We start from the raw sequence: 142,745 nt of genomic DNA on the forward strand, positions 1-142,745 counted from the left end.
ACCCTGATTCCAATTAAGCTAGGAAAACACGGTAGCGCAAGACATATAACGAAATTTGGTGCTCATAAGTATAAAGGTACTTGTAAAAAAAAAAATTATTACGGGAATTAACTTCTTCGTAAACATATGTTAGTAATTTTAAAGCATTATTGAAATAAAAAAATACTAATTATAACATATATATTTTTTAAAACTGAATTATTATGATGAATTACACAAATATAAGAGGAGTTGAGGCACAATACAATAAGAAGATACAAAATTTCTCTAAACTAGATTGGTATGACAAATATTGGTGAATTCAAAGGAGGCAAGGGCCCTTCAACTACATAAGTTATAATGGTGCAATTCATTTTTCGTTCTCTTAGGAAATTAAAAAAATCAATTTAGATTTTAGATTTTTTAGTATAATATTTTTAGTTTTGGGTCTCGATAATTTATATTTTTATTTTGATCTTTAAATATTATTTTTTCTGATTTCACCATTGATGACAAAACTATGAAAGCTGCACAACCCATACTCCACGCAAATTATTCACACTCCCCCAAGATAATACAATATAACTCATCCATTCCACAAAACAACCTACATTTCCATCAAAGCAAAGATAATTTTTTTTTTAAAATATTGAACATAAAAAAAGAGCACAATTTACCTTTGATAAGTGTTGCAACAATTCACTGGCAAAACAAGAGCAAAGAAACTTTAGATTTATTATTAAGTTATAATAAAATATATATTAATACAACTTGAAATTTAACTTAGAAAAACTCATTTTATATACATTTCTAAAAACTCTCTTTAGAGGAGTGCTTTCTAGACACAGTATCTTTAATCTGCCTCTTCATCAGAATATTTTCTTTTTTTTTCTCCATTTCTGTTGATAACATGTATCAACAATATTCAAACCCAATTGAATTATTCATAATTTTCTTCGTAAACTTAAGCTTCCTTGATAAATTAAGTGAAACTAGATTATGCAACTCTTTTGTGAGCTATAGTTAAAATCCTTTGTCTTCCCATTCACATTTTCATTCTCAATTAGAAATTACTCTTAAAAATAGAGATTAATTCAAACCAAAGCATATAGTTTGATATGAAGATGAGACATTGAGAAAAAAACTATCAACTATAATTTATAGGGTTATATAAGGGTAATCAATAATATGATCCAAACTCCCCAATTGATATGCATATATTATATACAGAGGTAAACTTAGGAGTTAGCACGAGCTCCGACTCTCCTTAAAATATAATTTTTTTGTACTTTTTATAATCGATAAAATTTATATTAATAATGATAAAATTACACTTTGATCCCTTAAAATTAATAAACAATTGATTTAATTATTTAAAATTATAAATATATAAACTATTAAAAATAGTGAAATTACATTTTACTATCATAACAAATATACAATTTAATTCCAACCCTCTCTAAATTTTTTGGCAAAATCCGATTCAATTGAAAAATTCGATAAAATTTAAAATTTTAATTAAATTGTTTGAGTTATTCGATTTACTCAGATTAACTTGAATAAAAATTAAAATTTTAGTTTAACTCGAATATAAATTACAAAATTTGAATTATCTGAAAATCTAAATAAAAAAAATTAAAAGTTAAAACTTTTAAATTAAAAATAAAACAAATTCATTTTAATAAATATTTATCTATTAAGTTAAAGAGAAATCATTTTATTATTTACTAATTAAATAATATTATATTTCACCCACTAATTAAATAATAAATCTATGCAAACCTAACTTTAAGTATAAACAGTAACATTCGTTAATTAGATTCTTTATAGACAGTAGTAGAATTGAAAGAAAAAGAAGCCACCGCTTTGTGGAAACAGCAGCCGTCGATTGAGTTTTTTTTTTTTTTGGGTGGAAAAAGAAAAGCCATGGCGTTGAACGGTGGTCTTAGATTGGCTTCGAAGTTTCTGACTTCGTCCTCTCAATCACTTCTCTACAAGTCAGGTCAGTGACCCATTAGCCATTTTTTTTCTTGTATTTACCTTTTGTTTGGTAGCCGAGGAAATGCGGAAAGGAATGGAAGATGAGCATCTGGGTGCTTGGATTTCGTTTTTTTTATTAGCTGAAATCGAGTTTTCATAACTGTTTATGTAGATCTGCGTAATTGGTATTTGTAATTGTTTTTCCTTTTTTTTTTCGTCCGTTGCTGATTTATGTTTGTGGGTTCTTGATTGGATTACAATATCATATGATTTTGACCTGAAAAATCTCACTATATATAGATTCGCCCTTATGCTTTTCAGGGATTAAGGATTGGGTAGTTTGATTAACTTTTGAATAATATTTAACGAATAAATGAATTTTTATGTTACGAGGGTGAAAGTTCTATAATTGTATATAAGCACTCTTTCTGAAAAGTAAAACCTAAGGGAGTTATTGAATAGGTTGACATCGATTATGAATTGCTTTGTGGTCATAGTATGCTGATTTCTACCGGTCTTTAATCAGCATTTGCGTATGCATTTTGTTTCAAGAACTTCAACGACTGCTATATGATTTTTGTATTAATTGCAATGACTTATTTTATGTGGAACGCAATTCCCATGTGAATAACGTTGTAGACTTGACGTTTTCATGGTTACATCTCTAGTAAACTGAATTTGAATTAAATTTTTTATGCTTTTGTTTTTGGTTTGTAATCCTAATGGATTGTGTGGGTTAGAGAGGAGTCCTCCATTCGATGTTACTATATAAACTCCTGCCACTACCGTTGTGCCCTAGCCTATGTTTACATTTGAAATTGGCTGATTTTGCAATTAGATGGCTACGAGGAAGTTTCTATTATTTTTACATGCTGAGATTTTGTTTAAATGATAGAAAAGTTCTTTCTATGTTTTCGAGTATATGAGATGCTTTCTTATTTTGCATTTGTTGGACCTTTGTCTCTTGTGTTTTTATGTGCTCTACCTATGAAAGTTAACTTCCTCCATTTTTCGGCAAACTCATTGATCTAATTATGGTGACCACAGGCTATTTTCAGCACTCTGGTTGAATTGATACTTTGTGTTTCTTCCTCAGCAATAGAAATGTAGAACATACTTGTACATGATATTTGTTTGGACTCTATGATATTTACTTGCTTTACCCTTTTCCAATTTGTTTTAAGTGTTTCATATTTAGACTCAATAACATATATTCTCATAAATAGAAATTTCAGGCTGTTTTTGCTTGATATAGCTTTTACAATAGGCTTATTGGAAGAAGTGTATGGATGGCCTAATGCCATTTTTGGGTAACTTGGAAATAGTTTTTTGTATCTACTCACACATGTCTTGAAGTATATTGGTCTTGTAATTTATAATCGTGTTCTTATATCCTCGTTTTTTCCTTGATGGGGATTTAGGTGTGCTATACATTTACAAACATTTGTAGTAGTATGTGCACGTTAAACATGTTGGTGAGGGTTTATAGGAGCAACAATTAAAGTGGCCTTTTTTCAAAAAAAAAAAGATGACAATGAAGTGAACGAAAGATCGAGTAAATGAACGGATAAGCCATGTTCACTAATTATTTAGGTGTTTTAGGCTTTCTTTTAGCTTACTTGTTCCTAATTGGAAGGAGAACAAGGTATTTCCCTTTCATCATTGTATTCTGCAAAACTGAACGGTCCACTAATTTTTTCCCATTTTAAATTCTTAACTTAGTTGACCTCTCCCAAATGCTCTGGCTTTGACAGTGATGCAGAACAAACTGCCATGACTTGTGGGTGGAAGGTCTTCCGATTAGGAGTGGAACATGATTCCGTTGATTCTGGAGTATATTTTGGGTTTGAATGAGAATTTTAAAAGATTTTATACTTGGATGATAATATTGCAAATTGGTTATGGGTATAAGTTGTGTTTATTTTTGCTTGTTGGCATATTCCAGAAGCCTCAAATGTTGAAAGGAACTTTTTTAGGGATTTAGCCTTTGTGCTTTTGGGTAATTATATATCTAAAACTAAAAAATGAAGAGCTATATCTGTTGTGCTTCTGGCAGGGAATAGAGGGTTTCATTCAACTGGAGTGAAAAGGATGGGAGGAGGGCATGGGCATGATGAACCATATTACCTCCATGCTAAGCATATGTACAACTTGGATAGGATGAAAAACCAGAAGCTGACAATGTCGCTTGGAGTTTTGACAGCCTTCAGCATTGGCGTGTTTGTTCCCGTCTATGCTGTCATTTTCCAGCAGAAAAAGACTGCATCTGGTTGATTTTTTATGCTTGCCTTCTTGGCATGGTTTGGCTGCCTGCAATAATGGAAGCAACTGCCATTGTGATCTTCAGCTTTTGAACTGATGTAGTTTAATGATTATGATGATACTTGCAGGATTTTAGTATTTCTGTTGGCAATCAACTGTTGGTAATTATGGGAATTGATTATTTGATAATAATAATAAACAATATATTTGATTTTGCATGGGAAGGTAAGGTAAGGGAATTGCTTTTAGGCTTAATGGTAAAAAAAAATTCAGTTAAACTCTCAAGAAAAGTTAGTACTCAACTGAGCTCTTGTAGCTGAAAAATTAATCAAGTCCTCAATTAAAGTCGACTAATGTTTGAAATAAAGAATAATGTTTAAGCACATGCATGGAATTACAAGGGTGCAGCTTGTCATATTTGAGGTTATCTTACCCCCCTCATTGATTGGGTTGTGGATGGCAATTTCATGAAGCTCATGGGGAATTGAAAGATAACCCTTCAGGGTCTGCAGCTGGTGCTGTGATCAGAGATAGAAATGGTGCATGATTCGCTAAGCTAGGACGAAATGCAAGGTTTTGCTTGGTGAGCTATGGGGTGTGTTCGATTCCTTGATGCTGACGTGGAATATGGGTCAGAGAGCGACAGTTAGGGGCAGCACCTCAGGTTGATCATTTATAAAATTTTAAATTAATATTTTCAAAAATAATAATTTAATGTAAAATGGTGAAATTGTGCATTCCAGAGTTATTCTACGTAGGGAGATAACTTCAATTTTAAAATTCACAACAATGATCCATTTATATATTTTAAAAATTAACAAAAAAATCAGAAATTCCAAATCAGTCTTTTTATTTGTAAAATTTGGATTTTTTTAACGATTTTCTTTGTTTTGTTTAGAAAATGTTTTGAATATTTTCAAAATCCAAAAACAAAAAACCCTTTTTATTTTTGTAATCTTTTCCGAAAAAATTGGACCTATTTTGTTAATTTTAAAATTTTTGAATTTTTCATAATTCTATATTTGTAGAGCTATTTTCTTTTTTTTTTTTTTTCAAAAATTTGGATATTTTAATCAAAATTTTAAAACGTCTAATATTTCCAAAGTTCTAGAATTTCTCTATATATATATTTCAAAAACTTAGAAATTAATATTATTTTTATATTTTTTGAATATTTCTGAAACTATATATTTTTAAAATATTTTATTACCTTAAAAATGTTTTTAGTTTACAAATTATGGAATGAAATAAATAATTAACTCGTTTGATCATCACTAATAAACTAAAATGATACCAAAAAGTATTATAAACTAAATATATATAACCTCTATAAAATGGACATAGAAATAGCATCGGACATTTAAATTTTTTTGTCAATTTAGTTAATCTAGTTAAGATAATTGCTTGAATTAGTTAATGCCGTTAAAATTTTCGTTAATCTACTAATAAATTGTTGGTGTGATATTTCTTTTACTTTTGAATAAAGATAGAGATCTCTTTATGATTATTTAAAACTACTTCTTCTTCTTTTTTAGTTATTTGCAACATATCAAAAGTTTTCTCTTTCTCTCTCTCTTTTTTTTTTGTTTGTTTCCTATGAAAAATATAAAAGGAAAATGAGGATGGTTAAGGCTTGCTTGATTTCCTGGAAAATTGAATTCACAATATGAGATTGATTAACCCCATGAGAAATAGCAATGTTAGAAACCACGATAAGAGAAACGATAACGAGAATGTCAAGTTGAGGGTGAGAGTGGGGTTGAGTTGTTTTAAAAGAGTCAAAACTATCACCATTTTCCTCTGTTATTTTTATTAGGAAACAAACAAGAAAGAAAAAGATTACTTACAAACTTTAGTTTTATGTTGCAAATAAACCCCAAAAAAAGTGTTTTGGACTAATTACATAGAGGTCCCTAATTTTAGTCTAAAGTAAAAAAAAAAAGTCACGTTAGCAATTTGTTAATGAATTAACCGAATTTTTAATGGCAGTGACCAATTCGAGTAGTTATTTTAATTAGAGTAACTGAATTAACAAAAAAAAAATAGAGTCACCAAAATAGGAACGATGCTATTTTATAGTGACTTGCGATATAGTTTACCTAAAAATAGAATAAACTAAATATACTAAAAAATCTATAACACGCATATGTGTGTGGAAACCATAGAATTAAAATATAGATGCATGTTTAAAATTAAAATACAATAATTAATGAAACGTATGATTTGAAATTAATTAATAATAACACATTAAATATATACGATATTAAAATAAAAAATAGATTAAATTACGGTTAAAATCGAATTTAAACACATAAACACATCATATTAATCATACTAAATGCATTGCACTTGTTTATCATGATGTTGCCATTAGAGTCGAATTAACTTGTGTCACTAACTCAATTAATAACATTATTTTTTATAATTGATAGTAAGAAATTAAGTTACTTTAGATCGAACTAGACTCTCATCCCTATAAGATAATGTTTTTGTCATTATTTTGATCAATTAACAGCACGAAAAAAATAAACTGTAAATATTAAAATAAAAATATATAAAAGGTAATAAAATAAAATTTTGATTGAATAACAAATTTAAAATATAATGCAGATTACAGCTTTAAAAGTATATAGTGATTGATGATGCATGGACTCTGTCGTCTCCGAAAACAGTGACAAACAAACGGAGATTCGAAAATAATTGTGATAAAACCAAAAAACAAAAATAAAATAAACAATGAAAAACACACGCACGAACGATGATTATAATGATATCGTGACTGATTTCAATTTTTTTTTTCATTTTAATCTGACCCCAAAGAAAACATCTTTCCTTCGCAACCATTTGAGATCAGACATTCAGCTGCCTTGCTTTAAGGTACAATTAAGAATTCTTTTTTTGGTCGTGTTATTTTTCCCTTACAAATGAGTTGCGTTGCATGTTGTTTTTGCTTATGTTGATAAATTTCGAGTTCTGTTGTTTCTATATGTTTTGAATCATATTGGGATCTCTATCAAGTCCTTTCCCGTGTTTTTTTTTTATTTTTTATTCTTGTAATGTTTGTATTCGTAGCGTTTGTTCATTGAACAATGGATGCGAAACCACCCAAGAGGAGGACAGCTATAGAGAATGGGGAGACAGGGGAAGACTTGGTGCTCGCAACTTTGATTGGAAATGGTGACGATTTAGGTCCCCTCGTTAGACATGCCTTTGAAATGGGGCGGCCGGAGCCGCTGGTTCAGCAACTGAAGCATCTCATGAAGAAGAAAGAAGTGGAGATCGAGGAGCTCTGCAAGACTCACTATGAGGAATTCATTCGTGCCGTGGATGAGCTCCGGGGCGTCTTGGTCGATGCCGAAGAGCTCAAAAGCGACCTCGCCAGCGATAATTTCAGGCTGCAAGAGGTAGGGAGTGCCTTGCTGCTCAAACTTGAAGAGCTTCTTGAATCTTATTCCATTAAGAAAAGTGTCACCGAGGCGATTAAAATGTCCAAGATTTGCATTGAAGTGTTGCAGCTTTGTGTTAAATGCAACACTCACCTTTCAGCAGGCCAGTTTTACCTTGCTTTAAAAGCTGTGGATTTGATCGAGAAGAACTACTTGAAGAACATCCCTGTGAATAAAATCAAGATTGTTTTAGAAAAAGCCATTCCTATAATCAAAGCACATGTTGAGAAGAAAGTGACTACACATTTTAATGAGTGGCTGGTTCACATCAGGAGTTCTGCTAAGAATATTGGACAAACAGCAATAGGCCATGCCGCATCGGCTCGCCAGAGAGAGGAGGAAACACTCGAACGACAGAGAAAAGCCGAGGAAATGAACATGTACGGGATGGAGTTTGTTTATACTTTAGATGAAGAAGTTTCCGAGGAATCTCCTTTGAAGTTTGATCTCACGCCTCTTCATCGCTCGTATCACATCCATGCCTGCCTTGGACTCCAAGAGCAGTTTCGCGAATATTACTACAAGAATCGAATGTTGCAGCTCACTTCGGACTTGCAAATCTCTTCCTCGCAAGCATTTGTCGAATCGCATCATGTTTATCTCGCTCAAATTGCAGGTTACTTCATTGTGGAAGATAGGGTGTTAAGGACCTCGGGAGGTTTGTTGTCGGATGAACAAGTCGAGACAATGTGGGAAACAACTGTGGCTAAAGTGACATCGGTTTTGGAAACACAGTTTTCTCTAATGCGTTCTGCAACACACCTTCTCTTGGTGAAGGACTATATCACTCTTCTTGGGGCAGCTCTTACACAGTATGGCTACAAGGTGGGTTCGATTCTCGAGGTATTAGACAAGAGCCGAGACAAATACCATGACCTTCTTCTCGAAGAGTGTCGCCAGCAGATTTCTAACATCTTTTCAGATGATACCTGTGAGCAGATGGTAATGAAGAAGGATGCAGACTATGAAAGTAATGTTCTGGCATTTCATCTTCAGGCTTCAGATATAATGCCGGCTTTTCCGTACATTGCCCCATTCTCCTCTATGGTGCCTGATTCATGTCGTGTCGTTCGATCATTTATCAAAGGCTCCGTCGATTACTTGTCTCACGGAGTGAATTGTAACTTTTATGATACAGTGAGGAAGTATTTAGACAAGCTCTTGATTGATGTGCTTAATGAAGTTATCATTAATAAAGTTCATAGCACTGGCCTTGGTGAGTCTCAAGCCATGCAGATTGCTGCAAATATATCGTACCTTGAAGGAGCTTGTGACTTTTTTGTACAACATGCGGCCCAACTGTGCGGGATTCCAGTTCGGGCGGTCGAGAGGCCTCGAGCTGGTTTGACAGCCCAGGCAATCTTAAAGACATCAAGGGATGAAGCTTATCTGGCTCTCCTGAATCTGGTACATAGTAAGTTGGAAGAGTTCATGGCACTCACAGAAAACATAAACTGGACATCAGAAGAGTTAGTCCAAAACAAAAACGACTATATGAACGAGGTGGTTTTTTACCTTGAGACACTGTTATCGAAAGCACAACAAATCCTACCGCTGGATGCTTTATATAAGGTTGGGAGTGGCGCTCTCGAGCATATATCCAATTCCATAGTTGCAGCATTTCTCAGTGACAGCGTGAAGAGGTTCAACGCCAATGCGGTGATTGTAATCAACAACGATCTCAAGATGCTAGAGAATTTCGCGGATGAGAGGTTCGAAAGCACGGGGCTAAAGGAGGTATACAAGGATGGTAGTTTCCGTGGTTGCTTGATCGAAGCTCGACAGTTGATAAACCTATTGTCTAGCAGCCAGCCAGAGAATTTCATGAATCCTGTAATACGGCAGAAAAATTACAATGCCTTGGATTACAAGAAAGTGGGTATCATCTGTGATAAATTCAAGGATTCAGCTGATGGCATCTTTGGAAGCCTTTCTAACAGAAACACTAAAACAAATTCACGCAAGAAATCCATGGACGTCCTCAAGAAAAGATTGAAAGACTTCAATTGACAAAAATTAGGATTTAAAATGATGCTTGCGTGCATTACAAGGGTAAGAAGCCCTTCCTATTTCTATTCTACCTTTTTCTTTAAAATTGGGTTTCAAAATGTTGTTTGCGTACATTACAAGGCGGAGAAGCTCTTGCTATTTCTATTTCATCCTTCAAAAGAAGTATTATTATGTTATGCAGCATCAGAGTTTTTTTTTTTTCAATCCAACATCAGACCTTATGAAATATTTAAATGTCTTTCATATAGTTTTTAACTTTATTTTTATTATTTATAATCAAATTTAAAATATAAGAATTTATTAAGTGTGTGCTATTAAAGCCAAGCATTATATTCAAATTCATTCGTTTGATTATTAATCACGTTTTGATTGCACTACCATTTATAGGATATTATAAAACTATATCTCAATTTAATTAAATTTGTATCACGAGTTAATTATATATCAATTAAGTTAAAAAATTTAAAATCATTTTTAAGAAAATAATAATAATTATTTTTTGTCCTTCAATATTGTTATATACAATTTATAAAGACAAAATAACTATTATTGAAAATTTTACATGACCACTTTATCTATATTTGTACTATTATTTAAGTAGTTAACTAAATTGATGTGACACGATTTTAACTCAATAGAGAAATTATTATAATTTTTTATAAAATAGTAATTTTTTGTTTTTATATGAGTGTAGCATCGTAATTTTATTATTGAGTAAGATATAATATCGATATCAATCGAGTTAAGATTCAATTAACAAAATATCAAACATAATTAAATTATCATAATTTTTATTATTTTTATTTCAACCTCAATTTTATAAACACATTTATTACATATCATCATATATAAAATATAAAATATAAATTCTTATAGTACCTTAATGAAATTTTAATTTTGGCCTTTTTGGTAAGAGCAAAAATGAATGAGTGAAAAAAAAAGAGGCCATCCCATGCGGTGCAATGCTCTCTTTGAACAACGCCATAAAGCTCAAGGCCAAGGCGCCTCTTCTGCTGCATTCCTTCACTCTACCCACCACCAAAATCACCCTAGTGTTTCGCAGCGTTTCAACTCCCTTAAATGAAACTGCCCTATCCCTAAATACCACCACACCCAATACCATACCCTTTCTTCGCTGCCGAGCAGCCATGACGACCGCGGCCTGCGTTCAAGTCAAAGAGAAAATTGAGTTGACAGAGACGGAGAAGAAGATTTTCGATAGGCTTTTGAACACCCTTCGTCATTTCAATCTCCAAACTCAGCTTCGAGTTGCTGGTGGATGGGTTCGCGATAAGGTGATTTTACTCATATTTTGAACTACTTACTGTTTTTTTTTATGGCTAATGTGAGTAGTATTCAGTGTTCAAAAGGAAATTTAACAAATGAAAGAGAATAAATGGGAATTTTATGGTATTATGAAATCCCAATAGATGAAATAAATTTTTTGGAGTAAAATACAGTTTGATATCATCTAGTTTTGAGTTTCTAGCTAAGGGTTGCTCTTTTTCGTTGAAATCTAGTTGAATATACTGCTATTTAGATAACTGCTTTGCTAGAATCTTGATTTAAGATTATTAGGCTGTAAATTGGATGCTGTTGTAATTCGTGAGTCAGTAAAGCATTGTAAATGGAGGATAGCTGATTACTATTTTTCAATATGAATTAGCCACTCATAATAAATGCTGAGGATTTCCATTTATTATAAGCATCAGAAGGAATTGAGATGGAAGGAATTAAGGCGAGTGGTAAGGCAAAAAAAAAAAAAAAAAAAGAGTGTGATTTTGACTGTATATTTTAATTTATCTGTTTTGCTGTATTATAATCTTTCGAGAATTCTGTTTCAATGTATCCTTATTGTACCATAGCTCATAAGTTGCTTCCTCTGTCTGTATGATTGCTTCATGCATGGCTTCTGATGTTTCTATAGATTTTTATTAGTGGCAGGTAGCTAATGTTGGGTTTAATTTCCTTTACAGCTTCTTGGCAAAGAATGTTATGACATTGATATTGCACTTGACAACATGTTGGGCAGTGAATTTGTTGATAAGGTTCAGGAATACTTGTCAACTACAGGGGAAGTTGCACAGGGCCTTGCTGTCATTCCAAGGTACATCATTCATTGTACAATGCATGGCATCTTTTTAATGCCTTTTACTAGCTGAGGCAATAAACATGAGACTGTTATTTTATACAGTTTTAACTTGCTTCCTTTTGTTTTCCAACCTCATTTGGATAGCATTTTTATATCAAAATTTGCAACTTTTGGAATGGTACAACTTCATCTGGATAGTGTATGGCCTGTATAATATGCATTGTAGTTCGTAACTTTTATTTGCCTAATAAACTTCTTGTCTTTGTTGGCTTCCCCTGATATAATTATATATTGAATCCTAATATTTGTTTTTTTGTTTATAATTTTTTGTATTATTTCCGGCCATTATACAGTTTAATTTCATTTTGCAGTAATCCTGAGCAATCTAAGCACTTAGAAACTGCAAGGATGCGCCTTTTTGATTTATGGATTGATTTTGTGAACTTGAGGTGTGAAGATTATAGTGAGAACAGCCGCATCCCTACAATGGTAAAAAATATTTTAGCAAGTTCATTGTCAGGATAAGTAATAAGCTCTCATAATTAGTTCATAATGTGCTCTCTATTGAATATTACGTTTCCTAACTGTTGCATTTATAAGTTTTATTTTTCACTCATGTCTTGAATTAGAAATTTGGCACTGCTGAGGAGGATGCATATAGAAGAGATTTGACCATTAATAGGTAAGTTTCTTTGCTCTTAATCACATGTTATAGCTAGGAATTGATCATTATACTTCTATGGATAATTTAGCAGTTTAGCTTTCAGAGAATGAGTAATACAATAGTATTTCTGTGAACTCTTTTTGTCTTTTATCTTCCTTGATATTATTTGTTGAGCACTAGGAATTAATGGAGTTTTCTTTTCATTTTTGAGCTTGTTCTACAATATTAACACCAACTTAGTTGAAGACTTCACTAAAAGAGGTAATGCCTTCTTTCTCCTGATTTTACTTTTTCGATGATTCCACATATTTGTAGGTTGCTGTCATGTTTCATTTTTGTTCCTTTTCATGTAACAAACTACAGGGCTTGAGGATCTAAAATTTGGAAGGATAGTGACTCCATTACCCCCAAAGGCTACATTTTTGGATGATCCCCTACGGGTTCTTCGAGCTATTCGTTTTGGTACTTGTTTCCATATTTCCTTTAGTGTCCTTCACTCTTGATAGTTTTATCATGGAGGGAATAATATCTTTCATTCTTGTGCTCTTTTTCTTCTTAAATGAAGTTTATTAGCATTGTAATTTATAACCATGAATGCAGCATGGAAGAATTTGGAGTGGGAGACATGGAAATTCCAAGTCTTAAGCAGAGAAACTATAGAAAAAGTGTTGTGCTGCTGAATGAAGGCTTCTGAACTATACTTGAATGGCTGTCTTAGTACCATTTATAAACAAAATAAAGAAAATAAAAATAAGAAGAATGTATGAAATGCTTGGGTTCTGAGTCTTTTGCAAAGCAGGCTAACTTTCTAATGCTACTTGCAACTTCCTTGTGCCATCAACTCTGCATGGTTACCGATTTTCTTGTTGATTGACCTCTGAATATACGAACACAAACCTAGATGCCTTATATAAATTTTTTTCATTGATTAGGTGCACGGTTTGATTTCACACTGGATGAAGAATTAAAGAAAGCTGCTGCTTGCGACGATGTCAAAACAGCTCTTGCAGCTAAAATTAGCAGAGAGCGCATTGGAACTGAAGTATGTTATTTCATGCATAGCATTGTTGCTTCTCCATATGAAATTATATTTTTTTGGATATTCATGGTAATTTGTTCGTAGGTGATTCTCTACTATTCTATGTACCTTGTTGAACTTACTACTTGTTCCTTTTGCATGTTGCTTGTCTTCCATGCAGATTGATCTCATGATCTCTGGAAACCAACCTGTTAAAGCAATCGACTACATTTGTGATTTGACATTATTTTGGGTTGTCTTCAGTCTCCCTCCAAAGGTTGAGCCTGCTGTGTCAGAAGAATGCTATAGGTTTGTTAGTAATTTAATAAATGTTATTTGCAATTCATTCTAGGCTTAGTGTTTTCTTAATATTATCTTTACCTTTTAATGAAACACAAGTTTATATTAACTTCATAAATCCATGTTTAATAGCCAACTAAAATCATACCAGTTAACTTTTAAGAATCAATTGGAGAAGTGCACCAAAATGGTCGCAATTTGCCATTTTGAATAATTTTCTCTTTTGCATCCGCATGATATATATAGCTATCTTTTCTTGCATGATACACATTGACTTTTATTTTCTAAATTTTAACATTTAGATTATTCTATATAATTTCAACAACTGAATTTCAAGAGTCTTTAAGTGAAGCTGCCAAGGCAATTTGGGGGAAAGTACAATGACAATAGATCATCCATCATTATGTTAGTAGTTAATGTTTCCATGTGGCAAAGTTCTTGTTTTACATGATTCCTATGTTATCAGAACTCTTCACTTAACATACTTATGGTGGATGTATGTCAAACACCTCAAATTGACAAAATATTAAGTTGCACTTCTCTAAATATTAGGAAAAAACAGACTAAATGATTGAAGGTAATTATGACAGACATAAATATAATTAAGTTGTGCTTCTCTAAATCTAGGGGGAAAAACATAAAATGTAATTGAAGTACTTGTGACAGACATAGTACGTGTTCATGACTGTTCCTTGTCCATGCAATATAGCTTGATTTTGGTCTTTGGCTGGTGCTTGCTTTATCTGTTGTTGGTTAGGGGTGGGGTGGAAGCTGGCATTTGTGGATATTGTTTTCAGTGGGCCAGAAGAATGCTTAAGTGTACTGAGAATTCTTTTTGAAATTTCTGATTTCGTACTCATGTATTGTTCCTTTTACAATTATACAGGCTTTCTGCTGCTTATTTGGATGCTTCATGGAAACTTATTCAACTTATTGGATGCTCCAACTTTGATGTGAGTAATGAGAGTGTAAAAGAATTTTTTTTATTCTCTCCTCAAGTGGCTTCTATTACCCTCATTTGACACCAGTTTCAGTTTTTATTTGCTCTATTTTCTCCATGTATGTGTTCTCTTGTTATCTTCTGAATCATGGCATGTGAATTTGTAGGATGAACAGAGAAGGCTCTGTTTGTACTCTGCTTTATTTCTTCCATTACGCAGTGCCGCATACAAGGATCGTAAAGATAAAAAGGTACCCATTCTATTCTTTTCATAAGCTTCTATGTATGAAGGCACATAAAGTTTTTAACCTTTTTTCTGTTATTTAGGTAGCATTGTGCTGTAATCTGATAGGGTTTGATGTGTATACATATAAAGAAATTGTTCTTTTCTCCTACATATTAAATATTTACACTTGCTTAAAAGTTTTTGTTGAACTGGATCTGGATTTTGATGGGTTCAACCTATTCTTCATCCCACTTGGTTTTATTTCAAACTTTTTTGTCTATGATAAATCCAAGAGCTACTGTCATGCACTAAACCTGTATAACTTGACTGCAGATTCCTGTGGTCAATTACATTTTCCGGGATTCTCTTAAGCGAAAAGCCAGTGATGCTGACACAGTGAGTCTAGATTTTCTCCTGATTTCTTGACACATTCTTTGTTGTTGTTAGGATTGACTTATTATAAGTTGAATTGGCAGCCTTCTTGTATCATTAATTACAATTCTCTTTGCTTTGTAGGTCATGAACATCCACAAGTCACTGGAGAAATTCTTATCCTTGATTACTTCTCTTTTATCAAATGAGGATATCCAACTCACTGAGGTTGACTGGGGAAGAGAATTTGATGATGTCCCTTTTACTTCAAAACTGCGTGTATTGACAGGTTTCTGTTTTAAGATTTTCCGTGTATAATTGTTGTCTCCAAACATAGACTTGCCCGAATAATTCATTCTAAGTTATTTCTTAAGAAAGCTGACCTTTCATTATATAACCATATAGTGAGAATTTATATATTGTATTATATCTAGCACTATAATCATATTTGTGAGCAATAGCAGTGTTTGTATAATATGAAACATCAAACTGGATAAAGCATTGGCTCACTTGTATAGAAACTAGAACTTCTGGAATTGGAGGCTGGAGTGTTCCATGAGAAGGATGCTACTAGACATACATTCTAGAATTGGAATCATGAGCAGTTTGAATGCGCAATCATTCTCCTTTGATTCTAGCTATTGGGATATTTATGCTTTCTTATAATTAGTTGTTTGTATTGAACTTTTTGCTCAGCTTTATAGGTTTTACTCTATCAACCTGACTTCTTTTCACTGTAAAACAGTTCAACAATTAGAGTGTTCTTGGATTTTTTGGTAATTTATTATTCTTATATATGCAGGGTTTCTGCTTAGAGAAATTAAAGATTTTTGGCGGGTTGCTTTGTTGATCTCTACATTGCTATATCCCACCGGTACTGAGTGCAGTCAGGACATTATAGACAAACACTTTCAACTGGACAAGAGAAAAAACATCTTTGTGTCAGTCGACAATGCCATTGTTAAATTAGGTATCAGCATTCTCTTTTTCCTATTTATATGCTTTATGTTTAATCGTTGCAATATCTCCTATTCCTGGTCTCATTAATTACAGGAGTTAAACAATTTAGTTTCAAATTGTTCATATGGATTCTTAACTTAGTTTCAAATTGTTCATATGAATTCTTAACTTTGACATAGATATTGTTCTTAGTGTTTTTTAGCGAACAAATTTACAGCGTTTCTCGCCTTGCTTCTCCTCATGTAGTTCTTACTTCCCTGATTTTGTTTTGACTTAGAAATGATTACAAGACCTAATTTACAGCGCTTCTCCCCCTGCTTCTCCTCATGTAGTTCTTACTTCCCTGATTTTGTTTTGACTTAGTAATGATTACATGACCTAATGTTTGGTTGCTGACTAATTGAGCTTTGTATGACAAGATACTTGTATGCTCTTTACCCTAGCCCTTGGGCATTATTACATTAAAACTGTTTCAGTGCTTCCTTACCTGATAAATCTACTTCAGACCTCTAGTGTACCATCAATCTATCAGATTTGAGGCAAAACCTAGAAAATCAACTTCTGATGTAGTAATCGGAAGTTGTTTCTCTCTGAGGCGGTGAGGCACTGAACACTCCCCCCAAAAAAAAAAAAAAAAAAAAGAAGCTAAACCAAGAAAATGATGGAGTTTTTAATCAGAAACACCAGTCCTCTCATTTACAAACACATTCTCAAATGTTATGAAGAATTAGTTCAAGCTCAATAGAAAAATGAATACTAAGATGCTATTTTCATAGGTTTATGGTAAATATAAAGAAAATTTCTAAGATTTTCTTTACAAATGTCAAACTGCAAAAATATTCTTGCATTGTCATCCAAACAGCCGGGAGAGGGTTTAATTTTTTTCATTTATAAATTAATTTCCATAGTCCAAGAACTCCCTCTATATATTTTCTGATGTCTAATGGTTAATTAATTTGGTCAGGCTGGATTTTGAGCATCTGATTCTCAGTTTTTGCATGAATGCAGGTCTTGAGAAAGTTTGGGATTTAAAACCATTGGTTAATGGGAAGGATATCATGAATGTTTTGCAGCTTAAAGTTGGAGGGCCACTTGTTAGGGAATGGGTAGAGCCTATTCAGCTGCCCTCTAATATATGCATATATATCTAGAACATGAAATTCTAATCTGTTCTTTCATTGGCAGCAACAAAAGGCTCTCTCATGGCAGCTGGCACACCCTTCTGGGACTGCGGAGGAATGTCTTGATTGGATGAAGGAAACACATTCGAAGCGCATAAAGATGGAGTAAGTAACTGACCAATCATTCACCGTTTCCCTCAGTACAAGAATGGCTGGTAAACTTTTTCTGATGATACACTGTTCTGGATGTTTTGGGACCTCGATTACCATCAAACAAACTCTCATTTTCCACAAAGGAAAAAAGAATAGTTAGACCTGAAGTTATGTTGCTCCAAAATGATGCATCTGTCATGGATTCTAGGATGATATTTGTATCTTTATTAGTCTGTACATAAAGATTAGATCCATAAGCAATTTATTTATGCTTCATTTTATTGTCATTTTTAAGCTAGGTTACTTGAATTATTCATTTTAATTATTAGCGTTGGACACAGATTCCGACAGGTTGAAGTATCGAGGCAGTCTCTGTTATATGACTAAATGCAGTTCAAGTCCTACCGTGCTATACAAATAAGTTCCTTAATCTTTATGCATTTAATATTGGTGCAAACAAGTAAAACCGTCTAAATGTTGATGCAGATACATTGAAATTTGACAATATGGAATTGTAGATGGAACCAAAGTAGCAAAAGAAATTTTTTTCACTATCAAGGACGTATATTTTGTTAGATTTAGAAGTTGGTGTTAGCATTTAGATTTTTTTTTAAAATTAATTTTACTTGTTTACACGAGATTAAATTATGGATTTATATTTAATGCATGGATATGATATGATGATATATTATAAAAAAAGTTTAAAAATAAATTCAATTGCTTTTATTTTAAATGATGTGGCATCCTAGTGCATGGGGTTAGCACATTAAATGTTAAACTCTCAACTATGATATTATAGGGGATTGATAAGATGCTTCAAACCTATTCCGTTATCTTTCGAATATATGGAGAAGAAAAAACATATATTGGTGTCCTATATTCACCTTGAGATGTGGTATGTTACGCTGTTAGCAAAGGTGTATCTTGAGGTTGTAATTAAAATTTTGTGTTTAATTAAAAATTTCAGAATTTTATAGGATTTAATGTAAATTTTCAAAAATTTGAACATCTTATTAATTTTTTAAAATTTGTAGAGTTTAGTAAAAATATTAAAAACTTTGTGAGACTTAATTAAATATTAAAAAAATTAAAACGACTTATGATAAAATTAGGGGGTACCCCAAGCCCCTATAATGATAGTGTTTTAAGTATGGCTAGTTGGATAAAGTAGCATGGTTTTGGGTGTAGTAGAAATATTATAACTGTTCCCTCAGTGACTTCACCATTTTCTTTGGATTTCTTTCTATTTATTTTATTATAACGATATCATGCCAAGAATTATTTACCATTAATAATTTTTTTAAAAATAACCAGATTATTAGGACAAAATATTCTTGGATAGAAAAATTATTTACCATTAATTAAATTGATATTATGAATTAATTAGATACATCTGAAAAATGATTAAAAAGGAAGTCATGGCATAATGTAATATATAATGGCGTTGGTCAACTAACTAGTCGTAGCCTCTAGTTGTTAGGCCTCGGAGAGAAAAAGAAACGAAATACCCAAGAAACACACAGCCTGCCAATGCCATTGCCAGGGTGATCGGTGATTGGTGATGCTTAGCAGTTGCCTCTTCCTTTATCACTCCTTTATCACCCATTAATCAACAATACCTTCCAATTTTAGCTTTGCGCGCAAATATGAGTTGGTTATCAATTTTGTGCGGCTTGCTGTTGCTTTTATGCATCTTGAAACCCGGAATTCGTTCGTCGGCAGATAGGTTAGATGGGACGGTGTTGGAGTTGGACGATTCCAACTTTGACTCCGCCATTTCCTCTTTCGATTACATCCTCGTCGACTTCTACGCTCCCTGGTGCGGCCACTGCAAACGCCTTTCCCCCCAGGTTTGTTTCTGGATTTTCCTTTTTGAAAATTATATAGCCTTTTATATGTCCGTATATATATGGCTTATGGATCGATTCTTCCTTTTAGGAATTTAACGGGACTTGATTGTATATATCCTACTCTGTTTCTTGGATTGCAGTTAGATGAGGCTGCCCCAATTCTTGCTGGATTAAAGGATCCCATAGCGGTAGCTAAACTAAATGCTGACAAATTCACCACTGTTGCTCGTAAATATGAAATTGAGTAAGTATCTACGCCTTTTGTTTATATTTCGCTTTAAAAATTTATTGTCATTCATTCGTTAGCCTCAATACCTTGGCTGTTATAAAGATGAAGCATGGAATTCGAAACAGATGTAATGGTATTCTTAACATGCAGCTAGTCCAAAATCCAAATGCTAAGCTAGAATCTGTTGTACAATTTATGTAGGTAGGAAAAAGTCAAATTCCCTAAGTGAAAGGCCTTGGTAATTGCTTAATATAATTCAGTGTGCTTTTCACCTCATACTTTTTATATGTGATTGGTTTGTTTCAGTAAAGCATGGCCCTAGGGTTATAGTTATAATGTAATGCTAATTTTGCAGTGGATATCCTACACTCAAGCTCTTTAAGCATGGTGTTCCTGTAGACTATCACGGCCCAAGGAAAGCACATAAACTTGTTTCTCATCTCAAGAAAATTGTTGCTCCTGATGTATCTATTCTTTGTTCAGACTCTGCCATTAGTGATTTTGTTGAAGCAGCTGGTACTTACTTTCCTATATACATAGGTTTTGGCTTGGATGAGATGGTGATATCTCATTTAGCCATCAAATATAAAAGGAAGGCATGGTTTTCCGTTGCTAAGGATTTCTCCGGGGATGCCATGGTACTGTATGATTTTGACAAAGTTCCTGCTTTGGTGGTTTTTCACCCCAGTTATAATCAACAGAGTGTTTTTTATGGTCCCTTTGAAGGTTAGTTCAGTTGGTTATCGGAGATTAACATTAGTTCTGATACTGAAATCTTCTCAAGTCCTTATCGCCTATTTTTGTCAGTTCCTTTATGGTGATGCATATTAATGGTCTAATAAATTTGATTGATTTGACTTGGGCTAGGTTCTATAATTAGAATTTCTAATGGTTATGATTGAAGGTTGGTTTTATATGTAAAAACTCAAAAGGAAACTGCAAAAGAAGAGAAAAAGCAGATATCTAGGGTTCACACCTTGGATTTGGCTGTTAATTGGAACAATGAAAGATAACATGCCCTATTCAATACTATGTAACTTGGACTTCAGTATGAGTATTAGATAATGTTTTTCCATGTATTTGAAGGGTGAAGGGTCCTTGAAGCTCATATCCTCATAATCATGTGTCGGATACTAGTATTAGATATATGTACTTTAAGAAAAATGAAGAGTTGGAGCAACATAGATTCCATATGTTGTATCAGAAAAACAAATCACATATTATATCAAATGAATTTTAAGCGCTGACCCTTAAGTTGGATTTGTCATGCACGAACTTTTATGTCTCCTAAATTGTGTCCAAGATGTTGCCACTGGTCATATGTTGACAGGTCCATCATTTGCGCATGCACCCAAAGAAATCATTTATTTTCTTTCTCCATCTTTGTTGCCTATAATTTGTCATATGCATTAACTACTCTGTATTAAATGGTTAACATCATGAACCAGTCAATCCGATTTTCTTTTTTGACCTTACTGGGTTTAGCTTATACATGACAAAAAATTTTAGTCAAGTTCATGCTAAACTTCAAAATTATCAGGCTGACTGCTGCCCCAGCCTCACCAATGATCAGTAAGTATGATGATCTGATCTATTTTTAAGTTTTACACTCTTGTCAACTCTCAACCTTCATTCATTTTCTTTTCTGGTTAAATTCTCAAGTGCTTTAATTTTGCTGATTATTATTTAGACATTTGTTTCTGGCTGCATAAAGAAAAGCTATCTTACTCATCTTGCTCCAATGATGCAGATGAATTTTTGGGTGATTTTATAAAGCAAAATTTGATCCCTCTGGCTGTGCCCATGAACCGTGAAACACTGAAGCTATTGAGCGATGATGATAGAAAAATTGTCTTAACAATTATGGAGGATGAAAACGAGGAGAAATCACAGAAATTGATCAAGTTATTGAAGGCTGCTGCCTCTGCAAATCGTGCTTTGGTATTTGGCTATGTCGGAGTTAAGCAGTGGGATGAGTTTGCAAATACGTTTGGTGCCAATGAGAATACAAATTTTCCAAAATTGATAATCTGGAATGGTGATGAGCAGTACTTTACAGTAAGTTTTAAATCTTCATATAATATGTTTAGTTCTTAATGCTATGGGTGAACAGCAACTGGTTTTGTTTAGTTCACAATGCAATTGGTAGAGACTAGAGAGTAACTGGTTATCTTCTTGAATGCGGTAATAGATCATTGGTAATCCATTTGAATAAATGTTTGTGCTGCTTTTTTTTTAGGAAACAGTCTTTTATATGCTAAAGTTCATCAAGGATTATGCAGCAGCTATAATTGCTGTTGTTTTTGGACTTATCTGAATTCATGGGACTTCACCATTTCTTTGCTAAAATCCCAAAATTTGCGTCCTAAAGCAATTTTCGCTACCCTGATATTAAATATCTTTGGGATTTCTTGGGAGTTATGATGGTTGACTCTTAATTAGTTTGTTTCTCCCTTTTTTTTTTTTTTTGTTTCAACTAATATATTTATTTGATTAGAAGAATAGAACACAATAACTCATCTACTACATTTTGCGGAAGGTTATTGGTTATGAAAGCCTTGATGAAGAAGAAGATCAAAGTTCTCAAATCTCACGCTTCCTGGAAGGATATAGGGAAGGAAGAATGGAAAAGAAGATGATTAAAGGACCATCGTTTATGGACTATATGAACGTAATCGGCATTGCAGCTGTGTTTATAATTGTGTTTTTGGTTGCAATTCTGATGCTTATCCGAAGGCTGAGCACGCATGATGACAATAAACCTCGCAAAGACATCTATGATGATGACGACGACGATGAAGGTGAAGAAGAAATCTCTGCTGAAAGCCCTGAGTCTGATTCTGAAGTTCGGAAGAAAAAAGATTGAAAGCGAGACATGTCCAGTGGTAAAGATAAAGCTCTCAAATACAGATTAGTTTCCAAGGTTTTTTTTCAATGCACTTCAATCTGCTTATTGCATGTATCATGTATAGAGAAGAGACCAATTTATTTTTGTAGCTATAGTTTGTACTTGTATTGGTTAAAAGTCCCTTTATTATTTTTGAGCTTAGCTTAGTTGATTTATATATTATTTTTAAAAGCAATAAATTAAAATCCAGAATTATTCTTCAAATTATTTTTTATTTTGATTTTTTTATCATTTCTCAAATAAATCCATATATTAACTCAATGACAAAAGCTTTAACTTAGTAGAGTTCTCATGAGTGTTGTTTTTTCTCTTTTAAGGGATAGGATTAGGATTATCCAGGATCAATTAATTAACTAATGACTTGAAATATATATATATATATATATATATATTATGAATGTATTGATCAAAATATTTTCTTCCATGAAAGGCTTACTCCACTAATTTTAATAGATTATGAATGTGTAGTTTTAGGGTTATATTAGTGTTTTTTATAAATACAATTCTTATTAGAAGGTAAAATGTGTTTAAGACTGTTGGAATTTGTATTCTCCTTGCAAGAAAGAATATCTATACTAACGAGTAAAAACTTAATCGATTCTTTCATAAGGTAAATTATTTTTTGTTTTAAAATTATAAAAATAAAATTAGTATTTAAGTTTATATCTATTAATATTGCTTTTAAATTTTTAATAATTTAATTTTATCAACCTAACTTGATTAAGGACACATTTAAAAGATCACTTGGTAATTGGATTCAAGCATAATTGACTATAATTACACACTTAGGGCATGTTTGAGTAATCACATAATTTGTGAATCTATTGAATTGTGTCTAATTAGAAAATTTCAAATACACTCTTCAAATCTTATTCGATAAAGGTGGAATTGAAGCAATTATAAATAATTGCATTTAAATCTATGTATCTTGTATCGTTTCAAACATGTAAGTACATTATTTAAGATATTTTATATAAGAATAATAATTTTATTTTAGGATACATATTATTTTTACAATATAATTATATGTTATTTTATTAATTTCATTAAAATAATTTGGCAATGTTATCCATAAGGAAATGAGTATATGTTTCATGTTAGAGAATAACTTAAAAATATAGAATAATAGAATAATTAGATAAAATATTTATTTTTATTGTTAATTTTATTAGTAATCGTATTGTCAAATATTTTATTTTTAAACTATCCTAATATATACAATGATTTAGACTAGCCTATTATATATAATAATTTGCTTTTAAGTTTTATTAGTTGTTTAGAATTTTTAAGTATTATTGATAATTTTATAATAATTAATACTAGATTCAGTGAATAAAATTATTTTATATTAAAACATATTTAATAAATAATATTAATATGTGTTAAAAATTTTATATTAATTTATTGGTGTTGCGTTTAATTACACGTTGAGACACATCAGCGATAAATGTGATATAAATCGCATGATATTATTGGTAGATATAAATATTTCGTTATTCCGGATTTAGATTCTCTTTGTTCTTAACAAAGATAAAGAAAAACCTGTACCCAAACACTACCTTCTCTCTCGACGAATACGATTTGATAGTGTAATTGAAGCAGCATTCCAGACAGTTCTGGCAGAACCGGGTTAAAAAGAAAAAAGAAAAAGCCACTAAACAGAGCAAGCAAGAAGATTAAATAGAGAAAAAAATCCCAGAAATTGGAAAATTCTTGAGAAAATTGAACAAAGTGTAGTTGCGATGGAAAAATCAGGAGGAGGAGCAGCACCGTCGTCGTCGATAGAAAGTTCTGGAGAGCTACAATGTGTAGGCAAAATGGAAATCGTAAAACCGAAGCCCGTCGGTTTTCTCTGTGGTTCGATCCCTGTTCCCACCGATAATTCCTTCCATGGTTTCAACTCCGCTCTCGTCCCATCTTCCCGCCCAACGTAAATTTACTTGTTTTCAATTTCTCTCTCATGTTTTTCCTTTTTTCTTATATAAAAATTTGCGTTTGAGGTTTCTTTTATTGTTTCAGATTAAGTGCGCCGAGGTATCGGATGCTCCCGATGGAGACCGACTTAAACATGCCGCCGCTCGTTACTAATTTCCCCGAAAAAGTGCTTCCCGTTGGGGCTGTACAGAAGGCTACTGGAGGTACCTTTATTTTTTCTTATTTTTAGAAAAAAATAAATTTTAGCTATAATTTTATAGTTTTATAGAAGTAAATAATTGCAAGTGGAAAAAGAAAAGGAAACCATTGCAGATTTTAGCAAGGAAAACCGTTTAGTTAGCGTAGTCAGAGTCCTGAGGCTTTGTTCAAGGTAGAAGGATAGATTATATCACCAGGAATGCAAGGTGCAAAAGTTGCAAGCAGACGTTTGCTTGAAATGGAGTGTTAACATTTTAGTGGAAGGAGCTGCTTACTGTTGGATATGTCTGAGAATTCTTGTTTAACTTTCTGTGCTATTATAGTTCCTTGAAATTTGACTCGAAAAAAAGATAGTTTGTTCAGAGTCTGTTTTTCTATGGGCCTATAAATTCCTTCATTGAGAATGAATCTATACATATAAAACTCTATTTTATGATTGAATGACCTTTTCAACAACAAGGGCAATCTAAATCCTTCATTTAGTGAAGGCCCATGGTTTCTTACCCTCTATAATTTTCTTTTCTTTCCATCCAATCTTTGTTATTGACTGAATCATTTCAGTTACTTATTGAGAAGGCTAGTTTGTATTTGGGAGACTAATAGGTGAAGTCTTTCTATTTTCCTCATGTTGGCTTTGTGCACATTTTATTTTCATCACTATTGTCTTCTCCTATTTATCTCTATTGTTGAAAGCAAGAATCATCTGTCCTGTGTTCTAGCATTCTTGTTAATACTTTCTTTTTTTCTAAAATTTGCTGGGCCTTTTGTGGCAATTTTCGTAATCAGATGCCAAAAGAGCAAGCACGTTATATACTTGTTTAATGATAGGGTATCTGATTATTTAAGTCACATCAGCTGTGCTATCAGTCATGACTATTTGATGGTTGAAACCTATATTAAGTATATAGCCCCTGTTTGGCTTTTCTGGCTGTTTCATAGATCCTGTGATTTCAGCTTAGCCTTGACCACATAAATACTTAAATGATGTGTGTGCATGAGAGTCAGTGAGAGAGAGATAATGAGCATGTTAAAATTTTTTTCGCTTTTTTCTTTCTAATTTGAAATGTCCTTGTGGCTCTCTTTCCTACCTTGATTATTTATTGAACTTGAAATATCCTGATTCCTTTTGACAATTTCAAATCCTCTTTGGGTCCATCTTCTGCATTTCTTTTCTCTTGAGTTTGAAATGTTTGCAACTTTTGATCTGGTTTTATGTTATTCTGGGACAGATATAATATGGGAGGATGGTGCTATTGCATCTAATCTTAGTAGGAAATGCGAGGCACTAGCTGTGTCTGGTTTGGTGGAGTATGGGGATGAGATTGATGTGATCGCTCCAACTGATATTCTAAAGCAAATATTCAAAATACCATATTCTAAGGCTCGATTATCGATTGCTGTACATCGTGTTGGACAGACTCTAATTCTGAATACAGGGTTTGTATTGTTCTATTGTTGTTCTATTTTCTGTTCTGTTATAAGTATGATACAATTATGTTTTGGCATTTTGCAGGCCTGATGTTGAAGAAGGAGAGAAATTGGTTAGAAGACATGGCAATCAAGCAAAATGTCAAGATCAATCTTTGTTTCTGAATTTTGCTATGCATTCAGTTAGAATGGAAGCCTGTGATTGTCCACCATCTCATCAAGCACCATTGGAGAGGCAATCAGATTCTTCTGCTCTTCCTGGGGGGGAGACGCCAAACTTTGTGGAAGAGAATGATAATATTTCTCGAAAAGATGGAATCAAGCACCGTTCAGAGTACTCACAGGTTAAACAGGATGGGTTCTTTTGGGGAAGTAAGAAGGGTCACAGAAACAAGAGCCGTGATCCTATCAAGAAGGCTGCACATGTTGGTGAAAAGCCTAGATGCTCTGTACAAGAGTCTGAAAAACATAGAAGAGTTGGGAATAATGGGTTCTTGAGAGTGTTATATTGGCAATTTCACAATTTCCGAATGCTTCTTGGCAGTGACTTGCTTTTGTTCAGTAATGAAAAGTATGCTGCTGTGAGCTTGCACTTGTGGGATGTTGCACGACAGGTTGTTTCTAGTAATGGGAATTTAATTTTATTGGTATTTTTGGTGCTACTTTTTAATTTGTTTTTGGCAACCATTGACAGGTCACACCATTAACCTGGCTTGAAGCTTGGCTTGACAATGTCATGGCTAGTGTCCCTGAGTTGGCCATTTGTTATCACCAAAATGGTGTTGTCCGGGGGTACGAGCTTCTAAAGACAGATGATATATTTTTGTTAAAAGGCATTGCTGAAGATGGTACTCCTGCTTTTCATCCCCATGTTGTTCAGCAAAATGGACTTTCTGTTTTGAGGTTTCTTCAAGAGAACTGCAAGCAAGATCCTGGTGCTTATTGGGTATTGTTATATTTTCATTCTATGAAAAGAACATTTCTTGCACGTCAGTTTAATAATTTTCTGAGTGAGTGGTGTTTATCATTTCTTTTTTACAGCTATATAAAAGTGCTGGTGAAGATGTAATTCAACTTTTCGATCTTTCTGTCGTTTCCAAGAACTGTTCTTCTGGTGATTGTGATGATAGCTCTAGCTCTCTGCCTTCTCTAGTACATAGAGGGAGAAGTGATTCTTTATTTTCACTCGGAACGCTCCTGTACCGCATTGCTCACAGGCTTTCACTGTCAATGGTTTGTTGAACATATAACTCTTTTGTCAGTTGATTACTCCACTTTGTGTAATGATCTGCTAACTATATAGATGTTTTTGGCGCAGGCAACTAATAACAGGGCCAAGTGTGCAAATTTTTTCAAAAAATGCTTGGAGTTCCTGGATGAGCCAGATCATCTGGTATCTGTGCTTTCTAAAATTTGTATTTTCGTCTGGCAGCAGTTAATTAAGTTTGTTTTTATTTTATTTGTCATTTATGATTGGAAACAGCAATTGATACTTATTATTGAAATTTTCCTAAATAGGTTGTACGTGCATTTGCCCATGAACAATTTGCCAGGCTTATTCTGAATTATGATGAAGAATTAGATCTAACATCTGAATATCTTCCAATTGAGTGTGAAGTTACGGCTCCTGATGCTGGTGAGGAATCTGTGGACCATGACTTCTCTCTCATTGCCAATAACAAACTAAAAGAGGATGAAACAGATTTTCAAGATTTAGCATCTGATGTTTCTGCCATGATGACTTTGGAGGCAAGTATATCTGCCCCTAACAAATTGATAGCATCTAATACAGAATTTGGAAGTGAAGAAATTACCTTGCCAAGTGTTCATGGTGATGAAAACTACATGGTACTCGACATGGCTTCTACATCTGATGATGTTGTTCGACCTATTACTGATCCAATCTCCTCTAAGCTAGCAGCAGTGCATCATGTGTCTCAAGCTATAAAATCTCTCAGATGGATGCGCCAGCTACAAACCTCTCAACCAGAGTTGGACAACCGGGATATTGGTATTGACGGTCAGCTACCTTCATCTATGAATTTTTCTGTTTGTGCTTGTGGTGATGCTGATTGCATTGAAGTTTGTGATATTCGAGAATGGCTTCCAACATCCAAACTGGACCACAAGTTGTGGAAACTTGTTCTTCTCCTTGGGGAATCATATTTGGCACTTGGACAAGCCTACAAGGAGGATGGTCAATTGCATCATGCTCTGAAGATAGTGGAATTAGCTTGCTCTGTTTATGGATCTATGCCTCGGCAACTTGAAGATACTAGATTTATTTCCTCAATAGTTAAATGCTCATCAGCCAGTACAAAGTTCAGTGACGGAGATGAAAAGAAAAGTTCATTTATCAGCGACATAAAAGAAGTTAAATCCAAGTCTGCTGATAACTGTTATGTTCTTGAGCATTTCTCATCGACATATCTGTTCTGGGCAAATGCATGGACACTAGTTGGAGATGTGTATGTTGAATTCCATGTAATTAAGGGTAAAGAGATCTCTGCACAATCACAGAATAAACCTTCTATCAGAGAGTTGAAAATGTCATCTGAAGTTGTGAAGGAACTGCAAAGGCTTACAAAAAAGCTGGGCCAGTATAATCAGAAATGTAGTTCGTGTTCCTTGGTGAATTGTAGCTGCCAAAGTGATAGGGCCAGCAGTGGTAATAGTGCAAGCAGCAGTGGTGGAGATACACATGCAGTAAGTTACAGCAGAAAACATGGCAAGAGATCGCGTGGTAAGAATGTTCCTAACTCACTCTCAAGGGACAATGAAGATAATAATGGTCGTCAAAAAGTAAAGAATAGACAAGTTCCTGATAGTGGACTATTCCAGCACAACAAAGTAAGAGCTTCTAATTCTTGTACAGATGAGCCTGGAGTAAATGCAGTGGAAACTACTAATTCTGAAAAGGTGGAGGCTTCGTTTGGAATTAATGACAAAAAGCCTGAAGTGACCATTGAAAACGAAATTGCTTCAAAGGAAGCTCACAAATTGAAAGATGGTGGCATATTCAAGTACCTTAGGAATAGGAATACTGTAGTAGTAGATGCAGAACACAATCTCTCCTCTGCCTTGAGCTGTTATGAAGAAGCAATAAAGGCTTTGGGTGAACTACCTTCTGGTTTAGCAGATCTGCAGTCTTTATTTAAAAAGAAAGGATGGGTTTGTAATGAACTAGGTCGAAACAGGCTTGCGCTGAAAGAGTTAAACAAAGCTGAACTTGCATTTGCAGATGCAATAGATGCATTCAAAGAAGCTTCAGACTACACCAATGTTGTATATATATACTGTAATTTGGGTCATGGCAGACGTGCATTAGCTGAAGAGATGGTGGCAAAGATGGAAGGTCTGAAAATGCATGAGGTTTTCCATATTGCATACAAACAGGCTTTGGAAACTGCAAAACTGGAGTACAGTGAAGCACTCAGATATTACGGGGCAGCAAAGTCTGAAATGAATGCTATAGCGGAAGAGGCATTCTCTGACTCTGAGTCAAACTTGAAGAATGAAGTTTATACTCAGTTTGCTCATACATATCTGAGGCTTGGCATGCTTTTAGCGAGAGAAGATATAACTGCTGAGGTTTATGAAAATGGAGCTCTTGAAGAGTTATCTACGCCACGTCTTGGAAGAGCCAGGAAAGATCTCAGAAAGTATGAAATAACTGCCAATGAGGCCATTAGAGAGGCATTGTCAATGTATGAATTACTGGGTGGATTACGCAAGCAGGAGGCTGCTTACGCTTATTTTCAGCTTGCTTGTTACCAAAGAGATTGCTGCTTGAAATTTTTGGCACCGGATCATAAGAAAAGTGGCTTGCTTAAGGGTGAGAGTGGCATTCACCAGAGGGTGAAGCAATATGCTTCATTGGCTGAGAGGAACTGGCAAAAGGCAATAGACTTTTATGGTCCTCAGACACATCCTACCATGTACTTGACTATTCTTATTGAGAGATCAGCTCTTTCATTAAGCCTCTCCAGATCATTGCATCTAAACGTGGTATGTTATATGCAGTTATCATTTACTATACTGTCAGTTGAATATTTGTATTGTTTTGCTTAAGGTGTTTTCAGTAACTTTTATATGGTATGTTTTTGGCGAATGTCAGTTGAATATTTCTAGTACGCTTGTGCTAACTCAGCTTATATTTGTCCATTATATTTTGTACACTAAAATAAAGCAGGAAAAAGCGCTGTTTACTATATATTTACGTGATCCATTTACCACACTAAAGATGCTCTGATAAATTGCATTTTTCTCCAGATTCTGGATGCATTGTCCCGCCTACTTGAAGCACGCTATGTATCGGAAGCATTGGCGGATATATTTAGTACAGAATACCCAGAATTGCACAAGAAGTATTGGAGTCAGTTACAGACGCTTTTGAAGAAAATGCTGGCTGTGAATCTCTCTGTAAATTCAAATAAATCTTCAACAGATACCGTGTCAGCTACAACATCTAACAGGTCCGGAGATGCTGGAAAGCTCAGGGAGCTTTACAAAATGTCTTTGAAGTCAACTGACATTCGCCAATTACATGCAATGTACAGCGTGTGGTCATCATTATCTCTAATCAAGAACAAAAACATGAACCCTGTTGATGTTTCATCTTAAATTTTTGTTGCATATTATAGTTTCAGACAGTTATTGTGGCCAGATGGCTTATAAGATCGATGTTCTTGGATTACAATCGAAGAGGAGATGCAAAATGTTCTACTTGGTTTACTGCTTCTGCACCTTGCTGTTTTGTTATGGTTGTGAACAAGGATGATGATGCATATTCATGACTGCTCTATATGTATATTCTCGTGTATTTTTGTTTTTTTTTTTTTCTGTATTCACTGGTTTGGTTCAACTATTTTTCTGTTCCTTTGCTGGTTCTTTGCTTGAGCTCAATTGTTCTCCCGGCAACCTTTTTCCGTTGCAATTGGGATAAAAAAAATTAGGTAACGAAGTTAAAACTCAGTACTAAATAATATAATTAATTTAAAATAGAATTTAAATATGAGGTAAAATAAAAAAATAATTTTTTTTCAGCTCGTCTATTTATCATGATAATCATGTTGCACAAAATTTCACCATCAAGTGATAAATATTCATCATTTTTTTTTAAATAAAAATTCTATCCTTTTGGATTATCGTAAAAGACTAAATCATTAAAAATTTTAATTTTTTAATTGATTTTTTTTTCAACTATTTATCAAAGCTGTGGTAAACTTGAACCAAATTATCAAGGACATTTTTGTCAATCGACATTTAAACCCCAGAACAACCGCAACCCTTCTATTCTTCTTCGACTGAAAGTCCAGATAATTCAAATGACGATGATATAAACGCGAACCCTCTGCCAATCTCATCGTCATTTCCTGACTGTTTGATCTTTTTCTTTTGCTCGATCTGAATCTGGTTAAAATAACAGAAGAACAATGGAAGAGCTGAGATCAGCTGTGGAGGAGCACATGGAATTAATGGCGGATCTAGTTCAGAAGCTATCCTCGGAGCTTCGTTCGGGCCTCCGACCCGCCTATGATAACTTTATGGGCTTCTTCCATGCAATCGACTGGAAGGTCCGCTTTCTGTCTATTATTTTCTCATTGGTTTCCCTGCATTTTGGGTAAAGTTTAGATCCAGGGGACGGGGAAAGAGAGATTTAGAGGATTTGACTGTTTGATATTTCGCGTGGTCGATTGTTTTATCTTCAACTTTTTCTCAGTAACCAAAGTGAATTCTAATATGAATGCCCGTGTCAGATTTGAGATGCACGAATTATCATTTTAGTTGGTGATTGGAACAATGCTAAATCCAGGTTTAAACTCGTAATAATGCCTTACTGTAGTTCTTTATCTGATCTGCCTGATGTAAAGGTGGTTTCTTGAGTTAGATCGTTTGCCATGCCTGACTTATGAGTTTAATTTGTGTTACTTTGGGCATTTGTAATATTTTAACGTATAAGTTGATCTATTTCTAACAGACTTTTAGCTTTCATTTTATGCACGGTTGTCGGTAATGGAAAGTTGAAACTCTTCAAATGGGATGCTTAAAGCCATAAATCTTAGATGACTTGTTGTTTAGCGTCAGGTCTTAGGCGTGGTCTTTATATTGATTCTACTTGTGTTCTTGATCCACCATCTATTGGTAACAATTCCCTAACCTTTTCCCCCCTATTTGGCAGGAGCCATGGTTAATGTGCTTACTGGCATTCCATGTTTTCTTATTGATAGTAACAATCTTCTCGAGGAAGAACACTAACTTCCAGATGTGTTTGTTCCTTCTGGCATGTAAGTTTGTTGTTTCTCAGTTATCTGCAGTCATCTTCAATATATGAGTATTTAGAACTCGCCTTTTGATTATAGTAGTTTGTTACTGATCCTTTTTTACTTGATTTATTTTAATGTGAAGCTTCTCAAATAAACTCTCTTGTGGTTGAATGGTTGAGGACATATGTAATATTGCATGTTAATATATCAATGACCTTGCTTAGCAAAAAAAATATATATATATTATAATGACCTTGCAGTGTGATTATGGTTTGCCCATTAGCTTGGTAGTTAACCTTGGACCAGATAGAGTTTCCAAATTCCAAGATATTGAATAGGACTTGGCAGCTTCACAGTATTTACAAAGACCAGCTTTCCAGCTTCTCTCAATAAACAATGTTTCCTCATGCCCAACTTGCCCTTGAATAAGTAATGCAAGGCTATTTAAAAAACATTTACACTTTTGTCTTGCTACAAAAGTTGATTTGGATTCTTGCAATCTTAAACTCCAAAGCTGAGAAGCAAATAGTAGATGACTTGACAAGCAAAAGAACCCTATTCACTTCCATATGTTAGGGTGCGTATACATCCTTCCATGTTTGTTCCTGGCCCCCTAGACTTGTAACCTCGATAGTCATCTATGTAGTGGAACATAAAGTAGCAATCTTTGCTAGACATTAATGATTTAATTATTACCTAGGATGTCTGGTTCTTTGCTTCAAGCAAGGAATCCAGGATAGGACTTCCCATTTCAGAATTCATTTTAAAATTTCTGTGGTGCAGCCATCTGTAAGTCAGTTAAGTAGGGGTAAAAGTTGAAATGGAACTTCGTCAAGACTATAGATGGATAAGTGTAAAACCTTTACTTCTGCCATGCTTGGACTCTGTGAAGTAGAAACACAGCTGAAACTTTGGGAAGAAGATTATCATGCCATTGAAGGGGTCAGAAGGGAAAATAGTTGAAGTCATTATAGCTGTAACTCAATATTGAAGCCTTTCAATGTTATCAAGCATTCCGAAACATTGAGCAGGATCCTAATGCCGATCTGCATAATAAGACATAAGTTTTTGTTTTCTTTCTGGCAAATTAGTCAGTACCGTTTCATGCATCACCAAATATTTCTGCAATGAAAATATTGAAGCTCGTTTTATTTTGAGCATTCTTTGCAATTCTATCTTATTTGCTTGATGATGTCCTGTAGTGCTCGGTGTTTATTTTGCGGAGTTACTGAATGGATTCCTTGGTGACAACTGGAAGAAATTTGCAAAGCAGAACTATTTTGATCCAAGTGGACTTTTTTTGTCAGTACTCTGGTCTGGTCCTCTTCTCATTATCGCAATCATCATCTTGGTCAGTGTTCAGGAGCTTCTCCTGTGCCCCCTTCCTTGAAACTTCTTTGTTTCATTTCTTTCTTCTTCTTTTTTTTTTTTTTTCTTTTTCTAAACATCAGCATCTGCTACTTTCTGCAGATAAATACTCTCTTTTCCATGTGTTACCTAATAGTTAGATGGAAAAAGGCCGAGCTCAGGCACCGTGCAAGGCTTGCTCGTAACAAGCAGGATTGAAATTGCCAAGTTCCACCTCTTTTAGCACAATAGCGAATGCAATACATGTCAATCTCATTTAGAAAGTTTCTTCTTGTTTTCTATTTCTTATTTTAAAGGTGTTCTATACTTCTTTTCATATATAGAATTGTTTACTTGCATCAAGGTCTCCTTTCAGGATGTCTAAGTTAGTTCAAGATAAATTTTTCATTTCTATTTCATCCTTGGTTAACTTTTAGTGGTATAAATCATTAAATGACCAGGCATTTGGTCTTTAGCTTTGTTCCTTGTATGCCTATTGCTCAGGGCGGAATAGAGGTGTGCATGGGCTGGGCCACCCTGCTTGGCCCGAAGGTCCGTCAAATATGTGGAAGGGTTTGAGCAAAAATATAGGCCCAAAAAATGGGCTTGGGCAAATAAATAAGGTCTGTTTAAAAAATAGGCAGGGTCTTGGGTAAGGCATTTTTGGCCCGGCCTAGTTGACCCAAATTCACTAAATGAAAAAAAATCTGTTTTTTTTTTAAATATTATTTTCTTATTATTTTCTCCTTATTATGCTACTATTTTACTATTATGTTGTTACTATTTTGTTGTTATTATTTGGATATTATATAAAATTTATTTTATTGTTAATTTTATTATTATTTTAAAGACATTTGCTAATTTTGTTATTATTTTAGAGGCATTTGTTTGTTAAATTGCATCTATTTTAGTGTTATTTAAGTATACATGTTTTTTAAAATTTATTTTCAATTTGTTGAGAAATATTTATTTTGATATTTTAGTATTTTTGATAGTTTATATATATATTTTTAAAATTATATAAAAATTAATATGAGCGAGCTGGGTCGGGCTCAGGTAAAATTTTAGGTCCATTTTTTGGGCTAGGCCGGGCTTGGGCTAGCAAACGGGCTTAAATTTTTAGTTGGACATGGCTCGGCTCCACCCATGCACAGCTCTAGGAAGGAATATATAAAAAGTTTTTAATATTATTTTATCTGTTGTGTCCGATTCCACTAAATTGGGGATCTATAAGAAGGTTTTAATTATGGTATTGAAATGGTGGTAAGTAGGTTTGGTGAGGAAATAGAGGCTTAGATGTGTGATTTGGTGTTGGAATGGGGTGTTATTGACCAAAGCTTGAGTTTTAACTCAGAAACTCAAAGCATGAAGCACGGCTCAAGCTCAATCAAGCCTTACTTTTAAAATTTGAGCTTTATCTGAGATAAAACTTTGAGTTACTTGAACACATTCTGCTAGGCTTGATTAAGCTTATGTACTTATTAAAAAAAAAAAACAAAAAAAACAGAGATAGATTGATTCTCATGCTTAATCTTAAACTCTGCCTACTTTCAAGTTTGAACTGAGATTTTTCAATACTAATTCAAAATTTAAAAAGGAAAAAAAAGGTTGATTAAGTTTGCCGGGCTAACCAAAGTGAGAACTAAGAGACTCAAATTTGGTTCTATATAATAGTTATTTCATACTCCTTTAAATTATTGTAATATGAAAGAGGTGAACAATTATGGTTAAGAATTATGTGTTCCTTAATGAAAGTCATTTGCTTCTAACTAATTTTCCATAAAGCATTTCATTCGTAATTTTAATTTTTCTTTCACTGCAGTAGTATGATAGGTCAGTGATAACATTTATTTCAAGCGATTAAGTACATAGCAAACACAATGAGGAATCTTGAGATTAAGGACTTCATTAAAAAATTGAAACTCGACTTTGTTTAAAATTTCATAAATTGTTCAAAGAAAAAGATGAAAAATAAATAAATAAATAATTGGATATTCAATAAGTAACATAATAAATATATTTATAATATAAATTCAATATTTAATTTCCGTATTTAATTTTTCCCACACTTAATACTTTGAAAAATTCACAAATTCTTTTAGTTTATTAAAAGCGCCTTAAATAATATCGATTTTTTCCAACTCTCAGTCTGTCTATTATTTTAGTTTTCCAAATATAATTAATTACTGATTCTAAATATGATTTTTAAATTTATAAGTGAATCCAACATATAAATAAATCATAATATGATTGCATAATAGACGAAAATTCGTTTGAAGTAATGATTAACACTTAAAAGAGATGGAGATTCAAACCTTGTTAATCACAAGTAAAGTAAAATGATAATTAATTTATTATTAGTTTCTTCATCAATAATAAAAGGTTTAAATAAAATTAAAATTATTAGTTTGAGAAAATATAAGCCTAAAATATAGGCTTAGATAAAAAATAATGTCTATTTAAAAATGGGCCCGACCTTAGTTAAGGTTTTTAAACCTGGGTTTAACTCAATTTTCGATAAAACAAATCCTGTTATTTTTCATGTTTTATTGTTGTTTCACTTTTGTCATTATTTTGTTATTATTTTATTATTATGTTGTTATTATTTTATTGTTAATGTTTTAATTTGTTAAAAATATTTATTTTAATATTTTTAGTGTATTATATTTTAAAAATTTTTGTATAAAAATAAAATTTAAAAATTTAATACTAACCAAATCAAGCTTAAATTTTAGCATTTTTTCTGGAACCAAACTTAAACAAAAAAAATTAAGTTTTAGACCGAATCAAGCCCAAACCTAGCAATCCCCCAAAAATTTTATTAGGGCAACCCGATCCGGCCACGAAGAACTCTAAATAAAATACTGCAGATCTTAAGCCCAAATTGAAGCCGGGGCATATAGCTACCCGCAGGTGAGTGACAGCCAAAGCCCCGAAGTGGATAATGCGATAAAACCCCCTGCTCTTACTCTTCCTTTTCCCTCAATACTAATTTTCTTATCCCAAGCAGAGAAAAATGGCTTCAATGTCATCTCTAATATTACCCCCATATCTCACTAAACTCTCCGTCAAACCCCAATCAAACCAACACTTGCTCCAATTCCTCCAACCCAATTTGCCTAAAAATCTCACCTTGAGTTCACGTCCCAGAAAATTAAGGTTGTTTGTCGCAGCAGAAGAGCAAACCGCAACGGTGGCCTCCCCTTCTTCCGAGGCCGCCAGGAGGCTTTACGTTGGCAACATACCCAGAAATTTGAAAAATGACGAGCTGACAAAGATTGTCGAGGAACATGGCGCTGTTGAAAAAGCAGAGGTGCTTCCTTCCTTCCTTTTTCATTTCTTTTCCTTTTTTATAATTTATAATATCACTTAACATTAAGAGAAAAAGGGTTTTAAAGCCTTTCTGAAAATGCTGCTTTTCGTATGGGTGTAAAATTGCAGGTGATGTATGATAAGTACTCTGGAAGGAGCCGCCGATTTGCTTTTGTTACCATGAAAACCGTGGAGGATGCTAATGCGGCAATCGAGAAACTAAATGGCACTGTAAGCCCAAACCCCTCATATACGAGGAAACTTAGCACATATGTTGAGGTGTCTGGTTTTCATGGTGTTTTTTTCTTATTCTCTCATGTATTGCAGCAAATTGGAGGACGGGAAATCAAGGTAAACATCACCGAAAAGCCTCTGCCACAAGTGGATTTGTCTCTCCTTCAGGCGGAGGATTCCCAGTTCGTTGATAGCCCGCACAAAGTTTATGTGGGAAACCTTGCGAAGACAGTAACTTCAGAGACACTAAAGAAGTTTTTTTCTGAGAAAGGGAAGGTAATGAGCGCCAAGGTTTCACGGGTCCCGGGGTCCTCCAAATCAGGGGGATTTGGGTTTGTATCATTCTCTTCAGATGAGGAAGTTGAAGCTGCCATCTCTTCTTTTAACAATGCTGTAAGTTGTTCACCACTTTTTTTGCCTTTGCTTCTGCAATATACACCCTTGTTGTATGCAATGGTTTCAGTGACAGTTTTTCTTTTTAATGTTTATGAAATCCTGTTCTTTCTTCTTATTGTTATTACGAGTAAGTTTAGATCTTTGGAATGAGAGGCCTTTTACATCTGTATATCCGATCCTGTTGTGAAGTGCTTTTGCAGCATATTCTTTCATGTTTCCTGTATATGTGTTGAGGGGAAGTATTGATTTGTTGGTGACTGCAATTAGCTTGGTTGTTGCAATTCTATGTTGCTCTGACACTGCGTTTTTCTTTAAAGTATTCGTGTCCAATATCCAGACATGTGTCTAAGAGTATGATCCGGAAAAACCGTTTAAATACTCGTGTGGTTGTGATTTCCTTTTTAATGATCAAACTTTTTGGTTTCATTTGATAGTCTGAATCTGTCAAAATATTCATCCGTTGTTTCATTCTTGGAAGTCATGTGTGCTCATTTAGTTCTACTTATACATTGTATGTTCTGGACTCTTTACTTCTCACTATTTCTACTTGTGTGTTTCTAGCTCTGTTTGCTCATACTCTTCATTTTTCTTGAAGTATTCATGTCCCATAAATGGTTATAGAGATATGACCTCCAAATACATGACAGAACTTTAAGGATACTCACAGGGTCATACCTGAATTCGAGTAATATAGGTTTTGTGGGAAATGAGCAATGTAAGTATTACTGATATAAAAGGGTTGGTGATTGCAGATGTTGGAGGGGCAAGAAATTCGTGTAAACAAGGCATAAAGCGGGGTGCTCCTTCTCATCCTGTATCCATTTCACATTCATTGCAAAGTAGGTAGTTGTTTTGTTTCTGTTGAATGGACAATCACTCAACTTATGAGGTTGTTGTAATTATAGGAGGCTGAAGCTTAATTTGTTGAACTGGAAAAGGAGATAGAGGATAAACACTTTTTCATTTGGGAAGCTGAATCTGATGCATATTATATCATCTCATTTTTCCCTATATCCGTTATCTTCTGCTATGCCTCCTCCCATTTTTAGGCTTTAGCAAAGTGATTTTGAAATGTTTCTCAGAAGAAAAAAGGACTATATTTATTTATACATATTTAATTATATTATTATTTCTTTTTTAATTTAATAATTGGTCAAATATCAAGTAATTTCCTAAAAATTTTATCATTAGGCTAAATAAACTAAATACGCTGGGGTTTTTTAATTGGCCAAATAAGTTTTTTTTTTTTTCAAGATTAAGGGAAATAGGACAATTTTAAAAAGAGTGTGTAAAAACGTGTCTAACTGGACGGGCTTTCTACGACATGCCAGGGAAAGCACACTTAGTTGGAAGCGTCTAGCTGGATGTGTTTTTACACTTTCTTTCCAAAAACGGTCTATTTATTTAAATTTCAAAATAAATCGGCCTATTTTGTCAATTAACTTTTTTCCTGCATATATGTCAAATTGTAAAAATTAAGTGTTGAAATTTTAATATTGAATTTAATAAGTATTGAGCATGAATTGTAGAAATTGTTTGGTAAACATAATTTATTGTTTGATAAATGTAAATGTTAAAATTGAAAATTTTATTTTACATTTTCTATTAATTTAAATTTGAATTTTAAAAATGACTAAGAAAAGTTAAAGTGTTAAATATAAAAATATCATAATTAAAAAATATTTTTAATTATATCCAAACTAATAATAAAAAAACACATTTATATTTTGTTAATTGATTTGTAATTTAAGAGATAATATATGATGTAAAAGAAAAAATTAAAGTATAAATTGATAATCTTCAATTCATCAAGTGATTAACCACTCCTTATTTACTTATATTTTACGTTGAAAAATTACATCAAATGGTTTTCCATATTTGTTATCACACATTTAAAAATTAAACTGCAAAAAAATTTAATGTTTCTCAATAAATTATCAAATCGGGCCTAAATATATAAATTCACAGGTTGCATTTGAGAATTTACATATGCTAATAAAAATTTAGATTAGGATTCAATATAATAATTATATTTTTAATTATAATACTAAAAATATAAAATTGTAATATTTCTAATTTTGAATATTTTTATTTGGTTTAATATATCATTTGATATATGATTTTGACATTTTTTCTTAATGTGGTATCTATGTTATTTTTTTGTTAATTTGATAAAAGTTTTGTATTAGATAAAAGTTATATATTTTGATACTCAAAAGTAATTTTTAGTATATAATTCAGCTTTTCGGGTTTGATGAAAGTTAATTATAGTATTATTAGGTTTGATTTTTGTATGATTTTATTAATAGAATAAAATTAACTTAAATGTGAACTTGTCTAATTTGTTAAATACAATCTAATGGATGCGATTTAATTCAAGCATTAGGGTTGAGATGATTAATGTTAAGTGTAGATATGATCAAAATTTATAATTTTGATAAAATATTAACAATGATAAATAAGGATGTAAAGAAATTAGAATTTAAGGTCAAACTAATTTCCAACTAGTATTACTGTATTAATGTAAATGGGAAGAAAAAATAAAAGGTAAAGACACGCGAGGCGAGGCGAGTGAAGTTTGAGATCCAGCGGTTGAGTTGGGTTTAGTTTGGTTGGGTTGAATCCTCCGCCCATTCTTTCGTTGTTTCGTTTCGATGCTTTCGAGGAACTTTTTAGGCTTTAAACTTTCAGCTAAGCTATAGTAACATCAACAGCCAACATATTTCCTTTCAATTTTCCTCCCCTTTCTTCTCATTTCCTTCCTTCAATGGCTAACGTTCTACAGACTTCTTTCCTTCCTTCTACTTCTTCCCTTCGCCGGCCCTCCATTTCTGGTTCCAAAGGGAAGTCTCAATCCCTTCAAGTGAAGGCCAAGATACGAGAGATTTTCATGCCCGCACTCAGCTCTACAATGACGGAAGGTAAGATCGTGTCTTGGATGAAGTCGGAAGGGGACAAGTTGTCTAAAGGGGAGAGCGTTGTTGTTGTGGAATCCGACAAGGCTGATATGGACGTCGAGAGTTTCCACGAGGGATTCCTCGCCGCTATTATGGTGGAGGAAGGCGGCGTTGCTCCCGTCGGTTCTGCAATCGCCCTCTTGGCTGAGACTGAAGACGAGATCGCTGAAGCCAAAACTAAATCGCAGTCTTCTTCGAATAGCACTCCTCAGGTAGTAGAAGAAAAGCCAAAGCAAATTGAAGAGGCGGCTCCGGATGTTCCGGCTGCTGCTGCTGCTCCATCAGTTCCGGTCGCAGAGGCTGTAACTTTGGGGTCCGCCGTACATCCGGCTTCGGAAGGAGGGAAGAGGATAGTTGCCTCGCCGTATGCCAAGAAATTGGCTAAGGAGTTGAAGGTGGATTTGGGAACAGTTGTGGGGAGTGGACCCTTGGGGAGGATTGTGGCTAAGGACGTCGAGGCAGCTGCGGTAGCAGTGCCGGTGGCTGCTTCTCCGGCGAAGCCAGATCCTGTGGCTCCTGGGATTGAATTGGGAACAGTGGTTCCTTTTACCACAATGCAGGGTGCTGTGAGTAGGAATATGGTCGAGAGCTTGTCAGTGCCTACGTTCCGAGTTGGGTACACTATCACCACGAATGCACTTGATGCCTTGTACAAAAAGGTAAAGCTTGTTGTTTTGTTAAGGTGCTTTAAAATGATAACAATCTTTTGTTTTTGCACTTCGAATCATTTTATAAATTGATGATGTCATGGATGGTAGGCATAGGACTTAAGATAGTGCATTTAGTTCGAAATGGTGAAATCTTGACAATGCCATATGAAAGAAGATGACTTTTCTAGAGCTTAAATTAAATATATTTTCAGGCATTATAAGCTTTCCAAAAAAAGAAATCCTTACACTAGAAAACTTACTTGAATAAAAGAAACTTTTCCTGATTTAGGGTCTTTAGAATATTTTTGGGACATTTTGCTGGAAAAGATGTTGATATTCTAAACTCTTTCGTAAATTGTAGATGAATAGTACTGTTATGTTGTACTTATCGAGTTTCTTTTCATTTGTTTGTGAATATTGGTTGATATAAGTTGTAATTTTTTGTTCAGATCAAGTCCAAGGGTGTGACAATGACAGCATTGCTTGCAAAGGCAACTGCACTTGCATTGGTTCAACATCCAGTGGTGAACTCCTGCTGTAGGGATGGCAACAGCTTTACATACAATAGTAGCATCAATATTGCTGTTGCTGTAGCTATAGATGGAGGGTTGATTACACCGGTTCTACAAGATGCTGATAAGGTTTTCATTATTCTACTTTTGGATTCTGACATTATATGATTGTAACTATGTTCTAAGGGCTTTATTTCTTTGTATTTTAGGTTGACATTTATACATTGTCAAGAAAGTGGAAAGAGTTGGTTGATAAGGCACGGGCCAAGCAACTGCAACCTCATGAATATAATACAGGTATGTTATTTCATGTTAGCATTGTTCAGCTTGATGATATAGATGCTGGAATCTTCTTTGGTGTCATGCTGTTTGCCTATCTCTCATGTTGATTTGAAATGCTTATAAATTTTCAAGGGGATGAATATTTTTGTACTTGGTTGTTGAAAATATTGGATAAGAAGTAGCAGAATAAGTGGAAAATGTTAGTGGAATTTTGAAGTCTTACTTGGATGATTATGCTTGTAAAAATCATGAGGTTTCAGAAAGTACTTGTTCTACTTATGGGCATTCTTTAACCTTTATGCCAGGGCAGTTTAATGTACTGCTAGGGTCTTACAATTTCCCACGCATGTTACTGAGAATGTTTTGAACTTTAAACATCAGGTTTAAACTTAAGAATATGAAACTGTTTGTTAATGTTCAGACTAAAGAGTTAGCCGATAGGCCACCAATATGTCACTTTTCCATCTTTTAGCTTCTTTAGGAACAACTAGCTCTTTAATTTACAAATCCAAACATTCAAGTTTGATTATTTGTTGCAATATTATTGACTGTTCTAGCTATCAAAGTAATTCTTTCTTTTGTCACTGTCTAATATAAGGCATATTTGTCATACGCAGTTGGACATTTTGACTTGAGCAGTGAATGAGTAGAAATTTCTCATGCAATTTCATGCAGACAATTTTTCATGCAAAATTATTTTGAAGTATATCTGGAACTTAAATTCAATTCATATTTGAAAAGTGCTTACGCAACTCAACAAAGAGTATGCATAGTCCAATGAGGTCAATGCTCTAGTTATGATAGGCAGTCGGATCTCACTTTTCTTGATTTAGTTAAGGTAGAGCATAAGTTTGGCTCTTCTGTTTCATTTTTTCTCTTGGCTCTTCTTTATTAGTTTTTATTATTTTTCCCTTCTTACTCATTGCTTGGGCTGAAAATACTAACTATATGGTCTATATTTATCATTTGCACAATCTTAAAGTGATGCATAATAAGAAATGGAAATCAGGTATAGAGAAGTGAAATGAGGAAGAAGGAAAAATTTGAAGGAAAATATATGAAGTTGGTGTAGAAAGAGACAAGCCATAGGAAATCTCAATTCTTTATTTTAGTTTTCATTATATTATATATAGTCCATGTAAAAATTTCAGTTTTTGCAGTGAAGTTACTGCAACTCTAGGGTTTCTTTCATGAGCTATATAGTCCAGTTCCACTTGAATTTGCTCCTTGTGAATGTCACCCTGTTTTTTCATTCCTCGTTGTTGGTTAATATTTTGACATGTCAGCAACCAACTGGCCAAGGAAGTTGCTGCAGTGCAAGGTTTTCTTTTATTTCCTATCTTCACAACTCCTAAGAAGTGAAGAGCTCTCTTATAAGTATTCTTTATAGGAAGCTTAGACCCCTCATATAAGTCAACTTCTTTATAGGAAGCAAAGAGCTCTCTCTTGGCAAAAGAGTCATGCAAGGCTGCCAAAGCAGCAATCTACTCAACATTCGGATCCTCGCAATCACTACTACCACTTGCACAAATTGGTGTAACCGAATCATCACCTAACATTGTAGCAGCCACAGCAGTGCTCTCAGCATCCCCCTGTTTCTAATTCTTTTAGCCTTTTCCTCTTGCTTCACAATCCTATATTTTTCATCATCCACCTTTTTCCAACTCTTTTCACCTCTCTACTCTTGCTCCAAGATCCTATGATTTCTCTCCAAATAACGAGGTTTCTTGTTGTAAAAACACTGGCCTTTTTCCTGGACAAAGACCTTCATCAAGACTTATTGGAATCTCTAGGTCCATTGTTCTCCCCTCAACTCCTATCTTCAGTGACAAGGGCTTGTCCATGATCGACACCCTTCTCTTGCCTTTTATTTATTTATTTAGTTTTACATCGATGACACTTTCCCTGATCATTTCAAAGTAATTTTTACCACTAGTTAACTTTTTATGAAAGCCGTTATGTTTTCCAACTATCTGTTTGAGAATTCCAGAGAGACTGTGTGCTACTCATCATCAAACACTATATTCCTAATGGAAAGCTTATTCACAAAATCCTGAAACACATCTAGTTCTCAACTACGTTGTCACTCCTTGTACTTAAATTAGCAAGCCTTCTTAACATGAAGACTTTGTTCTATGCACTTTTCCTCTCATAAATTGCCTCCAAATTTTGAGAAGTTCAGTTACACTAGTCTTGTTCGGAAATGATAACCAGACTAATTTCTGTCAATGGTGCCAATAATTTTCCTAAGCAGCTTCTCCCATTTCTTATCTGCACATAGCAAAACAGTGCTGGATCATACCAGTCTCTAAAATAGATGAGATCCCCCGTCATTGTCTTTCAAATTAATTTATTCATTAAAAGCCAGTTCCATTATGGACCTTCTAGCACTATCCATTGGCTTTTGCCTATCCAAGAGCTCTAATATCAGTTGATCGGATTCAATTCCAAGTCACTGGATGCAGTTAAGATAATCAATTAGCTAAGCAACAGAACCAAGCAAAAATACCAAATTTGCATTGAAAACATTTTAGTGTAGAGGGGGAAAACGATAGGTAAATTAGCAACAAATCCACTAGCAAGTAAATGAAACAATGTTCTTGCTTAAGTTTTTGCCTAAACTTGAGACTCCCAGTAATTGGAACAATATCAAATATACTTCCAGGAATTATAGATCTAGATTTCACCAGCAGGATACTGAGCATACAATTTCTTTATAATTAAGTCCTTGATCACTCTAGAAAATAGAGTTGAGCGTTCGATCGAATCGAATGAAAAAATTTCGAGTTGTCGAGTACTATTTTATCATCCTAACTCGATTTGAATTTTTTTACTTTTCCAAAACAAAATAAATAAATAAAAACTTTAGTGTGATAATAATTAACTTATAATTATAATTTTATAATTAAAAACTTTAGAATTTTTTAGAAATTTTTATAATTTTTAAAAATATAAAATTTGAAATTTTATAAATATTTTGAATTTTGAAAATTAATTTGAAATTTTTGTAATTTTTATTGAGAGAGAGACCAATTTGCTTATTTTCAAAATTGATATGAATCAAAGGGTATTTACACCAATTTTTTATTTGAATTATTCGAGTTATTCGAATTGTAAAATTCAACTCAAACTCAAGACTTGAATTACTTATTCGAGTTGACTCAAATGACTTAATCGATTAACTCGAAATTCAAATTTTGTTTCGATTTTTTCAACTCGAATCAAGTTGTGCTCACCCCTAACTAATAAAAGTTAACGTCAAAATTACTGCTTGTTGTGTGCCAAGAATCTCTCTCCCTAGAGCTCCTATTGTTGTTATCTTTTTCTTCTCCTTAGTTGCCACATGTTAACTTGCCCTAGAACCGTTTCAATATTGACTATGCTTAATGAGAAAAGAAGAAACCCTTGTGTTGTTAACTTTCTTTGCCCTTTTATCCATTTATGCTTAGTTGATTCTAGAAACTACTACTGAATCCTTTAAAATATGTTGAAGTTAAGTTATTCCTACAATAAGCTTGATATCATCCATCATCACCAAATACAAAGGCTGGACAAATCCTAGGCATGTTAATGTTAGGATGATTGGAAATCCTTCTAGTTCTGCTTGTCGTGACTGATTATAAGTCTGAGGTTTACACAGTATTTTGGTGGATCTTGTACAATCTTGAATTGTGGTGGATAAATTTAATGCAATAATTGTTGGTATGTGTGGTTGATATATAATAACTGGAATTTATGGTCTATGGTTGCTTAAAAATTTGTAATTAACACCCCCCCCCCTTCCCGCCTCTTTTTAATGTACCCATAAGCCTTCCAGCCCTATGCTACTAAATACCATCTAGGAGTTTGGCCTGTATGTTTACCTCTGGTTTTTGCCCTATTATTCTCGTTTCTCATAAAGTCATGGTTAATTTATAGTTTTTGCTCTAATATGCTTTCAACGTAGCTGAGGCCTCTACTTAATCTGATTTCATTTTTGCCGATGTTTGCTCCTTTTGCAGGTACTTTCACCCTGTCTAACCTTGGGATGTTTGGTGTGGACCGGTTTGATGCCATTCTGCCACCTGGAACTGTAAGTTTGTTTCTTAATTATTAATATTTCTCCTTTTGCCGGAGTCTCTAGATTACAGTAAGATCTGCTGGGAACCTGTGGATATTTTATCTAATCATGTGGGTGTGCAGGGAGCAATTATGGCGGTTGGAGCTTCTCAGCCCAGCGTGGTGGCTAGCATGGATGGCCGCATTGGCATGAAGAACCAAATGCAGGTAATGAAAATATGGCGTTTATAACAGAAATGGAGAAAAAAACTAAACTTTGTCCGGTTCCATCATAGATTAAAATGAGATACTGTTGAACATTTCAGGTAAATGTGACGGCAGATCACCGAGTGATCTACGGTGCTGATCTAGCTGCATTCTTGCAAACACTGGCTAAGATTGTGGAGGATCCTAAAGATCTTACCTTCTAGTGTGGGACAATTTGTGTTTGTAGCATGCTCCCTGTTTTTGAAATCACTTGAGATGAAAATTTTTAGGCGTTATCCAGTTGAGAACAAGACACATATCTATACTTACATTGACTTTATCCACTCCATTTTTTTTCTTTACTTCACCCTTTTACTATTAATTATAAAGTTTCCGTTTGTTTTCTGATCGTATTTGGATCATTATTTGGTTCATTGGATGATTACTTACACAAGCAATCAAATTCAATTATTTAAGTTTAAAAGTTATTTTATATAATAATAGTGTTTTCATTTTAGAATATTTTATTTATTTTAAATGATTATATTTTATTTTATTAATTTCATTTAAATAATTTAATTTTTTATCAAGGAAATGGGGCTTTTGATCCGCTAAATATTTAGTTAAATTATATAATATTTATTATATAAATTATTTATATTTGATCAAAGGTGAACTAGATAAAATTGCATGTGATATTTATTTTTATTAATTTTATCCATAATCCTATTACTGAATTTTTCTGAATAACATATAACATTTTGAGAAATTTTTTCTTAAATATTATTGATAATTTTTGGTACAATTGTAATTCAAAAACTCCACTATTTTTTTTTAAAATGAACACACAACCAGAAAGTCATAACTTAATTAAATTTTTAATAATTAATAATTCAAATGTTGATCGGTTACTACTTTTTGGCCATTGACTATTAACTGAACTAGATAGATGTTTGCCCTGAAGACATGTTATTGATTTTGTTATAAAATATAATTAATTTAACATAATAATAAAACAAAAGGAGTAAAGATAACTTAGACAATAGTAATTTCAACCATTATATTGAAGCTTATTTGATATATATATATATATATATATATATATATAAATTAGAATCAATCATTTTCAACCTAATATAATTATTTTTCCCAAAATAAAAAAAATGATGGCAATACCTTAATTACCCTTCAAAATCAATTACAAAATTCAAAATTAGTACGGAAAACATCCACATCACTCTTAAATTATTTTATTTTGTGTAAATTTTAACTTTTGTACGATTAATATTTTAATAATTAAACCGTCACGTTATATTTTCATTCATATAGACCATACATATCAAATGTGGTGCAATTAAAGTTTTTAACTATTTATTTTATGTGAAAAAAAAGCTTTCAACCATTCAATATATAAACAATATTTTTATTAATATGGTAAAGATATAAGATCAATTCGAAAATTTATTGCATGATAAGTACAATTATATTATATTAATACAATAATTGGATTGTTTAAAGATTAATTGTATAAAAATTATGAAAATATATAAAACTACTTTAATTTTAAACTTTTTGACAGTTAACCCTCAAACTATACATATTTTTTCATATTGGTATCTAACCTTTTTTATTCATATTGATATTTAAACTTTGCCTCCGTTACAACTTTTGGTCCAAAACTTAAACAGACATTAAAAAAAAAATTATGACAGGTTCAACCAATTAAAATGGGGCTGAGTCAATTTTTTAAGTTAAAATTAAAATTAAAGAAGATATAATTTAATTAAATGAAAATAAATTACTTATTTCTAGTAAGTTATTTTTATATTTTTTTTGTTAAAATTTTCTTTTTCTCACTATGTCTTCTTTTCTCATCCACTATTATCACCGCCATCCTAGCTCCTCTCTCTCATCTCTCCTCCAATTTGTTGTTGCCAGTCTCTTTAAATTGCTTCCTTCTGTTTACTTAATTATTTAGAGAAAATATTTAGAGAATTATCAATGGAGTTTTTAAATTTCACAAGTAGAGTTAAAACTCAATACAGTAAAAGAAATTAAGTGAAGTACTCCAGATACAAAGTATGAAAATTAATCCTTATTCATACATGGGCTTTTCTGGGACAAAATGAACCACTTCAAATAGGTTTATTGTTCCAGCTCAGAATAAATTAATCCAACATATGGGCTAAATGAGGCCTTAATAATTTACTGGATAAATTGATAAGCCGGGCATTCCCAGCCCATCAAGCGAAACTGATGGTTTCTTGGTGACGACCGGCTAAAGCTAAAGTTCCATTAAAGAGCATTTCCACGGTGTAGAACCAAGATGATACAGATCAACCCCTTTTTCTAATGCCAGAGATCTTACCATTTCCAAAGAAATTAGAGTTACATTTTTTTTTCCAATTCCATTCAAGAGTTTTTATGTGTTTCCACAACCCTTTATGAAACACATACAAGATTCGTCACTACAAACAGAATAATGGTAACACATCAAGATTAATTACTTCATTTATGAATTTCATAATAATAAAAATACATGTCCTACCGAAATAGAATTTGTAACGTGCTATCCTCTTGCCTAGCGGGCAAGGATTTACCTTCATGAAAAAGATGATTTATTCGGATCCGCATAAAAGCCAAACTCTATTGCGTTGCCTGAATCGGTGTTGTATATTTGAAAGAGGTTGACCTCCTTGCTTCTCTCATGATAAATGTCCTATAAAAATATAGTAAAATATTAAAAATATATATATATATATATGTCAATTTTTTAAGGATGTTTATGAAATAAAAAAATATTACCAATGTATAAAATACTGACTCATTTATTTAATGTTGAATTCTCATGATATCATATACAAAAAGAGACCATTTTCTTGAGGTTTCAATTTTTTCTAAGTTAATTTTACCTATTTTCTTCTCCTTTTCCCAAATCAATTTTAGTATTTCCCTATTTTTTTTGTTGCTGTAAAATCTGGTTTGATGAATTCATTTTCTTCTCTTAATTTCAAATTGGAATTGAAATCCCTAAATTTGAGTGATTTATTGCTTCATCACCCACTTAATTACAGGTAAATTCAAACACTCGATTTGAAAATCTTTATGTACAAGTGTTGGTAGAAACCATTTAAGTTGAATTATGGCAATATTTACCATTTTGAAGAAGAAAGACGAATTTCTGCAACAATATTTTCATTTTACCCAAAAAAAAAAAAAAAGCTTTCCTTAGACCCCCAGCTTTTGAACTGGTTTAGGCATTTCAAATTAGCATTTCTAGTTCTTTTAAAATAATTAACATTAGTTGAAATAATATTTATTATGACATACGATTATATTCCCCGCATGTTTATATTTCCCCTTTCACATTTGGACAAAAAAAAAAAAGTTTAAATATCGATATAGAAAAATATATATAATTTGAGGGTTAAATTATAAATAAAATTAGAAATGAATCTTTTCTTATTTAAGGATGTCAGTGGGGTGGGTTTTGGGATCCCAGCCCACTTTGCACTTAACTGGAAGGGAAGGGTACAAGTTTCGCTGGTGGTGGGGTAAGATGGAGAAAAAAAATTAGACCCGCAGTGAGTGGTGGGGCAAGCGTTGGTATAATCTTGTACCCACCTCATCCCCACTTGCCCTGAATAATATAATAAGCATATTTAAAAAATAAATATTTATAAAAATAATTTAATAATTATCTTAATAGTATTTAATTTTTGCACTTGTGTCATTTATGATGTATTTGAGACCTTATTTGTATTTGAATATTATGTAAGGATTTTATTTTCTAAATTTTTTAAACTCATGTTGAAGTTATATTTTATTTACTAATTAAAGGGTAGCGACGACTTTTTTTTTTAAATTGTGACAATTAGAATAATTTCACATATGTGATAAAAGTCTGAAGGATAGATATTTCGTTCTTTTTTCATCAAAAAATTAGTTTATATTTATTTAATTAATATTTATAAATATATTATATGAAATAAGTCCCGGAGCGAATATAATAGAAATTAGGTAGATTTAAGGACCCACGTGAAATAATTTTAATCTTGCGAGTCATATGGAAATGATGGAGATAAAAATTCTTGACGGGGATGGGCGCGAAAGGAGCGCCCCACACCCGTCCCGCCTAATCAGCATCACTACCTATATGACCATCTTTGCAAACCAGTAAAAAAATTTTAGAGTTTAAGTTTTACGTTACCTTTTTTTATATTATTTCGATTCTTTAATTTTTTTTTAAAAAAATTCATATTTGACTCAAAAACATTTACGAAAACATAACTCTCTTGTATATATCATATATTAAACTCATTGAAGTCAAGTAATTATTTTTTTCCAAGAGGATTATTGCATGTTTAGAGGATGTATATAATTTCATGTATTTTAAGTAAATTATATTATGTGCGTAGCGAAAAATGCAGGCAAGGGCTTAGCAGTTAGCACCCCTTTTGCTAAATAGAAAACTTACTTTATAATTTTTTGTTTAAAATTAAAAAATAATTTAATCTTTTCAAAATTTTGGTTAAATAAAATATGTAATTTTAACTATTTACAAAATAATTAATAATTAAATTTAAAACAATTTTAATACAAAATTAGATAAGATAGTAGGTTAACAACTCAATGGAAGTGTGTAAATAGTCATAAATTTTACCAGCTTTCTATTATTGGTTTCAGTAGTTGACGAAATAATATTAATTGAGGTCTATAATGCAAATAAAATAATTTAAAATGATAAATATTGTGAAATAGTAATGAAATTGAAACATGTCAACCACCAAATCAACTCTACTTCACCTCTATAGCTGTCCAATTATATGTATACTTACGGAATCTCGTCAGGTTGGCAGTGAAATGAAAACAGTTGTTATATATATATATATATATATATATATATATATTTATAATTATAAGATTTATGGATTAACAAAATTTGATTCGATTTGAAAAAATTAAAAAAATTAATTTCCAGTTAATTGAATCGAGTTGTTTGAGTCAACTCGAATAAGTAATTCGAGTTCGAGTTCGAGTTAAATTGAATTTTATAATTCTAATAATAAATTGGTATAAATACTCATTTGATCCTGTTAATTTTGAAAATAAACAAATTGAGCTTTCTTAAATAAATTGTTAAAAAACTAAAATAATTTTTAAATTTCAAAATATTTATAAAAATTCTAAAATTTATATTTTTAAAAATATATATATAAATTTTAAATGAAGAAAATTCGAAATTTTAAAATTTCTAAAATAATAATTTTGGGAACCAAAAATTTAATTAATGATTCAAGTTTATAGTGCTAAAATATTTATTATTTTTATTTTGAAAAAGTTTTCAAGAATTAGTTATACTACAACAAAGTTTTAATTTTACATGTTTAATTTTTAATTTAACTCAAACAAATTCACTTGATTCGACTTGACTCAAATTACATTTTACTCAACTCGATTAAAAAATTCAAATCAAGTTTGGATGATAGAATATGAATTATTAACTCGAAAATTTTTTACTCAATTCGACTATTCGATCAAACGCTCACCCCTAATGAGATTCACTTATATAACCTTTTTTTCATACATATAATAATAATATTTTTATAATTATGAGACTCAAGTCATCCCTTAATTATGAAGTCAAGGGTTCGATCCTCATCCATTGTGCATTTTATGACTAATTGTTTTTCTCTTCAAAAAGTACGTACAGCGAGAAAATTAATCACAGTTATTGATAATAGATAGTTAATTTCGACAAAAGAAATTTGTATGGGTCCAATGTTTTTTATCATATTAATAACAATAAATATTTAATTTACTCAAAATTCTTCATACATAATCTAATAAAATATAACAAAACATATATATTTATTATATATATGTGTATATATAGTAAGATTTGATGTTAATTGGTTGGCTGTGAAACCAAAGCTTGTAAATTGTAATTCAGTGGGAAGAAACACATATGGTTTTTGTTGGTTGAAGGAAGTGGCTGTGCTTAGTTGCAGCCGTTTCTATTTGATCCCATTTCTGTTGGCGCTTGACTTGCTCACGATGAGCTTCGGATTCCCGGTGATGGATTTCTCGGAGGCACTTATCGTATAAGGGTGGATCCATTTCTTCCAACATGGCCTTCACATTTTCCGTTAGTTGCTTTACGCTTTTGCTCCAATGCAGCTTTAGGTTCTTCTCCATGCCTTCCACTACCACAGGAAACACTTCTTCCATGGCTTCCGATGCCATCTTCACGAACTGCTCGTTGTTCCACACATATAGTGCTCGCTCTGCTACCTGATTCATGTGATTTTCAATTGTATATAAAAAGGGTTAATTCACTGGAAGTACCCGAATTATGGTCCACATTCAATTGAATCCTTAAACTAAAGTATCCTTCCAATCAAATCATTCCATCATCTTTGATGTTAAACGTCTGCTTGGAAGCATGTATGGATTAGTAAATAGGGACCAATGTTTGAGGATTTATGATGGAGTTATATAGATTGATTGTTAAACAAGAGTAGACCCCTGCCATAAGCCTAACCGTAATATTTGACAGATTTCATATGATGATCCTCAACGGTTCCACTATGAAACAAAGGGCAAACAGTTTTCAAACTTGATTCTTTAACTTCTCCTTAGTTGTATTTCATATTTCAAGTTATGTTGCAGAGGAAGTAGCATCATGAAGCTTACCTGTGAGTTGCAACTGTTGAAACATCGCGTAATTCGAGAGCATAACGGCAAAGCCAACGTTCGGTACTGATCGGGATCGATATTCTCAACGAGCTCCTCCAATTCGCCAATAAGTAGAGCTTCTTTGTGACAATTAGTGATGGGCCAGTACCTTAAAATCCCCCTAACCACGACTCCTCCAAGTGCAGGCTCTTTTTGCACGAACTGAGAAACGCAATAGGCCAGTTGCCGATGGTAAACCTGCAGACCCTTAGGCTTATGCAACGGAAGTAGCACTCTCATCAAGAAAAGCTTGTGCTCTTCCTTTAACGGAACACCGAAGCCATTAATGATGCTTCCCCATATCTCTAGCAGCTCGCCGATCCCACAATGCTTTTCGGTCTCGAAAACGTAATGCAAGAACACATCGTTCATAGCTTTCCTCATAAACGATCTGTATGAAGTGAACCTCGAATATATACGATGGAAAACGTTCTTCAAGCTCTCTCTTTCTCTGGGGTCTTCGGATTGAAACAAGTAAAGAAGATTCCGAATGAATTGGTGATCGATGTAATCTTTAAGTTTCTTGGAATCCACGTTAAGAACAAGCCTAAGGAGAATATCGTAAACAAGCTGCAAGTGAGGCCATAGAGGTGTGAAAGTGGAGAGTTCTTCATCATCAGGCAAGGCAGAGACGATGGAAGTTTTGGAAGGTGGAGGAAGTGGCCTGAAGAGATTGACAGACACCATGGACATTAGAGGTGACAAAAGCTGTTCTTGCAATGGCTTCTTTGGTGATTTGAGCAGAGAGACAACATCCATAAGCTTAAGGCGCTTGAGATCTTGCTGAGAAGGCGATTCCTGAGGGTCGGTGAAAGTGAAAACCGAGTTGCAATAAGAGATAGCAGACAGGATTCCATCGTGCTCGTAATCAGTACCACCACCACCACGGCGGGGACTGGGAAGGGGACTTCCGACATAAGGCTTGGGATCAAGATCAAAGAGATGCTTGAGAGTAGTTTTCTTACTGGGTGAGTTCTTGGGGGAATCCCTCCGAATGCCCATTGTTTTTCCCTTTCCTTGGCTGGCCTTTTTTGCTCTTAATGTTACTTTGTTGGCCCAAGGAAAGACAGAGGTATTAGATAGTAAGCAACAACAACAAAAGGCAAAAGGACAGTGATATGATTTATGGACAAGAAATGAATGTTGTAAAATCCGATGAACAAAACTATTGAAATGTCGCCCAATAGCATAAAAGTTCACTATGAGATGAGATTAACATGCATGGATAATAGGATTTGTATACCATCATTAATAAATTATTTAAATATATATTAATGAAGGTAGGAAGGAAGGAATCTTAATGGTGTTCATCAAATCATCTTTCATGTGATTCATTATGTGCATAGTGAGTTTGTAGGCAGTTAGCAGCTTGTAAGGGGGGTGATGAAGAAGAGGACAACATCCAAAGTTAAATCCCTATGCAATGCAAGTCATGTGGCTCACCAACTCACTGCCCAAAGCATTTCTTTTTGCAGCTTGGGACCATATATACATACATCACAAAACATCAAACACACGGGATCTTTTACAAGATCAAAGCAGTTTTTGTCCTAACTCCTCTCACTAACAACTCCACAAATATATTAGATATGACCATTCATGTTTTCACGTGTCTTGGGTTCAACCATTTACCTTCTCCCTCTCTCTCTTTTTTTTTTTCTTTTAAATTTTATAAATCTTTACTAATATTAAATCTTTTATCTTTTATTAAGTTAGGTGCGACAGTACTGATTTAATTAAGTAATGATAAAAATATTTTTTTATAAAGCTTGATTTGTTATTTTATATTTTTTATAAATACATTTTCTACATGATTTTGTTTTAACACTCGCATCATAAATATGCCGTAATTAATATAATTATAAGTACAAGTATAATATAAATAATATTATATATTTAATCATTTATATTTAGAATCATCTCCATACAAATTATTAAAATAAATTTAAAATCAAAATAATCTCATAACTTACGCCACAATCTTAGCCTTTACCAATAATATCAAGTTCTGTCTTTAGAAAAGAAATACAAATGATAGCTTTTTTATCTACTAGTCCCTGACGCATTCTCTCTCATTTTGTATTTATGAGGAGAGTACCTTTCAAAAGAAAAGTTAATTTCTCTTTACACGAATCAGAGACTATTCTTGCAAATAAATTAACACTATTTTTTTTATAGATTAATAATGTTTAATTGATTGTATTTTTGTGTGTTTTTAGATCATCTCATAGTTCTTATTTATAGTAAAAAAATAAAATAATTTTATTTAAATAAAGGGTAATTAAATAATAATATTTTAATAAAAAATACATTATTCCTTTATATATGGGATACTAAGAGGCGACGACATACCTTAAGAAATAATAGGCTTTGCCACCCCTCTCACATGGATGAGCTCTCGAGTCCATCTTGTGTATTGGGTACAATTATATATGTAATTTGGAATGTTAACTAACACTTATAATTTATCCAACCCAATAACTATTTTTCTATTTTTAAAAATATTGATTAATTAATTAACTAAATTTCTCAATTAAATTATTTTCTCACCGATTATAATTTTGTTAAAGTAATAACAACTTTGTTATATTAAAATTATGAGGAAATATATTTAATTGTCTCATTCAATAAAACTACAATGACTAATTAATTTAATTCTCACTTTAAATTTCAATTATTTAATTGCAATCAAATAATAATTGAATAAATTAATTTAATTTCTATGTCATCTTTTGTGCTTAATGAGAAAGCTCATTCACTATGGATAGTGATACATGTGATCTATTTCTCTTAATTGTCGTTTTCATTTATTCCATAGTATCAATTCTTTATCAAATTTATTTTGGGTTATATCAATCAAGTAAAAGGATTGATTAGACATATGTATAATTAAGGTTCAATTATTTGTAATTAAATTCTGGCTCTTTGCCTATTAATTATAACATGAAGTCATTCCACTAAAGTACCATAATTGGACTCTCCCTTATTATATATCATCTCAAAAACAACTTAATACGTACTTGTCCAATGACCTTGTCATTTTTTGCCAAAAAAATGACATTGCCATAAGTGTGTTACCCTTATTTGATATCTTTATCTCTTTGGGTTAATTTCGTTCTCTCAATATGATCCTATTTTATTTCATGGTAATATTTACATCTTCCTTTATGAAAAAAGACAATTGCTAACAAATAGTAATTAAATTATTTAACCTAAATAAATGACTGGTGACCACGTTACTTTTCCATATGCCCTATAATGCTAATAAGAGGATATCATTTATCGTTTATTGAGCTATTAATTCCACTATTGTGAATAAAGTTACATCATCCAAAAGTCGTATACCCAACGTACCAATTTTCGACTCTTTAGTTATTTGAACTCTAGTTTTTAATCCATCAAAGTATAAAAGTTACATACACATAGCTAGTAACTTACTCAAGATTAAGTTATGTCACACCATGAACATCACAGGTGAATTAATTCAAAAACAAATCTAAGATTAATTTGACTTGAGTCATATTTGATGTGTTACTAATCTAAACAATCACATCTCTTTATCTTCTGGGAGTAAATCACTCCGATACCCAAGAAAAGGTATCTCACCATTTGAACTTGATGTTGGAAAAAAAAATACAGTTCAAAAATGTTTTTGTTGCACAACGAAAAAATAAAATTTTGAAAATTGAGTTGGTTTGTGATATTTATAGCAATAAACTTTCTCGAAATATACTCGTGCTTTGAGCAAGACGGGTCATTGTCGTTCCTGGCTTTCAACCAAACGACCTTCTCCACTATTCTTATGCCATGAACTGTTTTAAGTGTGAGCTTGAATAATTTCGAATCAAATACAAAATCAAAAATAATTTTCTTACTTTCAGTAGGAAAGTAAATCTCTCTCTTATAGAAACCGATAGAATTGTTATTCCTAAAAAATAGAATTTATACTTAGAAATAAATTCTCATTATTTTCAGGCAGAACAACAATATCTCAAAAGTTGTGTAACTTATTCTATTTTTAGCCCTACAGGTACCATCTATTTATAGAGAGAGGAAGTAAAACCCTAATTGAATTAGTAGAATACATTTAATGTCTATTTAATAAAGAGAGAAAAAAACCAATCCCTTAATTGAACTAGGAAAGGGGCGGCTAATAGGGTATGCTTCCCTATGTATTATGATGAGAATTCATGTTTCTTTTGTATTAAGTGCAATTATATGTACTTCTTAAATTTTAACCCAACACTTTATAATTTAATTCAACCAGTACATATTTTTTTATATTTCTCAAAATAGACATTATTTATTAAATTAATTTAAATTAAATAAATTTCTTAACTCAATTCTAATTCCGTTAAAATCATGATAACTTTATCGTAAAAATCTATGAGAAAATATATTTAATTTCTACATTTAACGAGTTCATCATGATCAATTAATTTAATTCCATTTTCGATTTTCAATTATTTAATTAAATAATAATTCAAAATACTTCAATTAATTTTCAGATCATTTCCATACTTAGTGAGAAATCATATTCAATTCCGAATGTAACACATTTCTCTAACCTTTTTATTTCTATTCAATTATGTTAATTTGATTCGGTATGCAATCCATTTTTGATTTCAACGAGCTAATACATGGACCAATTAGACATATGTAATTAGGGCTAAAATTATTTATGATTAATTTTTAGCTTTTAGCCTATTAATTATAAACTTATTTAGTCATGAAGTCATCCCACTATAGTATCATGACTGAGCTCTCCTTGATGGCATACCGTTATGAAAGCTACTCGATTAGTGTTTGTCTAATGACCTTATCATAAGTGTGTTACCCTCATAGGGTATTCTTAATCTCTTTGGGATAAATTTGTTCTCCCAATATGATCTTATGTTATCTCATGGTAACCATTACATCTTCATTCATGAAAAGTAAATTACTATCAAATAGTAATTAAGTCATTTATCATAAAGACGAACGACTCATGACCACGTTTACTTCTCATCTATAATGTAATACCGATGAAAGGATATCATTTACCCATGGCTTGGGCTATGAATTCCACTATTGTGAATGATGCTACATACTACAGAAATCGTATACCCAACGCATCAACTTTTGGTTCTTTATCTATTCGAACTCAAGCTTTTACTTATATTAAAGTACACGAGTACATAGTCCATCATCCACTTAGGATTAAGGTATGTCACACTATGAACGTCACAAGTGATTAAATCTATAAACAAATTTAAGATCTATTTTACTTGGGTCTAGTCCGATGTACCGTCAGTCCAGTCAATCAAATCTATGACTGTATCTTCTAAGAGTCATCCACTTTGATGCTCAAGATAAATCATCTCATTAATTGGACTTGATAGACGAAATATAGTCTTTCAATTGATTTGGTCATTTTCGATTAGACTAAGGACATGTTTAGATTCATATACTAATATAAGTTGTCATTTCATATTATGATCCGATCACGTAATACCACTTAGTATTAGTTAAACATTAGACAACCAGTGAGCTAATATTTACTTCCATTTTGCTTTACATGCAAAAACCACGGGAGGACGATATATAAATGGTATTGATGTGATCCATGGATAATTTTATTAAATCAATCTGTTTGAAAAACTAGAAGTCTACATAGACGGAAATACTACACTTAGGGCACCAGATCTAAAACTTGACAGACGATATAATAGTCATTTAACCAATTTGTTCAATTTCAGTTCATCAAACTATGTTTAGATTACCTACTAATACAAGTTATCTTCTTGCAATACGATCTGACCACATAAATGCAACTTATTATTAGTTAAACATTAGGTAATCGATAAGCCAATATTTGCTTACATTTTATTTTACATGCAAAAATCGTCAATGATAGATACAAAAGATATTAATGTGAATAATAATTTTTTTTTTAAATCAATTTGTTCAAAAAATTACAAATATAAATGACGAAATAAACTATACTTAAGGCACTAGACTCAACATGTTTCTTTTAGACTCAACATGTTTCTTTTCTCTCTTTTCACTTTTACCCTTTGTCCCTTGAATTAGTTGAACTCACTTTTTCAAATCCTCTAAGACTCGATTCGCTCGAGTACTTTCCTATTTGCCTTCATGAGTCCTTTACTTTTCCATGTTTGATATGATGATTTAACGTATTGATTTTTCAGGATAAAATTCTCATATTTAAAGGTTAGTAAATAGTTATAGATAGTTCTAGACTTTATATAAAATATTTCAAAATTTTTCACCCAAAACACTGTTTTTTGAGCAAAATTAATTGATGCATCCTTTTATCAAACAACTTTTTTTTAAATGCTTAAATCCAAAACTTACAAGCAAACCTAAAAAGAATTATTTGTTAAAATTAATAATATTTAAAATACATAATATTACTTAGATAGAATTTTTTAAAAAAAATTAATATACTCTTAATCCTAACAAATCCTACAAATTTATAATAATTATTTAAAGAAATAAAATATATAAGAAAACATCTTAAATATATAAGAAAATCTTTTAAAAATTAGTTTAAAATTTTAATTTCGTCTTGACACGTGGCGTCATTGTGTGGTGTCACATGCCACACTTTTTTGTTAAAAATAAAATAATTATTTTCTATTTTGGAACTAGACTTTGTGAGCAGAGAAGTATGTCACATCACTTCATATATAACAATGTTAGTGATAAGTACTAGAATTTAACTTTTAAGTATGTTTTAGAGATTTTAAGGGTAAATCATATTATTATGTCATCCCATTACTAATATGTTTCTATTTTCATCATCAAATTACAATTTTTTTAATTTCATCACTAACATGTCTCATCAATTCAGTTTCGATCATTTTCTATTAAACCGTTATGTCTTTTTAATTTGTATAATAACATTTTATTTTTCAATATTTACACATTTTATTAATTTGATTTTAATTCTAAAAATTTAATAAATTTAATCTTTCTTTTTAACAATTTTTATCAATTTGATCCTCAAACACACATTTAGTCTAATCCTTTCTTCTATTTATAGAATTGTTGACATGGCGTGCTAGGAAAAATGTGAAAACAAAGTTGTTTAAACTGGATCAACCAATCGAAGTACTGATCCAAAGAGAGGTGTTAAACTGGTTGTCTCCTGAACTACTCGAAATTAGTTGAATCAAGCTAAAAATCAATTTGAACCTTATTTTCTCTATTTTAAACAATTTTTTATTTGTTAAATTTTTATAAAAAATTTTAACAATTTATTCTTGAACAAACTGATCAAACCGAACAAACAAAAATTAATAATTTTGACCAATTTGATCATTGGTTGTATTCTAAAAACTTTGTGCGCTCAAAAAATAAAAACCTAAAAAGTAAAAAATAATAATAATGCATTTAAAAAAGAAGAAGTAAACTTTAGTTAATAATAATAATAGCAATATATAAAAAGGAATCTTGGATTGTTTTTGAAAAATTCACATATTTGTGTTTCTTTTTTTAGTTTTACGTATTTCCAAAATTACATTATTATATTCTTTAAATTTTTAAAATTTTTACGATATTTTTAATTTTTGAGAATTTTCTATTATTTTATTTTTGAATATATTTTACATAATAAATCTTGTGTGATGTGACGTTTTCACAATGCGCCACGTTAACTTTTTGTGGTACCAAAGAAAGAGTTGGACTAACTAGTATAATAATTTGCAACTTTAGGACCAAACTGAATAAAAAAAGAAATGTGAATGTGATAATTAAATACAATTTTAAGATTAAATGAAACAGATTCTATGGTTTTGATGTTGTCTATAAACCTACGTACAGGTGGGGAGTCAGGTGAAGGCCTAAATTCTTTTTGCATTATTGTGTGGTGTCACTTATCAAACATTTCTCGTTTAAATAAAATATTTTTTTTTAATTTTGACACATGTCATAATAATGTGGTGTAACATTAGTAGACGAAATGAAACATCAAGTAGACGTTTCTAAACTGAAAGGACTGGACTGAAAATTGGGATAAACTTGAGATTATTCATGTTATAAAATTTGGACATGTGGGAGATATTTAGATGCTAATATCAAGCCTTTCCTTATCTAAGCTCATCTTCAACCCAACTTAGTACGCAACTATTGTTATGGAGGACCTTTCAATGAGATTTCTTCCAACTGATCTCTCTTTGCTAGCGTAGACCATGTTCAGTATCGGAAAACTGGCGTGCAATGGAACTAAATATAAAAAAAAACTATGGAGCAACTTAAGCACACACACTTTCCAGCCTCTTTTGATTTTAGGGCTAAAACAGCCATTTTGGCTGTTGATACATTTTACAATACCTGGCATGATGTACCAAAACATCATACCTATAATGCTTACTTAAGCAAGCATACACACTTACACTCTTTTTTTTTTTGAGTTTTAAAACTAAAATGGCCATTTTGGCTATTCATACATTTTAGTACCAAAATAAGCCATTTGAGCTAAGCCTTGGCATTTCTTTTACATTAAAAAAATGCCGGTTAGGATTCATTGTTCGGTGTTTTATATAATAACAAAAGAAGAAGGGAAAGATGGAACTACAGGATGCACAACTGTTAGTGAAAGCCAGCAGTTACAGTCTTGGCAGCAGGGACATCAGGGGGTAGAGATGGGAGCAAGGTTAGGGCAAATGTTCCACTTGCAGCTGCTGCAATTGCTCCTAGTACAAATGCTGGAAGGTTTCCACCACCAAATATTGCATCAAATGGTCCACTCCCCAGTGACACCAATATCTGTAACGTCAAAATCATTCCCAAAGTTGCAATGAATCTTGTCCTACTCAATTTCTTCAAGTACCCAGTGTTATACATATTTATTTCAATATTTCCATGTACTTGAAGAATTCTTGATATGGTATAACCATAGAAACAAATTGAGTAACAGCTAGAGTACACAGTGATGGAAAATATTACCTGTGGTATTACTATAGCAAGATTCAGCACTCCCAAAGAAAGTCCTGTTTCAGAGTAAATGAGAATCATTTTTAGTTTGAAAGGAGGATTGGGCTATACCATGTTATTTTCAGCCTGCCTGGAAAAAGGATTATAGCAAAAATTTACCTTGGCCTGCACCAGAGGAGCTAGAGAATATGGATGCCATTGCAAAAGGGATGCTGTAAGTTATCTGCAAAAGTAAAATAGGAAATCATTACCCTTGAGCTTGTCAAAACATTCATTCATTTAGCAAAAAATTTTCCCTAATGGAAGCCTATTATTCCACAATGAATTCCAAATGAACTGAAAACGTTTTAATTTTAATATCTTTATTTTTACATTAAATTAATGTTTAAAAAATTCATCAAACTGGCTAGTTCAACTGAGTGAACAAGAACAGTATCCACTGGTCAGTTACTTTCAACTAGAGGAAAAAACAAGTGATGTACAGAAGAAGACAGAAATTGACAAGGAAAATGAAATCCCATATATTAAAATGCAATAAATGGCCATTGAAAGTATCAAAAAAATAGTATGCCTATATACTCCCAAACAGTTTTTTTGGTCCATATACTCCCAAACATATTTATCACACATTGAGAGGTATTTACGATACTTGGAAGAACAAACAAAAAGAACTAGTTCCAGTTCCTTCAAAAGGAATAAAGAAACAAAAAAGAACTAGAAATATTGTATTTTTATGGATAAAATGAAAAAGGCCCAAAAGTTTTATGAGCAATGCTAGGGGGGAAAGTCATCTTCGGTTTCTTCGTCTGGATGCGTGGGCGGTGGGCCGTGGGGCAACTTTACTGTGCCATAGCTGCATTTTTTGACTGGATCACTAAGAATCTAGTCACATAACGACAGCACGGCACAGTAGCATCACGCATTCAAATCAAGTGTTACCATGCCGTGTTCTAACTGCTAATAGCAAGTTTATCGCTCTGACGGGGACTTAGAACAAGAGATAATCAGCAAAAGAAGTATTTGAAGTTTAGGAACAGGAGCTCTCTTGAGCATTTAATCGAACAGAAGGTTCGCAAACTCCCGTAAAACTTAAGAGATGCTTCCACGGACCACGATGATTTCAAATTTCAAAGTGGGTTAATTAATATTTGTAACTGAAACAAGGGGTAAGTGGAGAGAAGAATGAACTCACAGCCAAGGGTACCCCCAGTACTGCGAATAGAGATAATGCACCGGCCTTGACACCTGCTGGTGGCGGCAAAGGGACTGTGACACCGTCCACGGTGATGAACCGTCGGCTTGACTCAGCCAATTTGGTCACCAAAACTGTCATTGCTAAACAAACAGCAAGCAGGAAATTGACAATCCCCCAAAGCCTATTGACCCCTCCAACTCCACGCGCCAAGAGCTCCACACCAAGGGACGTGAAACCCAACACCACAGAGTTCAACATGAGCCCCAACGCGCCTGCATGTACCCCATTATTGTACAGCTTCAATACGAGGATGTTTCCCTGTGAATCCCCACCGTACACCTCTCTGCCCATCCAATCAGTGTCGAACAACAAGAAAGGGAACCATGCAATCCAATTGAGACACGTCACCGCGAGGAGAATCCACATAGGTCTTTTCAAGTCTTTCAGTGCACCGAATATTTCCCCAAAGAAGGGAACCGGGGCCGTCTCTGCTGCCGCTGCTTCCTCATCCTCAATCTCACAGCCACCTAGGTTACCGGCATTTCCAGGTTCCGGCGACCAGGGCTTTTCATGCACGTATGTGAGAGCGATGGTTGTGAGGGTCAGCAAAAGCAGAATTGAGAAAAAGAAACAGCTTTTGAGATTCGCACAGTAAACATCACAAGCTTTCGTGGTGGTGAAAGGGAAGATGTTATGGAGGCGGGTGTAGGAACCGGAAGCGAAACCAAGCACGTTCCCCACGGCCATGAAAAACGAAAAGAATGCGTTCGCCGTCCGCGTTTTCTTCTGGCTGTTCCCGGAGATATCAGCCAGTAACGCTCTGCATGGACCTTGTAACATGTTGTTAGCCACGTCTAGGATCCAAAACCCTATCACGAACACCACAATGGCCCGCGGCTTCGTCTCAGTAGCCAGGTTGTCCCCAAAGAGATAACCTAAGTCAGCCGCGAAGCCTATAAGGACCACCGCAGTAGCCACCAGGACGGCTCCCGCAGCTATAAAAGGGCGGCGACGGCCGAAACGGGAGGTGCAACGGTCACTGTGGTAACCAACGATGGGTTGAACTAGCATCCCAGAGATGGGTCCACAGAGCCAAATGAGAGAAGCCCATTTGTGAGGGATACCGAGGAGTTGAACGTATGGCGTAAGGAGGGATAACTGCAAGGCCCACCCGAATTGGATACCGGCGGCAATGGAAGCCACAAAGATGATACTTTTTATAGAGAAAGGACGTGGAGGAGAAGAAGAAGAAGGAGGAGGAGGAGGAGGTTGATTCTGAAGCTGAAAAGAAGATTTCTTGCTAGGCTCACCACTCTCCATAGCTTGTTTTTTAGCAGTTGATTCTGAAACTGGGATGTTTGGGTGATGGAAACAACAAGTGAAATGCATGGGGAATTTATAATAAATTGAAGATAAAACATAAAGCTTAATCCATTAATAATGAAACTGGAGTATGATAGTCAACGTGTAAAACTGCCTTAAATTCTGTTTTCCATCTTTAGGACAGGAAATTGAATTCCTTTTGTCTTTTACTCTCCCGTATTTATTAAGCCACGTAATACATGAAAGCTATACTTATCTTCATTTTTAATTTTTTACCGTAAAAAGAGACTATATAACTGCAATGGCTTTCAAAAGTTGGTGAATTTTACTCTACTTATAATTCTTTTACTTTTCACCATTTTTATTATACCTTATAACGTAACCCATTCTGATATACATTTCTTCCTTCTGCATCCAACAATATCCTCTTCAAATCTCTCTTTTATCTTAATAATGCACTCATGACTAAACCGAAACTTAATAGGTATTATTTTAAAATTATTCAAACATTCCCGATTTTGTATTAACTTGATTGGTATTACTATTACTGTTGGTGCAGGAGGATGAGAGTTCGAGTACGTTAAAACCTAAAACACATTATCTTCCTATTTAAATGTTAGGAAGGGGTTATAGATAGTTCTAAAAATTGTAACAAAAAGAACAAATATGATAAGAAATGTATAAATTAATGTTTTGATATTATCATGTGCGAGTTGATTGACAAATGATTGTTTGTAAGTTTAAATCTTATTATATTTAATTGTGATCGGTGAATTTTTAATCCTATTATATGTAAATTTTGTTTAATTATATTTTAATTTTTAATTTTACTATACTATATTTTATATTTACACACTCTCGAAAACATAATACATGGGCACTGAATAATGTATGATAATTAAATTTATATATATAAAAATAATAATGCCCAATTTCCGTAGCAACTAAATGAAAAGAATAATGAATTTTAAAATCATATAAAAGATTGTTCCTCATGAGGTTTTTGACTTTTAGTTATATATATTTAATTTGACTTCATTTTATATTTTATTTAAATCACTTTTTTTTGAAATATAATAACAAGGTAATTCTCAAATAACAAACGCGATTAGTACAACTCAAACTCAAACTATACATGAAACGGTGATTGTATAAGTATATTTTATTTAGTATTGTGCTTTTAATATTTGATTGTAATTCATTCACATATGCACAATTATGATTGTGGTCATATTTATACTCATAGTTTCTTCAAAAAAATTCACAAGAATTTAATTTGACGCGTAATGTAATGATTTTTTTGATTTAATGTAATTATGCATGTAAAACTTTGATTCTGATTCTGATATATTCAATTTTAGATTCTAAATTTTGGGGTATTTTTGATGGGTTGAAACTTATCCTGGATAGAGGAATTGATAGTCTTAATTCAGACAGACAGCCTTGAAGCAGTCAGCACCATTCAAGATGGAGTAAGCGGAGATTCCAGTTTTGCTTTGGTAAGCAGAATACATTCTTTGTTGAAGCTTTTGAAGCAATGTAGTATACAACATATTCCCAGAAAAGAAAACAAGCTCGTAGGCAAGATAATTAAGACAATATAGACAGAAAAATTCATTTACATCTGATAGAAGATTCTATCAAGATGACTCCATGTTATTGTTAATTATTTGATTTATTTATTATTTTATAGACAACTAAATTTATTTTTATTTAGTTGTAAATGTTTAAAATTGTAACAAATTAGCCAATAAGATGTTAGCATTATTGCCAAAGAATGAGATCAATAAAATTAAAGTACTGTATAATCAATAATTAATATTTATAGGTGTAAAAATAAATTAAAATAAAAATTACGTATACAGTTTCATAAACATCAAAACCACCTTTTATATTAAATAATGAAAATTTATATATAATCTTTTATTTACTCAAAAAGAACCGGTAAATTTTGATGGCGTTGCGGTTTTTTTTTTTTAATGAGATGGAATTACGTGTTGAATCATGAAATGAACAGGTTTGCGTCATTATTTACCTGAACTTGAATAAAGAATCTAAAAATTTGTAGCTAATCATTTTAATAATATGTTATATTACAGTAGATTGAGGATGTGAATAAAATTTAATATAAAAATTAAATGAGATTTTTTTTTGTAAAAGTAAAATTAAGATTGTTTTATCTCTACTTCTGATTAGAGAATGGGTAGCACAAATGACTAGCAAGCATGTATGGATTGTCTTTCACCTTATCCCTTCAACAACAACTATCCAGCTTGCTCTCAGGGATACCCACAATGATTACCATCTAGTTGGTCATCTCCAGCCATCCATTGTTTGTCACCGGTCTTTATTCTTTAAAGGGTATCACTGAAAGATCAGCAAAACATAATAATTTCATACTACTTCAATAAAAAAATATTAGAATAGGATTATATCGTATTATACTTGATGATAACTGACATGTAATTGACCTACCACTTAGTCGACCACATGAATAATCTATTATACGTATTGTCAATGACACGGCATTACTAAACAAAAGGATCTCCCCTGTATATACCCCAACCCTTTTCCTCCTCCCCTCTCTTCTTAGCTCTGTACTTCAGCTTTTCGCTTGCTATAGGTGAACTGATCCCTAAATAACCATCACCTTCTCTTCCTTATTTCCTCCTTGTTGATTCTCTATATCAATAAAGATATTAAAGACCATGATGATATTTTAAGTTCAAATTCTATCATTTTCATGTGTTCTTTTTTTTTATACATTTTATATAAAATAAATTATAAAGACAAAAACATCCTCAAATAATATTTGTTATTTTGTAAAATTAATGGCTTTTTATGATGTCACAACTAAATTGGACTTAGTGATCGTGCACTAACTTAATCAAGCACTTGAAGTATAGTGTAGATAATTATTTATTTATTTTAAATTGTTATAGGAATACATTTTAAAATATATATATATATATATATATATATTCTGATGATATGAAGTCTTTTATTTCACTAACAATGAATAGAACAATTTTCCAAAAAGATCCTAATGCGGTCTAAATCTAGTGAAATAAAAACTTTTTATGCCACTACCATGTATCTAAACTTACTATTATTTAAGTCATTAATTGAGTTGGCATCACGAATCAACCGAGTAGTAATTCAGTTAGGTAAATTATGAAAATATCATTTTGTAATTAAAATAAGTTATATTATTTTAGGGTAATAAATTCTTTTATTTAAAACAATAAAAAACTGCATGTGATGGATTTGAACCCATGTTGTTTACATTAATAAAACAATAATTTTATCCTAAACTAAAACTTCATTTTAATTTAATGTTTGCATTTTAATTTTATCATGCATACTTTATTATATTCATCAATTGTATATATATTTATAATGTTGTTGATTGAGTTGGTGTCACAAGTCAATTTTACATCAATTCAAGATTGGTGACACAACAACAAGATAAACAATTGTAGTGCATTTAGAATTCTTAATACGATGTATTTACATATTTAAATTTTATTTAATTAGTATTTTAGTCAATTTCTTTTCATTTTACTATCATACATATTTCATATGTTATTATTAATTAGTTTCAGATCATACATTTTATTATTTATTATATGTTATTTTTAAATTAACATTTCTATTTTATGTACGTATAGGTTCTACACGCATCTTGTGTGATTGAATTTATGGTATTTTTAATTATTTTTATTTTTATTTTTATAAGTAATATTTTTTATTTTTAGTATATTATATGGTCTTAATTATGCTTATAAAGTTTTTTGTACAACTATAACTCCCTCACCCTTAAATTGGAGGAAAATACGTATTTAAGCACACTCAAACTCACGTCTTCTTAATTATTGCAATAGGCTAATAGAAATAATGACAACTGAACTAAAGTTTGATCATTAATTGCAAAGATTTTTTTATTCATAGTAGACAAAATAAATATTCTTATGCAAAATATATAATATAGAATTACTTTATTTCAAATTTTATTGTAGTTTTTTATACTAACACCCTGAAGTCACATTAGAAATCAGTTTTCTATAATCAAGTTCTGACATTTCGCCTATTAATGATAATATTATTTAGTCATGGAGTCATTCCACTAAAGTACCATGGTTGAGCTCTCCACATTATATATCATTACAAAAGCTACTATGTCAAGTGCTTGTCTAATGACCTTCTCATATGTGTGTTACCCTTATAGGACATCATTAATCACTTTAGAATAAAATTTGTTCTCCCAATATGATCATATTTTATCTCATGGGAACTGTTTCATCCTCCATGGAAAGTTGACAAATAACCCCTGGCCATGTTACTTTTCCATCTATCATGTAATGCTAAAGAGAGAATATCATTTACCCTTTATTAGGCTATGAATTCTATTGTAAATGAAGCTATGTCATGCAAAAATTAACGTATACCAACTTTCAACTCTATTACCAATTGAACTTAGGCTTTTAATACATCAAAGTATACAAGTCATGCACACATAGCTTACTCAAAATTTAGGTAAGACACACTATGAATGTCACAAGTGAATAAATCCATAACCGAGACTAGGACTTATTCTACTTGGGTCCTGTCTGATGTACTATCAATCCAATTAGTTACATCTATGTTTTTATCCTTTGGGATTCATCCACTTTAATGCTCAGCATAATGTATCTCTCTAATTTGACTTGATAGACGACATAATAGTATTTTAATTAACTTGCTCAATTTCGATTAGACTATGGACCTTTTAGGTTATTTACTATTACAACTTGTCTTCTCGTATTAAATCCGACACATAACATGACTTAGTGTAACACCCCACGCTCGACTTGGCCACTGGATCCAGGTATGGAGTGTCACAATTGAACCTATACTTAATAACTTTTAACTGAATTGATATAAAACAGTCGAAAAATAAAACTATCTAATAAAACAATAATTCTTACATCTAAGGTTGTAAGCTACCGAATGTTCAATCCTTCAAATTGTTCCTATTGTTATTCAGATTGTCTATTTACAAAATGACTCTTTAAAATTTAGCTAAAGACTATTTGTCCTAAAAATCTAGATCCTAAACATGTTATATGGCTTAGTTGTCATTGATTCTAAGGTGAATCCTCTAATAGTACCCCTTTTCTATGTACATGACTCTAAACTTCCTGCGATCATTGATTTCTTTTCATCTGGCTTGGTCCCTTCTCCAAGTCCTTGATTATCCTTGCAAGTCCTACGAACACCAGCATCCTGCTGTAAGTTCCTATGAACTTAGTGAGTTCCCTTATTATAGCATAGTTAAACCTTATCACATAAAGGAAAAAGTATAAAATAAACTAACATAAATAAAATGCTCCTTACTTGCTCATGGTAAGTTTACTTTGTTAGGGTGGCGGACTCCACCCAACCCTTTTAGCCAATCAACTTCCTAAAGGCCCTCTTTGGTCAAACTTTCTATTCGGTTGAAATGAAAACACCTTGCCACATCTGTGAGTCCTATCCTTACAAGTTACATTTTCCTCTTTCAGACTTACCATATACGGGGTGTTCAATGACCACTATTTTAATTGGTTGTATGCTTGTCTACCATCTTGTACCTCTATACTAGCTTTCTCCCCTATCTACCCAAATGTTCTTAAGACATACCTTTTTAGTAAACTTTCATGATCGGACTAGTCATTAGCGAACTTCTTCTTCCTTACGATAGTCTTGAAGGACTTGTTAACACTTTCGTATTATGCTAATTTACAACTAACCTCGCCACTCTGGCGAACCCATTCTTGATCTGTCCCTTTGGCAACAATGGTGGGATTACTTCCAATAATTCGCCTTATGCACAAGACTAACCTGGGCCTCACCTATCCCATTTAATAAACAATGACTTATTATCCTGTGGCCATACGAGTCTGCCATCTCTTTTTTGCTCACTTCCTCCTTATGATTTTCACTGTGGCAATGAGCCTACAATGGACTTTTCTCAATGAGGAACATTTTTACCAGACATACTATCACTTGGACAATATATTTATCCTAAGAGTGAGACTCCCATTCCTTTCTCAAAATTTACTTTTCAAGTACAACTTCTTTGAGCTCTCATTGGTGGCTCTTCATGACGAATCCTTGCTTATTGTCCTCGAATAATTTCCCCTATTACATATCCATAATTAGGCCACCTCTCACACGACCTATATTCCTCTAATTCTTGTTGGGTCTTTACCCATACCTTGTTGGCTTTCACATCTATCACCATTTTGACGAATTCCTCATGATCTGTTTATCATGCTTGGTGTATTGGTAACATACTTTGCTCTTAATGTCCCTATAGACTCTTTCAGCTGCAATAGCCGAGCTATGGTATTACGTTCTTCTCATCCTATTTCTCTTGTCCTAATGAACTTACCTCGTGTTTACTATTCTGGTAGACTGTCTCTGTTCTATGTTTACTGTTTCGGCAGACTTATCTCAATTTTGTGTTTACTGTCCTGGTGGACTTATATCTATGGATGTCATAGAGTCTTCCATACATGGTCTTATACCTATCTGCCATATTGACGCACTATTTTATGATACCATGGTGTTTTTCATCTATGGTCTTACTCATCATACCTAGCTATAATAGTATCTTTCATCTATGGTCTTGCGTCGCATACTTTAAACCGGGTTGTCATGGCATCTATCATCAATTGTCTTATGCCATATACTTTTACTGTGTACCATGCTACCATAGCACATTTCATCCATGATCTTATGCTACGTACCTCATACCAAATTGTAATAGAATCTTTCATCTATGGCCTTACATCATATAACATCATCACAATGTTGCCCTAAAGGACCAATTGATACCATTATCATAGTAAATACCATTCCATTATTTTATTTCTCATTTGATGCTAGAATAACGTAGTGTTCCCTTTGCAAGGTTTGGAGCTTCGACTGAGGCGATAACTAATAGGTTCTCTCCCTATTTCCCTTCATATCTTCATCTATCTCATAAAGGTTTTCACCACAATCATGTAATGCATGTATATATCATAACATCTCACTTTCATGCAATCATGGCATACTTAGACAACATAACTCATAACAACAAGTTTGGAGTTAGGAAACCCCCTGAATCCTTATCGTTCTCATAGTTTAACTTCCTCAAACGTCAGAGCTTTCATTCTTCTGGCAGTAGCTAAACATCCCAACTAAAAACCATGGGTTATACTCAATATCTCAACTTAAACTTATTTTTCCAGAAATATGTAAAACCCTTAAGACAGTTCTGGAAATCTTTAACTTTATTTCTTAACTCTTAAATACACAAAAAGGTCAAAACCTTACCTGCTTAATGTTTACCTTACTTTTCCAGCTTCATCGTCATGAAGTCTGCTCTAGCAGAACCTTTCATGGTTGCTCCTTCATCGAGCTATCAAAAAAGATAAAGAACAGGATAAATTGAGACAAGATGAGAGAGAAAGTCAACCTTGGAAGCTATAAGATGAGAGAGAAAGTCAACCTTGGAAGCTATCTTTCAACTATTTATAGCACTTCTTGCGCCAATTCCAATCTTGTGAGAGTCGTCCATGGCTAATTATGATGTCTCCCACTAAGGAACCAGTTGGTTCTATTATAACCGAACTGGAATTGGATCTCAACCATGTCCAATTTAGTTTTTATATTTTCTTTTTCTTTAAATATAGGCCATCAGCTTGCCGTTTCTTTCGATTTAGTTCATTATTTGTTCCTAATTTCGGGTTATTAGAAATTTCGGTGTTACACTTAGTTTTAGTTAAAAGTTAGATAATCACTGAGCTAATATTTATTTTCATTTTGTCTTACGTGCAGAAACTATTAAAGACATTATGCAATATATATTAATATTAACGATGAAATTTTATTAAATTAACTTGTTTGAAATATTACAAGTACATGAAGTACATTGACAATATCACTACAATAAGGACACTAGATCCCAAAAAATTCCCACTTGTCCTAGTGCAGTAGGTGAGTCATGTTTCTTATTCCCTTAGCCTCTACATGTTTTTTAAAACTCCTAGCCACTAGAGTTTTGGTAAACAGATTTAAAAAATTGTCCTCGATGTGACTTTTACTACATCCACTATTTTGTCTGCTACCACCTCCATTTTATGTGATATTTTCTATCAATGTGTTTTGTCCGCTTATGATTTTTGGTTTCTTTGGTGTTACCTATTGTCACAATGTTATCATAATGCATGTGATAATTTTTTCCATACCAGGAACGACTTGGAGACTCGTAAGATAGTTTTGAAGTCATACTGCTTATTTTGTTGCTTTAGAAGCAGTCATATATTCGGCCTTCATAGTGGAGTCAACAATATAACCTTACTTGGCACTCATCCACATTATGGATCCATCGCCTAAGATAAAAATATAACCTGAAGTCAATCTTATTGAAATAACCCGCAGTCTGGGGTCCATTACTCATATTTGGTCGACACTCACTACCCTCAAAAGTCTTCACACATTGTGCCTTATTCTCCTTAAATACCCATATTTATCTCTCGACATTAAAGCATTTGTACCCTTTAGAGTAGATTCCATATTGGTGACTTCTTATAGGATATTTTTGCCCTTGATATCCCCCTCATTTAAGGATTTAAATTTGTTTTAATCTCTAAGATTTCTTTGAATCCATGAATCTTTTGTTCCCACGATCCTTGCCTTTCTTGGATTCCATTGGACCAACATCCATGGCCCATATGTCTTTACAACATTTCACTCGACTTATTTTTCCTCTAACATCGTTGTTGTTTCCTGTATGTTGACCTATTGGTTTGCTACTATCATTAAGCATAACGCGATAAGGGCAAGCTTCCATACAGTGACCGAATTAACCACACGAAAAATAGATCATATGGCGCCCCTCATATTTAATATTTTGAATAAATCTCCCAAAACAAACTTGAGAAAGCAATGGCTTCGTTAAATTAATCTCAACATAGATTCTAATGAAATTCCCTCTAGTAACTAGTGATGTATGTGAATCCATTTTAACCGGTTCCCCCACTAATTTACTAACTTTCATTAAGACTGACTTGTGAAAATATTCTAGTGGTAGCCTTAAGAGATGAATCCAAATTGTCATCGACAACACCACCACTGTCTTAGGATGAAAATTAGGCTTCTATTTCTGAACAATGAGATAATTATCCATAATCTTCCACTCCCTGTTGGTCATCACTTTCACTATCCTCTATTTTTTTTTGAACTTTACTGCATAGTATCCATGCCCCAAATTGATGAAATCAATGTCTTTGCCTAATTTCCATAAATGTGATGCTATGTTTTTAAGTGAATCTAAATATATGGATTTCACGAGCAATTTGATAATCAATGCTTGTCGTTATGGTTTCTTGAATTCTTTTTTGAAGTTTTTATTGATTCCCACGCTAGGGAGTACTCTAATCTCATCTAGATCTTGGTCATTCTCCCCATTCGAATTTAGATCATCTTCCTCCATGAAAAATGTCCCCTACAGAAATTAAGAAAAACCTTCAAGTTCATCAAAGAGTTTTTGAACGATTAAGACTCTACTCTTCTTCTCCCAATCCCCTCAATCAATGAAGTTCTGATTTTCTTCGTGTTTCGTTCTAGATGGTTAACTTCTTCGCCAAACAGAGTGTTGTCATGAGTTTTCATCCCCTCCAAAAAGCTATATTGTTTATATATATGACTAATTCGACTATTCAAAACTCGCTTCCTCTGGCCATTATAAAAAAGAAAAAGAAAAAAACTTCATTGGATCACAAATAATTGTGCTATCATTAACTTAATCAAAACTATGTCCAAGAAGGAGTGAAACGTAGTAAATTGCTTGAATTATTCAAGTTGTTTTAGTAACTCGAACAATTCAAATCCAAGCAAAAATAATTTATTTTGAATTATCTACTCAAATTAACTCAAAAATTCAAATAACTTAAAACATATCATTCAAAATTCAATTTATTTTTCTTTTAAGAATCGAATATAATTTTATTCACTCATACTATGAATTGTTTCAATGCTGTTGAACTTATCCACCAGGACCAGATTGAAGGACCAAAAAGAAAATCCCTAGTTGACTTTTTTTTATTTACTTTGAAGGTAATAAATGTAGATACCTGGTTATTAAATTGGAACTTTAATTCGATTCTCAGTTATTAAAACAAAACACACATTGGGATTTATAGGCTCTTTACTACCCTTTGGTGTCAGTCTGGTTGCTACCATATATCGATTGAGATGAAAACCAAAATGATTTCAGTGTTCCCATTGCGTCATTTTATATTTTATTATATCTACTTCACTTTATATTCATCTCTCATTATTCATCACTCATTGTTATAACAATATTTTAATCCTTTTACAATCGCTTATTTGATTTCCTTTTAATAAATCTTTACTCTTCACTCTTTATTTCATAATTTAATGACAAAATCACTAAATTTTATTGAGTTTAATTATAAATAATTTATCTCTACTCTTAATTATTAAAAAAAAATCTATCCATCAGTCGATGAATCTTAATGATAATATATATGGTTTTAAATAGAGATGGAGTCATAAACTTATTTTAAAGGTCAAAATTAAGTTTTAATTTTTATGATAGTAAAAATATAATATCACAATTTTAATAACATATATCTTTATAATTTTAAAAGATTAAATATTTTTTATCATTTTAGTGTGGTCAAAATATAATTTTACTTTTACTAATTTAAAATTTTAAAATTTTAAAGAACTTAAATAAAAAATTCATTTTAAAAATTCAAACTCCTACAAGTCCCTAGATACACCCCAAGTTAAAGAAAATAAATTAAAATAATTATACAGTTTGAACGTTACTTAAGAAAATACATTAAAAATGCAAGCCATTAAAGGGAAAAAGTAAAATTGACCCACATTTTACCTTCTTGCGTGCATGTAAGATTATTTTTGAGAATGTAATTATAATTTGTGGGTTTCTATGATTAAGTTTAATGAGTTTAATTAAAATTTTTGTAAAAATAATGGGATCTTTTAAAATTTTAAGAGACCTGCATTGATCTCTAATTTTATCATACAATTATGTATTTATATTTATCTTATATAAAATATTTGTAATTAGTTATTGATGTTAGAAATATATAATAATTTTATTTTGTTAATTTCAAAATATAATATTAATAATAATAAAATTTAAATTGTAAAAAAATAGTAAATTAGGAGGAGATGCTAAGCAGCACTGAAAACCGATGAAGACTGGAAGAAACAGGAACAGGGTCAGAGACAGAGACAGAGTGATTGACTTTTGAAAACACAAGGCAATAGAGGGCACGAGGCAATAGCCTATAGCCAATTCCTTTATCCACTTCGGTAAACGTACCCTTCCTTTTACCCAATTCTCTCCATCGCTTCTTCTTGTTCTTTTTTTTTTTCTTTGCTTTTACTATAGTTTCATCTTATCATTTTTTTAGATAATGTAGGTTTCTCAATTTCTTATGAATTTATTTATTGGTTAATAAAATATTATAAGCTTTACTTATTGTGTAGTGAAAATTATATATAAAAAAAGTAAATTTTATGAGGGCGATTAGTAAAATATATTTTAAATATTTTTATATTTTATCAATCAAATAATGAATAGTATTAATTTTTAATGTGGTTTAGTGATGACATCAACATGATGCCATCATCTTAAAATTAAAAATATTTTTAAAAATATGAAAAATTATACATTATAAAAATATTTTTATGTAAAAATTATATGGTTTTTAATGAAAGATTTTAACTGACTCATTGATTAAGGAATTTGATTTATTTTTTAGAACCATATTTAAAAATCGATTTTTATAAAAATTTGGTTTTATCTTTTCTTATTTTAGAAAAAGTATATTTTTGTAAAATTTATGAAAACTAATAAAATTATTTATTTTATATTTTTTAGTTTTAATGAAACATCATAAATATATTTTTATTTTATAATTTAAATCTTTAATAAATATATGTTTATTTTTTGGCTTAATGATAAATTTAGCCACTAATATTTGCATGTTTTGTCAAGATGACATTTATTGTATTTTTAAGCCTTTTTTGCTATCAATATTTTTTTTCAATCTACTTTTTCTAACAAATTTAATGAATAAATTTAAGGTTTTAATCTTTTTTCTTTAAAAGGTTTCAATCTTTCGTACATTTGTTAACGAGAAATTTTTCTTGAGTTATTTTTTAATTTAGTGTATTATTTATTAATTTATTATTTTTTACATGTAATTATCTTATTGGGTTATCTAAGTAATAAATTACATCTCATTAAAAATATTCCACATATGAAATTCCACATCATCCTCGTTAACTTTTTTAATAGTACTTTCATTAAATTTGTTAGAAAGAGCATATTGAAAAAAAGAACAAGGTTGATAGCCAAAAAAAATTAAAAAATACAATTAGGGCCATTTTGACAAAACATGCAAATCTTAACGGCCAAATTTGTCATCAAGCCTATTTTTATATAATTTTTTACCGATGACATTATTGTGGCATTGTCATCACCACGTGTCAAATACTAAATTAATCATGTGTCAAATTTTTATTGAAAAATATAAAAAAAATTAACGTTGTTGGCTTAGGTAATATTTTGAAACAAAAGTCAAACTTAGGTGCTGATTTAAAAAAAAATTTGAGTATCCCATTAAACATAAAAACTAAACTCATTTATTAAAGGATATATTAACGCTTATTTTATTAACACCTTGTGGTCTTAGGTTCATATCATGTGATTGAGTTTTAATTAGTTATTTAAATTTTATATATAAATTATTAAAAGAGATAAATACCTTTATAACAATATTTATTATCTTTTTAAAATAATGATTTTGTAAAAATTTCTAATTAATTTGATGTTTAATTAATTTATAACACTAATTTAATTAAAATTCTCAAATTAACATAGATTTAAGTGTAATATATTTTTGAAAAGTGAGAAAGAGAAAAATATTCAAAATTGAACACAATTTCTTATATCATATAACACAAAGATCTCATCATTAGATTAAGAGAAATTATTTTATGGACCCTTCCGCTACATTATTCATGGTCCCTTTCTAATTATTTAATGACACTTTAGTAATTTTTCTATGTTATTGATATATAATTTTAGTAATTTTCTTTTACCTTAAACACTGAATCTCAAATTTTAAACTTTAAATCTCGAACCTTAAACTTGAACCTCTAAACCCTACACCCTAAACTTGGGTTCAAGATTTGAATTCGATGTTAGGAGTTGAAAGTTCAAGATTCAATATTTGGGGTTGAGATTCGAGTTATGGGTTCGGAATTTAAAGTGAAAAATTATAAAAATTATGTTAATAACATGAAAAAATTTATTAATATATTATTAAATAATTAAAAAGAGATTATAAATGATGTGATGAGAATAGTGTAAAAAATAATTTCTCCTGAAATAGAGAGTAGTGCCATGTAATACTATAAATTAAAAGGATTAGAAGGTAAATATATATAGGTATCACAATAAATATAAAATAGTGAAGAGATAATATAACATGCGACATATGCACCACGGTGATTAATAAAATGTTAGAAAAATTGTCGGTGGGTCTACAAAATTTGCCGACATAGAAAAAAGCAAGTAAGGGGGGGTTTCTAGACCGGATAGAAGACAAGAGATGTTGACTTTGTAACTGAAATAGTAAATATTCCATTCTTATCAAGGCGAAAACAGATGTTGGGAGTTTGGTCGGCTTTGAAACGGCTTCTTCAAATTGTGGTTCCAATTTTGGGAGAACACGTACACGCCTTCCTTACTTTGCCTTTGACCAAACATTATCGTTTTGTTTCTCAGACAATGGCCACGGTCCCAACGGTTAGATTGTGACTTTCCATTCCCACATTACTTTTTATTTTTCCTTTTTGGGTTATTTTATATTTTAGGTCCTCTAATTATTTATTATATAAATTAACGATAATTATTTTTATATGAAAATATGAAATAGGTAATTATAAGATGAACAATGGAAGGTGAGTAGAACACGTAGGGTGTAACTAGTTTTAGAAGAATGGCGTATAAAGATATGAGATAGGAGTGATGTGATGTGATGTGTGGGTACAGTTGAGTTAGTTAGAGTGAATCCATTTGGAAAGTGATAGGTTGGAGATGGGTGACCTCATACCCTCATGGTCATGTGGTTGCTCACGTTTCACTCACATGCATTTCAACATGTGGCTTCCACTTCTACCTTTTTTTCACGATTCTTCTAATTTTCACTATTGGAAATAAACAGACAAACTAACTGCAATTTGGGACAAATAAAATGTAATAAAAAAAGTTAAAATATAAAAGTAAATTGCAAAATGAATACATAAATTATTAAACTTACGATTGTAATTAAAAATAAAATATTTATTTTTTGACATAGATAAAAAATAATGCGTTTCATTATAATTAAACTCATATTTTCTTGCATTGACAACAATACCTACGTGAATTAAGTTATTTTTAAATTCTTTTAGTCACTAACTCATTATGATGTAATATTTTTACGAGAATTTTAAATTTTCTGCGTTTTCTTTAAAATAAAAAATACTAAAATAATAATTTTAAATTTTAAAATCATTAAAACGAAACAAGTTAAAAATAAGACTCATAGACAATGCCAATAATTTAAAAATATGGGCCAAAATAAAATTTCAAATTGTTGGGAGATCAAAATTAAAAATTATTCTCAGAAAAGCTTAAATTAAATTATTGATAAAAAAAGTACTGTCAATTGAGAAAGACCAAACCTTATATTGCCCCACTTCAACCAACACCTTAATCTCAATTTTTTTTTAAACCCATTAATTATTTGACCAAAAAAGAAAAAGAAAAAAGAACAGAATTACTTATTGGGCTCTAAGTCATTCAGCCCAAGGTTTTTTAATGGTCGCTCTGAAGTAATTTTATGCCTTTCCCATTTTATTTCTTTTATTTTTTTAATGAAATTATTTATTTAATGAGATTTTGGAATTTCCTTTTCCTCCGTAGTATTGATATCATTGTTAATTTCTTAAGGACAAGTGTTTTTTTTCTTTCTATTTTTAAATATTATTATTGGATTTTTTTATTTTGCAGGAAATCCAAATAAAGGGAGTGATTCGATGATAGGAAATTCAATTTGTTTGATTTGGGGTCTTGATTTGGTCTTATTTGGTGGGGAAAAATGTAAATTTTAACTCTTAAAAAAATTAGGTATTTTTAATAAGAATAAATTACACTAACAGTCACTTAACTTTGATGTATCTGACAAAACGGTCACTTTACTTTCAGTTCAGTCACTCAACTTTTTTAAAATAACAAATCAGTCATTAACGTTATTGAAAAATGACAAATCAGTCACCCATAAACATTTTCCATTACAAGCTTAACAAGACAACTGATGTGATCAGTTAACTGGACTCTTCTTCTTATTTAGCTAACCATCAAAAATAAAATTTGTCAAACAAAACCTATGGCATTTTTAAGGTTGCCGACCCTTACTACTGCTATAATCGTTGTCGTTTAAAAAGACTCAAATTAAGAACCTTAACTGTAATGTAAACGTACTTTTTTTTATTTAGAACCTTATAATTATATAATTTGAATCACTACAGGCAAAACTAGTCATTGTAAAGTACAATATAAACATAGCCATTATGAAATTTAAGATAAGATGGAACTTATAAATTGATTGTGAGAATTTTTATTTTTAATAGTGAGTCATGATTTTTTTTTCAAATGATTCATTTAATTAATAACCCTATAAACACAAAAATATGAAGATAATAATTTATATTTATATTTAAGCACTCGTAAATGAAACAAAATATATTGAAAAGGGTTAAGATATTTATATAAAAGAAACATGTTTAAAGTAGATTAGACCCATGAACAATGTATTTTTAATTTTAGGATAATATCTATGGGTAAAGTACAAAATAGTCATTAAATTATTGACTTCATTATATTTTGGTCAGTCAACTATTAAATTTTTTTGATTTAGTCATTAAAGTTTTGAAATTAAATATTTTAGTCACCTTCCTATTAGTTGTATTAGATAAGTGATTGGAAGCTAACAGAGCCCTTTTTTTATTAGTCTAATAACAAATTTAGCCTCTAATATTTATAAAATTTGTTATTTTAATTCAAATTCTAGAAAATTCAATACATTTAACCCTGATTTAGACTAAACTACGTTCTAAAATTTTCAAATAAATTCTAAATTGATCAAAATGTTCACAGTTGATGTTTATAAAACGATGTGAATAGTTGGTCTTTCCATTATGGATATACATGGAACATAAACATATTCATTTTGAGAGTAATTTATTCCATATATTGTTCGTTACTTTCCTTTGTGATACATTATAATAAACACATGGATTGTGAGTGAAGTGACTATTAAGAACATTGAATAGATAACCTCTAGAATTAGTGCTCTCATAATCATTTTCTTTTAAACTTGCAATCAAATTTCTGGAAACTTGTAAGTGGTTTTCTCTTTTAGTTTTTACATAATGTTCTTAGGGATATTTTTGTTGTTGTTGTTGTTGTTCAATAGTCTTCAGGGATCTAATTAATGTAAGAGAAGGATGTGCAACAGTAAAACGTGATACTATAGACAATCTAATTTACCTCTTTCCTCCCTACTTGGGCGTAAAAGTGGCTCAACAGTGACCTCTTGGCCTCTCTCACTTGCCAATAAACCATGGCTTTAGGAACCATGGTTATATAAGCGCTAACATTTCATTCCCGACCAACAACACATTTGTCACTATTTTTTTTCAACGAAACATTAATAAGGTCAGTAGAAATTATAATAAAAGACACGATATGTATGCTTTATGTAAAATTAAGTCATACAAAATAAAAATAAACAATACTTGTATCAAGCTTTCACCGCTTAAAAGAGAGCAAATCAAGATTCAAGTCACACTGCAAACGAATCAAACATACTGAAATAAAAGCTGCCAGCAAACAAAGTGACAAAATCACCTCAAATCATATAGACCCTTTTCAAGTCCTTGCTGATATATTTGTCACTACTTGTTAATCAATCTATCTATCTGTACTTCTATATATTCCTTTAATAGTGATGTTTGAACATCTTTTATCTTCTAAAGTTAATTTTGCAAATAATCAAAGGAATCTTCATGATTTTAGGAGTAGCTTGAATTTTAAGAATAAAAGAGAATGCAAATTATGTTGAAACAGTACTCTTAATTTAGCCGGATTAAATTTTAAACATCAAAATTTGGCATTTTGTAAATATTTTAATATTAAATTTATTGTATTTTTAGAATTTTAATTAAACCGACAAATTTAATAAGTATTGAGGACTAAATTTGATAATTATTTTATATTTAAAATCAAATTGATAGAATATGTAAATATTAAAGGACTCAAATTGTTATTAGACTAAAAAATAAAATATTTGATTTGAAAAATTTATTGAGTAAAAAAATAGTTAAGTGATCAAAATAAAACGAAGTCAATAGTTTAGAGTCTATTTTTGTACATTATCCAAATGAGTTTTTTATTTCAAAATATAACCTCCTACAAATTTTGTAACACCCCTATCCCCTAACCGTCGCCGGAATAGGACGAGTCGTTAACAGAATTTAGGAATCGGATCAGAACAGTAAAATTTTGAACCTTTTCTTAAATAAAAGATCATTTATTTATATAACTAATAGACACAAACAAAGATCGAATTTAAAACTTATAAAAGTGAACTTCCATAAGATGCCATATTCGCATGGCTTATATACAATAGTCAAAATATCATTCTACTTATATTTTATCCTATACATGCCATAAGCTAAGTCCAAATCACATGATTACTACAATAGTAGATAGCGTGACCAATCTTGACGATCCCCGAGCTAATAGTAAGAGTCAACGATCTACAAAAATAAACAGAGAAACATAACATTCAAAGTAAGCTTTCATAAGCTTAGTAAGTCTTAAGCAATTTAAACAGTTGAACTTAAAAACAAACCAAATGTTCGAAATCACATAACACTTTCTGAGTACAATACTATTTGGCTGCTTATGCACAAACACATATCATTTTACTCCGTTTATACTCAAACTCATACAAACATAGTATTTACAAGCTTCCGGATTAACTTTAATTCTTTCAAATTTCACTAGTGTATCATTTCTTACCCACACGTACTTTCAAAATTCATAGTTAAATGACATATCGAAAACTATCTTGTAACTTTGCATAATAACTGAATACACACATATACAAATATACATATGAATTTACAACATCTTTTCATATGTTACTCATTACACATTCTTAATTCCCGTCAGATCAATCTCACATATAATATATATATATATCACATACCTGAATCACTTAATGTGTAATACGAGTTCAATTTATCATCATAGCGTAGGATCTCGTAGTCATATACTTTATCAAATTCACTAACACTTGGCCTGCGAGGTATAAAACTCGAACATAACACCAGCACGAAGCCTACGGGATTTAACCCGGATACACATCAAATATCATGCATATTTAATCATATATTAACACATCTCATTCAACATATCACATTAGTAGTCATTTGCTACAATCGGATATAAGCTTCATATGAACACCATCATTTACATTTCGGTTCAAAAGTCATACATAAATATCACATGTCCATTTCACCATCCAAACTTAACCTATAGTAACCATTCGACTAAAAGTCATATACATAAATTATTTATCGCACAACTTAATTCAAGTAGAACCAAAAGGTCACAATTCATCTAATATATACATATTGCTCACTGATTCGCACACAACCTTTCAAATTAGCAATTATAAGATGGTTCCGCACATAGCCCATCCTTATCGATAATTTACGATGGTTTTACCCTTACTCACATATACAACATTTTTACCTATGCTTCTCAATTCACATTCATGATTCAATTCCAACCAATTTAACATGCATAAGTACATATCGCATACTTGGCCAACTTAATGTATTGAATGAATTCGATTGTCGATTTAACACAAGGTCTCATAGTTGAACCTAAACATGAAACCATTTCTTATAGGTTCGATTCACATCAATCATCATTTTCATTTAATTCACATGTACATAATTAGGTTGTTCGTACCTGAATAATTTACTTTACGGAACGAATCCACATATCGTATTAGCCCATAGTCTTATAACACCACACTTTTAATAGTTCACCTCATCGAAGTTCACAATTAATCACTTTAGTGCCAAGCCATATTCGGCTACCACAAAGGACTAATAATAATAATTTTATACACATCATGGTTTCCTTTAGATATTTAATAATCACAAATCGTGATATCTCTACCAACACATATACGGCATAGTTTATTCATTGTAACACTCATTTAGTGCATCAAATTTCCAAGTCCAATTCAACTTAAGCATAATAGCCATAATCGGCTTATAGCCTTAAATCATTACATATTCGACACATTAACTAAATAAAATTTACATTCTCTTTGCCATATTAATTTAACTCTTAGGCATATAAAAAGGAATCAAGCTTAAACACTTAAGAACTTACCTCGAATGTTACCGAACGATTACAATGGCTATTCGATTACTTTCTCTTTTCCCTTATCCGAATTTGCCCCTCTATGCTCTTGAGCTTAAATTCAACAATTTTAAACTTAGTCATTATTCGACTATTCAAGCATCACTTTCAGAATATATATATATATATATATATATATATATATATATTCGACTTTCACACATACAGATCATAGTAAGCTTATAAGAAATCAATAAGCAACTCATTAACAAATTTTTGTCAATGTTTACCACATAATCATAATTTCACTACAAGCTGTCTTCCTGAGCAACAGTCACTAAATCATTTATAAATGGAGCTACGAAACTCCAAATCAATTTCCGTTAATTTTTCATGAAAATAGACTCATATATCTTCTATGCATAAAATTTTCAGAATTTTTGGTTTGGCCAATCAATACCAGATTTTTCTTAAAGTTTCCCCTGTTTCACTATTTGACTAATCTGACCACTCTTCACTACGAATCAAATTTCTCATTGTACAGAATTCAAAATATGTTCTCGTTGATTTTATTTGAAACTAGAATCTTAAATAAAAGGAATAGGGGACCCCGAGGTCATTTGACTCTATCCCACACCACTTCAAATATCTCATTATCAGAAATTCATTTGCTTTCACGGTTTCTTTTATAAGAAACTAGGCTCATTAAGATTTAATTACATAATTTATTCAGCTTCTAAATCATCTCCCACAATTTATGGTGATTTTCTAAAATCACATTACTACTGCTGTCCCAAGCAGATTTATTACCAATTCACTCTTTCACACATACCTTGCATTCACATTATTTAAACATGTATATCACCAATCAATTTCATCACATATCTATACTTTCACTTACTCATAATCTCAATACAATACATCATGCTCAATTATACCTTAACTTATCCATTCTTTTCATTTAAACAACCCACATAACTTATTCATTCATGAACACATTCGGCACTATACATCTTTACAAATATTTCTTGGCACCTTTATCATATTTTCACAATCGGCATAACCGTGTTACCAATCTAATACATCAAAATTTACTTATCCAGACTACATTCAAGATATATATATTCACATAAACACAATAGCCGAACACTTCATGAAGTTACCGAGACTCATCATTTGCTATTTCACACACACTCACATCCAATCCTTTTTATTAAACACTCAAAATCAACCATCTTCATGCCTTATCACAAAAATATCAAAACACCTATCAAGACACTCTACAACCCATAGTCGAATGCATCACTTCAAACCAATAACAAAAATTGAGTCATGGGCTATGAAAGGAGCTTAGCAATTAACTCAATTTCACATAAATTATCAAGAAATAAAATTATAACTTCAATTAGAATCACCAAGGCCAAATATCAAAGAGCCTTTTTTTTTCCCTTTTTCTTTTTTTTTTATTCATTCAACTTACCCATTAACTATTATAATATTAATATGTAAGGCATATATGGCTATTCCACCATCAACATGGCCACTTAAAAATGGAGATTTAATATGTAAATCCTCGTATTTTAAACCATGTAATATTTAACCACTACACTTCAACTTATCACAATTTCAATATTTTTCGCATAAGTACTTTTTAATTAATTTCAATTTTAATAACAAATTTTAATTGCTGGTTAAGTCACAGCCCCTGTGAAAGCGCCAACTTTTTCTTCCTCTGTGTTGAATTTTGGGTTCAGTAACAGTCAAAGATGAGAAGCAGCAGGACCAAGAAGCCTGTGAAGAACCCCACTTCTTTCAACTTCCAAACCCTAATCTCCTCCCTTTCTTCTCCTCAGGTACCTTTCCCCTCTCCAACTTTTTTCTCTCTTTAATCCTTTTAATTTTTCTTTTTACTGATTTTAATTTGGTTGATTTTAGGGTCTAAAACCAGAAACAATGGAAGGCTTGTATTTGCTTCTGCTTACTTTATGCTGCTCTGATTCTGAATCCAATTTGAATTTCTCGGAAACCCAATTCAGTTTCAACGAGTTCAAACTCAAGTTCAAAGATGTTCATCAAATGTCGAATGTCTTGTTCTGTAAACTCAGTGCCAGGTTCGATGAATTGTTCTCTGCTTTGAATGATGTTTCTGCCCACCACGTTCAGCACTCGCATTCTATTTTCCATGTCAATGTTAAAGCTGCCATTAAAGAGCTAACCTTGCTTTTGAGATGCTGCATTGTTGTTTTCAAATTGCTTCTGTTGGATCAGAGGCTTCTTGTCGAAAAAGGTCGAATTCTTTTAGGGATACTAAGGAAATGTGTTTCCGTGGAGTTAAACGGAGAGAATGAGAAACCTTGTAGTAGTTTCGAGAACGAGGTTTCATGTGAATGTATGTATGTCGGGAATGGCTGCGCTACTCTTCTCACCGAGCACTTGGTTACTTCCGTAACTTCCTTAAGTTTCACGGAACTTTCTAATCCATTTCAGGCCATTTTATGTGCTGTGCTTGAGGTAATTTTGCATATGCTTTGATTCAAAATCCAATTATTCAATTGCTTGTAATGTTAGTGCCTTTTGATAATTACATAAGGTCATTCAACTGGGTTTTATATGTTACAAACCATCGAGTTAAATGAACAAATTTTTAGTTTTGATTCAGGAAAACTCATAGGGAAAAGTTAGTAGCCTGGCTAGATAGATTCATAGAAAAATTTCTTTGTTTTTGGATAGTGTGAAGTAATCATCCATAGGTCCTTAAGTTTCAGATTTTGCTATGGATTGCTTTATTAAGATGCCTTTTGGTTTAGCCATGATATTTACTTAATATCATGAGGCTTGCATTATTCTTTATCAATGATTTTGGACATGATCCTGTTCTTAGTCTCTGCATTGATTTGTCCTCATAGATTGCTGATATTACTCTGCTATGTATATGGCTACAATTTTTGTGTTCTTCTATATTGGTGGCACTTTGTTCTCAGAAAATATGGCAACTTTTCAAACTAAATGATAGGCTCGTCTTCTAGGTTTCTGGGCTTCATTTATGCTCTTTTAAAGTGACTTTATTCTCATCATACATAGTTTTCGATAGTTAGGTTGCTTCCATGAAAAACTTACTATCTGGATATACTTAAGCAGGAAAAGAGAGACATAATACTAAAAGTACCATATGTAGGCATTTGCAGATGAGCTTCTGATGCATGAACCAGTGAGGCAGTACCTTTTACTTGTTGACTCTCTCTCGTGCGGGAATGAATTTGTATTCATACGTCACTTTGGCCATGGTAATATTGGAAGTGTGCTGGAGGTTCTTTCTGCTCACTTTATAGTCTCCATTTCTGATGACCAAGTATTTAAGAATTTCCTTAATAGATTATTTTGGCTTCCTGACAATAACTTCAGAGTTCCTGAAATGACATTGACTACAGTCTTGTCATTGTTGCTTAACCCAGTCATATTGTCTGCGCCCAAAATGTTTCAGGCATACCTGATTTTGTTGGTTTCCGAGGTCATTGGAATTAGCATGTCTTCTGAGTATTTGATTCCAAGCTGTGAACTGAGAGCATACCTATCAGCATTTGAAAGGTCTGTTGCCTTGTACACCAGACACATGTCCAATTTGCAAATGAAAGGCTACCCCATAGTTGACAATTATTCTTTTGTGAAATCACATTTTCGTGCAAGTTACAGTCAGATGGATTTTGAGTCTTGTCTTATGCCAGCTACAAAAGAGAAAATTCATAATTTGATTGCAAAATCTGATAACTTATGCAATTCATATTTAAGCAGTACTTTACTAAAAGAAAGGTCTGAGCTGGTTGCCGCATCTGTTGCATACACAAAAGAGAGCCTTCATATCGTTGAGGAATCCTGTAGAGATGAAATTCTATCAATTATAAGCTGTATTACACTAAGGGGTTCTTCCGATGATGTTGATGACACTCTACTGCATAAAAAGGAAGATACTAGCCCTCAAGATATTTGTCTTCTTGCATCCATTTTGAAGCTAATGAGTTCTGCAATGTTACAAGCTATAAGGATTCTAACACAAGGCAGAAATTCAGGGTCATTGAAAACATTGGAAAATGTTGCATTAAGTAAGGAGTACGATTTTTTGGCCTCTACTTTTAACTGCTTTGAACAGTTCGGTATACGTCTACCAGTTCAAAAGTTCTTACATGACATGATGGAAATTCAGCCAACAATGCATAAGAAGTCGAAGTGGATGTTTTTTCATTTGTCAGGCTTGTTGTCACTGAGTTATGCTAGTGGACTTGATTTTCTAGTTAAGAACTGCATATTTACATTGGTAATACTGTTGAAATTATTTGTTTACGAAGCGGGAGGTCTACATGCATTCAGATCCATATTAGATTCAAGGATAAAATCTCCATTACGTGAATCTCATGTTGAAGTCAGAAAACCAGAACCTTCCCATAATGCTAGAGAGGTGAGGTTTTTCTTTTTCTTGTTTGTCATTTGTGAAGCTCGTTAGTTCTTTTCCTTATGAAAATAATTGTGAATGATGATACAGTTGCTTGCGGATCGGAAATCTAGCCATGCCGTTGCACTAAAATTTCAGAAAATTCAGACACTGTACTTGGGGTAGGTGACAATTTTTGTGTTCATCTTGTAAAAAGTTCTTGCTGATTATGCCAAGTGCCTAACTGAGCCTATTTATGCTTTCATATTCGTCTTTGACACTTATTCCGACATAGATAGGGGAATATTTACCGGACATATGTCCATATTAGACACATTGTAGTCCGAGTAACATAGATTTAGAGTCCAGTAGTGTCTATAGTAAGAAAATCTTATTCTCATTTTTATTTATAGTTGCAGAACTAGATCTCAAACAAGCTCTAAAAACAGAGGTCAAGACCAGGAACCAGGAAGTTCCCAAAAAAACCATATGCTGAATCATGTGGAATCAGCTCTCAGCATAGAAGAGAATACCAGTGAAACTTGTAATGGTGAGATTTTTCTCCAATGCGTATTAGAAGGCTCCCGGGACTCATCTGCCGTTGCAGACTTAGCAGACTTCATAGAGTGCAAGCAAGGAAAAGATTATTCCAATTGGCTGCGGGGTCGAGAAAGATATAGACGATGGAAATCCAAGAAATTGGCAAACGTGAGGTGGAAGAAAAGGAGAAGAGCTTTTCAGAAGAAAGCATAAGATATCCCTATTTTTTATGTTGGGGTTTGGCTTAAAAGGCTAAATGCTGCAAAATGTTGATGAATTCAAATATCCGCAAATATTATATTCACTATTTAGGGTGGATAGAGCGGATGAGTTGACTATCGGATTTGTGTAAAATGTAGATATTTACGCTTATGAAGAGAATCTAACATTGGCTATGATTAAGCATTAAAGACTATGAAGAGAGCTCACCTTATATCAATTGTAATGAAATATGATAATTATTTAATAATGTTTTATGAAAATTAAAGATGATAGTAAACTAATTAGTTAATTATTTATCGATGATCTAAGTTGCTTTTAAACGAGTTAACCCATGTTTAACATGTTGGAAACCAAATTAATTACATACAATAAGATGATTTTGTCGGATTGAACTTGAAATTTGATTTGGATAATGGTCTTTTTATTGGGAAAAAAAGCTAAATCTGAAAAAACAAAATTTAAGAATCACTGCTGGGACAAATTTTGGATAATCGTCTCAAATTGTAATATATATATGAAATAATAAAAAAAACTAATTCAAAATCGCTTCTACCGACTACAGCAAATGAAAAATGTATATAATTCAAGTGAGCCTCACCTGGATTCAGAAGATTTTGAAACTTTGCCTTTAAGTTTGTGAAGAAAAGCTTACAAACATCAGGAGAAACACCCCATCTTTAGAAATATATTATATAAATCTTTTTTTTTTTTTTTGTTAGGAACCCTAAGGGGAAGGGGGTGCTATACTCTCTATAACCAATGAAATCACTTAGAAATATTCTTACGAAGCTACTGATGATATGGACATAAAAGAGATTTAAAGAAAAGCTGAGGGATGCAAATTTACACATATGTCAGCTACCACTTATGTCTCTCTACTGCTATTAAGAAGCCGATGCAAATGGAAAGCTTCACCCTGACCGCCATTTGCTGACCTTCTCTCCAAACAGCATGCTGTTAGCTGCCGGAGTAGTCTCTCAAGATAAGATTGTATGCAGCCGTGCACGTCTTTCATTTTGGGATTTGTTGACAATATCATTGCATTAACTGTGTCCGCCACAACATCTCGATGAGACTCTTCGAGAAGATATCCAACAGGGGATTCCTGTGGACGTTCATATGCCAGCAGAGCAACGCATTTCTAACATGAAAACCAACTTAAAATATTAGCTTCGGGTGCAGCTAAAGTACACAAGGATCTGGCTCTAATTTTCCTATGTAAGTGTCGCAAACATGGGTGTATTCAAGAAACTAGACATGCACGCCAGACTAAATGCTTGTCAAATTTGCCTAAAAGCGAGTGCAACGGGAAAAGGCAGTCTTGAATCTTAATTTTCTTAAAACTATGCACTGAACTGGAAAAACAAATTATATTAGCTTGTGTTTGCAGTTATGATGAACTAAAAACATGATCAGCTGAGTTAACATACGCTAAAAGCAAAGCAAATACTAGCACATCCCCAATATCATTGAAAAGTTAAAGAAAATAATTCTCTTACTACCTGCACTAAATCGTCAAATGGATCATCAGCTTCGGCCAACCCAAAAAATTTATATAATTCAATCCTTCCATGCTTGACAGCCTCTTCCAGTGATCCAACCTACAAACAAATATGGCATCTTTTTCCATCCATATCACCAATAAATAAAGGATAAACAATACTGGTAAACCGTTTACGAATATACAATAAAAAACACACAAGGATAAGCTATGTAGTTCTGGAATCAATATCCAAAGGTCATAAACACGCAGATTCTTTTTGCTTTTTCCTTCTATTCAGTTTTGGTGGTATCTAGACATGCAAGGTTTATTACCCATGCTAGCAATATGCCCAAAACTTCAGGCTTCTTTGGAAAACTAGATCAAAGAAGCAACACAATGTTTTTATAATAAGCTGTCGGTGTGGAGAATAACTTTTATGACCAATTTTAATTAGCCTATCATGCAGCATATACTTCAAACAAGAATAAGAACCTTATCACATGATCAACAACAGAACTGCAAGGCCCCCAGAGATACAATCTCAATTTTTATATACACCTATCTATTTCACATTTACCTATTAGTTTTAACTTTCAAGTTAGGTTACCACAATTTTTTATATGATGTCAGCTGTCATGGTTTTTCTTTGTGCACTTGTTATGTTATTTGCTTCTGGAGCTTACTGCTTAAGAACATTTGTTTTAATGTTGGATTAAGCCCACAGAAGGAGTGAGTCAATCAGGTTAGACCAAATTATTTAATTATGGAATTTCTTGTAGCTATTCAGAATGTCTCTAACTTATTGAAAACTAGAAGTTAGGTTAGAATAAAATTTGAAATAGACGACAATGTATCACCACTAAACTATTTTCCGTCAGATGTTAAAACCTAAGGAATCTGTGCTTTTCTGTAATCAGTACTTTTAAGTTAAAATGAAAGATATACAGGAAAGAATACGTACCCGAATCAATTCAATAAACTTTTGGCAGTGCAGCAGAAAGCATGCAGCTGATTTGTCGTCCTGCATGTAGCATGTAAGTGGACATAACATTATGCATCAATCCAGAACAGTCTAACCATATCAAGTTAATGGAATAATGACCAAGCAGAAATAAAATCTTGCCCCAGCACAACTAAATCCGCTCCATAATAGTTCTCTGACCACTTAAAATTTATGTGCAAGAAGAAACAGTCACAGAATTTTTTAGCTAATGTAACATACAATTAGTAGCAAGCTACAAGACAAGGAAAATCATAAATGTTGTGACTTAATATCCAGGCAACCTTAAAGGCCAAAGGAGAGAAATTAGGAGTTTTTAATGTAATCCCATTGAAAGTAGAATAATAAGCAATTTGTCCCTCTCTGTTTTCTTCCAGGGATAATGACATGAACATTAATATGTTCTGCTGAATTCCTGGTGTAAAATGCCAGGTTTATACATCCTTAAATAGCATATAATCCACAGAGAGAGAGAGAGAGAGAGAGAAAGAGAGAATTAAAAGAATTATAAAAGTAGAGGGAATGCCTAGGTGGAATTAGGAAACGGGAATTTGCAAGTGCTGGGATCGAGCTAGCCTTGCTGGAATCTAGCTCTAAGCCCTAGCCCCCAGGTCTAGAATGCATGTCAGACCTGATAGCAACAAATGAAGCCTATCTCATTGGCAAACTTCTAAATTCCAAGCAGGTCACCTTAAGGTCCCAATGGGCATAGATTTGATAAAGAACAATCAGAATAAACTGAAGCCAAATATTGATAGAACCCCAAAGTAAATAATTAAGAGAGGGAAAGATGCCATAACAGAACAAATTTTTCTAGAATAATGTTAAAAGGAAAACATACATGCTTTACTGATGTGTACTAATTGACAACATAATTTGGTCCTCTAATGACAGTCTATTTAAAATAACAATAGTAGACAAATTGTATACACACCTGAACAATCTGGGGATACCAATCACGGAGTTTGTTCATAGCTGCATCAATCTCGCCATTCCTGATTAGCTTCATTGAAAAGAAAAATAAAAAATCTTTAATTTAACTAGAACAGCCAAAAGAAAAGAATAATGGATATCAAGTTCCAAATATTCAAAACTGAATACTCTTATATTCTAAAAAGATAGATAGGCAAAAAAAGAGAAAATAAAATGAATAGCTCACAGAATTAGGCCAAAAAAGAGAAAATAACATGAATAGCTCAGAACTGCCAGAAGAAAAATGCATAACTAATAACAGTAACATAAAAATGTGAATTGTCGAACTATACCTGCCGTATAGTCTTTCTCTGATTTAGTGCATACAGAACATCCTGCTCATCAAAGCCATTTTCTTGAGCTATACAGATAGGAGGGATAGTACTTTTACTAGCCAGATCAAATGAATTGAGTGTATCTTCATAGCCATAATGTAACAAGTAGGAACGAACAAGTCTGTTGAACATGATAAAAATATATACGTTAAATATACAAATGTATCATATTACACTACTTATTAAGTCTAGTGTGATAGGGAATAAGGTCTAAGGTTGACTTTTACATCCACCTAAAGAGTGGCGGACAACATCAACAGCTCTACAATGAAGACTCTATATTTTGAACTTCGAGTTCAGGACTACATGTAACTTGCATGAATGTGCTTTTATTTTCTAGATTTAGTATGACACTTAATCTTCAAGTGTTAAATCTTTTATCTTCTACTAATACTGCTTCTGGTGCTTCAAAACCTTTTCAGAGTTCAGCAATGCAATTAGTATTATCGCCGTTGCCTAGACCACAAATTTCTATATTACAGCAATTGTTATATTATAAAAACAGTAGCCTAGATTCAAGTAATTCAGATACTTCTTTAACTGCAAACATAAAATCATCCAATAGGTAATCACATTGGACAGACATGCAAAACAACAGAACAGAAAATTCAGTGGCAAAAGGGAAAAAAATACCCATAACTAATATTAGGTGGTAGAGATATCTTTTCAATAGTCATCTGCTGCTTCAACCTTTCTTGAGCTTCATATTCCTGATATATGGCATCAAATATTTTATATACAGCAAAGCAAGATTCAAGAAGTCACTTAATATGACAGCCTGAGGTAACCAAGATATACTGAAACTAAGGATACCATGTACATATGCAGAAAAAGAAGTATAACTTGCCTTCACATCAAAAGCAAACTTCTTTTGCCCAAAGTTGACATGAACCCTGCACATTTTTAAATAAAAACTCATGAGAACAACTTGAAATCATTTCCACTTTAACCATAACAACTTGCATGGTGATGAAACTGTGTAATAAATATCAAAGCAAGTAGTAACGAAAAATCAAAGTAGATAAGATATGTCATAATTGCGTTTTAGGTGTGTTTAACAACCAAGAAACCAATCACCCAGCTTAAAATTTTACTTCACCAGCTTATAGTCGTATAAACTGCCTTTTGAACCGTCACTACCATGAAATAAGCTTTAACAACCTCAAACAATTTTTAGCTTAGTTTACTGCTCAAAGTAATTTTACAAGGCCAGACAAAATGTTGGAAAATGCCAGAGACAAGGGTGTCATAACTAACACACCGCACGTTCATTGTAGGGAAACCCCAATGTAACAATTAAATGCAACTAAAGAGTAAGGAATGTAAAGAAATGATATATTCATTATTCATATGCTTCACTAAATGCATATGGGTGCCTTGTAACAACATATAAAATGAGAGAATTCATATAAATACACAAAAAAAGAAGGTAGACATACTCCTCATTTTGGCTGTGAACAGCAATTGTGGGAAATAAGCGGCCCTTCATTTCCTTTTCCTTGCTAACAGTTCCTACTATTGCCCCATTTTTACTGGCATCAACATATGAGCATACAAAATCATGAGAATCTTCAGAAGAATAGAAATTCACACATAAGCAGCATAGACATTTGAGCCACAAGTGCTCCTAATACAGCACATGATAAACAACTGTACTAACGTGAAAAAGAATTCCTGTGAAGCATAGTTGATGCCACCACCAACCGTATCTCCAGTTGTATATGTTGGACCAAAAGCATCTCCCTTTCCTTGCCCACGGTATAGCAATCCATCATCCCCGTGATACCCGCAACTGTTTACTTCCCACCTGCCATAGATAAGGATACATTAATATTAATATGTACATATAAGAAGTTAAGACAAATAAAATCTTTCTAATTTTACGACAGATTCTCCGAAAATTGACAAATCCCAACCAGAAAAACTGAATTAAAAGCTGTCATCCTGATTTATGCTTAGAAAAGCTAGTGTTGCTGGCAATGTTAGAAAAGAAAACCCATTCCCTTGTTTTTTCTTTCTCAGTTCTCTAAATACTCAAGCTTCACCAAAACGAGACATAAACCCAATTGAACTGAATGAACACAAATAGGAACCCTCAACACAAGATCATTTCTTTTACATAGGAGATTCATTTCTCTCAATATCCATAATCTCTCGTAAAAAAAGAGATATAAACTAAGTGAACTGAATGAACAAAAATGGAAAATCCCTCAAACACAAGATCAGTTCTCTTTCTTTACGCAGCAAGGCACCACCCTTTCACTTCCACTAGGACATACTAAGACTGACTATGTTTCCTTTTCCCTTTTTTTCCAGACTAAAAATCAAACAGTTTGAAGCAAAAGGACTGAGACAAGACACTGCCCTGGATTTAATCTTCTTACGCATTGTTTTCCATTCTCAAGCAGCTATACACACTTATACATACTGTTAAACTATAACAAGAATGAGGGAAAAGAAAAAAAGAAAAACTACGCAGTAAAAGTTTAATGTTTTTCTAAGTTGCACCTAATAAACTTAGACATAAGGTAGTAAAAATATTCTTGCCCCTCAATTATTATTGAAGCCAAAAAAGGGTTCAACAAATAAAACAAGAAATCATCAAAAGAAATTAATTCTCACTCTATCCACTAATTACTTTTCATTTCATCAACCAAATGCAAACTAATTCAAATGAACAAAACCAAACTCTAACTTTGAACTATAATAAACACCAAGTACCCCAATTAAAACTCGTATTTAACAGCAGTATCTAGAAACTAAGAAAAAAAAAGCCCTAGATTACCCTGGTTGCCTTCGCATCTTGAAGCCTTCATTGGTGAACCCAATAGCAATCTGTCCCTTTGCCCCAGCGTCCTTCACATAAATCTCGAAGTAATAAAGCAGACGCCTCATCGGAGCCGGCTTATCGGCTTGAACCACACCGACATCGTGGCCATGGAGGCTTACGATCGTATACTTCACCGACAACTTATCAGGCGTCACAACCAAGAACCCTCCTGAGCTATTTATTGTGTTGAGCTCTTTGGGTGCCTCCTCATCCTCCTCCTCCATCTCGACCGCAGCCTTAGACGAGCCGATCCGAGCCAACTCCAAGAAGTGTAAAGCGAGATCTTGGTTTAAATTATCGAAATTGCTGCTCTTACCGCTGTTGCTTTGGCCATTGTTGCTGTTGCTGGAGTTCATTTTACCTAAGAATAACGTAGCTCTAAAATTTTCTTTCGAATATTCTTTCTGATTTTTGAGTTTTCTTTTGTTTTTTCTTGTTTCTCCTTGTTCTCCAGTTTTTCAAGTTTCAGTCTTGCTTCCGAAAGAAGATTTTCAGACGGAAAATTACGGGGCTTTTATTTTCATTTTTCCTTTTAGACTTTTATTTTCATTTTTAATCAAATAAAAAAATAGAGAAAATATTTTTAAAAACTAAAAATTAAAATTATATTTTGTTTTATTTTCATCACTGTAAAATTATTTTTTTTAAATTCTTTTAAGTAAATTACTAATATGATATATTAGCCAATTGGAAGAAGATACATGTATATTTTTACTTTTAACCACAGCTTAAGCACCTCTATGTGATTAACCAAAAACACTCTTTATTTTCCTTTCTCTTCTTACACCCTGGACAAACAAATTCAATTAAAACCAAGAATTTATGAACAGCATAAAAACTCCTAACTCAACACCATTATTCAAAAACGAACATAATAAAGAAAAACCGTTTACTTACCTCTTGTTCTATGGGCTTCTGATTGTTTTTCTTGTGCTATGGGCTTCTTCTTTTCCCTTCATCTGTTCGGTTTCAGTTTGATTTTGATTTTGTTCATTAGTTGATCTGTGTTTGGACTGAAACCAAACATTGATAACACAGTTTTTCTTTGCAGTCTTCGTTTTCTAATAATGGTGTTGAGTTGGAGCTTTTATGCTGTTCATAAGTTCTGGGTTTTAATTGAATTTGTTTAATTACTTTTTATTTTAAAATATATAATTTTATATTTTTATAAATAATTATTAAAATAAAAATTGAAAATATAAAGTTTGGAAATATATAAATTTTATTTAGTTTATTATTGTGAAAATTTTATTTCATCATATAAATTTATTTTATTGATAAAACTAACTTTGAAAATAAAATAATTTAATCTAAAATTTACCTTTTATGTTTCTTAAATAAATCGATTAAATAAAAAATTCTAGTAAAGTAAATTTTTTATGGATAAACTTAGCAATAATAGAAATTTACGGTAGCAATATAAACTTTTTTTTTCAAATGGTAACAAGATTTATTATCCTATTAAAGCAAAATTCGATGTATAACTTTCACTTCCACATTATCTAGTGAAAAATTATTCAGGTAATCAAGTGGAATGAAGTAAATACGAAATAATTCATTAAAATTAATTACATTCAAAAAAGGGAAAGATTGAAATTCGCTCCTCAATCGTGCTAAAGCATCGACATATTTCTTCCTTTCACGAAAAACATGTTTCAGGGAACTAAAATGCATGGTATGAATGGGTAGCTTGCATTCATCAATAAAGGGAGATAAAATGAGATTATAATTAGAAGTGTTTTTCATAAAACAGATCGTAATACTATTTTAATCTTAAGATTTAAAATGTTAAGTTCACGAGTAAACGTATATTCATTTATAAGTGGCCAAAGTTTCGCTTCTACACTAGTTGTACTAGAGATATGATGAAAACTCTTACAATCCAATTATTATTGTGATCTCGAATAAATGCACCTACTACTGCTTTTTTCGAATTTTCCAAAGGGGAGTTATTCATATTAGAGCTTAAATCATCCATACAAAGATGGATTCCAAAAACCAGGGCAAAATGAGGAAGGCCTCTACTCCTTACTGGGGGAGAGAGAGCCACAAATTCAACAGAACTTGAAAATTTTCGCTGCCCATGTTTATCGTTCGGTCGATTTTGACCAAAGACCGGTGAGTTTTCATAAAGCCATAAGGTAAAGGTAAATAAAATGGATTAAGGTAGCTTTGGTGTAACATTCTCATACATAAAACAAAGATATAATTCAACGTGCTTCCTCTTGGCATGTTGAACAGGATTAGTCGACTGAGCTACTGTGCTGGTCTTGTTACTCCAAAGACTGGAACACTTGGCAACGAAACTCCCAGCTCAAAAAGTAAGGACTGAACCCAAATAACATCAGCACTAGCCAAGCTATGATACTCTACCTCGGCAAATGAACGAGCCACCATTTGTTGCTTCGTTGAGCTCCATTCAATGAGATTGCCTCCAAGGAGTATACATGATAGGAAGTAGAACAGCGATCATCCAAGCAACTCCCCCAATCAGGATCGGAGTAACCCACAAAACTGAGTTCCTTTGATGGCTTGAACAACAACCCATGATTGAGTAACGTAGTACTCGTTTCAACGTCTTCCAGTGCTTGTCCAACGAAAGATGGATAAATTGATAGAGCTTATTCACACAATAATGAATATCAAACCTTTTTATGCAAATGTGTTGCAGTGCTCCAACAACACTTCCATATGCAGTAGCATCTAGATGTGGATCACCATCCGTAGCCGTGAAAATAGGTGATGGAGCCATTGGAGCTAGACATGGTGTAGCATCAGACCTCCCCATTTTGTGTAACAACTGCAGGACGTACGTGCTTCTTTTGGCTTAGAATCACACAACATCCACATGTTGAACATCCATTCCTAATTAGTTCAAGTCACCATGATCCTTCAAGGAGAATTTCGAATCTAGTAACTTTGTGACTTGCTCAACTAACTTCATCAAGATTGTTGCCCTTAACAATGATATTATTGACATAAATCATAATCACCACGACACTCGAATCAGTCCATTATATAAAAAAAGGAAAGATATAAATGATCTTTGAGCTTATTGAAACCAAGCTCGAGGCAATTGTCAAATGCCATATAGGGATTTGTTCAGCATGCACACTAGTTCATTACCATTCTCATCATGTTGTTAAAAGCCAGGAAGTTGTTGCATATACACCTCCTCTCTTAGATGGGTGAGATGAGATGGTTAATATAATCAAGTCGTAATTTTCATTTCTAATATAGATTTATAAATTTTACATTTTATACTAACCCTATAAAGGGATATGATTCAATATATTAGAGTTGAATTTTTTAGAAGTGTACGAATTGTGTTGATTGAGTATTAGCTCGGTTAATATTGACATTGTTATGAGAATGTGAGCTCGAGCATGTTACAACGCATTTGTACTACTATTTAGAGAAACTTTCAAATATTTTCATAATTAAATTAGATTTTATTTAATTATATCTATTATTATCTAATTCAATATTATAGGTTTATCATTTTACTCTAGTTCTAAACTTCAATTTTATTTTGTTATTTTTCACTTTTTCTTTCTAATGTTTCTTATTTATGTATTTTATTTGCATTTATTTGCTCACATATTTGCATAATTTTGATATATTGATTTTCAATTTTTAGGTAAATTGTACTTAAGGTCACTAACTATTAGAAAGTTTATGTTTTGATTACTTAATTTTAAAAGTTATAAAATGATAACTTAACTACTTAGAAGTTTTCATTTAAGTTATTAAACTACTCGAAAGCTTTTATTTAAGTTATTGAGTTATTAAGTTTTTTTTTAAAGTCAGGCTAGCGAGCTCCCCACAACGGTTTGATCGGTATGGTGGATCAATACTTATCTACAAGTAGATAAACATTTTTTAAATTCAAGTTAATTTGATAATCGATGCCAAAGATAAAAAAGAAAGTTATTTATATTTTGTTTCATAAATTAAATGACATTTAAAATTTATTTTATATAAAAAATTAAACTATAGACTAGACAAGGAATGAAAGCTTTTTTTTTAATACAATGCCTAAGATTATTCATAAATACAATGCTTAAGATTATTCATAACTCCTCTCAAACCCTTAAATAAAGAATAATACTGAATTAATAATAATATTAGATATATAATGCCAATTAAACTACAACTCAATTAGCTAGTTTCTCTTATTTTTTATTAGCTCAGCTGGTATGGTGTTACGGGTAAAACAAGATATTTTTTAAGGAAAAAAAAAAGACTAAATTAACAGTGACAATATGATTTTTGATTAAATGCGATAATTTGAGGGCAATTTTGGATTTAAGCCAAAAATAATTATAACTTTTTATTTCACGTAAATCTTTTTTTTTTTTCCTGCGAGTAAACTCTCTGATGGCCTTTTTTCCAGTTTAGGAAACCGATAGCCAATTTTAAATCGAGTATCTTATATAATAACGAATTTGATCTCCACCACCGTTCCTAACCGGACCCAAGCTGCACATAAAACGTGGGACAGAGGGAGATCGAATCACCCGCGGTTGCTACTCTTTTGCTTTGGCTTCTACGAAGCAGGCAATGCATTCGTTTTCGTTTAGAATCTGAATCTTTGATGAGGTACGGGCCTCGTATCGATTTTTCCTCTTCTTAGATCTATTGTATTTCTTTCAGGTTTATAAAATTTTATAATTATATATTGAATTATGCATATTTCCTTGATTCGTTAGCTACTCAAGATCCGAATCTAACACATCAAGTCAAATTTCAAATCTTCCTTTTTCTTTTTTTTTTTGTTGGTTAAAAACAGGGAAGAAACTGATATTGGCTGTATTTAATTTTATTTCAGTTAGAGGGTAGCTACTGAGCTATTGAGTATCGGAAAACATGGCCGAGGTTGCAGCAAATAATGCGGTATTTTTTTTAATGATTCAATTTGCTTGAGATTTCAAGGTTGAGATTTTAGGTTTTATTGTTGTCATTGATATGTTAGCATTACAATTCTATCTTTATCTCTCTTTTCAGAATCACCCATGTGAAACCCCCAAAAATGTGTTTGATTTTGGGGCATTTGTTGGAGACTTGATTGTTGAGGAAGATGCCAGCAGGTTCTTTTTAGGGATTTAAATTCTTACAACTCTTGAATCTGAAAACAAAATGACTTCTTTATTCATAGGCTAGTTAAGGTTTTAATTTAATTCTTGTTTGTAGTGATGATATATCGCTGGAGGGGCTTCAGGAAGAGTTGGAAGAATGCAAAAATGATGATGTAAGTAGATATTGGTTGCTTTTATACCTAATATTTTTAGGCTATCGTTAGACCACACATTTAATGATACAAAAGGAAAAGTTCTATTTCTTAAGCTGTAGAGGCTTATATGTTTTTACCCTCACATATATGATGTAGGTGGTTGCGAACATATTGTCTAAAGGTATAAAGCTAAGGGAGTACACAAAGGGGGTTGAGCACAATCTGCGCAAAGTTGAGTTGGATTCGATTCAGGTTTGTAATTTCTTATATTCTGTCTCATTGCATACATTGGATATGGTATATTGTTGTTTTTGCTTAGCCATTCTTATAACATGTAACAAAGAAGTGCTAATTAGCAGTTTAGCGCACATTATTTCTTTGGAGGCTATTTGTGTGTTGTGTTGCATGGTTGCTATTCTCCAAGCCATTTGTTCAAGTTTAGAACCAATCTTTGCACAAGCACTCTTATTTTATATAGTTTTGTTTTGTGTGAACCATCATGGTTGTCAATATTTTTGCATGCTAAGGCAAGGATTATTCTGTTAATTGGTGTTCCAAGTATTGGGTGATGCAGGATTATATAAAAGAAAGTGATAATCTAGTGTCCCTCCATGATCAAATTCGTGATTGTGATAGCATCTTGTCACAAATGGAGACCCTTCTCAGTGGATTTCAGGTATGCTAGTTCTTGAAATACAATTGAGGTTTTTGTTGCTATTTGTACCATTAGATCATCTTGTCAAATATATATACTTTTCTTTCCTTTTTCCGGGGTCAATAACTAATTGGTGAATGTGTGAAGTTTGAATGTTTTAAATACAATGAAAATTCTCACTTTTCCAGATTGATTGTAAACAGCTACTTTCAAACACTTAAGTATATAACTAGATGTCACTTGTTCAAATTAATATACAAATAGTGATAAATTACATTTCCATAAAGTGACAACTAGAGAGAAATATTGATTTGATTTGGTGTCTATTACAAGCTTGAAATGACTTTCAAGCTTGTTGCCTGGCTAGTTAGATTAAGGAGTAGATGGCTTTTAGTTAATTTCCAATTAGGAAGGCCATTTGAAGTTTTACTTGTGAATATCAACTGGAAATAAGTTCAGGAAAGATAAGCATATCCTAAAATATATTTGAAACTTAACAGAGGGGGCAAATCAATTGACTCCATCTGTTTAATCTTCTTGCCATGCTTTGTTTTGGTTGTGACAGATTTGATGGGCATATTGTCGTGATTTGCTATTTGTCTTTTTATACTTTTGTAAATCAACTTTACCTTCTCTTATTTGAATTACAAGTCTCTGCTGTTCACTGTTCATACTGGAGTTGTTTATTATGACAATATTTGTGTGACCTTAATAGTTAATATGCTTTAAAATTTGTGCCAGGTTGAGATTGGTTCCATCAGTTCAGACATAAAAATTCTCCAAGAGAAGTCTATGGATATGGGTCTAAAGCTAAAGAATCGCAAGGTGTGCTTCCTTTAGAAAAAAAGAAGTTCTTTGTTTGATCATTAGATAAACAACAATTGTCATCTTGTATCTTGCCTCAAATTTGCAAAAAGCAAAACTAACTTTTAAGAAGAGATTTTGTAGGTATATGTGCTTTTCATGTGAAAATCTGTTTTTTTTCTTATCTTACCCTGTGTTCCCTTCTCCTTTCTCTCTCATTTTTTGGAGTGGTGCAACCTGGAAGATCTTCAGATTAGCAGTCCAGTTCATGCATATTAATGCTCCTTGAAATATCTTACTAACATTGTGTACAAAACTGGTTGAGGATATATGTTCTTTTTTTTATTGTTTCTACGTGCTTTCTTTTGATTTATAGTCACAAATGTTTATCTATGCATGGTTCATGCGTCAAGGGTCCTTTAATAGCCAATAGTTAAGTTCTTTTCTTTCCTGTATCATTAATTTCATTTTAAACCATATATCAAGATTTCCATAAGAGAATATTTAATGTCCTTTTTGACTAGAAAGATTCAGACTTATATAGCCCAAACAAAAAGGAAAATAAACCACCAGTTTTTGTATTGTTTGGATATTAAGTTCTAAAATTTCTTCTGGAGTCTGAAAGGTCTATTCCGCCTGCTCTCATCTTCGCTCTAGAACAGTGATATCTTTTCATCACTGATGGTTATCATTAAAGCCTTTATATGTACTCGACCAGCCTTTTCAATATTTTCCTTTGTTCCTTTGCCTTCATTTTGCACTTCACTTGAATATCATATTAAAGTTTCTTCAAGACTGCAAAATGATATTTAAGTTTCTTCGTTCTTTGTTTTCTAACTTGGTTATTATAAAATCTCATTTGAGCCTGTTGGCAATATGTGCTTTTCGTTGCAAAAACATGCAGACTGCAAGATTCTATTATTGTTTTTGTTGTCATATTAACTGAATGCAAATAAACCTGTAAATCAAATAAAACAAAATTTACTGCTACTATGTTCAACTCTCATTTGGTTTGACACAGTAGACTGGTCTTCTTGAATGTACTTCCTTTAAATCTTTTGTCTTTCCTTTCCATTCAACAATAGTTTCTTAGGTTCCAATATGGTGATGCTAATTCATATTGTTTTCGGAGCAGGTGGCAGAATCAAAGCTGGCTAAATTTGTTGAAGACATTATAGTCCCTCCAAGGATGGTTGACATAATTGTTGATGGAGAGGTATTTATGATTTTCTTTTGTCCACCTACTCTAAGGTGCAAATTATAATTTTAACTTTCTTTTGATATTTCTTGCATAGTGTCTTGCTCAAAAGTCTTTGAATATTGTCTTATGAAGAACAGTATTGTCATGAAATTATTGGTTGTCTCAGTTGCCTAATCTTTCTTGGGGATAATCCTTTTAAGACTCTATTAGGAAATATGAGCTGAAGAATGCTCCATATAGGTTAGGAAAAGTTCTAGATCTGGTGTAAGCTTTCCAAAGCATTTGTAATGGAGCAAATTGTGTGATTTTTTACTGCATAGCAAGTCACCTACTTAAGATGAAAAAGAAAAGAAAGGAAAAAAAAAGAACAAAAATTTACACAATACTCTTTTACCATTTCTCTCTATGATTCACACGCCTGCCCATCCCCAAGTATATTTTCTTTTTCCGTTTGTAGTTGTGATCTTAAATGAATGCCTAGAAAAAGGTGGGAATCACTCAAATTCATGAAAAAAAAGTGGGAGATGTGTTTAAGTTGGTTGGACATATGAAATGAAGGCCTAGTAATGTCTCTGTCAGAAGATGTTGGAGTAAGGATGCCATGTCCGAAGGAGGAGGCTAGAAAAGTCATAGGTGGAAACTAGAAAAAGAAGTCTTGCCTCCACGTATCATACTTTAAAAACATGGTTCTAAACGGAGCACAATGGTGTATAAACCCATGTATTTGAGCTCACATGGTGGGGAATCTGTTTTCTGGATGAGGTATGTCCAGTTGATGCTTGTCTGGACAGAGTAATTGCATCTGCTCTATGTTTGATTTTGGCTTGTAATAATTTACAACTCAGTCCAGATTCCTTCGTTTAATCCTCTTGTACGTCTTTCTGAATTCAGCTATTAGTGTCCTTAAATATTCTAGTGTATTATACGTCATTTTCACTAATGTACTTGCAATTATTTCCTTCAGGTGAATGATGAATATATGAGAACTCTCGACATTCTAAGCAAGAAGCTAAAGTTTGTTGATACGGATCCCATGGTTAAAGATTCAAAAGCACTGAAAGATGTTCAGCCTGAGCTTGAAAAATTAAGGCAAAAAGCAGTATCCAAGGTTAACTTAATTCACCTAATGCTTAGATCACATCTGAGTAATAATATATTATTCACACTGAAAATGTCCAGGTGCTCTGTTTTTTAACCCTCTATCTGCCATCATGCATACTATTCTGCTTGAGCTTGGAGTGTTTCTGTGGTGATTCTATAGAGGCCTTTTTAAAAAAAAAAAAAAAATACTGATGCAACATTTTTCGTCTGGAGGTCCATGGGAAGATTTTCTAGTTGCTGAACTTTATTTACTTCTAACACTGAGCATGCTTAATTATAGGTGCATGTACTCAAAGTTCCCCCAAATAATAAAAAGGAAACAGAAATGTGTTGTGTACAAGTTTATTAATGCGTAGCAGAAACCATCTTGATCAGAAGCCAAAATATTTTTATTTTTTCTGTTTCTCTTGTTTATTTATAGTTCCATGCTTCCTTCCATATATGGAGTGAAATTTTAATATTTAGAAAATTCCTCTGTATTTTTTTAGTTTACCAGTGCTATAATATATGCAAATCAGTTCTGTTTCCAAAACTTTGTGATGTTGTTGATTTGGTGTTAAATAAATTTAAATGTTATTTTAGTTCATCTATGCTTTTAAGAGTCGTTGCATTGAACATGAAAAATATAAACTATATGTTATTTAAAACTGTAATCACCTCCATATAACTATGTCTGGATTAGAAATGATGTTTTCCCTTAATGGTTAACAATGCCAGGTGCAAAATTTGCTTAGCTCCTTCAGGATCATGCATGATGCCATTTAAATTGGCACTTACCTTTTCTTTGGTGGGGCTCTCTCTCACATAAAACTTGAAGGTTAACTGATTATTGAAATATACCAACTCCTGCATGTTATCTTAAGTTAGCACCTACTTCTTATCCTACAAATTTTAGATTTGCTTTAACATTGATCTTGTTTAAGAAAACTAAGAGTTGGAATATGTGTGGCTGTGTATTTTTGGGAATCTGATCTTACTTTTTAACCAGATAAAATGCTTTGTTCAGTTTTTCTTGAGCATAGATTGATATTTACAGCATTTTGGAGTTTATTTATAAGTTTTTCAAATAAATCTTGTCATATGTTTTCTGAGTGCTATATTGATGTCAATTTGGTATTTAGCTGTTAAAAGATGCCAATTAATCATGTAGTACTGATCTGTTGCATGCTCTTTAAACTCAAATTTTACTACAAATTTATTAATAATAAGTATAAAGAAATACTCTCATCTATGTTTATCCTTCTGTAGGTGTTTGATTTTATTGTTCAAAAGCTTCAAGCACTGAGGAAACCAAAGACAAACATTCAGATTCTTCAACAAAATGTTCTTTTAAAATACAAGTATGCTTCTTCTAAGGATTCTTTTGGTGGCTCATTTATTCTTCCTATTGTGATCAACACTAGGATGCTTAGATCTACCTTAGTATGTGAATTTCAAGGAAAACCATGAATATTCTCTATCACACTCAACCAAACTGTATAATTGCATTAAACCAAAAGCCAATTGGCATGTATTTAGTGTGTAGGTATTGTGTGATATTGACTTCACTTGTTGCTATCGCAAATCTATCTCATTGGGTTAACAAACAAGGCCCGTGACTAACTGGTATCATGCTAAATTACATTGTGGGCTAATCCAACCTAAAACAAGTAGTTAAATGGTTTTAGATTGTTGGTTCACAGTTGGATGCTTAACAAGCTAAAAGTATTGTAGAGTGTCCTAACTCCCCTAATATCTGTATTTATCTCTTTTATTGCTCTTTTTGGCCTAGTGCTTTTCAACTGCACAAGAAGCTTCTAGTGATGCGTTCATGTTGCATATAACATGTATTGTAACTGAGTGAATTTGTATCATATTCATATTTACGATCTCACATACTGACTCTGACATGTGCATAAGCACCAACTGCATGCATCATGTATGCCTGCAGTCCATACATATGCATCCTTGCACAACCATGAACAAATGAGTTGTAGTTGACCCTATTAGTAGGAAATTTTTTTAGGTTAGATTAATATCATTTGCATAAAATTTAGTAAGCTGAGTTGGATAAAATTTTGCCTCAACATTTACCTCATATATCTAACAATGTAGTCCACTTTCACGCTTATATTTGTGCCTGAATTTTAGAGTTTGCTGAGTTTATTTTATCCTAAAGCACATATTTTCCATATTCTGATGGACAATAACCTGGAATTTAGGTATATCATTTCCTTCCTCAAAGAACATAGCAAGGAGGTGCACCTTGAAGTTCGTGCAGCGTACATTGATACAATGAATAAGGTGAAGGCTTTTGACCTTTGATTTCTCTCAATGTTCATCTTTTTTGTTATATATTTTTTGTTATGAAAAGGATAAAGGTTAAGCTCTTCACCAAAAAGGAAAATGGCATAATCGACTTAGTGTGAGTTGTAACTTATTGGTAACTAATATTTGTTGTTATATGCATTACGCATGAATACTTTTTTCTTTTCTTTTAAATTGTAAGATAACAATTATACATAAAATGCAGATGTTTTAAATCTTAAAGTTTGAAATATAAATAATTAGAAAATGTTATAGTAATCTATAAGTTATTCAATATTATTAGTGTTAAGAAAAAATATTTAATCAGAGTCATTAAATGTACTTTGAACTTTTATTTGCAAATGGGAAAAGTTTTTCTAATATTTTAATAAAATAGATCTTAATGATGACCAATAATGCTAATTAGGACTCTTATTTACAAATTGAATAAATTTGATTAATACTTATTATAAAAGTATTTTAAATGGAAATTTTGAAATAAAATGAATGGAATGTCCTTTGTCAATCCAAAAATTTTTCCTACTGTACTTTTGTAAATAATTTGGGCAACGAAGAAGCTTTATGTAGCTCATATAGATCTGTACTATTTTCGGAACTAGGAAGGGACGACATGGGGGAAGGGTAGAGGGGGAAAGAGGTATAGTTTCCCTTGTTTTGGCTGTACTTAAAACGGTGCAGGAAAAAGAAAGAAACTAAACTATATTAGCTGAAGAGTGGAAGAGAAATGAAAGCTTATATGTTTAACAATTCCGTCTTTTCAAATTAGAAAAATATGTTGAAACAAGGACATTTTTTCGATAAATCTAAACCTTTTATGAGGAAATTTCCCTTTTAATTTGTAAAATTTTAAAAAAGGGACTTCATTTTGGTAGTTAGGTTTTACTTGAAATACAAACATTTTCTGGAGGTAGTTGCTTCATATATTAAAACTCTGGTGGCTCGACCAACTCGGAGGTTGAGAGTTTTCTCATAAGCTTTATGCCAGTTTTTCTAGATTACTTATATTGTGTTGTAAGTGGCCTTCTCACTTTGTATGCACTTCCCTCCATTCAATCTTGAAAGGCATTTCTTTTCACTGGTTAGAGCATATGATATATTGGCACCCTGTATATCTGAGCTGAGGTCCTTTGGTGTGGCCTAACAAGCTCTAAATCAAGTTTCACCTTAGTGACTATCATGTAATGATCAAGACTAACTGGTAAGCATTCACTTTCTGTGAAAAAAGCGAAGGAGTTCTCTGCAATGCTTCCTTTCTTTCTTAGGTTAATCATGTAGCAATTTGGTTAACATGGGAATAGAAGACTGATTTAGCTTGTTGACTGCCCTTTGCTCTATGGAAAGCCTTACCATAGTTAACTATTAAGTAGCTTGGATGAAAATGTTGGCAGTTGTATTGTCTAATTTTAGTTTTTGATCAATCTACTTCTATCACATTCCCTCTTTTAGCTGTACTGTTAATTAATAACCTAGTTAGTTTGCATCTTGTGAAAGATAAGCTTATTAGTATCTGAGATGCCATGGTACAAGTGATTTTCTAAGGGTTGAATGATTTTGCACATTTTGCAGGTTCTAAGTGCTCATTTCCGAGCTTATATTCAAGCATTGGAGAAATTACAGTTAGATATTGCAACATCTAATGATTTGATTGGTGTGGAGACCAGAAGCACTAGTCTTTTCTCAAGAGGAAGAGAACCACTTAAAAATCGTTCTGCTGTTTTTGCACTGGGGGAAAGATTAAATGTTCTAAAGGTTCTGACTGTCAACCTAGTTATAGGTGTCATATATTTAATAGTTTTCTATTAACTTATTATTACGCCTTTGAATGAACAATTTTCAATTGCAAGTCTTTGAGCATCATTCTTTTTCTTCCCTTTCAGTGATTATCTGAGAAAGTTTTCAGCAGATTTATGCTTACATAACAATTTATGAGTATAATATAAGAATTTGACATGACATTTAATTGTTTAGATGTAAAGGATTTTTATTCTTTTTTATTTCTATGTCATTGAATAAATCCACCAGACACTGTAGATGTAGAAATGCTTCACACAGTTTATTATTCCTAACCATCTTATTCATAAGGCAAAATGACTCTTAAAAATGCATTACCATTCTATATCTTTTTCTGTTACTTGGTCTCGGCATGTTCATGTTTGTGAATGCACATACATATTAAGTTTTATTGTATTTTTTGAATGGTGTTCTTTTCACTATGCTTGTTAGCATTTATTCATTTCCTTTTTTTATGTTTTTAAATCAATTTCACTTTTAGGATGTCTGCATTGCTTTTGTCTTCAGATAATGAAGGTGTATTGGACAGGTTTAGCATAGAAGTCCACTTAGAGCCTAGAGTTGTCAAAAAGATGGATTATTCTCATCTTCTACATAGCTAACCTGTGGTTCATTAAATTCAAGATTTATTGTTCAAATCCTTGTAAGCTGATTGCATACTTTTTCTCTCGTGTGGCTAGTGAGAAGTACTCGTGAGCATTTGAATTTATTAGGGGTTATTGTAATTTATTAGAAATCTAACTACAAGTTTATTAACATCACTCCGTGAAGAAATTGCTAAGCATTTGAAGAATTTTGGTTTGCAGGAAATGAAGCACTTGTTTATTTACCTTTCTGACTATTTGTCTATTATCTTCTTCTAATCCTTTAATTTTATATGGTACATGGGTCATTGCTTAGTAAGCTTGCCTATCTTAGAAGAAAATTGGAAAAAATTCATTTCTGAGCTTGTTGCTATTTCATGGGACAAAAGTTCATTGACTCATTTCCTTATCTGATTTTGGTTTTATGAAAATGGGCTAAGGTAATGATAGATCTCCTTCCAATTTGAATCACCTTGATTACATAGGTAGATATCAAACAATGCTTAATAAATAGTTTATCAAGAAACTTTCTCTTCCTTGTTTTACATGTATATAACCTGGGAAGATCATAGATATATCATAGCTTGACTGAAACTTTTGGAACTTATCTTTGCGCCTTTAATTTTGGCCCCAAGTAGCACTTTAGTGAAGATTATAAAGACTCTTTTCCATTTTTCATGTGCCAACTTCTTGCAACAATCAGTAAATCTTGATACCTGGCAACAGTGGCTTTAGTGAATCATGCAAAAAAAAAAAAAAAAAAGCTTAGGGTCAATCTCTTTCATGCTACTTTAAGTGCTTAAGTCCTGTGGGTTAAGTTTTGACCAAGATTCTACATTTAATTAAGGCTTTATCCTAAAGCTGTTGAAGATTAGAAACCTGCATGTTACATGTAATATTGGCGTATGTTGTTTCTAGACTTGTAGATCCTTGATTTGATAAGCAAATGGTTTAAAATTGATTGGATTCAGGAAATTGATTAACAGCTATGGTTATTTGTGTTGCGACACTTAGAACTTCTGTTTGGATTGATTCAATGTTTTATATTGTTTTTCAGGAAATTGATCAACCTGCACTTATTCCACATATTGCAGAGGCAAGCTCTTTAAAGTATCCTTATGAGGTCCTCTTCCGGAGCTTGCACAAGCTGCTTATGGACACAGCAACTTCTGAGTACCCTTTTCTCCTTGCTTTGCTCGATTGTCATCTAATTTTAAGTCCAGAGTTCTGTGCATGCTTACATTTTAGCTTCTTCCCCTTTCTCAATGTGCAGGTACCTTTTTTGTGATGAGTTCTTTGGGGAGGAGTCCATATTTTATGAAATTTTTGCTGGTAAAGTGCAGATTTCTCACATGCATGACTAGGACTATTGTCAGACTTGCATAGACACTTGGACTGTGGGTTTATGTTGTTTGCAATCCGTCATGTGAGCAGCTGTTGTCACATTTATAGGGTGTTATGAGTGATATTGAAACCTTATATCATGATATTCAACAAGTGGTGGAAATTTATCAAGCTTTTATGAACTAAAAAAATCGATTGTTGAAAACTAGAAAAGGACACGGCACTAAACCCATTCTTATTCCTTCAGGATGACGGGGGGGTTTCTAATGATTTCTTTGGTATTGATTTGTCTTCAGGTCCTTTTGCTGTCATTGATGAACACTTCAATTCTATCCTTCCAAATTGTTATGATGCTATTGGCCTAATGCTTATGATACGCATAGTACACCAGCACCAGGTGATTGGTTCTAGTTGTTTTATATTCATATTTCCCCTTCAGCTATTTGTTATTTTTGGATCTAATGGTTGTGTTTAAAGCTTTGACGCTGAGCATACATTTATAGTAGACTTCTATACTAAATGGCTAAATTTAATTTATATCAAGGGATTCATGAAGAATAGAGTGGCTTTGATTTGCGTATGTATGAATGTATACGTTTCTGGTGGCTATATGATTAAAACTTTACGTGTGTTGCTTGGTGGGTGAAAGAGAACCACGATTTGGATATATGCAAAACAAAAATAAAGCCTTTAAGCCTTTAAATTACAACATTCTTTCTTCTGCTTACACCTGTGTTTATGCGTGTGATGTGCTGCACCAATTTCTGTAGTTTGAGCCGTGCTTTTCCCCAATACTGATGCCATAACGTGGGAAAGATTGTAATTGTTTACACTTAAATGGTCTAAGCAAGGATCTGTCTTAGTATGCCTATTATAACAGTTTCTTTTTTATTCATAATGCTGATTTACAGCAGATTTGTAAGGTTGCATCTCATTCATGATTCATCCATTTAGGTTTAAGCATACTTTGAATCAAACTTCTGGGTTCTCTGTCCCCTTCCCCTGTTCAGTCATCTTTGATTTAGATAACCTCTGGTGGTTTACAGTATGTTAAGTGCATTTTTATTAGGTTCATTGATTTCTGCATCTGAACTTGAACCCATTTCATAACCAGACAGGTTTAATCTTTTTGCAACTTGTTCTTTGACCAGTTTAAGCTATACCTTGTAAATTCAATCTGTCTTTTGGTCGTAATTTCCAATTCTGACATTTTGGTTTTCCTTTCTAGCTTATTATGTCTCGGCGAAGGATTCCATGCTTGGATTCATATCTAGACAAGGTTTGTAATCTTCTGTGGTATTCATAGAAAATAGCTTCTATGTTATGTTAGGGCACATATTTATTTGAGTTTTTGGAGGCATAAACATTGTGATATGAAAACCTAATTCAAAGTATTTATTTTACCATAATTGGAATAGAAATGAAGGAAAGGAGTTACCATGGAACTTGTATTTGTGGATAACATCATAACAGATGGAGGTGTTTGTTTCATAGTGCTCCATTGGCTTCTGTTTGCAAAAATTCTGTGCAGTTACTTAAGCTTTTGTGGCGTCAAATTGATCCTAAAGCTAAGTGTCAACTGAATCTGAACAGGTTAACATTTCTCTCTGGCCTCGTTTTAAGATGGTATTCGACATGCACCTCAGCAGTCTGCGAAATGCAAATGTGAAGTTGTTATGGGAAGATGATAGTCATCCTCATTATGTCATGAGGCGTTATGCTGAATTTACAGCTTCTCTTATTCATATCAATGTTGAATATGGAGATGGGCAGGTTGGAATTTGTCATAAACTGTTGTATTATGAGTCTTTTGGTAAGCATAATCATCTGAAATATTTACCCTGAAATATGCAGCTTGAATTAAATATGGAACGGTTGAGAATGGCTGTTGACGAGCTCCTTATGAAGCTTGCAAAAATGTTTTCAAAACCAAAATTACAAATCGTGTTCCTCATAAACAACTGTGACATGACAATTGCAGTTCTGAAGGTAAATATTGGTTCTTAATTCTTGTTTCTTCTTATACTTCATCTATAATGTTATAGAGAGGTTGAGTCCCTCACAGCTTCTTTTGCTTTGAATGCCTAACTATTGACAGAAATATCTGTTTGTATTAGATGTTAAAGAGCTGCAATATCTTAACTGTTTTGTTTTCTTTCTGTTTTCACTTTTCTTATTGGAATCCAGGAAGCTGGTCCTGAAGGTGGGAAAATCCAACAGCACTTTGAGGAGATGCTAAAGAGTAACACTGGATTATTTGTAGTAAGTGATCAGTTCTGATATGTATTTGAACCGTGTGCATTTGCATCATAGTTACTTTTGGTTGATTGGATATGTGGTTAGAGTGTGCTTGCATGATTACCCATATCCAAGTTTTTCTAAGGTTTTCCATGTATTTGAAGGGTCATATCTTCATATTCATGTCCCAAAATATGTAAGGGCATGGTACTTCTAGAAAAATGAAGAGTTGGAGCAACATAGGTTGAAACTTTAGTCTTTTAGTTAGGATAGCATGCTTTTTCATTTATCAAACTGAATATACTAGACCATTATCAATTATTACTTTTTGCTATTAGAAAATTTTACTTTGTATGAACTGGCATTACATTCTTACTTGATGGTGGCCACTGGTCCAATCTCTTGCTCTATAGTTCAAAAGAACTATTGTGGCAATCTGCAGGTTTTAATCGTGTTGAACCTGCATGTATCTTGCCTATGGGAATTAGCATATTTGTTGGTAGAGATGGCAAAAGAAGCTGAAAGGCTCGAACTTGAGAAAACCCAAAGCTAAAATGATCCGGACTCAAATAATATGAATCCAAAACTACCCGAACATGAAAAATCCAGCTCAAATTGGACCTGAACTCAAAAAGCTTGCTGAAAAACTAAACCTTTCGTTAAAAATGTAAAACCCTTTGACACCCAACCAAAACAAGAAATGGCATGAACCAAGAATGAAATACACTAGAAATGACCCGAATTAAAAACAGTCCAAATCTGAACCTGGACCAAAAATGGCCTAACTACAAAGTGTCTGGATCTGCTTGTTTGTCACCTCTACCTATTGGTAAAGGGCCTCGTCAGCCATTTTGCCATTTTCAGATTTAGACCACAAGAGGTTTTAGGACAGATTCTAGGATACATGGTGGGATGAAAGGAAGAGGGATGGTTCTGATGCAACATTTTACATTTTTGTTAGTCTCAACCTTTATTAGTAGCTTATTTTTAGCTTCATCCATCCACCTTGCAGGAGGAACTTCTGATGGAGCATTTTAGCGATTTGATAAAGTTTGTGAAAACTCGAGCCTGTAAGTATTAAAACTCTTTATTACTCAAACTCAAGTTGGTGGTGAATAAGTTGAGACTGCATATTTTCCAAGTTAAATCCAACTCACTAGTGGAAGTTGTTTTTTACCAGCGGAGGATCCTAATGGTAGCAACGAAAGGCCTATAAGTGTGAGTGAAGTGGAGCCGATAGTGAAGGATTTTGGCAGCAGATGGAAGGGTGCAATAGAATTGATGCACAAAGATGTGATCACGTCTTTCAGTAACTTCTTGTGTGGGATGGAAATCTTAAGAGCTGCATTGACTCAACTGCTGCTTTACTATACACGACTTTCGGATTGCATAAAGAGGATCAATGGCGGGGCTGCCCTCAACAAAGATCTTGTCTCCATCTCATCTATCATGTATGAAATCAGAAAATACTCCAGGACTTTCTAGATTTACTCTGCAGAAATTTTACCAAAACCTCTTTCCTGTATCAAAGTTGGATCAATATGGTTGTGAAGGTACATTACAGATACTACTTAGAATTTGGCAGGTGAATTTTGTTAACTTTTTAAAGAGAAATATATTTTAAGGAAAAATATATTGGTATTTGATTTGTTTCAAGTAAATTGGGGGTTTTTTTTAGAGATAGTTTTGTTTGATTGAAAATGTGGGCATATAAGTATTCTTCGAAGTTAAAAAGGGAAAAAGATACCCGCAATTTTATGCTTTGTGAAAATAGCTTTGGGCATACAAGTATTCAATCGAGTTGGGAGGCTGTTATTTATTTGATGAGTTTTTTTTTTTTAATTAATCTAATCTAATCTAATTTAAATTTTTTTATTTTAATATCATACATATTTTATATATTATTATTAATTAGTTTCAAATTATATACTTTATTATTTATTATATATTATTTTCAAACGTAAATCTATATTCTAATACATGATTCTCAGTAATAGAAATTTTAATTGTTTTTTATAATTAGATTACGTCACTCACTATGTAGCTTAATTTATATTCTTAAGTAAACAATTTTTTTTGAAATAGTATTTTGACAAAAAAATTTATATTGATATACATATATATAGTTTAAAGACAAATTTTAAAACTGTTTATGAATTTTGGTTTAATGTTTTATGTAATACATTATTATGTGCAATTGTAATTTGATTTAATTTTTATAAATTGGTATAGCATGATTTTGTGATTACATATTGTATTTTGTTTATCCAACATAAAGATCAAATGATGTATTTTATTTTTTTGAAAATATGAACAATTAAATAAGAAATTAAAGTTTCATGTTTTTATTGAATTAATAGCAAGTTTGATGCATTTAATTGTATTCAATTAAAATCTGTGTATTAAATCAAAAATCATATATAAATTTGAGATTTATCTTTATTTAAATGAATAATAATTTTTAAAAAAGAAAAAAAGGTGTTTGGATGAATAATTTTGAAATTTTGAAAATTTTAAAATCTCAATTCAAAATGCTAGCAATTACAATTAATTTTTTGGATACATAATTGTTCTAAGAAAAATTAAATTATTGGATTTTACAAATTAATAAATAATTTAAAAATATTTAATAGGTATATATTATACTCGCAGAATTTTATAAATACTTTTAATAAAATACAATTTTAAAATTTATATTAGAATAAAATAAAAAATTTGGAAATTTTAGCATTTATAGTGGAACAATGTGTATCAAATAAAATAAAATAAAATTTTCTTTTTGAAAAAATCAGGTGTAATTTGAAAAAAGGATTTGAAATTAATCGTGGATTTTGAAAATTTTCAAAAAAGTTTACCAATCAAATAAGTCCCACTTTAGAATCTTGAAAACTTGGATACAAATAAAATTCCTCCTCCATATCTCACCTCCAAACACACTCTAAAAAATTTTCAAAATAGTTGAAGTTTGTGAAAAAAAAAAATATTATACAACAATTAAAAACACCGATACTCTATTATATAAATTGATTATTTATTGGAAGAATAAATTTCTCAACTCAACTGAGTTAATTACATTCCACCGAGTTGATCCGGGCAGTAATTCATAATTTTAGCCATGCAATAACAATAGCAACGCCTTTAATATTATTCTATATTTATACATATATATATATATATATATATATATATATTTTTGCTTTGCCTAGTAATTATTTTGCTTACTTTGGTCCTCAAGAAATGATGTTATTTGAGATCCCATCGCAATATAGTACTTTATAAATCGATTTCCATCGTAGAGCCGAGGTGCTTCAACTTTGGCGTCAGTCAATGCCTTGTCACAATTTGTAATTTCAGGAGCAAGTATTGATACATCATAATTTGCCGTCATGGGATCGTCAACTAATTCCGTAGATACTATTTTAAACGATTGGATTGCATATTTGTAAGCTTCCACGCAAGAATTAAGTGCTTTTAAAGTTTGGGGTGGACCCGGTTTCTTAATCATTTCATTATAAGCATCCAGCGTTGCCTTACCATTCGCTGCTCCTAGTTTCATGATAAGGGTTCCCAGTTGGGTCGAATCTTTCACCGCAACAGCTTCAGGGGTGGTAAGCACTTGCAGGCAGAAATTGCGATCAATTGAGTCGCCTTTGCAAACCCTTTTTACTAGTTTTGATGGAGTTACAGGAAGAGGGTTTTTCGCATTTGGAAGATGAATATTAACTTTTGGAAGAATTGCACTCGTCGGTGGAAAAGAAAGAAGAAAGAGAAATAAGAAAATTGCAGAAAACAAGCAGAAATGATTTGGTGGAGCCATTTTCTTGTTGATTATGTTTAAAAAAAAAGTATTTCTAATTATTTATAGAGATAAAATAAACCTATTTTTGCAATTGTCTTTTAATTGGAAGAACATCCATCATCATCATTTATAACAATAATGTTCTCTTATTACAATTCAGTTACCAAAACTAAATTAACCAATTTCTGTTGTAAAATCGATGTTCAGCAATATGATTGTCTTTTTTTATATGGTTTGAAATTATTTTTATTTTAATGCAATTCTGAATCTATTATTTGGGCTACTACTTTGATGAAAATATGTGTATTATTTGTAAATTTTCTATTTTGAAAATTGCATGTAATGTTAATAAATGAGTAAATAAATTCTAATTTTAGTTCAATTCATTCATTTAAATCCTCTGGAATGATAGTTTTTTTTTCCATAAATTTCAAATTTCAATCATAATTTAATTAAGAGTTTGATGATGAGTTTAAAGGAATAAATTTCAAAATTATACATGAATTTTGATTTAATGTGCAATCGTATATATGAACTTAATTTGGTGTAATTATGAATGTGAAACTTTAATTTTGTTTTAATCATACACATTTAAAAAAATAAATACATTAATTTATTTTTATATTAGATAAATTTAATTATTCATGTATGCAATATATAAATATAAAATGATGTTATATCAATAATTGTGTTAATAATTTACAATAATTTGATTAAATCAAAATTTCATGTATAAAATTGCTTAAACCATAGGTCTTGTATAGTTTTGGGATATATCCTTAAATGGATATTTAAAAATACTTGAGTTTTTTATGAAATTAATATTTTGTTATAAAATAAAGATTCATCAATTTGATTCTTATTCTATTTTTGAGCTAAATTTGGACTAAACATTTTAAAAGAGTCAAATTTAATCGTCCATATTTAAAAAGAATTAAATTATTACTTTTTAATGGAAATACTAACTAAAACATTAAAATTTTAAACATGGTATCCCCATAACAATCTATGCTTTTTTTCTTTCTTAATTTTTAATTATTCATTGATGCAATATGGAAGACAAATAGTGACATGTCATGAAACACACTTAGACTAATATTCAAGTTGTCACACTATCGATAAAAAACTAATGTTTTAATCAACACTTTTATTAAAAAAGCTATTTGACTTTTTTTAAAGTGTTACTGGTCAAATTTAGTTCAAAAAGTTTTTGATGAAAACAGCTAAAAAAAACAAGGGTTAAATTGATAAAAGATAAAAACGTTGAGAGTTAAATTTATCATTTTACTAAATTAATATTAAAAAGGTAGTTAATGTATACGTTGACCCACTTAATTTGAAGAGTTTAGAAAATAATGATTAATTAGTAAATGAAAAAATAAATAAATAATAAAAGGAGCTTTAGCATTTTTTTTGTTCAACATGTTTTAGCATTTTTAATCCATAGTTCCATATACACAAATTCAGTGATTTTCTTTTGTGAAGTGTATATATAGATATATATGTAACAATTAAATTTTTAATGGCGTTAGAAATGGTAATTTTGAATCTTATTATTCGATGGTTGAGTCAGTAATTATTATTAAATAATATTTATAAGTTTATTATAGTGTTATATTACATTTTAATCTGATAAATTTGCTAATTTGATAGACAGTTAAAGTATAAGTGGTTTGACCCTAAAGTTAGTGGTTTTGAAAAATGAGGTATTAGGATCTCATTTCTGTAAACCGAGTTCGTAAATATTTTCATTAAATATTTTCAAAATTGTTATATAGGTGAATTGAATTCTGGTCCGAAAATTTTATTGAATTACTAGTTAATTAAGGTATAAGGACTAAATCGTAAAAATTATAAAAGTTTATTGGAATTAATTTTTATTAGTTAAAATGCTTAATTAATAAATGTTTGAGGAGCAAAGTGGCAATTAACCAATTTTTAAATAGTGGTGGACGGTTAAGTGAGTTTAATCGTGAATTTTATATTAAAATTATAAAATAAACATATTTTATTTATGAATAAAATAAGAAAAACAAAAAGATGAAAGGTAATTGTTTTTCATTTCACCTTCCTTCCACCGAAAGTTCATCCAAAGAAACCTAGGAAGCCAATGTTGAATTCTCAAGCCTTCGGTTTCTTGCATGGTAAGTGTAATCAAGCCCTTTTTAGTAAATTTTATGTTTTAAAAATCGTTGTAGTTCGATTTAGTTAATCGGGTATTAAATCGTAAAATTATTAAAATTTTAAAATATTACCATTGATACTTTTTTAGGTTTTTAATGTTAAATGGTCAAATTTGAACTTTAGAAATGCAATAGGGCTAATTCATAAAGTGAAATTTGTTAATTTTAAGTATAGGGATATATAAGTTGAATTTTTTTTAAGGTAATTGGCACTAATAATTTGAAATGAATTACCGTGTAGATCAAGATTTGAACTAATCAGATGATAATTGAGAAAAAGGAGAAATTACAAATTAGTCCCTGTCACTTTTTCTATTGTTTTTTGTATCCAGTAATTTCATATGAGACTTATTTTATTAATTCATAATATGTTTGTGTTACATTGTGTAATTTTCTAGTTATATTGTTGTGATTATAACGTTTTTGCATCAAATGGACTCAATCACAAAATACGAATTAAATGATAAATTTGAATAGGTATATGCTATTGAATGAATGTGATCAGCTATGTAATTGAATAGTATGTATGTGATGATGTTATAAGGTTTAAAAATATATATCGATTGTTATTCGATATATGAAAAGTGTGTATACAGTTATAAGACTGAAATGATACAAAAACTATAACGGTGCCTGAATGAATTTAGTAAACGATTAGAATATGAATTGCATACCATTAAGGTTCAAAAGAGTAATTGGGCGTTGGTCAGGGGTTTATTTATCGATGGCTGATATCCATCATGTGTTGCGAATTCTTAACAACTTGAGTAAGCAGCATCGAATAAAGTTACAAAGGCAAACTTGACTCAACTTGCGTGAACAGCCCAAATATCACAACTTGTGTGAGCAAATAAAATTATTCTTTATCGATGCTTGAGATCCAACATTTAATATGGATTCTCGATAGCTTGAATGAGTAGTATCTAATAAAGCTTGTATAAGCAAATTAACTCTACAGTTTGTGAAATTAAAATAGTCTCGTGTATCCGACATTTATTTATTGTAGCTCTTCGGATAGAAACGGTGATTAAAATGGAAATGAAATGGTTGAAAGGTATGATCATGAATTGAATTGTTGTGTTTATAGTCCGAACATTATTTGAATAGTATATGATGTATAATGAAATAGTTTTATATGTATATGAATTGAGTTTCAAGGTTTTGTTGCAAATGGACTAACCCCTTAATGTACTTATTGACATACATGTGAAAGTATCAAGATGTCAAATGATTTCCATGTTAGTCTCAGTATGTCCTAATTGTTTAAATTATTGATTGATCAAGGTAATGTAAGTAAAATCTTATCTATGAACTTACTAAGCATACTAAATGCTTATTCTATTTGGTTTTCTATTTTCTATAGTTGGCAATTTGCGGATCGAGAAGATCGGATCAATGCAGAGCTCACACTACCCAATCTTCGTTTCGGTAGATTTTTATTCGTTCTGAACTTGGTTATGTGGCATGCAAATAAGGCTTGTTTTGTACATATGTCTACTTTTTAATATTTTGAGTTTGAACTAGGAATAATGTGAATGCTTGAATGCTTGTCGACAAGTATATAAGTAAGGTTGTTGGGAAAGGGGCCTGATATATACATATTTGATGTATTGAATGTGTAATGGTTGAACCAATATGTTGAGAATGTTTGGATATGTGATGCTTGAGTATAGATGTTATCCTGAGTGGTAGTGATTTTGGAACCTTAAATGGTGTTAAACTTTATTAGTAAATGAGTTGTGTACTAAATATGCACTTTGGCATCTTTCTCAAGTAAAGGTAGAAGCTTAAATGACGTACGTTGGTTATGTGTAGATTGAATTTGAAATGTTAAATGTTAAGATGTTTGGTATACCTTGTTTGAGTGATTGGTGAATATATATATATAAGTTATTAAGCCTACCAAAATGTTCATTATATATGGAATAGCTTGTATGGTTTTGTGGTTGGTTAAAAGGATGAATCAACATGTGTTTAGATTGGTTTTATGCAGGTTTGAATGGTCAAATGTGCATCATTTGAGCCATTAGTTTGGTTTGGCATGAATTAGATACCTAATGACACATTCTTGCACCACACGGACTGACATACAACAATGTGTCACACACGAGTTGACCACACGCCCGTGTGAGTACTACAGACTTGGTAACCTTTGTTCCATATTGCTTTAGTTAGTTACACAGCTCAATTGCATGGCCATGTGACTTTTGGTAGAATTGGTGTTTTATCCACACGGACACATTGAGTTACACGGTCTAAGCACACGGCTGTGTGACTCTTGTTTTACACAATTGCCATTCTTTTTGTAGAAGTTTCAAAATATTCCCCTTTTGATTTTGGATCAACTCTACAGATTTCGTAAGCTAAATTTTGACTTGTTTTTATTTATAAAGCGTGATTTGTGTGTATGGATGAGATTATTAAACGTTTAAATTGAAATTTTGATTTAAGATTTGCATGCAACTATTTCATCGTTTGTTGTAGCATCTTATAACTCGGGTCCGACAATTAGAACGGTATGAGGTGTTACAATATATTTCATACTTAATATTTTATTTAAATTCTTTCAATATCGAGCGAGCCTTTAGAGCTAATCGAGTAGTTCGGTGTTTAGACAATCTAACTGTCTCATTTTACTAAAGGGTAAACTATAACATTAGTCACTAAATTATAGGTATATTTTTGTTTTGATCACCTAACTAAAAAAATTTACAATTTGATCACAGAATTATTTAAAAGTTATCATCTAAGTCTCTAAACTATTCAAAAAAAAATTATTTAAGTCATTGGACTATTTTTTTTAAAGTTCTACTAGCGAGCTCTATGTGACAATTTGACAATCGGTACAATGGATCAGTACCAATTGACAAGTAGAATAGCATACTTTGGATCCAAATCAGTCTGACAGTCAATGTTGAACATCGACGAAAAAAACTATTTAAAATTTAGTTTGCAGATTCGTGATTTTCAAAATTGTTTCATGAAAAAAATTGAACTATAGAAGAGAAGGAAAATTTTTTATCAGTACATGCAATGCGAGCAAAAAAAGTCATATAGAATTGACTATAACACTTTAATGAATTAAATGAAAACTTTAAAAATATTTTAGTAACCAAATTATTACTTCTTTTAATAAAGGGATCAATAACAGAAACTTTTCCATATTTTAAAAACTAATGGTTTAGTTTACCTTTCACTAAATCAGGGGTGGGGGTTTGCGAGTGAGGGGAGACCCATTGCAGAGACATTGGGTCCATTTTTGTCAATCAAATAACTGGGGATTATTCCAGCGCCCAATTCAATGGGTGTACATTGTTACAATTGCATGAATTAAAAGCAAGTTTAAGAGCAAGTAACCGGTGAAAAAAAATTGATTCGATGTTATCATCAGCAAAATGTGTTTATCGATGGGTAAAATCAGATGGGTAAAATCAGAAAGTCTACCATTCGGATGGATAGTAAAATCAACTCCAATAAGATTAGAACAATGATAAGAATGTAGCAAAGAAATTAAAATTTATACTGAAATAGGTTTAGAATTAAACGCTATGGGTGATAGTGAGACAAGAATAAAACATAACTATTAAAAACTTCATATTAAAATAAGTTAAATTATATTTATTTTTATAATGTATAGTAATAAAATAACTAATCAAAACCCATTAAGTAATTACAAAAGACTTGAAATAAAATCCAAATTGACATCAAATTCGAGTTCAATCCTAAAAGACTTGTGTTAGAAATAAAATCTAAATTGACATCAAATTTCGAGTTCAATCCTTGCATAGTAGGACATTCGGATATGAGTATGAGATGATATTCTAGAAACCCTTTGAATACATGATATTTAAAATAAAAAAAAAGGGAATATATCCATGTCCAACACACTTAAGTTCGAGTAAGGAGTAACATAGTTGTACAACACTACACTTGTACGCACTTTATAACTACTTGAAACAGATTTAAAATTGATTCAATATCCATAAAACTACAGATTTCCGACTCATTCTGCTGAGTTTAGCTTTCTCTTGAGAACTAGTAACCTTACCTGTATCAATGCCCCGATAAACTTCAAGAACCTCCATGACGAGAGTATAGAACAGACCGATAGATGGTGGCAACATGGAGAAAACCGACGAGTGCTATAAGAAGATCATCCAAAAGGCCGACTACCCCCAAGATAGCTGTGATTTAACACCAAGCATTTACAATATCAAGCAACGTTTGTTACCAAATGAATTTCTCAAGATAATTCAACAAAATATGACATACCTTCAGGAATAATGTCTATGGGGCTGAATATGTAGATGGCACTTAAGAACATCTGTGCACAAAGTAAATTGATAAAAGAGAATTATTTTCCATAAATGGCCGAGGCAATGAACTGAAACATAAGTAGAACAAATTGTTCATTTTCCTCTAAAAGATATAATTTAATGGCAACATAATGTTTATGTCATAACAAATTCAATTACAACCTTTTGATGCTTGAAAATCGCATTAGGCATAAATGAAGGCATTCAAGTGGTAGAGCTTGACCCAACTCGACCTTGTTTATTATACTGTGGTCAAGCTTAAGTCCAAATCTATGCTCATTTAGAAAATTAAGAATTAGTAAGAAGCTACCATATCGTTAAATCGTCTCCAAGTACAGGTATTTGATATAGGAGTATCAGAACACCCTGACTCCCTTCTCATTCAATATTTTAAATTTGCGGAGTTGGCTAAAAAGAATATAGAAATAGGACACAGAGACATGTAGAAACTAAACATTTACAAATGCTCCATGGCCATGCTTACAAGCATTAAGCCACAGATTCTGCAATAAATCTAAGACATCTGGTAATTCAAGGGAAAAAAAAAACTAAAAACAAAAGGCTCCATAGAAATCAATAAAAAATATCATCATATGAAAGCACAAAAAAACAGAGAGAGAAAAAAAGAAGAGTAATTCTCCAATGAATGCAGATGTGATAAGGTAAATCAACTTAACTGCAAGATATATACGAGCTCTGATAACAAGAGGAAGAGTTCTTTGAGGATCTGTTATTTCTCGTAACAATCTGCGAAGCAGAAAAGGAAGGTCTTGCAGTCTCTGCACACAATAAACCCGGAATCAGATATCAGATTAGAGTAGCTCTGCAGAAAAGTCAAAAACATTGGATGTCTTAACAACTGTCTACGAATTTTGCACTGATAGGTCAGTCCTAGGACAAATGAGTATGATGCATATAAATTATAAGCGCAATAGAATGTTAACACCAAGAAAGTTCGAGTGGCTAGGTTATGTACAGATTACTGGAAACAAACTTAAAGTTTAAACATGCAGATCTGATAAGTGAAACAAATAAGATACAACAGAAGATTTCATGACATTCCTTGCATAGGCCAGAAAGAACCATTCACCCAGTCCTCATTTTATGTTTATTTATGTTAGGGACTAACAGTTTGATCATCCTCGCAAGTTTACTTTAATTTTGAAAGTTAAGATTATTACTGTATACCACAGCGTTATCAATTATGAGCAATGTAGTCGCATCTAGTTCTTACTTCAAGTCAAAACAATAGTGACACTTCAAAAAAAAAGAAAGAAAGAAATCCTTATTATCCAGAAATTTGATACCTTCTATTCCTTGATCAAGAGCATATTTGAATGAAATCAAATTAAAATAAATAGTCAAAGATTTCTTAATCAATGTATACACTTAACCTAGGACTGTATTTACAGAAGAGATGAGTAAACAGTTCTACACACTTGTAAGGACCTTGAGCAAGAAAGAAAGAAGATGGAAAAAGAAAAAGAGTGAATAACATTCTGTTAAGTAAATACACAAATTGGAATAAGGCTATGTCACAGAATAAAGCTTGTTAAGTTGCAAAGCAATTCAATAGAAGCAAACATGCACATACCTGAATGAGACCATTGGATTGTCCACCAAAGTAACGGTTGTATTTTTCAACCTTTTCCAGAACCTCCGCAACTGCTGGATTATGACGCTCCCTTAATGAGGCCTCACCAGGAACTAACAAAGTAATCTGACGCCGACACAGAGGGCATTTACAAGTTTGAAATGGGGATCCATGTTGCCAAACAAGCATAATACAGTTACCTAAATAATAAAAGGGAAACAGGTATAACTATTTCATCACAAAACAATGATTGCAAGATACAATCACGAAGTCCAAATTAAGCAATCCTACAGTCCTAACAACATGGCTTAATTAATGTCATAACTACAGAAAATAAAGGCTTAAAAGCAATGTTACTCCAACTCTTCATTCTTTTCGAAATACCCTTGTACAATGCATATCCAGACATGGGTATGGGGATATGATCTTCCAAAGATCCTCCGAACACAAGGAAAAACTTAGAAATATTGAACATACACTTGTACTCAACACACTCGATTCTTAGTAACATAGCTTAAAAGTTTGTAACTCAAATAAAAGGAAGGTTTATTATGTATTGGAATTGATTTCATTGCGGATGGAGATTGAAAGAGTAGTTGGAAAGCAAAGGTTTATCATATATTGAAGCCATTTTAGGATCTGAGTCAGGGCAGCTGAATCCATCCCTAATTTTGGAATACCATCATCATGTGCCACCCTTCAATTAGCCTACCTCACTAATTTGAAGAATTTTGACTATTTTCATCTCATTTCAATTGTCCGTTTTGCCAACTAATTCAAGCAAATACCGAAGAAACTCTCTAATCCTACGAACACTAATTTTAATTTGATTTTCTTAACTCTTGTTTAGCTTTTATCTGTCTCCTAAAAGCATCAAATAAATGGCCATCAACAATTTAAAAAAAAAAAAAAAACATACACCTGGTGTAGATAAAATAAAATTCAATTTGAACGTGTGAAAAAAAGGAAGGTGAAAAGAAAGGCACCGCAGAACCAATGAGAACAATTGGCTTGGCAAGGAACGTTAAAGTATCCATGGCAAATAGAGCAGCAGTCATTGGGCGGAGGCCCCTCCATTGTCTTTGCCTCTCTCAATTCTGAATTCTAAATTCTGATTCCTTAACATCATCAAATACTGGAACCGGGTTTGGTATAAAAACAAACAATGGAGTCTCCGTTAAAATCTGGGCCGTAGGCGTACCATTCACTGAGCCCAATCAATTTCTTAATCACCAAGTATTCGCTTACTTAATTTATTTCTCTCGGCCCAATTTGATAAAAATGCTGATTTTTAAAAATGTTTAGGGTTTTGAGCTGATTTTTAATATATTTAGGAAAATAGGTCGATTATGTAGAGAGAGATAGAAAACACGCTGACTTTTTGATGCATGTACGTTTTTGCCCAAAGCGAGTTCACCACCAACTGTAGCAGCATGTCCGCTAAAATTTGTCCCTTTTTAATGCATTTACCCTGCCAAACCCAAATTAACATTTTGATAAAAATGTTGGTTTAAAAACAAAACAAGGTTTTGGACCAATTTTTGGGATATTTAGGAAAATAGGTCGACTTTAGAGACCTAAGACTCAGAGATAAAAATACTAACATTTAACCATCTAACCAAATGAGATAATGTGTCAAAAAATTAGAAAGCATGCCCTGTAGGATGCGTTTTTACTAACGATTAGTGCAAATGTATCTTCTCTCTCCAAAATCAACCTATTTCCCTAACTATCTCAGAAATCAGTCCAAAACTTTATTTATTTATTTTTAAATCAGAATTTTTATCAAATTCGACCCATTTCTCTCTATATTAAGAACAATTTTCCATTTCAAATAAAAAATTAAAAAAATCATTAAATTGCATTACCTCTTGGCTACAATTTTTTAAAATTAATACCTACTATAAAATAAAGAGAGATAGAGAAGATAAAGAATAAAGAAAATATGAAAGCAACAGAGAATAAACTTTATTATTTAAAGTATATAAAATTTTTATCTTTATCATGATGGACATCCACTTTATAAGATATTCATAATAATATCATTAATTAAATTAATTAAGTTGTGTTACACCCAAGAAATAAATACTAGTAGAGATTTCGTTGCAACCTAAACCAATACCTAGCAGACAATAATCAACCAACTTTTAGAGTCTTTTTGGGGAAAAAATTGTAATAACCATGATTATCACGTGAATATGCTTATAAAATGTGTTTTAGATTTATATTTAATTGCATTCATCTAAAGGTGTTTATGGCGCGAATTTTGATTATCTTTTCAACTCAACACCTATTTTATTGTTTTGGAAATAATAAAAATATAAAATTAAATTTATATTAATTTTAAATAATAAAACAAGTCATTTAAACAAGCCGAGCCTAATAACTTTTTTTTTTGACTCATAAACATTTTTACTTTTATCTAGAAAACTAAATTTATTAAATCTTTTAAATAAAAATTGTTTAGAGATGAACTTCGATATTGATGTTAATTGAAAATTTAAAGGAGTTTTAACCATTTTAATTCTTACAAATGAAAAGAATGTAAGAAACAATTAAATCAAAAGTTTAATAGATCAAAATTTCATTTTTTTAATGGGTTGAATTAATTAATTTGATAATTAAATATACCGAATTCCCCATAAATCCAACCCAAAACTTTTATATTCATTTTGGTTCAATTTTAGTGGTCAGATTTCAAAACTCACAAAATCACTCTTGTTTTAGGCTTATTTATTCGGGGCAATGCTATTGAACTTGTTTTACAAATTTTAAAATTTGGACTTTTGAGACTTACTTTAAACTTTATGCAATAAAAAAAAAAGAAAAAAAGAGAGTAGTTTTTGGATTAAAAATAATAATATTAAAAAAGTTTGCTTTTATTTAAATATTCAATTTCAAATTTAACGGAGACTCGATATTGTTGTGGTTTATTTTTTACTTCCTCTCAGTTGGAGACGTTTCTTCATTATTTATAATACATGCTTCTCTTGATATGACATGTTAGGGAGGTAACTATATGCCATCCATATAATTCAGGACGACACATACTCCTTTTAAGTTTGACACGTATCATATGTATTTCTAATAAGATTTGCACCCAAATATCATTATATGTGCTCGCGTATTCCGCCTCACAAGGTGGTGAGCTGTGTTCGCATGTCTTCCTCGCGAAGGGCTGATATTTCACTTTGCGATACACATTGATGTTCCCTCGCAAGATCATGAAGGTGCCAATTAGAGGTCGAAATCTGGGTCATAAGGGTGTGTTGGCATGTTTTCATCGTAAGAGATTGATATTTCACCTCGCGATACACATTGATGTCCACTCTGCGGTCTAGTTGTGAGATATTCTATAACAGATATGATTATTTCCAACATTCAAGACTAATATTTTCATTAACTAATAAAACAATTTCAAAAGCAAAATCCAAAAATAAATATATCCAAATTTATGCTTCTTTGTAATAAGTGATACTCCAAAAACAAGCACACGACAGAAGTAGTCACAGTTTTACATCATACGAACTTCGCAAGAGTTGTCATTTCCTTATTTTATTTAACTTTCAATATAGAATATAATATGATATAACATATTATATTATGGAAAACACCATTTTCCATATTTGTTTTCTCCAACTCCTCTACCTGCAAGCAATGATCATTCTCATTAGTTCCATACAAAAAATTCAGAGTCAAAATAAAATGCAAACCCCGGAATATGTGCTTGTTTATATTATATAAAATTTAACACATTCGTATATATATAATTTTATTTTTGACAAATTAGTACGTATAAAAAAACGAAAAAAAAAAAAAGTACCCAAGATGGAGAATCTTCTTGTCAGAGGGATGGGAGTAAGCAGATGGATGCTCAATGACGTTGGGGCTAAAGAAATTGCGAGAAGCTAAAGCTTGAATAGCATTAAGCTCAGGTCCAGTCACCATGTTTGCCTGCTGAAGCCTCTCAATTTCTGCAATCTAAACGTTTTAATATAAAATAAATATCCAATAAGTGTAATTATTTCTTTTTCTTATCCAAACAAACCCTTAATATAAGTTATTAAAAATTTGAAAATCGTCGAGTAATTATCATAGGCGAAGCATTAAATCAAAACCAAAATCTATCCTTACATGAAAAAGCATGATCGAAAATAATTCAAACCCCAAACTATGTATCTAGTCCTTAGCAATAGTAAATGAATGCATGTGTCTTTTGAGGTAATTATGAAGGAAGATACAACGTTGTGTGTTTTAATATATTTACCTTGGTTCGGAGACAAACACTTTCATTTTCCAATTCGATTTCCTGTGAGATATAATATATAGATGTAGCATATTAAATTACGTTATAATAATGTCGTAAAATTGGTAGAAAATTGGAAAAATATGTTAGAACAAATCACCCTTTTCTGCAAAAACTCTATTTCAGCTAGTAGCATTTCGTGCTGTTGCACCAAACAGAAACAAATTAAAACATATAGGAGAAAAATGAAATATAAATGAATAAAGAAAAAAAAAATAATGAAGGTAAAATAAAGTTACCTTCTTGGACCTGATCCTAGTAATTCCTCTTTCAAGCCTGTTTTCTACCTGCTTTAACTCTTTCACAGTTAAGGAACTCAAGGAATCTCCCATTAGGTGCCTTCAAACAAACACAAATTAAAAAAAATCCAAGTTTTTTTTATTTTAAATTTAAATTGAAATGTTAATTTGTGAAAGTAAAGTACCTGTTAGAATTCTGTAACATTTGAATCTGCTGTCTCAACTTGGCTGATTCTTGTTGATAATACTACATAGTACATACCCAGTTAATGAATCACTATAAAAATACACGTATATGTATCATTCTTTTCATGCAAATGCTAACGTATGATAGTATATATGATATACATGTATAAAAAATTTATATATACCTGAGCATTGATTTCAGTAACAGTGTTTGTGTTAGAAGTATCTGAGCAAGCCTTCTTGTACCTGTCTATTGTTGATCTTATGCTGCATCAAATAAAAAACAAAATTGTTAAAAAAGGGATACATATATATATTCGACTTTTATTTTTGGGTCAATTTCCAGAAGTAAATTTCATGTACATATGAATCAAACACTTCCAAGCCAATATGGACATATACTTTTAGCTTAGGGCAAAAAATCACATACACTCTTAATAACATGGTATATATTCACACAATTTACATTACTTTTAAAATTGGAATTCACCTTTTTTAAATTTAAATCTCAAATACTACATTGATTGAATTGCAATTGAGCAGACACTAAGAAATAGTATCTAGTTCTCATAATCCATGGAGGGCTCAATGTGGAAGGTTGGGTAGTCTCTAAAAACACACCTAACCAATGCCAACCATGCCTTAATGTGTTGCAATTGCACTTGAACTTGCACATGCAGCACATGTATATTATATATATAGCATGTCATACCCTAATTACTCTTTCCTTGGAGAGGCTTTAGATTTTACCTTTTCTATATATTATATATATTGACCTCACGCATGTATAGTTCAAAGACCCTATACGTATACAACTTCATCGGAGACTGTCAATTGCTTGGGTTAGACGACCAAAAAACTGGACTATATATTATTATATTAAAAATTCAACCTGAAGTTAATTGATGATATATGAAATGCCAAACCTTAATATAACATCATAAACAATCCAATATACTAAACAAAAATTGGAATATGATAACTCCATTTGACACTGACAGTTCCAATCTATTTATGAAAACCACTTAATCTCACACGTGGACAACTTTACTTCGGGTTGGATAAGAAGGATATGTTAAACACCACTTGGCATTGACAATCCCAATCTACTATGAAAACCAATAATCCTTTTAGTTTAATGTTCCATCTTTCAATCCACCATTGACGACCTAGCAAGCTAGCTAGTCGTATGAAAACCCCCATCAATTGCAAGCGTTGGATCATGAAGGGTTAAGAATCACACTTAAAATTTATATTCATGCATGAATTCTCTAAGATATATATTCACACTTAAGATTATGGTCGTATTTTCATCATAAAAATAAATTAATCCTAATATTGTAAGCCTTTGTTTTCAAAATATTTTAACCTAAAATATATGTCATCTTTAAACTCCAATAAATAAGTATATAATATTGTGAAGCAACAAGAATGAAATATCACAAAGATAGCAACATGTTAGAATGGATCGTAATGCTTTTTCTTTTTCTTTTTTCATTCAACATAAACAAGTAAACAAAAACATTCCCAGACCAATGATTTTAAAAAATGGCATGCATGAAGAGTAAAAGATATCTGGGAATCTTAAAAGAAATAGTACAATGAAAGGCTCTTTTTATGTTTTAATAAATCAATTTTATAGTATTTGAAATTGAATTGGTGAGCATAATATATTCTTGAAATCAGAACAATAATTTATTTTCACTTCAAAAAACAGTTTAGAATCTTCAGAAGAAGAAGAAAAGATATTAAATAAATGATTTGATGAAGAAGATTACGTTGACCAATGTCCAAAATGAATGGAAATGTAATGGTTTTATAACTGTAGACAAACTGAAGTAGTACTCATAATCTTTAACCCATATTAGGAAAATAGCTTCTGACAACCCCTCAAATACCCAAAATTCTCACCCACTTTAACTTAACATTTGCCTGACTTTCTTCTTTCAGCTCTCGAAATAAAGCTTTTGTTTCATATGAAAAGTTGTTTCAAATCATGTGATTGACATTACACACACACATATATGAATGGCGTGAAAGAAAAACCCAGAAATTCAACCCGAATAATGAAAACAATAAGAAATATATAGCATGAAGAGATGTAAATATATATATTACTTGTTGTTGGAGTACTCATACAGACGGCCTCGACTGGAGAAGACAATGAGAGCAACTTCAGCATCACACAGGACTGACAGTTCGTAAGCTTTCTTCAGCAGGCCATTCCTGCGTTTGCAAAAGGTAACCTGACGATTTGTTGTGTTTTCGATCCTCTTTATCTCTATTTTTCCTCTTCCCATTCTCTTTGATCACTTGCACCTGCAAACACTACCCGATCTGCCTGTTTAGAATAATATTTACCTTTTGGGAAATAGATGATAAGTATGAATCAGTGAAAATCTGAGAAAAAAAATGGTGTTTAGATGAAGGAAATTGAGAGTATAAGAAGTAGATCCATTTGTTTTGAGACGTAAATAGAAATAATAAAGACTGAAAAAAAAAGAAAAGAAAAGACTTTTGGGTATGGAGGAAAAGTTAGCCATTCCTATTCCCATACCCTAGCTTCAATTCCAAGAAACTTACAAATCTAAAGGCCTAGTAAAAATGAAAAGAAAGACTTTCGGGTTTTTAATTTATTTCATGGATGTACTATTACTTTTATTGTTGCATATTATTACTCCAAAAAAAAAAAAAGAGCTCAAGTTGAAGGGATTTTTGGAAAGATCTGAAACACAAGTAGGGATGAATATTCATGAAATATGAAGAGAACCCATCATGTATTTTTGTATGATTATGGTGAAGAAAAAAGGCAAGAAGGGAAAGATAGAACAGAACAGATCTTCATCATGCAAAGAAGTAGAAGGTTCTGACAACACAGATCTAAGAAGATGAGAAAAAAAGAAAGAAAGCATGCATTTAGGTAAAGAAATAAGAGTTAAAAAAAGTAAGTATATACATATTTAACAAGATCTAACTGAGAGCAATTGTTTTTGTTTTTCTTCATTAAAAGAAGATGATGAAAAGAAAAGAAACGAAAACCCTCAAACCTGAGGTATTTTGGTAAGAGTTCCGGCCAATTCAGCTTTCGGAAAATCACGAATCCCAAAGAAAGCAAAGTGTTTTGAGAGTATATATTTAATAACTTTCCTCTGAGGAGGGTAGGCCTAAGCTTATAGGTGATATTATAGGGAGGGAGCTTAGAGAGATGGGGTGGGAGACTCACTCAAGTTTTCTGAGTTGGAAAAAGACCTTGGAATTGTAATTTGCCGAAAGGGTTAGAGAAGAGGGTGTAGAATTAGCAAAATGAAAAGAGCTTTGCAGGTGCAAATTTCCACCATTTTTAGCAATGAGGTTTCCATATTTTGTAATCCTTATTTAAAGTCCCTGAACTCACTAACGTGCCCTTCTCGAATCTTTTCTACTGTCTCCATTTAATGGGCGGTGTTTAGACTCAGACTCAACGTTCACACTCTCTATCTTTGCCTTCCATTTCTATGGAGTTAGGGTTTTGGTGCCATACACGTTGTCCTGCACTACGTACACTGTGAAATAATACCCCCACTAAGATTAGTCTAACCCCATATCAAGATAATATTCTACAATTTCAGTACTACTACATTAGGGGAACTATTGATTTTAGCTTGGTATTAATCTATCAAAGTTTATCAATATTTTTTAAATATTTCTAAATATATTTTAAGGTTTTGTTTAATTTGATGCCAAATGGTGTGTTTTGATGAACTTTTTGGCCTCAATATTCTTAAAAATTTCATACATATAGTTTATTTCCAATTTTATTAATAATATATAATATACATATGTAAATATATTTCAATTACATATATTTATATGAAAATATTATAAAATTTTAAAGTTATATATATTTAGTGTCCAAATTTTTAAATATCAAATAAGTAAATATAAATATTTTCAGATATAATGATTATTAATTATAGATGATTATAGATAAATAACCTAATTTAATAATAATATTTTATTATATATGTAATTATGATAAAAATACTAAAAAATCAAGATAAAAACAATTAGAAATTTGTTTAGAAAATAAAAATCTTAGACCAATTGATAACGAACACTAAGTATTTGTACAATTAATATTGTCTAATATAGATCGATCTGAGCTTATAGGAACAACTACCAAAATTGAAGCAATACGATATTGACATCATTTCATTTTACGTTAAAATTAATATATTGTTAGTGTAAGCCTTGCAAGCCAATCGAGGCTTGCTTATATGATATAAAAATATTTGATTCTATAAATATTATTATAGTTTTTATAAAAACTTGAGATGCTTTTTATTCATGAATAAATATTTTCATATTTAAACTTGTGCAAATAAATCCCAAGAAACATAAAAGACTTTGCAAGAGAATTGTCTGCAAGACCCTTATGCATCATAGCAATGATTCCTAAATAGCTCATGGTCATTGTACTTTTTAGATAAGACATCGACAATGCTCAAAGGTCGACATATGCAAGCCTTCTTGCATAGGATGCATGAGGGGTGAAGGAAAAAAATAATTCTAGAGGGATCAGAATTAAATTATAAATTTTATATGAGACAAAACGTAATTTTATTATTATACTAATTATATTTTTTAATTTTCCAATAAACTTAGAAGAAATTGTACCATTTAGGGGGGGTGTAGGGCCACTTCCTACACTCACTTGCATGTGCCCCTGGATGCATGTAAATGATCTTTTAAGTTGAAGTATGAGATACTTAGGGACAATATGTGGGTTTTCAAACTATTCAAATTGGTGATAAAAAAAATGTTCAAACATGAGCTTTAACTATATATTGCAGTAACACTAATGCAATAAATATCTCCAAAAATAATGTATCACGCTCTCAAACAAAACATATAAGGCATCACTTTATATGAGAGCTTATTGAATCGAAGAAGGTTGTTCTTCACACATTTGAACAAAGAAAGCATTAAAAATATAGTAGGTTTTCAATCCAACCTAGGGCCTTTAAAAGGTCAACAAAAAAATTTGTATATTTAATTTCATTAGCTATAAAAGGTTTAGAGTGGTAATTGTTAACCTTGATTTTCAAAGGTTTTGATATAACAAAATATTCCCTTAATCAAATTTTGTAAGATTAATGTTCAATTTTAAGAAATTATTTTCAAATGGTTTTTTAAAATTCATTGAACACTTAAAAAATTGCTTAAGTGTAAAATGCTCCCAAAATTCCTTTAAGTTCATACTTTTGTAAAACTTGGGCAATGTCCAATACCCTTATTAAAGGTATTGGAACACATGAAGTTAGTAGCTTCAAGGGTATCAGACCCCTTGGTTGTAAGTGTCGATACATATAACTATGTATCGAACCTAAGCCTCGTGTGTTTCAAAACCTAAGAGCTAAATTATCTTTTGAATACTTAAAGGTATCAAACCTTAAATACAAAAGAACTGAACCCCAAATCAAGATGAATCAAAACACAATCTTAGGGTCTAATATCTAAGGCTTTAACAACCACATTATTTTAATTAAGGCATTAGAACCTAAAGTCCAAGTATTGGAACATAGCCACTCACAATTGCATTTAATGCCAACTGAAATGTCTTCAACGACTCAGTGTTCCCTCTAACTACTCCAAAGAGCTAGAAATCAATGAAATGGTATAAATAAAGCTTAAGAACATAAAGAAGTAGACAAGAAATAAGTTTATAAAGCTTATTGTGTCAAAATCCAATTTTTCACTTGTAATTCTCATATTTTTCTTTACACACTTGGGGTTTTGTTTTGTTTTGTCATTTAAGTGTTGTAATATATTTGAGTGAGCTTGATCATTGTATATTAGCCTTTGATAGGTATACTTTATTTCATTTTCATTTCTCAATTTTGTGAGAGGTTACGTAAGGTTTTGGGTAGAAAACCTTAATGGGATGTGGCTCTATCTTGCCTACTTAAAAGATAATACTATAAAGGTTAAATCTTGTCCTTAAAAGGCTTCAAATTAGTGGATTTTGAAAACCCTTAGTTGTGAAGAGTTAAGGTAATGAATGTAGGCAATTGGGATCGAACCACTCTAAACTGTAGTGTTAATTTTTATTTGTCATTTTTAATTGCAAAACTTTTAATTATTAATTCACCCCTTTTTAGTGTATTTGATCTTTATAATTGGTATCAGAGCTAGACCTATAAAGACAATTTAACCATTGAAAGACAAGATCCTTGAAGAGCTTAACTACAACAACCATGGAAAATCATCATAAAAAAGTCTCTACCTTGGCGTAAGTGTGTTTGATGGAATTTGAGCAAAACTTCATAATGTTGGTAGAATGATAATTAACCATTAGGCCTTCACTCTTCAATGGATCAAACTACTCATATTGGAAAACAAGAATGAAGTTGTTTATCGAAGGCAATGATTATGAAGTTTGATAAATCATCACCATTGGCCTATTCTTCCCTAAGAAGGGAGAAGATAGTGAAATTGTTAACAAAAGAAGATGAGTAGTGTATTGACCCATTTTCGTCTGTGTCGAAAAATATGAGTTTAGGTTGAATTTCTTAAACCAAGCTAGTCTGAAAAATTAAAATGAGAGGTTTTCGGGGCGAGAACTAGATTAAAGAGGAGAATTATTAATTGATTTATGAAAGGAATTATTAACTCATTAAAGAAGTTAGTAATTAATATATGAGGACTAAATTATAATATAACTAGATTTGAAAGATTAGATGAGAGATTAAGCATGGCCTTAAGTGTAACTAAGCCATGATTAATATTTAGTTAGTGAAAAGCCATCATCCATGCCATTAACTTCCACTAACCACTTTACGATCCATTCTTAGCCATTAGATTTGTTTTATTAAATATAGTTAAGCTTAAGGAAAATAGAAAAGTTAGTGGAGACATCTTAGTTTCATCTTTATTTTTGTCCATTTAAATTACAAAGAAAGAAAGAAAGAAAAGAAAATTGCATGTTATTCTTCTCCATTGCCGTGAGCTTGTCTACTAAAGTTAGTGTGCTTTTCTTTAAATTTTAGTTAGATTAATATCTTAAGATAATAGTTAAGTGTAGCCAATCAACTAGATATAGAATTTGTTAAGGTTTGTTTGGATAGCCATTGATGAATGTTTACGAAACTTAGAGAGAGAATGTTAAAAACTTGAACAATTAGCATGGTTTTGGATAACTTGAGGTCACTAGATTATATTTCCAAAGTCAAAACTAGATTCGAACAAGAGATTTTTAAGTTATGTGAAAATCAAATGTTTAGGCTTCAGGTGTCAAGTTTTGGTTATGCATTTCATGTTTGATTTCAATGCTTTCTTTGTATGAATATGTGAATTTAACATTGTTTTCGTGTTTGAATTATCAAACGTAGCTAAATACGTGACTAAGACTTCGAAAGACAAAAGAAAGGAGAAAACATCCAAAGTATTATAATTTCACTTTGTGCGAACCTAATTTGTTTTCTCCACGTAAGAGTATTAAGTAATCAAGCTTAAGAACTATCATGATTGGTTTGATGATTTGAACTGTATTACTTTGATTTAATTACTTTAAAAATAAAAAATATTTTGTGTTAGACATATATGTGTTTTCTAAGTATGATATTATGATGAAAACTATAACTTTATTTGTGTATTGATAATGATAAATCTTGAAAATACCCAATTAAATAGTGTTGGATATAGTTCAGGTATAGTTGGAATGCCATATAATTTGTTTAAGTAAGAGGAAGCTTTGGTGCTTGTGCACACCTTATTTGGCTCCCGTACAATACCTTGAGGGTGAGATCATATTACTTGGCACTTAGATGTATTTTTATACTGGCAATTGTATGCAACATTGTGGAGTGTTAGGGGATATCAGTGCAGTTATGCCTAATTGGCACTTGCGTACATCATTCTGGAGTGTTAAGGGGTTAATCTGTGTATTTTTTCTTGAGTTTGCATTCAATTAATAAAGGTTAAAATATGATGAGATTTGATGTAAATGACATATGAAAATGTTGTTTTAAATACTTTCATAGTGATTTGGTATAATGATATGCTGAAATGTTATAATGAGAACTAGTTCAATGGTGCATGGAAATGAGATTGAAATGTTGTGATAAGTGTATGGTTAATGGCATACGGAATTATGATATATGAAAAACAATTCGTATTTTAGCTATATGTTCGAAATTAGAAATTAATTAAATGAATTGATATGATGCTATTTTACTATGTATTCATTTGTATATAAAGCAAAATTTGATTTAGATGATGCTATAAGTATCTTGAAAATGATTTTGATATATGAATGATCAGAGATGTTATAGTTGATATTTGTATTTGAGAATGATTTGCTATAATGATATGGTACAATGTTAAGTTAGTATGCTTTACTGCTTAAGGCCTTTATGTTTTGACATTAAATTAATTTAGCACCAATGAGCTTCAATGTTTAGCATGCAGATATGTTTGTTTTTGTGCGCAAGTATTTGGTAGACTTTTGACTAGCTTATGAGATTTAACAGCATCCAGGACTCAAGTCTTGGATTACATCTTTTGATCATAATGTTCTTTTAAATTAGGGTTGTAAACGGCAAGTACCTAGGTATTAGGGATTTTGACAAGTCTTTACTTGATGATTTTGTTTGATTGTTATGTTAAGGTCATATTTTGGACCTATAATAATTTATGTGATGAACTTTAAAGCCTGGTTTATTTTGATATATGCATGTAATTGAATATTAATCACGCATTATGTGTCACACTTCTTGATTCGGTTTTGATGTCACGTTTCTATTTGTTTGAGTTGTTTCGACAATAGATGTGACATCTTGCATTCGAATTCAATGTTCAAGTCCGGTGTAGGGTACCACAAGTGGGATGGAGAATATATAAAGAAGATTCAATTAAAGTATAAGGCCATGCAAACTCCATTTTGTGCTCTTGGTCAAAATGAGTTCAACATATATGTGTGACAATGCAAAGGAAATGTGGGACAAGCTGAAAATAACACATGACCAATGTTTTTAAATTGAACCAATGATCAAACCGATCAAGCCATTGGTTTGCTGGTCTGCCCGATCCGATTATAAAATTATTAAATATTGAAAAATGGTTCAATTGATTTTTTAGCCTATTCAACCAGTCCATACTAGTTCTTGATCTAACCGATTCAAAGCCACTTTTTGAATCGATACTCTAACCCATTCCCAATCCAGCCGTTGGTCTGATCTGATTCAAACAACATTGCACTTGACTATGTTTCATTGATTTATTAGAATTTTTAAACAATTTTTTATTTTTTTGACACGTGATTGCGTTTCATTGATTTTTTTAACAGAAATTTAAAATCAAGGTAACAAGATAAATGAAATGTATAGTAAGAGTTCAAAATAGGTATTAAACCATACAAACAATATTTAATTAAGAAATTAATTTGATTTTGTGATAAGCGGCGGATAATATTAAATATTACAACGTTAAAAAACTTCATGCATCAATTGTCAATTCCTGAGCAACATTGAAACAAAGAATGGAACATTATAACAGTGATTTAACTGTAGTGTTCAAAATGTTAGAGACGTGTTGGATATGGACACGATTATAAAGTACCGGATATACATAGCTACATACACGATAACAATATGCTCAGGGTATACATTTTGAATATATCTACATACTACATACTTACATATATTTATGTATTAAATAAAATAGGTAATATAATTTTTACTCTGAATTAATTAGATTTATTTTGGAATTTTTATTTTTTATCCATTTTGGTATCTCAATTTGACAATTAAATTCATTTTAATCCTTGAACTTGAAAATTATAAAAGTTTGATAATCTAGCGCTTTGAGATTATGACACATCATCACTTGAAAATTAGAAAAAAGTTATACAAATTTTTAGGTGATCTTGTGGTACAATCTTAGAGTGATACATATAACATTCTAATAATCAGACCATTGGTTGAATCGGTCAGACCACTAGTTCCCTATTGAACTGATTTGATCAATTCAACTGCTAAACCAACAATAATTAAATTAAAAATTCAAAAAAAATTCAAAAATTATTAAACCGATTCAACTACTGATTTTTGTCCCATTTTTTTTATTTATATCGATTTCAAACCATTTTTGAATTCACTCTTGAGAAAAAAGCACGAATTTAAATTAATTTTTAAAATATTATTATTATTTTTATAAGGCTTCAACTAATGATGATTGAAGGTTTTCTTTTTTGTGTCATCAATAGAGCATTATTTGGTTTCTTCTTTTGTGGCCGATAAATGAAATTGATATTGATTGGTATGGAAGCAGACAAGAAAGTTGCGTATTTGCTGTTTGTTATTCACTTCCTCAAAATCAAATATCAAATATCAACATCCATCATTCAACATATGATTGAATACGATGTATTTTTCTATTATTATATATACTAAAATCCTTAGAATCCAAAGACCTTGGTTCAAATTGGGATTATACAGTATTGTCAAGCAAAGAATGAGCACAACTTAAAAGCAAAGTTTGATGTACAATTGTGATTTGTGATAGATGCATGTGCATATATACATGGAGGAATTCACTTACATCAATGTAAAATTATATTAATTTTATATCTTTTTCGTATATTTCGTACGATTAATACTTTAACAATTCAATCGTTGAATTTATCGATATAATTGTACTTGTCATGTATGTAAATTTTCAAACCGATTTGATATTTCTATCATTTCGATCTAAAATATGTATATATTAATACTTATTCAACGATTCAATATTATTTATAATGTCAAATTTGACATACATGATTTATATAAATGGAATATATAATATAATGGTTGGATTGTTAAAATATTAATTATACAAAAATATATGGAATGGTGTACATCTACTTTAATTTTACACGATATAAGTAAATCCTCCCCATATATATATATTCAATGTTTAATGTTTAAAAATAGGTCATTTCAAAAAGAATTTAAAAATAGGCAGTACCTAGTAATGCAATTGGGGTCACACACATTGAAAAGCTTTAAATATCGCTTTATACAAATTAAGACTGTAATAGCCTGAATTTCAAGGATGTCGAAAATAGTGGTTCGAGACCATCAAATTCGACAAATGAACTCGTAGATTATATTATTTAATATTTACGAGCCAAATGTAGTTTTTAAAAGATTTTTGGAATAGTAAATTGTGTTTTATAAAGATTTATTTGGTCAAGAAATTGAGAAAAAGAGGTATTGAGATCTCGATGTTATAAACCGAGCCATAAATATTTTTATAAATATTTAAGGAATGTCAATAAGGTAGTATTAAAATTTCATTAGAAAATTTTGACGTTTGGGTGGTCAATTAAATAAAAAGGATTAAATTGGAAAATATGTAAAAATTACTAAAAGGATTAAATAGCTCAATTGTCAAATGAGGAAGGACCTAAAGTGAAAATAAGCCCAAAGGAGATATTTTGGGAGGCAATAGCTGAGAAAAATCAGGAAATGGGTGAAATATGGGCAAAATTGGAAAATTACCAAAATTAGCTAAATAAAAATGGGACTAAATTGGAATATCTAGAATTCTCTTCATTTATCTTCATATTCATCAGCTGAAAAACAGCCATGGAAGGGGGTTCAAGCTGGTTTTCATGCTCTAGCTTCATGTAAGTTTAATTCTTGCTTTCTCCTTGAAATTTCTATGTTTTTGGAATTTTACAATTGGGTCCAACTTACTATTTCATTAGTTTTTGATTCTATGGTTAATTTTTAAAGTTTTTATGGATGAGTGCTGAAATAATATGATGAATAATCATAGAATTTAAGCTTTACTTTTGGTATATGATGATTTTATCAAGTAAAATTGATGGAAATTCATTTTAGGACCTAATTAAGAAAGAGTTTGGAATTAATGTCTAATGCTAAAGTTCTGATTTTTAGGGGTTATGAAGAAGTTTAAAATGATAGACTAAAGTATTAATTGAGAAAAATTAGCTCAATTGAGGGGTTAATTGAGCAAGGACTGAATTGTATAAACTGTGAAATTTGGGGCAAAATGGAAATCAACATTTTTCACTAAAACTGTTTTGGACAGCAGCAGTAGTGTAAATTTGAAAAATCACCAAAAATTTTATAAATCGAATTATAGGATGAATAAAATATGAAATTAAATCTTATTGAGTCTAGTTTCTTATAAAAGAAACGATCTAAGCAATGGAATTGTGAATCATGAGATATAATAAATTTTATGAGACAAGGTCAGAATGATTTCGGGTTCCCCTATTTTGACTTTGGAAAATCATAAAAAATTAGAGAAAAGTAATTAGGGGCTTAAATTTATATGTTTAGAATCATTAATGAGCCTATTTTCTATACAAACAAACAAAAACATCATTTGAATCTTGTACGAGGATATAATTAATTTTTAGTGAAGAAGAGTCGAAACTGTTAGATAGCAGAATAGGGGTAACTTTAAAGAATAAAATGTAGTTATTGGCTAAACCAAAAATTCTAAAAATTTTATGATAAGAAGATATATGAGTCTAGTTTCAGGGAAAATTATCGGATCTTAATTTTTAGTTATATAGCTCTAGATATAAATACTTTAGTGACTATGACACAGATGGACAGCTTGAATATTTATAAAAGTAAATAATAAAGATTATAGATAATGTTACTTACAAGTGTGTTATATACATTAAGGATGTGGAATAGAGAGGAGGAGGAGGAAAATATATATGAATATCTAGCTAGCATGGCTAATTTGCATGTTTTAGGCTTAAGGACTGAATTGAATAAAAGTAAAACTTCAAGGGGTAATTTTGTAAAAATGTCAAAAATGACCAAATTGAAGGAAATGAATTTTTTTTATTATCTAAATTAATAAATTGAATGAAATTTTCAATTTAAGATCGGGTGAAAATTGGAAAAATGGTAAATTACCAAAATGCCTCTTAATCTTGATATTTCTGCAATTTCGCCAAGTAAGTTCGTGTAACTTGAATTATATTCTTAAATGCTTAAAATGCATGTTTTTT

The 142,745-nt window shown here is 31.8% G+C and overlaps 15 protein-coding genes across 19 annotated transcripts; 10 read left to right on the forward strand and 5 right to left on the reverse strand.

Moving 5' to 3' along the window:
• The first annotated feature begins 1,754 nt into the window (after positions 1-1,754).
• LOC108476846 (uncharacterized) lies at positions 1,755-4,439 on the forward strand. Its single transcript, XM_017779205.2, has 2 exons — positions 1,755-1,981; positions 4,016-4,439. Exons 1-2 carry the CDS (start codon positions 1,906-1,908, stop codon positions 4,231-4,233), a joined length of 294 nt encoding a protein of 97 aa, XP_017634694.1. The 5' UTR covers positions 1,755-1,905; the 3' UTR covers positions 4,234-4,439.
• Positions 4,440-6,956: 2,517 nt separating this feature from the next.
• LOC108479085 (exocyst complex component SEC15A-like) lies at positions 6,957-9,684 on the forward strand. The gene is made up of 2 exons (XM_017781503.2): positions 6,957-7,098; positions 7,294-9,684. Exon 2 carries the CDS (start codon positions 7,311-7,313, stop codon positions 9,675-9,677), a length of 2,367 nt encoding a protein of 788 aa, XP_017636992.1. The 5' UTR covers positions 6,957-7,098; positions 7,294-7,310; the 3' UTR covers positions 9,678-9,684.
• Positions 9,685-10,560: 876 nt separating this feature from the next.
• Positions 10,561-18,077, forward strand: LOC108476734 (tRNA nucleotidyltransferase cca2). The gene is made up of 16 exons (XM_053029120.1): positions 10,561-10,972; positions 11,654-11,784; positions 12,141-12,258; positions 12,399-12,451; positions 12,645-12,694; positions 12,797-12,895; positions 13,366-13,475; positions 13,633-13,760; positions 14,638-14,704; positions 14,859-14,942; positions 15,251-15,313; positions 15,434-15,578; positions 16,092-16,259; positions 17,258-17,355; positions 17,435-17,535; positions 17,865-18,077. The coding sequence occupies exons 1-16, from the start codon at positions 10,640-10,642 to the stop codon at positions 17,908-17,910; spliced, it is 1,794 nt and encodes a 597-aa protein (XP_052885080.1). The 5' UTR covers positions 10,561-10,639; the 3' UTR covers positions 17,911-18,077.
• An 878-nt stretch (positions 18,078-18,955) lies between these two features.
• Positions 18,956-22,714, forward strand: LOC108476868 (protein disulfide-isomerase 5-2-like). Its single transcript, XM_017779228.2, has 5 exons — positions 18,956-19,373; positions 19,514-19,617; positions 19,958-20,328; positions 21,353-21,660; positions 22,142-22,714. Exons 1-5 carry the CDS (start codon positions 19,170-19,172, stop codon positions 22,466-22,468), a joined length of 1,314 nt encoding a protein of 437 aa, XP_017634717.1. The 5' UTR covers positions 18,956-19,169; the 3' UTR covers positions 22,469-22,714.
• Positions 22,715-23,994: 1,280 nt separating this feature from the next.
• Positions 23,995-30,938, forward strand: LOC108479972 (uncharacterized). Its single transcript, XM_017782851.2, has 9 exons — positions 23,995-24,440; positions 24,530-24,648; positions 25,873-26,080; positions 26,157-26,685; positions 26,766-27,017; positions 27,113-27,304; positions 27,390-27,464; positions 27,590-30,079; positions 30,344-30,938. Exons 1-9 carry the CDS (start codon positions 24,253-24,255, stop codon positions 30,692-30,694), a joined length of 4,404 nt encoding a protein of 1,467 aa, XP_017638340.1. The 5' UTR covers positions 23,995-24,252; the 3' UTR covers positions 30,695-30,938.
• A 352-nt stretch (positions 30,939-31,290) lies between these two features.
• LOC108477033 (uncharacterized) lies at positions 31,291-34,047 on the forward strand. The gene is made up of 4 exons (XM_053027442.1): positions 31,291-31,647; positions 32,253-32,358; positions 33,540-33,688; positions 33,808-34,047. The coding sequence occupies exons 1-4, from the start codon at positions 31,507-31,509 to the stop codon at positions 33,901-33,903; spliced, it is 492 nt and encodes a 163-aa protein (XP_052883402.1). The 5' UTR covers positions 31,291-31,506; the 3' UTR covers positions 33,904-34,047.
• A 2,549-nt stretch (positions 34,048-36,596) lies between these two features.
• LOC108476934 (30S ribosomal protein 2, chloroplastic) lies at positions 36,597-38,622 on the forward strand. Of its 2 annotated transcripts, XM_053028569.1 has the most exons (5): positions 36,597-36,997; positions 37,126-37,227; positions 37,324-37,623; positions 38,379-38,423; positions 38,532-38,622. In XM_053028569.1, exons 1-4 carry the CDS (start codon positions 36,701-36,703, stop codon positions 38,415-38,417), a joined length of 738 nt encoding a protein of 245 aa, XP_052884529.1. In that variant the 5' UTR covers positions 36,597-36,700; the 3' UTR covers positions 38,418-38,423; positions 38,532-38,622. The 2 variants fall into 2 exon arrangements, with proteins under 2 accessions (XP_052884529.1, XP_017634796.1); XM_017779307.2 differs by having other exon boundaries at positions 36,600-36,997; positions 38,379-38,622.
• Positions 38,623-40,185: 1,563 nt separating this feature from the next.
• On the forward strand, positions 40,186-46,756 carry LOC108479664 (dihydrolipoyllysine-residue acetyltransferase component 5 of pyruvate dehydrogenase complex, chloroplastic). The gene is made up of 6 exons (XM_017782384.2): positions 40,186-41,242; positions 41,683-41,874; positions 41,955-42,042; positions 46,029-46,099; positions 46,210-46,293; positions 46,392-46,756. The coding sequence occupies exons 1-6, from the start codon at positions 40,394-40,396 to the stop codon at positions 46,494-46,496; spliced, it is 1,389 nt and encodes a 462-aa protein (XP_017637873.1). The 5' UTR covers positions 40,186-40,393; the 3' UTR covers positions 46,497-46,756.
• A 5,291-nt stretch (positions 46,757-52,047) lies between these two features.
• On the reverse strand, positions 52,048-54,460 carry LOC108478491 (serine/threonine protein phosphatase 2A 57 kDa regulatory subunit B' beta isoform-like). Its single transcript, XM_017780952.2, has 2 exons — positions 52,969-54,460; positions 52,048-52,566 (listed from the first exon to the last, which is right to left on the reverse strand). The coding sequence occupies exons 1-2, from the start codon at positions 54,010-54,012 to the stop codon at positions 52,222-52,224; spliced, it is 1,389 nt and encodes a 462-aa protein (XP_017636441.1). The 5' UTR covers positions 54,013-54,460; the 3' UTR covers positions 52,048-52,221.
• Positions 54,461-61,268: 6,808 nt separating this feature from the next.
• LOC108476627 (sucrose transport protein SUC8) lies at positions 61,269-64,605 on the reverse strand. Its single transcript, XM_017778895.2, has 4 exons — positions 63,143-64,605; positions 62,110-62,173; positions 61,963-62,006; positions 61,269-61,782 (listed from the first exon to the last, which is right to left on the reverse strand). The coding sequence occupies exons 1-4, from the start codon at positions 64,532-64,534 to the stop codon at positions 61,606-61,608; spliced, it is 1,677 nt and encodes a 558-aa protein (XP_017634384.2). The 5' UTR covers positions 64,535-64,605; the 3' UTR covers positions 61,269-61,605.
• Positions 64,606-85,638: 21,033 nt separating this feature from the next.
• Positions 85,639-89,500, forward strand: LOC108479118 (uncharacterized). The gene is made up of 5 exons (XM_017781532.2): positions 85,639-85,891; positions 85,974-86,549; positions 87,214-88,488; positions 88,573-88,643; positions 88,875-89,500. Exons 1-5 carry the CDS (start codon positions 85,805-85,807, stop codon positions 89,212-89,214), a joined length of 2,349 nt encoding a protein of 782 aa, XP_017637021.1. The 5' UTR covers positions 85,639-85,804; the 3' UTR covers positions 89,215-89,500.
• A 204-nt stretch (positions 89,501-89,704) lies between these two features.
• LOC108479119 (ran-binding protein M homolog) lies at positions 89,705-96,923 on the reverse strand. Its single transcript, XM_017781534.2, has 11 exons — positions 96,741-96,923; positions 95,799-96,631; positions 94,674-94,820; positions 94,453-94,545; positions 93,861-93,906; positions 93,647-93,723; positions 92,972-93,134; positions 92,641-92,709; positions 91,668-91,727; positions 90,726-90,824; positions 89,705-90,364 (listed from the first exon to the last, which is right to left on the reverse strand). The coding sequence occupies exons 2-11, from the start codon at positions 96,197-96,199 to the stop codon at positions 90,089-90,091; spliced, it is 1,431 nt and encodes a 476-aa protein (XP_017637023.1). The 5' UTR covers positions 96,200-96,631; positions 96,741-96,923; the 3' UTR covers positions 89,705-90,088.
• A 3,216-nt stretch (positions 96,924-100,139) lies between these two features.
• Positions 100,140-114,762, forward strand: LOC108479117 (vacuolar protein sorting-associated protein 52 A). Of its 2 annotated transcripts, none has more exons than XM_053028476.1 (21): positions 100,140-100,445; positions 100,675-100,739; positions 100,851-100,933; positions 101,037-101,094; positions 101,233-101,328; positions 101,636-101,752; positions 102,473-102,556; positions 103,671-103,751; positions 104,701-104,844; positions 106,086-106,177; positions 107,039-107,120; positions 108,711-108,893; positions 110,577-110,692; positions 110,793-110,851; positions 111,160-111,260; positions 112,092-112,142; positions 112,457-112,636; positions 112,718-112,852; positions 113,051-113,125; positions 114,114-114,171; positions 114,282-114,762. In XM_053028476.1, the coding sequence occupies exons 2-21, from the start codon at positions 100,713-100,715 to the stop codon at positions 114,584-114,586; spliced, it is 2,127 nt and encodes a 708-aa protein (XP_052884436.1). In that variant the 5' UTR covers positions 100,140-100,445; positions 100,675-100,712; the 3' UTR covers positions 114,587-114,762. The 2 variants fall into 2 exon arrangements, with proteins under 2 accessions (XP_052884436.1, XP_017637020.1); XM_017781531.2 differs by having other exon boundaries at positions 101,651-101,752.
• Positions 114,763-122,902: 8,140 nt separating this feature from the next.
• On the reverse strand, positions 122,903-126,151 carry LOC108477150 (uncharacterized). Its single transcript, XM_017779613.2, has 5 exons — positions 125,980-126,151; positions 124,994-125,193; positions 124,077-124,178; positions 123,356-123,407; positions 122,903-123,267 (listed from the first exon to the last, which is right to left on the reverse strand). Exons 1-5 carry the CDS (start codon positions 126,068-126,070, stop codon positions 123,155-123,157), a joined length of 558 nt encoding a protein of 185 aa, XP_017635102.1. The 5' UTR covers positions 126,071-126,151; the 3' UTR covers positions 122,903-123,154.
• Positions 126,152-128,361: 2,210 nt separating this feature from the next.
• LOC108476908 (agamous-like MADS-box protein AGL11) lies at positions 128,362-133,124 on the reverse strand. 3 transcript variants are annotated; one of them, XM_017779276.2, is made up of 9 exons: positions 132,772-133,124; positions 131,843-132,043; positions 129,910-129,991; positions 129,724-129,785; positions 129,539-129,638; positions 129,400-129,441; positions 129,261-129,302; positions 128,817-128,974; positions 128,362-128,641 (listed from the first exon to the last, which is right to left on the reverse strand). In XM_017779276.2, the coding sequence occupies exons 2-9, from the start codon at positions 132,022-132,024 to the stop codon at positions 128,638-128,640; spliced, it is 672 nt and encodes a 223-aa protein (XP_017634765.1). In that variant the 5' UTR covers positions 132,025-132,043; positions 132,772-133,124; the 3' UTR covers positions 128,362-128,637. The 3 variants fall into 3 exon arrangements, with proteins under 3 accessions (XP_017634765.1, XP_052884304.1, XP_017634766.1); XM_053028344.1 differs by having other exon boundaries at positions 131,843-132,052; positions 132,681-133,092; XM_017779277.2 differs by having other exon boundaries at positions 131,843-132,052; positions 132,772-133,085.
• Between the last annotated feature and the right edge of the window lie 9,621 nt (positions 133,125-142,745).

This window comes from Gossypium arboreum, chromosome 5 (assembly GCF_025698485.1).
Source record: "Gossypium arboreum isolate Shixiya-1 chromosome 5, ASM2569848v2, whole genome shotgun sequence".
In the NCBI taxonomy this organism is placed as follows: domain Eukaryota; kingdom Viridiplantae; phylum Streptophyta; class Magnoliopsida; order Malvales; family Malvaceae; genus Gossypium; species Gossypium arboreum.

Bases quoted from the DNA above. Each gene is read 5' to 3' on its own strand.
- LOC108477150 (XM_017779613.2), bottom strand. From the start codon at position 126,070: ATGGAGGGGCCTCCGCCCAATGACTGCTGCTCTATTTGCCATGGATAC. The intron at 123,408-124,076 runs GTTAAGTTGATT...CTTTGTGCACAG, and splicing joins GAGCTCGTATATATCTTGCA to ATGTTCTTAAGTGCCATCTA. The intron at 123,268-123,355 runs GTATGTCATATT...GTTAAATCACAG, and splicing joins CATAGACATTATTCCTGAAG to CTATCTTGGGGGTAGTCGGC.
- LOC108479972 (XM_017782851.2), top strand. From the start codon at position 24,253: ATGGAAAAATCAGGAGGAGGAGCAGCACCGTCGTCGTCGATAGAAAGT. The intron at 26,686-26,765 runs GTTGTTTCTAGT...AACCATTGACAG, and splicing joins TGTGGGATGTTGCACGACAG to GTCACACCATTAACCTGGCT. The intron at 30,080-30,343 runs GTATGTTATATG...ATTTTTCTCCAG, and splicing joins GATCATTGCATCTAAACGTG to ATTCTGGATGCATTGTCCCG.
- LOC108479118 (XM_017781532.2), top strand. From the start codon at position 85,805: ATGAGAAGCAGCAGGACCAAGAAGCCTGTGAAGAACCCCACTTCTTTC. The intron at 88,489-88,572 runs GTGAGGTTTTTC...ATGATGATACAG, and splicing joins CTTCCCATAATGCTAGAGAG to TTGCTTGCGGATCGGAAATC. The intron at 88,644-88,874 runs GTAGGTGACAAT...TTTTATTTATAG, and splicing joins ATTCAGACACTGTACTTGGG to TTGCAGAACTAGATCTCAAA.
- LOC108476908 (XM_017779276.2), bottom strand. From the start codon at position 132,024: ATGGGAAGAGGAAAAATAGAGATAAAGAGGATCGAAAACACAACAAAT. The intron at 129,442-129,538 runs GTAACTTTATTT...TTGGTGCAACAG, and splicing joins CTAGGATCAGGTCCAAGAAG to CACGAAATGCTACTAGCTGA. The intron at 128,975-129,260 runs GTAAATATATTA...TAAAACGTTTAG, and splicing joins GTGTTTGTCTCCGAACCAAG to ATTGCAGAAATTGAGAGGCT.
- LOC108479664 (XM_017782384.2), top strand. From the start codon at position 40,394: ATGGCTAACGTTCTACAGACTTCTTTCCTTCCTTCTACTTCTTCCCTT. The intron at 41,243-41,682 runs GTAAAGCTTGTT...TTTTTTGTTCAG, and splicing joins TTGATGCCTTGTACAAAAAG to ATCAAGTCCAAGGGTGTGAC. The intron at 46,294-46,391 runs GTAATGAAAATA...TGAACATTTCAG, and splicing joins GCATGAAGAACCAAATGCAG to GTAAATGTGACGGCAGATCA.
- LOC108476846 (XM_017779205.2), top strand. From the start codon at position 1,906: ATGGCGTTGAACGGTGGTCTTAGATTGGCTTCGAAGTTTCTGACTTCG. The intron at 1,982-4,015 runs GTCAGTGACCCA...TGCTTCTGGCAG, and splicing joins ATCACTTCTCTACAAGTCAG to GGAATAGAGGGTTTCATTCA.
- LOC108476868 (XM_017779228.2), top strand. From the start codon at position 19,170: ATGAGTTGGTTATCAATTTTGTGCGGCTTGCTGTTGCTTTTATGCATC. The intron at 19,618-19,957 runs GTAAGTATCTAC...CTAATTTTGCAG, and splicing joins GCTCGTAAATATGAAATTGA to TGGATATCCTACACTCAAGC. The intron at 21,661-22,141 runs GTAAGTTTTAAA...ATTTTGCGGAAG, and splicing joins GTGATGAGCAGTACTTTACA to GTTATTGGTTATGAAAGCCT.
- LOC108476934 (XM_053028569.1), top strand. From the start codon at position 36,701: ATGGCTTCAATGTCATCTCTAATATTACCCCCATATCTCACTAAACTC. The intron at 36,998-37,125 runs GTGCTTCCTTCC...GTAAAATTGCAG, and splicing joins GCGCTGTTGAAAAAGCAGAG to GTGATGTATGATAAGTACTC. The intron at 37,624-38,378 runs GTAAGTTGTTCA...TGGTGATTGCAG, and splicing joins TCTCTTCTTTTAACAATGCT to ATGTTGGAGGGGCAAGAAAT.
- LOC108476627 (XM_017778895.2), bottom strand. From the start codon at position 64,534: ATGCATTTCACTTGTTGTTTCCATCACCCAAACATCCCAGTTTCAGAA. The intron at 62,174-63,142 runs GTGAGTTCATTC...TTACTTTTGCAG, and splicing joins TACTGGGGGTACCCTTGGCT to ATAACTTACAGCATCCCTTT. The intron at 61,783-61,962 runs GTAATATTTTCC...TTGACGTTACAG, and splicing joins TTGCTATAGTAATACCACAG to ATATTGGTGTCACTGGGGAG.
- LOC108477033 (XM_053027442.1), top strand. From the start codon at position 31,507: ATGGAAGAGCTGAGATCAGCTGTGGAGGAGCACATGGAATTAATGGCG. The intron at 32,359-33,539 runs GTAAGTTTGTTG...GATGTCCTGTAG, and splicing joins GTGTTTGTTCCTTCTGGCAT to TGCTCGGTGTTTATTTTGCG. The intron at 33,689-33,807 runs GTCAGTGTTCAG...TACTTTCTGCAG, and splicing joins TTATCGCAATCATCATCTTG to ATAAATACTCTCTTTTCCAT.
- LOC108478491 (XM_017780952.2), bottom strand. From the start codon at position 54,012: ATGGGCATTCGGAGGGATTCCCCCAAGAACTCACCCAGTAAGAAAACT. The intron at 52,567-52,968 runs GTAAGCTTCATG...CACATGAATCAG, and splicing joins TCAACAGTTGCAACTCACAG to GTAGCAGAGCGAGCACTATA.
- LOC108479085 (XM_017781503.2), top strand. From the start codon at position 7,311: ATGGATGCGAAACCACCCAAGAGGAGGACAGCTATAGAGAATGGGGAG.
- LOC108479117 (XM_053028476.1), top strand. From the start codon at position 100,713: ATGGCCGAGGTTGCAGCAAATAATGCG. The intron at 110,693-110,792 runs GTACCCTTTTCT...CTCAATGTGCAG, and splicing joins ATGGACACAGCAACTTCTGA to GTACCTTTTTTGTGATGAGT. The intron at 113,126-114,113 runs GTAAGTGATCAG...TCCACCTTGCAG, and splicing joins GTAACACTGGATTATTTGTA to GAGGAACTTCTGATGGAGCA.
- LOC108479119 (XM_017781534.2), bottom strand. From the start codon at position 96,199: ATGAACTCCAGCAACAGCAACAATGGCCAAAGCAACAGCGGTAAGAGC. The intron at 94,546-94,673 runs GTTAGTACAGTT...TGTTGATGCCAG, and splicing joins TCACAGGAATTCTTTTTCAC to TAAAAATGGGGCAATAGTAG. The intron at 93,135-93,646 runs GTATTTTTTTCC...CATGTTCAACAG, and splicing joins CCACCTAATATTAGTTATGG to ACTTGTTCGTTCCTACTTGT.
- LOC108476734 (XM_053029120.1), top strand. From the start codon at position 10,640: ATGCTCTCTTTGAACAACGCCATAAAGCTCAAGGCCAAGGCGCCTCTT. The intron at 15,579-16,091 runs GTTTCTGTTTTA...TTATATATGCAG, and splicing joins AAAACTGCGTGTATTGACAG to GGTTTCTGCTTAGAGAAATT. The intron at 16,260-17,257 runs GTATCAGCATTC...GCATGAATGCAG, and splicing joins CAATGCCATTGTTAAATTAG to GTCTTGAGAAAGTTTGGGAT.